At 42.1% G+C, this 116,548-nt stretch overlaps 4 protein-coding genes and 1 long non-coding RNA gene across 7 annotated transcripts; 1 reads left to right on the top strand and 4 right to left on the bottom strand.

Annotated features, from left to right (window-relative positions):
* Positions 1–17,246: 17,246 nt before the first annotated feature.
* LOC101735465 (probable ATP-dependent RNA helicase DHX35) lies at positions 17,247–70,643 on the bottom strand. Of its 3 annotated transcripts, XM_038019696.2 has the most exons (16): positions 70,344–70,643; positions 69,280–69,545; positions 40,516–40,680; positions 37,833–37,913; positions 35,329–35,388; positions 32,663–32,828; positions 27,673–27,770; positions 25,842–26,088; positions 24,766–24,907; positions 23,932–24,051; positions 22,656–22,822; positions 21,319–21,446; positions 20,644–20,790; positions 18,776–18,866; positions 17,924–18,074; positions 17,247–17,395 (listed from the first exon to the last, which is right to left on the bottom strand). In XM_038019696.2, exons 1-16 carry the CDS (start codon positions 70,375–70,377, stop codon positions 17,281–17,283), a joined length of 2,178 nt encoding a protein of 725 aa, XP_037875624.1. In that variant the 5' UTR covers positions 70,378–70,643; the 3' UTR covers positions 17,247–17,280. The 3 variants fall into 3 exon arrangements, 2 of the variants coding, with proteins under 2 accessions (XP_037875624.1, XP_062531725.1); XM_062675741.1 differs by lacking the exons at positions 69,280–69,545; positions 70,344–70,643 and adding an exon at positions 43,600–43,695; XR_005246158.2 differs by lacking the exon at positions 17,247–17,395 and having other exon boundaries at positions 17,935–18,074; positions 20,675–20,790.
* On the bottom strand, positions 56,878–68,419 carry LOC101737048 (ceramide phosphoethanolamine synthase). The gene has a single exon (XM_062675749.1). It carries the CDS (start codon positions 67,267–67,269, stop codon positions 66,154–66,156), a length of 1,116 nt encoding a protein of 371 aa, XP_062531733.1. The 5' UTR covers positions 67,270–68,419; the 3' UTR covers positions 56,878–66,153.
* A 2,736-nt stretch (positions 70,644–73,379) lies between the features above and the next one.
* On the bottom strand, positions 73,380–79,347 carry LOC101736788 (putative uncharacterized protein DDB_G0282499). Its single transcript, XM_062675742.1, has 2 exons — positions 78,790–79,347; positions 73,380–75,503 (listed from the first exon to the last, which is right to left on the bottom strand). Exons 1-2 carry the CDS (start codon positions 78,844–78,846, stop codon positions 73,431–73,433), a joined length of 2,130 nt encoding a protein of 709 aa, XP_062531726.1. The 5' UTR covers positions 78,847–79,347; the 3' UTR covers positions 73,380–73,430.
* A 17,885-nt stretch (positions 79,348–97,232) lies between these two features.
* LOC101743580 (lactoylglutathione lyase) lies at positions 97,233–113,648 on the bottom strand. Its single transcript, XM_004923110.4, has 6 exons — positions 113,632–113,648; positions 102,750–102,776; positions 102,525–102,605; positions 100,495–100,718; positions 99,789–99,899; positions 97,233–98,457 (listed from the first exon to the last, which is right to left on the bottom strand). The coding sequence occupies exons 3-6, from the start codon at positions 102,588–102,590 to the stop codon at positions 98,337–98,339; spliced, it is 522 nt and encodes a 173-aa protein (XP_004923167.1). The 5' UTR covers positions 102,591–102,605; positions 102,750–102,776; positions 113,632–113,648; the 3' UTR covers positions 97,233–98,336.
* LOC134201248 (uncharacterized) lies at positions 102,818–105,268 on the top strand. The gene is made up of 2 exons (XR_009976452.1): positions 102,818–103,828; positions 104,315–105,268. It is a non-coding gene; the product is annotated as an uncharacterized LOC134201248 (long non-coding RNA).
* Positions 113,649–116,548: the final 2,900 nt, after the last annotated feature.

The following is a 116,548-nucleotide window of genomic DNA, read 5'->3' as shown; positions in this document are numbered from 1 at the left end:
TGGACCTCGTTCGTGCTGCGATAGACGACTGGCCGCGCAGATTGAAGGCCTGTATTCAAAATCACGGAGGTCATTTTGAATAAACTTTAGTGTCATAAGAATCTATGTTTTGTTAAGTTCATTTTGGTATATGAATGGTTACATAATGAATAAACTTGTTTCAATTATTTTACATTAAACATGTGACAGAATTTATGACCTGACTAGGTATATAACGTTAAATTTGTCTCAAATTAATTGTAACGTTGGGTCTAGTTTTTAGCAAAAACCACTTTAAGCGGATTGGTAATTTGCTTTTGAACCTTTGAACTAAGCCTTTTACGATATTACCGATTATACGACCTCTAACATTAAAATTTAAAAGTTAAAATGAGTAGGATGGGACTTCACGTCTTTAATAGAAGACAAACGCTCTATTCTTTAGCGACAAGATTGTCATATAACATTTGTAAATAAAATTACACTCGTAAATCACAGAATATAGTTTCATCACGAAATTATACGACAAATTTATAAATTAGTTAATCTAGTGACAGCCCAAATGATAAATATGAAATGATCTTTGATCCACGACCACAATGTACCTATGTACACGCTCGGTTGCTTCTTCGATAAGCGATTTAAAATAAATCCAATACCTATTTTATTAATGTACAGATAATATGTAGATCGTTTTTACGTTGTCTAGGATCGTTGGGGGTCAAAGTATCTGTAACATTAATTTATTTATTTATTTAGGAAACAAAGAGTACAATGCAAACAAATTATAATATTTTAAAAAATTGCTAAAACAATAACCAAATATGTTACCACAATCAAAATCACATATAAGTAGAAAGTGAACAGAGAAGTGAAATTTAGAAATTGAAGTTTACAACAAAACAAAAGCAACAAAATACGCACATATTATTTTGTACGTCAACTTACACTATAAGAATGTAATAATCATCGGACTAAATCATTAACTCTCAGACACAGCCCACTGAGTTTCTCGCCGGATCTTCTCAGTGGGTCGCGTTTCCGATCCGGTGGTAGATTCTGCGAAGCACGGCTCTTGCTAGGGTTCGTGTTAGCATCGTAGTCAGGTTCGAGCCGCGTGAGCTCACCTACTAGTTACGGTTACGCTGGAATAGCCGCTCCAGGCTAACAGTTTAGGTAGATAAAAAAAAAGACTAAATCACCTTATAAATATTATTTTAAAATAGCTTTTCTATATGCTACAATCGTAGGCTGCAAGTGACAAGCAAAAGATGTCAGCATTAGAGAACTTACGTACTTAATACACGTTTGATTCGCGTGAGATAAAGATGAGACGGTGTAGCTTATTGCGCGGCCTCAAAGAACGCATTAGCGCTCCTGAACCAGTATAGTCCTTCATGCGTCGTATAAGAGATTGCGAGTCCCGAACTTGATTAGATACCTCTCTGATTACGTACCTATTGAACTATGCTCAATTTTATTTATTTATTGATGCACAAATAAATTACAATCCTTACAGTATTAATTAGCTAAATCGTACAAGTAGTACCTAGATCTAATCTGGATTGTAATCTAAATGGTATATGCACTCAGCAAGCCCGTATTAATGTACACAGCTTTGGCTATTGAAAACAAAAATAAGAATTACAATTTTTTTTTTTAATTTCTTAAATCGGTGGACGAGCTCACAGCCCACCTGTTGTTAAGTGGTTACTGGAGCCCATGGACATCTACAACGTAAATGCGCCACCCACCTTGAGATATAAGTTCTAAGATCTCAGTATAGTTACAACGGCTGCCCCACCCCTCAAACCGAAACGCATTACTGCTTCACAGCAGAAATAGGCAGGACGGTGGTAACTACCCGCGCGGACTCACAAGAGGTCCTACCACCAGTAAAACAATTAAAAAGTAGACAACAATACAACCAACACAAACATTATATTGATAACTAGCCATTGTTAAATAGGATATCCTTCACACATCTGACAAATCCCCTGAGTCTAGTTTCATAGATATCAAGGTCACCGTAACATTTAGCCAAATCATCCAGCCCGATCAGTCAAATTGCCTGTCTGAGTGCATACCGGTTCTTACTAGAAAAGTACCAGGATTACATGTTTCGGGAGAGTTGTTCTAATTAAGTACAGGTACAAGGTAAATTTGGAAGTCATCATGGCCTAAAGGATAAGACGCGCCCGGTGAATTCGTATCGAGTGATGTGATATACCAGTATTCCTAATGAAATACGTACTTAACAAATGTTCATGAATAACTTAAATTATCAAGGGTTGTTTGTTGTTGTTTGATTGTTACAAAAATTACCTGCAACAATTATAATTTGCGTAATTACGTACTTGTGCTAGGACGTCTTGTGAGTCCGCACGGGTAGGTACCACCACCCTACCCTACCTAATTTTGCTGTGATGCCCTAAAGGTTGGAAGGATGGGGCAGCCGTTGTAATAACTGACTTAGAACTCATGTCTCAAGATGGGTGGCGGCATTTACGTTGTTGATGTCTATAGGCTCAGGTGAGCACTCAATACCAGCTTGTCCGCCAACCTAAGCAATAAGAAAAGGTATTCTCAAATCACTTGTCGCGGTCAAGAGTACTCATAGTCATCGGGCCACAGATACTAGTTGTCTCACACGTTAAGCCCAAGAGGTATACGCGTGGCTGAAATGGGCAGGTCGGTTGCTCTACCCGTGCGGGCATACTGTACCCTACCTCTAGTAAATGATGATTGGAGCGGGTTGGTTTTTATGAAGGGATTATTGAAGGCCTGTCTACCACCTGTCTACAACGCATAATACGCTACTTTGGCCACGTTGCCCGCAGAGGTGTAGACAACTTGGAACGTCTGATGGTCACTGGAAAAGTAGAAGGAAAACGTCCTAGAGGCCGGAGCCCCAAACCTTGGTCTGACCAGATCTCCGAGCAAACCAGCGGACCACTTAGCACTGCACTACACCAAGTAACTAACCGGAACCGATGGGGGCTGGCAGTCGACATGTTGAAACGGAGTCACGATCCTCAGTAATAATGGAGCGATGGAGAAGAATAAGAAGAATTGAAGGCTTACTCACACAGACAAAAGTCTGTCATTACCGATCTTATGGTCAGTGAGCTTAGTGCGAGTTTTATAACGTTCTCGATAGCGTAAACGTTAACTAAAGTTTGTATGGAGTTGGAACGTTTACCAACGTTTGCCGCTAGGGGCGCTGTTTCAACTGCATACAAAATTTAGTTAACTTTAACGCTATCGAAAACGTTTAAAACTCGCACTATGCATACAGGCAACTAAGGATGACATTCCGCCCCCATATTAAGACGGTACGCGACCGTGCCGCCTTCATTCTAGGACGTCTCTATCTGATGATAGGCAGGCGAAGTAAAATGTCTCTTAGAAATAAGGTGACACTCTACAAAACTTGCATACACCCCGTCATGACCTATGCAAGTGTAGTGTTCGCCCACGCGGCCCGCACTCACTTAAAATCCTTCCAGATTATTCAATCCCGTTTTTGCAGGATAGCCGTCGGAGCCCCGTGGTTCGTCAGGAACGTCGACCTCCATGACGACCTGGACTTAGAGTCCATCAGTAAGTATCTTCAGTCGGCGTCGATGCGCCACTTCGATAAAGCGGCACGACACGAGAACCCTCTCATCGTGGCCGCCGGTAACTACATTCCCGATCCTGCGGACAGAATGGAAAGCAGTCGACGTCGCCCAAAACACGTCATCTCCGATCCTCCCGATCTACTAACGGTGCTTTTAGGTACTTCAAGCACCGGTCACCGTTCTCGTCGAACCCGTCGCTTGCGACGAAGGGCTCGACGAGTAAATTAACTCTCAGACACAGCCCACTGAGTTTCTCGCCGGATCTTCTCAGTGGGTCGCGTTTCCGATCCGGTGGTAGATTCTGCGAAGCACGGCTCTTGCTAGGGTTCGTGTTAGCAACGTCATCAGGTTTGAGCCCCGTGAGCTCACCTACAAACGTTAGGGTTACGCTGAAATAGCCCCTAAGGCTATCAGCATAGGTAGGAAAAAAAAAAAAAAAAACAGGCAACTAATAGCCTTGCTTGTTTCAGTATCAACCATCAACAGTTCCGATTGCATCGCCGTACAGTCCGGACGTGTTCTTACGAAAAATTGTCGCTGCCGTCGCGATCTTGTGTCCTGAGTTTCACTGCATTGTCGTTGTCGCACCGATCGCGGCATTGTTGTGAATTCTTGACGCATTGTCGCTGGCGTCGCGACCTTGGATCGTAAAAACAATTCGAACTTGTTGATTGTGCATTCGAAACGACATCCTCACTATCATTTCACGCATATCATATTATTAAATTTATTTATATTATTCGGCGAGCAAAATAGTCTTTTTAAAGACTAAACCCCCACTGCGATCACCGCTTGTTGTGGCACTCACAACCCAGTGGGGCCCCACCTTCCAAACTCCACCCCAATCCCCAGCCAACTGCCGTTTTCACGGCAAAGGCACTCCCCCCCTTTGTTGCTGGTAAAGCACAAGGGGTGAACTCCTACTCAGGGGACTCGCCTTTCGGCGAGTGTGCCTTAAGTCCCGGGGACGCCCCCCCCGGGCAAAACTACGATGGAAGAAGAAGATAACCCCGCGTTGTTCGCGAAATTCGTTCGAGAGTACTGCCCGGACATTATGTCGAAGTTTAGGGCGTACAAAGCTAGCCTAGTAGCCGCGACTATCCCCGACTCACCGATGTCGCCCCCCACCCCCGCGCCCGCGTCGATCGCGTCTTGCGCGGCATCAAGCTCCGGCTCCGACTCCGAGTCGGAAATGGAGTACGAGTCCGCCGCGAGTCCCCAACCGGGAACCTCGGAAGGGTTCACCACCGTCGCGCGCGGGAAAAAACGCGCCCGCGCCGTGGAACCGTCCGCGGCGCCGAAACAGCCAAAGGCCGCGAACGCGTCGCGTCCTAAAGTCGTGGTCTCACCCGACTCCCCTCGCCGCGCAACCCCGTCGCCGCGACCCCAACCCGCGTCCGTCCGCAAAATTCCCGCGCCGCCGCCGGTAATTTTGCAAGATAAGACCGCGTGGGATCGCGTATCCCGTGCCTGTAAGGCACAAAACGTCACCGTCATCCATGCGCGTAACATCGCGCACGGTATACAGATAAAAACGGCCTCACCGGACGACCACAGGGCGCTGACAGCCCACCTCCGAAAGGAACGCATAAGCTTCCACACTTATGCGCTCCAGGAGGATCGCGAGCTCCGCGTAGTAATACGCGGAGTACCGAAGGAGCTCGACGTCGAGCTGGTCAAGGAGGACCTCATCGGGCAGGCGTACCCGATTGTAAGCGTGCACCGAATGCACAGCGGGCGCGATAAATTCGCATATAATATGGTTCTCGTCGCGTTAGAACCAACTGCCGAAGGCAAACGGATTGCCTCAAGCCTCCGCACCGTTTGCGGCTTATCCGGGGTCACCGTCGAGGCCCCATATAGAAAAGGCACTCCCGGGCAGTGCTACCGCTGTCAGCTATACGGCCACTCCGCGCGCAACTGCCACGCGCGTCCGCGGTGCGTAAAGTGCCTCGGAGACCACGCGACAGCCGACTGTTCGCGGGTCAAAGAGACAGCGTCCGAACCACCGAGCTGTGTGCTCTGCCAGAAGCAGGGCCACACAGCCAACTACCGCGGATGCCCCAAGGCCCCGCGGAAGCGTCTGGCCAACGCGCCTCCAAAAACCGTCGGCCCAAAGACTTCGGCGCCCCGTGCGCCGAAACCTGCCTTCGTGCCGGCACCGGTGCCCACCGTCTCCGCGTGGGCAAAACCGCTGCCGCTCACGTTGGCAGGAAAGCCACCGGCACCCCAGCCCCTGCTCGCGCCGCGCCCCGCCCCCGCGCCCGGTCCCGCGCCTCGCCCCGGCCCCGCGCGGCCTGCCGTTAACGAATTCTCAATCGTGCGCGATTATATCGCCGCGATAAATATCGACCGCATGCGTGCGTTCGCCGACGCCATGCGCAGAGCGGTCACGGCCGAAGACCGCCTAAACGCGACGTTCGAGTACATCGACGTCATCGAGTCCGTCCAGCGCACGCTGGTTTGATTACCGGTAATCAATGGCGTGCAACGGTAGGGAAAAACCGCGTTCCATAAAGTTAGCATTTTATAATGCTAACGGACTCGCGCGTCAGCGCGATCAAGTATATGAGTTTCTCCGCGATAATCTCATCGACATCCTTCTGGTGCAGGAGACCTTCCTAAAGCCCTCGCGTCGCGACCCCAAAGTCGCGAATTACGTCATGGTTAGGAATGACAGACTCTCCGCCCGCAAGGGCGGGACTGTCATTTACTATAGGAGGGCCCTGCACTGCGTCCCTCTCGATACTCCCTCGCTCTTACATATCGAGGCGTCAGTGTGCCGCATCGCGCTGACGGGACACCAGCCGATCGTCATCGCATCCGTTTATCTCCCCCCTGACAAACCCCTCCTGAGCAGTGACCTCGAGACACTGTTCGGTATGGGGGACGCGGTCATCCTGGCAGGCGATTTAAATTGCCACCACACTAGGTGGAACTGCCATCGCACGAATGTGAACGGTAGGCGTCTCGACGCGTTCATAGACGACCTCACATTCGAAGTATTCAACCCCCCGACCCCCACGTGCTATCCGTACAACGCCGCGCGTCGTCCGAGCACAATAGATCTGGCACTGCTGAGGAACGTAACTCTGCGCTTACGCTCCATCGAGGCAATGTCAGAACTCGACTCAGACCACCGACCTGTCGTCATGCAGCTCGGTCGCCCACTCAACCGCGAACCAGATACGAGGACCATGGTGGATTGGAAGAAGCTGGGCACGTGCTTAGCTGACACCGCTCCACCAATCCTCCCTTGCGGCCCGGATTCAACTCCATCCCCCGAGGATACCGTCGAATCCATAAACATCTTCACTGATCACGTCTCGACGGCGATCATAAGATCCTCGAAACAAGTTGATGTGGAGGACTGCTTCCACCGCATCAGACTTTCCCCCGAACTTAGGGACCTCGTTAGAATTAGAAACGCGGCAATCCGGGCCTACGATCGATATCCCACGGATTCAAACCGGACTCGGATGCGTCGCTTACAGCGGGAGGTCAAATCCCGCTTAAGCGACGCCCGAAACGAAAACTGGGATAGTTATTTAGAAGAACTCGCGCCCACTCACCAAGCATACTGGCAACTAGCTAGGACCCTCAAGTCCGAAACTATAGCCACTATGCCGCCTCTCGTACGCCCCTCAGGCCAACCACCGGCTTACGATGACGATGACAAGGCAGAGTTGCTGGCCGATGCACTGCAAGAGCAGTGCACCACCAGCACTCAACACGCGGACCCCGAACACACCGAGTTCGTCGACAGGGAGGTCGAGCGCAGAGCTTCCCTGCCGCCCTCGGACGCGTTACCCCCCATTACCACTTCCGAGGTCAAGGAGGCGATCGATAGCCTACAACCACGGAAAGCTCCCGGCTCCGACGGCATCCGCAACCGCGCGCTTAAATTGTTACCAGCCCAACTGATAACGATGTTGGCCACCATATTAAATGCTGCTATGACGAACTGCATCTTTCCCGCGGCGTGGAAAGAAGCGGACGTTATCGGCATACACAAGCCGGGCAAACCGAAGAACGAAACCGCGAGTTACCGCCCCATCAGTCTCCTCCCGGCGATAGGCAAACTATACGAACGGCTCCTTCGTAAACGCCTCTGGGACTTCGTATCCGCGAACAAAATTCTGATAGACGAGCAGTTTGGATTCCGCGCCAGACACTCGTGCGTCCATCAAGTGCACCGCCTCACGGAGCACATCTTACTAGGGCTGAACAGGCGGAAACCCATTCCGACAGGAGCCCTCTTCTTCGATATAGCGAAGGCGTTCGACAAAGTCTGGCACAACGGTTTGATATACAAACTGTATAACATGGGAGTGCCAGACAGGCTCGTGCTCATCATACGAGACTACTTGTCGAACCGTTCGTTCCGATATCGAGTCGAGGGAACGCGTTCCCGGCCCCGTCACGTCACAGCCGGAGTCCCGCAAGGCTCCGCCCTCTCCCCGTTACTATTCAGTTTGTATATCAATGATATACCCCGGTCTCCGGAGACCCATCTGGCGCTCTTCGCCGATGACACCGCCATCTACTACTCGTGTAGGAAGAAGGCGTTGCTACATCGACGACTTCAGACCGCAGCTACCACCATGGGACAGTGGTTCCGGAAGTGGCGCATCGACATCAACCCCACGAAAAGCACAGCGGTGCTCTTCAAAAGGGGTCGCCCTCCGAACACCACGCTGAGCATCCCTCCCCCGACTAGGCGCGTCAACACCCCCGCCCCCGCCGTTCGCCCAATCACGATGTTCGACCAGCCCATACCGTGGGCCCCGAAGGTCAAATATTTAGGCGTCACCCTCGACAGTAGGATGACATTCCGCCCCCACATCAAGACGGTACGCGACCGTGCCGCCTTCATTCTAGGACGTCTCTACCCGATGATATGTAGGCGAAGTAAAATGTCCCTTAGAAATAAGGTGACACTCTACAAAACTTGCATACGCCCCGTCATGACCTATGCAAGTGTAGTGTTCGCTCACGCGGCCCGCATACACTTAAAATCCTTTCAAATTATTCAATCCCGTTTTTGCAGGATAGCCGTCGGAGCCCCGTGGTTCGTCAGGAACGTCGACCTCCATGACGACCTGGACTTAGAGTCCATCAGTAAGTATCTTCAGTCGGCGTCCATGCGCCACTTCGATAAAGCGGCACGACACGAGAGGGTTCTCATCGTGGCCGCCGGTAACTACATTCCCGATCCTGCGGACAGAATGGAAAGCAGTCGACGTCGCCCAAAACACGTCATCTCGGATCCTCCCGATCCACTAACGGTGCTTTTAGGTACTTCAAGCACCGGTCACCGTTCTCGTCGAACCCGTCGCTTGCGACGAAGGGCTCGACGAGTAAATTAACTCTCAGACACAGCCCACTGAGTTTCTCGCCGGATCTTCTCAGTGGGTCGCGTTTCCGATCCGGTGGTAGATTCTGCGAAGCACGACTCTTGCTAGGGTTCGTGTTAGCAACATCGTCAGGTTTGAGCCCCGTGAGCTCACCTACTAAAGTTAGGGTTACGCTGAAATAGCCGCTAGGGCTATCAGCTTAGGTAGGAAAAAAAAAAAAAAAAAAAAGTATCAACCCACAACAGGCATGTTATATCGTATCATTATATGGATCCGCTTATCGTGGGTTTTATTATACACTCAGTGTTATTAACATTGTACGACGGTGTTATCTTTATCGATACCAAATCTTATTAGTAAAATTGGTGTAGGTATAAATAATTTAGCATTCGTTTTCCATTTGAATACGTTGTACTATTGGACTACCATGATTGTTTGATGGCGTTGACCGGTGTTGTGACTTCGCACGATAAATACCACCACCATCATCATCATTGTCCTGCCCTATCCCAGTCACCTGGGGTCGGCGAAACATGTTTTCTCCTTCCATACTCTTCTATCATATACCATTTCTTCGCTCACTCCCCTCTTACCCATATCGTCTTTCACGCAATCCATCCATTTCTTCTTAGGTCTACCTCTTCCTCTATATTCTTCCACATTCATAGTTAACACTCTCTTACCAACCTCATTTTCATTTCGTCTCATCACATGTCCATACCATCCCAATCGCGCACTTCTCAGCTTCTCTGTCACAGGTGCCACTTTCAGACTTCCTCTAACATATTCATTCCGTATTCTCATCATCATCTCAAACAATTTCTCAGAGCGCTACCTGATTCTGGCGTGAACCAAACTTAACATGTCCATAAGTAACATAGTGCATTTTGCAAGTACTAATTGGTTATTGCCCCTTTAATTACCTTTCGTGCTGACATCACTCGTAAACCCACGAGATAAATAATAAAACAGAACGCAATAATGACTCATATTTGTTATTGTTATCATACAATTAAACAGTTTCTCTGACCGTCTGGCTTTGCGCTCGAGAATTTTCAAGATTTATACTACGCCCAGACTTCATATAATCACAGTAGTAATTAGTAGTAGGTACTTACGGAAATAACTCGTTTTGGTACTTTCGAGAAACTTGCAAAATGAGGTTAGCATTCGTTGACTTTACAAATACCCTGAGGAGATCTTGAACTCATAAGTAGTTCTATAGATTGGTTTAAAGGTATAGCGATATTTCTGTTAGTAAATCCCACCCCTTCTGGCTGAGCCTTTGCTCGCCCACCTGTCCTTGTGAAACTGTCACTTATTCATAAAAAAAAAATGCAGCGATAATAGATCCATACGTGTAGTAGACACTATTTGGTTTATTAGTCCTGTCCTCTTAAAATCAATCCACTTTGGCTCAGCCCTAATTATAATCTCACAACAAGGTACAAACTATATGTACTAGATGTTCCCACATCTAGTCTGGGAGTCATTCACGCGATCCTTTACTGCTGCAGCTCTGTGCTGATAGCACTACCTTCATTTAAGCTATGATAGTTATCGATTCACTGTTTTTGGAATGAAGTTCCTTATGGGACGATGCGGAGGGGTACCCTAACAGGGAAAAAACGTCCGTAACGTAAGATTTTTATTAGTAATGCACACAGTGTAGGTACGACTTAACTTTGTAATAACGTGCAAAAAAAAACATATTTTTGTTATCATTCATTGACCACGATCTCAGAGCGTTCGTTTGCGCAATGCAGTAACTCGTAATAAGTTCGCACGTTACCGAATGACCGTGGGTTGTTGCGAAACCTCCAGTTTTATTTTCTTTATACATCGAATAGAACTTAAAATTAATATTTTTGTAATAAAGAACTTCGTTCCTATCCGGTGACCCACGACACCACACATCTTTTTGTTTTGTGTTCACGATGCAAGTTGGTTGAATTACAATTTGCTGATTAGTTACGACGCGTAAAAATTCCATCCATCGCCAGATACCATCGCACCGCCCGCCACTTCGTTAAACTTGTCGATTACGAGGAGCGAACTAGCTCATAAACACAAGCCACCCAGTTTCTCGCCGGATCATTGGATCGCGATTCCGATCCGATGGTAGATTCAGCAAAGCATTGCTCTTGCTAGGGTTGGTTTTCTCTCAGATTGAGCCCGTAAGCTCACCTACCTACCTACCTTTTTTTTTTTTTTTTCGAGTAGAGTGCCGAACCTCCTACGAGGTCCCCGCGCAAAAGGGGCGCGCGGGGTATGTGAGACTCAACGATCTGCATGGTGTTGTGAGCAGACCGCGGGCCCAAGGATTTTAGGACCCACCCACTAAACGACTCCCCTGCACTCTTACACCCGACGATGAGGTAGGGGGGCTACCGCGGTCAACACTACAACCAGACGGCGCGGCTCACCCCAAGGACGCCCAGCTGACGGAGCCTTCGAGGCCAATCGAAGGCTCTGAAACGTCGGCCGTCTCGGTACGGCAGCCCGTCGGGCCGCCCAGACGGTGCCGCTGGTGTCCCGAAATACCCCGCTGGACCAAAACCAGCCTGCCGGGTCGGGACGCGATACACCGTCGACCGGTCGCTCTAATCACTCCACGGCAGCGCGCTAGAGCGCTGGTAGCGCGCCGCGCGGCCTCACCCCCTCAGGTCGCCCCTTGACCTTCACCGGAGGGAGGCCGCTACCTACAGGGGCCGGGACGTACGGGCGTATTCCCGCCTCCGGCCCCCGGCTCGACGGCGACGGATCGGTGCGGAAAGGGAAGAGCTCTCCCTCTCTCGCTCCGCCGCCTCCTTCTGCGAGATGGTGGACTCGCAGAAGTCAAGCATCGCCTTCCAGGACGCGTCGCTGCCGAGCATCGTAGCCACGACGCGCGGCAGCGAGAGGTCCTCACCTATGACCGCGACGAGGGCGGCGCGTTGCTCGTCGAATCCAGAGCAACGCGCCAATGAATGTTCCGCACCTACCTACCTACCTGTCCTGTACCTTTTTTTTTTTTAGCTCACAGCCCACCTGGTGTTAAGTGGTTACTGGAGCCCATAGACATCTACAACGTAAATGCGCCACCCACCTTGAGATATAAGTTCTAAGGTCTCAAGTATAGTTACAACGGCTGCCCCACCCTTCAAACCGAAACGTATTGCTGCTTCACGGCAAAAATACGCGGGGTGGTGGTACCTACCCGTGTGGACTCACAAGAGGTCCTACTACCAGAAATAGCTGGACCTCTTAGGCTACCAATGAATAGGTAGGCGAAAAAAGGTGCAGGAACCTCTGAGAAACTGCATTTATTTAATCAATTTGTTCAAAACAAAATATTCTTATGCTAATTGATCACAGATTGTAGTCGTTTTAAGCATTTAAGTATATAGATAGTTGGTGCTTTATCTGTGTTTTCATCAGACTAAGCCATTGTAATTCATTAGTCATTCTACAATCAATCTAACTTTTTGTTGATAACAATATTTTTGATATCTTGTGAAAAGTTGGTCTTTAAAGTATTATCGTTGGTATTATGCGCATAATAACCGCCACCTTCTGATAACGTTGGACCAGAATCGCTTATGCAGCATGATGGAAGCATTTATAGCACTCACGTGACCTTCATACTGGGTTGGACGTGCGTCAGGCCTTAAACCCTCAATGAATCTGTTGGACATCAATGTGGACTCTCTTTTTTGATTGCCTTTGGATAAACAAAATAAAGTTGAGTGTCGGAATTTGTTTTTACTAGTGGCCCCGCAGTAGTCGAGATTCGACTATAATTAATTGAAATTATAAGTTTAAACATTATTATGGTTCTATTGTCAAACACTAAATTCGATAAAATTATCACAGAATTCGCGAAAACTGCACTATAGATCAATAATATTAATGACAAACCTACGAATAAATAGACTTATTATTTATTCGTGACAAACAATATTAATCTATTTTCAATTCGACCACAGACTTTAAACAATAACAAAAGTTTCCCAATTGACAGTAAACAAAGAGTATATTTTTATGTATGTGTTGTGTCAAATACGTCGTAGTGTGCGTAAAGTTTTCTTTATTGATTTAATGTATCTTTTATGCATTATTTAAAAAAAATATTAGCATTGTGCACTTCTTCTCTATATTTTCTATAAGTGTGGAAAATTTCATACTCCTCCGTCCGCGCAATTTTCGTAAAAAGGGATACAAAGTTTTTGCTTCACGTATTAATTTGTTTTTATAGCAAACCGACCTGTACGTCACTCTCGCGGCCGTATGCACGGTCGCTATACATCGTTTTTAGTATCTATGTCCGTCTTTAGACAGAGTTTATAATCTATGTTCCGGGTGCTTCCGTTTTGAGTGTGAGTAGCGTGCGCCCGCGTCATAATGTAATTATCATTTTAAAATCGAAAATTGTTTGTGTTTAAGAAATATTAAAATTCGAAATTCGATACTGGTGACTAACCCATAGTTTTATTGAATAAAAATACCCCTGAGATCTACCCCTCACTATATTTTGCATTTAAATTAAAATGTTCAATGACGTCCATATTGAATTATTATGTGAATATGTCAGATTAAATCAATTATGTGTCATCGAAGAGTGGACATACCCCGTATTAGCCAGTATGAAGATTAAAGCCTTCGTCAAACAGAACGCGTACTTAACGTCGCACTCTTCAAATTTACCAGATGAGTCTAACGCTCCTTGACGCAACGCATTCGCCAAATCATAGTGCCTTTCGATAGAGGTGTGAAAATTTAAAAGTATTAAGAAATCGAGTGATTCAGATGTGGCATTGTAGAAGCATGGGTATTTTCTAACTATTTATATCATTTTTTCGGGCATTATCTAGTATTTTAATACACATTCACTCGGACGCTAAAATAAAATTTGTAAAAAATGACAACGCCTGACGTCAAAGCGTCCTAACGCCGCGACAGAGCGCTGCGTACTTATAGCGCTGGGGCTCTGTTTGACGGTATGTTACCATATTATTACAACACATCTCGGCGTCATAGCGCGGCGTCAGTCTAGCGCTCTGACGCGCGCTAATTACTCGTTCTGTTTGACAAAGGCTTAACTCTCCGAAACCACAACTCAAACTATTTTAAGTGTTAAACCTTTTTTTTTTTATTGTCCTTGTAGGCAGACGAGCCTAAGGACCACCTGATGGTGAGTGGTTACCGTCGCCTATGGACGCCAGCTATGCCAGGGGCAGAGCCAAGCCGCTGCCTACCGTTTAATACTCTCCACAAGCCTCGTTTGAAGAAGGACATGTCATAGCGCTCGGAAAACACTGTGGAGGGGAGCTCATTACAAAGCCGGATGGTACGTGGAAAAAAGATCTGACAATGTATTTTTGTTTTTTATTGTTTATATGGGTGGAACAACTCACAGGTAACCTGGTGTTAAGTGGTTACCGGAGCCCATATACCTCTACAATGTAAATAACGCCACCTACCTTGAGATATGGGTTATAAGGTCTCAGAATAGTTAGGTACAACGGTTGCCCCACCCTTCAAACCGAAATGTACAACTGCTTCAAGGCAGAAATAGTCAATTTGATGGTATCTACACGTGCGCACTCACAAGAGGTCCTACCACCAGTAATAATATATGCAATATATATGCAAGTTTATCTTGAAAACGTCGTAAGCGAGATTCAGGCATCTGTCAAATATCTTGCGTTGTATGATGGCTACCCGCCACACTCTTGATGATTAGAAAATGAGATTTATCCAGCGCATGGCTGATTGACTGTTTATTTATTTATTTATTTATGTACACACAAAAAAGAAGACATAGTACAGAGTAATAGGAAAATTATGTACAAAGGCACTGCTTATTTCTTTAATAAATCTCTTCCAGTAGACCCGCGAGAGGATTATGAGAATAATAATTGTGATTTTTTTGTTGTAATTTGACCTTGCAATACTCCATAACGGAACAAATCTGAGCCAACAAGAAACATAAATGATACTTATCTCAATCAAGCCTAATGGTCGTCGTGTGATTAGCGTTTAGCGCGATGACATGTTACAATATAACGGATTATTTAAAGATTTTGGAAGGTTGCGTGATAATCAGGGACAGAAAGAAAGTAACGATAATAATATGATTTCACGAAGTAATCTTAACGAATTGGCAGTAACATCTAATAACTTGACTTACAATGGCATCCCAAACACTCATTTACATACTTGTATACTTTTGAACATAGACATGGAGGGCTTAATACGCGACATTTATCTTTGTAATTAAAGGTGGTAAATTGTAATCAGTTTTATTAGGTATTGGCATCAACAGTTCAATGTTTTTGATTGAACTTCAATTAAGATTACTCCATTCAAATTACTACAGAAATTTGTTTGTTATACTTAGCACTTTTTTCTAAATTTTAAACTTTGAAAAGCCCTCTTGTAAAGTTGCAAAAATGTTGCTTAAGCCATGCCTTTTAGTTGCCTTTACCTCCCGATCCACTAACGGTGCTTTTAAGTACCTCAAGCACCGGTCACCGTGAGGTTTTGGCAAGTAAACTATCCCATAGAAACAACGCAGTGAGTTTTTTTTCTTTTTTTTTTTATTGCTTAGATCGGTGGACGAGCTCACAGCCCACCTGGTGTGAAGTGATTACTGGAGCCCATAGACATCCACAACGTAAATGCGCCACCCACCTTGAGATATAAGTTCTAAGGTCTCAAGTATAGTTACAACGGCTGCCCCACCCTTCAAACCGAAACGCATTACTGCTTCACGGCAGATATAGGCAGGTTGGTGGTACCCACCCGCGCGGACTCACAAGAGGTCCTACCACCAGTCAAGTCAGTTTCTCGCTGGATCTTTTGAATGTATTGCGATTTTTCGATTCGGTGGTTGATTCAGCGAAGTGCAGCTTCAATCAATAAAAATATATTGTTTTCCTCACTGCACCGCTCTATCGGCGCAAACATCCGGGTTCAAATGTTTGAACTATTACGATATATTTCAGTTCACACCTAAGTGATGACAAAGTTGACGTTGCGTTTAGATAACGCGCTTAGGTCGGCCATAGGTGTGCTCTCTGATATCCGCGTTGTGACTCATCTTTAGGAGATGGCCATGTCAGACACGTAAATATTATCGAGTATAATTCGAAGTCGTCGTGGCCTAAAGGATAAGACGTCCGGTGCATTCGTGTTGATGGATTTTTCTAATGAAATAAGTACTCAACAATTGTTCACGATTGACTTCCACGCCGAAGGAATAACATTGTGTAATAAAAATGGAACTCGCAAAATTTTAATTTGCGTAATTACCGGTGGTAGGACCTCTTGTGAGTCCGCACGGGTAGGTACCATCGCCCTGCCTATTTCTGCCGTGAAGCAGTAATGCGTTTCGGTTTGAAGGGCGGGGCGGCCGTTGTAACTATACTGAGACCTTAAAACTTATAATATATCAAGGTGGGTAGCGCATTTACGTTATAGATGTCCATGGGCTCCAGTAACCACTTAATACCAGGTGGGCTCGTCCACCCTTTTAAGCAATAAAAAAAATTGGTTTAAGCGACATTTCGCTTAACACGCGACATTTATCTATGTAATTAAAGGCCCGTTTTATTTGGTATCAGCATCAACAGTTCGATGTTTTTAATTGAACTTCAATTAAGTTTACTCCATTGAAATAGCTGATGAAGTTTTTTTTAATGATGTTTCCATCCTAATCCTCTCTCTTTGAAGGGTGGAGCAGCTGATTAACGACCCTACAGACTTAGATCTCATGTCTCAAAGCGTGCTTGAGGTTCATAGTCACAAAATCTCAAAATACCAAATAATTCAGAAATGTATACATATGAGAACCTATAAGTATTTTTTGAAGTGAAACTTCTTTAGTCGCGTTGAGTTAAATTTAACTCGCGACAGATTCGTTACGGCTAGAGAGAAAAGATACAATTTAGGAAGAGCGAGAGTGAGAAAATAGACAGACCGTCTATTTTCTCACTCTGAGTCGTTTCCCTTTACACATTCAGTTTACGGGCGTCGGCCACTAGATGGCTTGTTATTAGTTGCTCATTACTCCTGTAGATGGCAGCAACATAAAACTATCTTACATTTTATTTTTAATGAAGGATTTCAAAAAAAACATTTTTCTATGTATGATTTAACATCTTTATAAATGGTGAAAAGGTAGTTTCTTATATACACAATATTCCCTATTACAAGAGAAATTAGATTTAAGAATGAAAAATGAAAAGCAAAAGAAGTTTCGCTTCTTTCACGCGCACCATTTTTTATTTTTGTAATGATACAATTTGTTTTTGTCATAATTTTTATTGGTCGGTTTGTCAAGTCTCCTTGTAGTAGTGCGGGGCGAGCTCCAGCAGCCAGCTGCGGTCTATGGGCATCACGTCGCGCATGTAGGTGCGGTCCCGGGAGCACTGCACGCTCGCGAACGTCACCCTGGGACAGAGACGATGCACGTGTGTAGTACACATGTAGCGATACACACTGCTGTCGTGAACTAACACGGGTAAGTTCTGTTTTATTTACATATATAATACTCGAAATAATATTTGCAAGCTATACAAAAATTATAAATAGCGTAATTACTGGTGATAGAACCTTTTGTGAGTCCACGCGGGTAGATACCACCACCCTGCTTATTTCTACCGTGAAGCAGTAAAACGTTTCGGTTGGCAGGGCGGGGCAGCAATTATACTATAATAACTGAATTCTAATCATGTCTCAAAGTGGGTAGCGTTTATGTTGCAGATATCTATGGGCCCCGGTGACTAATTAATACCACTCATGTTAGCGATACAAAGCCTCCACCCGGTCCGTCTCCGCTCGAGTTCACGTGAGCTCATGGCGTTGCGTGGCGTAACGTGGCTTGGCGTGACGGGGCGTGACGGGGCGTGACGGGGCGTGAGGGGGCGTGACGGGGCGTGACGGGGCGTGACGGGGCGTGACGGGGCGTGACGCGCTCACCATTGTGGCGGCGGTGCGGCGTACAGACAGCTGTCGGGGCTCAGCGCGAGGTCGGCCCCGCGGAGCCCCCGGTAGGCGCCGGCCGGGGTGAGGCGCGCGGCCTGCGGGAAGTACCCGGACAGGACGCACTTCATCACTCTTTCGCATTTCGCTGAAAAACGAGAAGCTCCCTGTACGATCATGTTTAGAGATGAAACGGATATCCGGTAACTATTCGGTATCCGGCCTATTCGGCCATGTTTTCACTATCCGGCCGGATTTTGGATAGTAAAATTTAAGAAAATCTCATGATTATACAAAAGGATAATAATACCACAATAGGTTATGGACAACTTTTATTTTTATAATCGCACGTCAAAAGTGATTGTTTGATTAATTTGTTAATTGATAATTTTGATTGATAATTTTTAATTGCCGAATATTCGGTATCCGGTATCCGGCTAAACCACTATCCGATTCATCTCTGATCATGTTTCTAATTTAAACTACAAAATTTACTGCCCATTTTTCTACCCCCCTTAACGACGCCTCCCGAACGCTAAGACATGTGCTTATTCAAACGAGGCTTGTTAAGCTTACTTAACAGTAGGCATCGACTTGGCTCTGCCCTTGGCATTGCTGTCCATGGACAACTGCTTATCTTTAGCCGGGCTGTATGTTTCTCTACATATAACTACATATACAACTAAATATTATTATACTCCACAAATAAATAAATAGCTTGAAAATGTTTGTTTTAGTATCACTATCCGGGGACCAAACTGGAGAATATTCCGTCAACTTCTACTCGAATCAATTGTAATTTTATCGTGACAGAGCCCGCGGACCACAGTACGGTCGCGGCATCCGTACCTGTGCCGAGATCGGGACCCTCGAAGACCTTATTTTCAATATTAAACTTCCCTTTGACGATCTTCTCTAAGCTGTCCCGTATATCGGCCGCCTGCAACACACGATATGAAAGTTGAATCCACAATGTTCGCTGACAAAATCTCAGTAAATGACCACCATTTTACTGAGATTATATTTCATCCCATATCATCTCATCTCATTCTATATGAATTGCTGTGAATGTGCTTCTATATGAATAAAAATGCATTGCTGTTCGTTAGTCTCGCTAAAACTCGAAAACGGCTGGACCGATTTGGCTAATTTTGGTCTTGAATGATTTGTGGAAGTCCAGAGAAGGTTTAAAAGGTAGATAAATATGAAAATACTCGGAACTAAATAAAAATAACAATTTTCTTTTCCCTTTGATGTGTCCCCCGTCGGACGGATTCCTTTTGTTTGTTTTAAGTTTATTTTATACAAAAGCTTAGCTATTTTATTTATCGATTGAGGCACTACGAAGTCTGCCGGGTCAGCTATACTAATATATAAATCTACAGTCGTTTTTACGGATGTTCCGTTATAACTACTAAACCATGCATCCGATTGACTTGAAACTTGGTATCCATGTAGAAAATACATGTACTTAATGGATAGACTAATATTTATATGAGTGTTGTACTCCCTATTAATAATGACAATAAATAATAATGTTAATTTTAAATGCCCAGCGAAACAAGTGTGAGAGAGAGAGAGAGAGAGAGAGAGTATTCTTTATTGTACACCAAAAAACAAATAAACAGTGCGATACATTAAATACAAAAAAGTACAATAGGCGGTCTTATCGCTAAGAGCAATCTCTTCCAGACAACCATCAGGTGGACAAGAGTACGACTAGTTTCATATAATTTCATCTCAATTGATTAATTTCGATTATCTTTTTTTTATTAATAATAAACATCTTAAAAATCTTATTACTCGACGCTGGCTAATGCACAAACCGTGCCGGAGTCACAAAAATATGGAAGAAAAATGTATTTATGTAGGAACGGAACAGAGCGATATGGATGAATGACAGATATAGAGCACGACTGAGCGAGAGAGATAGGAGATATCGTGTTAGGAAGTGAGAAGGACGGCGAATGAATGCGGAACACCTAGTTTAATTTTTTAAGCGAGAAGAGGATAGTTTCCGGCCGCGACGACGCTCAGACGCAGTGCAACTCGGAAGACGAAAGACGTTTGTATTGGAATTACTTATAATAAGACGAAATAAAGCATCAAGTTTTTGTGAAGTGAGAGAGAGAGAATACACTTTATTGCACACCAAAACACAATTTACATTCTAAAAACAGTAAAAAAGCAGATACATTTATACAATAGGCGGTCTTATTGCTAACAGCGATCTCTTCCAGACAACCGTTACATTTACAGAAATTCTAGAAAATATATAGCAGGTATATATAGCAGGTATGTTGCGGTGTACTAAAGACAATACATTATTATAGAAAATAGAAACAAAATAGAAGTGATCGAGCGTTTCACTGGCCCACTCTGTTTTTTGTTGTCCTACCTAAGCTGAGAGCCTTGAGAGGCTATATCAGCGTCACCTTAACTAGTAGGTGAGCTCACGGGGCTCAAACCTGACGACGTTGCTAACACGAACCCTAGCAAGAGCCGTGCTTCGCAGAATCTACCACCGGATCGGAAACTCGACCCGCTGAGAAGATCCGGCGAGAAACTCAGTGAGCTGTGTCTGTGTGTTAATTTACTCGTCGAGATGACCGAATTCCCCCCACTCTGAATTCAACATCCCACATTTATATGACCCCCGCCCCCAACCCTCCTCCCCCGCCCCCCATGCTCCCCATCCCCCCGCAGTGCACTAGTACCTTCTCCAGAACCCTGTGATTGAGGCGGTACCTCTGACACCACTGTTTGCACGCCCGCTCTGATTTCCTCTTGTCCTCACACGAGCTCCTCACTCTCAGATACGAGTCGAATATGTTCAGGTACATGATGATATCGCCCTCCGCCACCTATAATAATATATAATAATAAATATTTACTAACAATCACGCCACGTTAACTGGTCCCGTGATAAGTTCGTAAAGAACTTGTGTTACACGTACCAGATAACGGAAATAAATGTAAGATTTTTATTATACGTACGTATATTTAATATACATCCATAACGATGGAAAATACATTTTATATTTATCATACAAATATCTTCCCATGGCGGGATTCGAATAAGCGACCCCCTTGTGTAGTGACCATGTCGCTTACCACTGTACCAGACGGCCGTTAAAACTGGAAGCGTTAGTGGCATTAGCAGCGCGACGTACCGGGCCGCCTGCCCTCCTCCCTAAAATTTTGCGGGTTTGATTTTTATTACACGACGTTATTCCTTCACCGTGGAAATCAATCATGAACATTTGTTAAGTACGTATTTCATTAGGAAAATTGGTACCCGGCTGTGGGATTCGAACACCTGTGCATCGCTTCAACACCGGACGTCTTATCCTTTAGGCCACGACGCTAATCATATTAAGACACATCAATACCTCAAAATGGTTCCTCCGGGACACTTTAGAAGCGACGGCCTCGCGTCCGTGGGCTGGTTTGATGAAGACGCTGTCCACTTGCAGCATGGCGGCTATGCTCAGAGCCTCGTCTACGCAGCCCAGCTCACCTGGAAACGACCTCGCTCTGAGTACCACTGTCTCCCGCATCCCAGGTGAATCGGTAGGCAGCGGCTTGGCTCGGTAGGCAGCGGCTTGGCTCTGCCCCTGGCATTGCTGAAGTCCATGGGCGACGGTAACCACTCACCATCAGGTGGGCCGTATGCCCGTCTGCCTACAAAGGCAATAAAAAAAAAAAAAAAAAAAGTATGTATATGTGGCGGGTAGCCATCATACAACGCGAAATAATTGACAGATGCCTGAATCTCGCTTACGACATTTTCAAGATAAACTCGCATATATACAAGTTCCGAACAACAACATTAGGACCATCGGTCTACCGAGCAATATCACCCGTTCGGTGGAAGATCTTCCCTTTGTCGTTTAAGCCTTCCAAATATACTTATAATATTATATTATATAGCATAGCATAGCATAGTATTAGCATGGCAATTAGTATATAACATAATTAATAGGCGTAATCTCGTATGTCCCCCTAATAAGGCGGACCACCCAGAAACATGTTCTTGTCTTGGCATGTCCTTCTTCAAACGAGGCTTGTGGAGAGTATTAATCGGTAGGCAGCGTCTTGACTCTGCCCCTGGCATTGCTGAAGTCCATGGGCGACGGTAACCGCTCACCATCAGGTGGGCCGTACGCTCGTCTGCCTACAAGGGCAATAAAAAAAAACGGTTGTCTGTAAAGTCGGTGTACTGACGATAGTTGAACGTGACGTCATAAGAAAATATTGATGGAATGGTTTCATTTTTCAATTATCGCAATTATCTATGTTGCTATAAACAATTGACACCACATTCACTTTTCACTGAACTTCATACTTGACGAAAACATGTAAATGTATTATTGTATAGCAGCTGTCCACGTGGATGCATCGCTCACTCAAGTAGGAGAGAGACAGATGTCGAACGCTGCCGAACGCGGAGGCCGATTGTGCCTCTTTGTCGCTCGTTACGCGCTCTCGCTTGCACTTCAAGCTTTAAATGGAACGCCTCAGAGCGAGGTAACGCCGCTTGGGTCATGTTTTTTCGTGCGTGCAGCCGGCTCCATCGAATTATAAGACGTTGTCACGTCAAAAAACGTAGGCTTCCTCATAATTGTAAACTAGGATTAAGATGATAATTAAACATGGAATACGCGCAAGAAGACGTTTTTCTTTAACACCTCCCAGAGTACAACATTACACCAGGGACCGCACTCACCGCTGCTGCAGAGCATCTTCGCAGCCATGGGTGGTACCGGAAGCTCGGCCATGCGGAACCCCACGTCCGACGTCAAGTCGCCGCTGTGGTCGATGGCGCCCAGCGCGTACAGAGTCTCCAGGCCCGACAGCAGACTCTTGGCGGGCGGCGGAGTGGGGAACGAGAACCTGAGAGAGCCAGTCAGTTAATACAGCCGAATAGAACTTAAAATTAATATTTTTATTCGATACTATCCGGTGTCCCACGACATCACAATTTTTTTTTAGTTACACTACCTGAACAACAGATGGCATCACACGTCCTTATGAAGCGGAAGTTGGTAAATTGATTTATGGATCGAATTGATATTTTCCCTTGACCGTTACCGGTCGATGAGACAGGCGTCACCACACGGGGCCTCGTGCAGACGCAACATATTATTGCATTTAAAAACCACTATTTGGATTTTGTGTATCATTTTAATTTAGTTACACTACCTGAACAACAGATGGCATCACACGTCCTTATGAAGCGGAAGTTGGTAAATTGATTTATAGATCGAATTGATATTTTCCCTTTACCGTTACCAGTCGATGAGACAGGCGTCACCACACGGGGCCTCGTGCAGACGCAACATATTATTGCATTTAGAAACCCCTATTTCGATTTTGTGTATTTTTTTAAAGAAGTTCCATATGAGACGATGCGGTGGGGTACCATAACCGGGAAAAAACGTCCGTAACGTAAGATTTTTATTAGTAATGCACACAGTGTACGACTTAACTTTGTAATAAAGTACAAAAAATAACATTTTTACTATATATTTTTTATAAATCATTGTGAATAAAATAAAGTTGATAACTTTGTAAAGTAGTTTTTTTTGTTTTTATAAATAAAAAAATCATAATAAAAATTTATCCGAATAGTTATTCTCTTTATAACTCGAATAGAACTTAAAACTAATATTTTTATAATAAGGATGTTCGTTCGATGTTCGTTGTGTACCATGACACCACACATCTTTTTTTTTCTTAGTTACAGTACCTGAATAACAGATGGCATCACATGTTCTTATGAAGCGGAATTTAGTAAATTGATTCATGGATCGAATTGTATTTTCTCTTGACGTTACCAGTCGATGAGAAAGGCGTCACCACGCGGGATGTAGGGAAACGTAAGCGCATGCGCATGCAATTATTGCATTACGCTGCACCAGTTGCCAGTTGTTTATTATTGACGTCACGATCGGTAACAGCATCTACACAAGTGACCCAAAACGGGACCTGATGAAGCTCACCTCAGCAGGTTGTGGATGCCGAGAGCCTTGAGCTGCAGCAGCACCGCCGCCAGGTCGCTGCGACACATCTCGGGCGGGACGCTCTCCGGCAGCTTCTCGTATTCATCTTCAGTGTACAAACTGGAATTATTGAAACAGAAGTGAAGAATGAAAAGTATGAAATGGTCGTGGGACCACACCTTCGCCACGTACGCAGCGAGCTTGATGCGAGCTTTTTAACGTTCTCGATAGCGTAAGCGATTAACTCGTATTTGTATGCTGTTGGAACAGCGCCCCTAGCGGCAAACGTACGCAAACGTATAGCTCCATAAACACAGCCCACTGAGTTTCTCGCCGGATCTTCTCAGTGGGTCGCGTTTCCGATCCGGTGGTAGATTCTGCGAAGCACGGCTCTTGCTAGGACTAGTGTTAGCAACGACCCCAGGTTGGAGCCCTGTGAGCTCACTTAGACATTAGGGTGAAGTTGCAGCATTTTAAAAGAATTTAAAACTTTAATTCCGGACAGTAAGGTAGGATGGTGTTATGATCCCGCACGGGTCGGTACCTCTTCGAAGCAATCGTTGTACTGAGTTTGAGAGGCTGGACAGCTATTTTTTTTGTTGCTTAGATTTGTAGACAAGCTCACGACCCGCCTGGTGTTAAGTGGTTACTGGGGCCCATAGACATCTACAAGGTAAATGCACCACCCACAGATATAAGTTCTAAGATCTCAAGTATACAACGGCTGCCACACCCTTCAAATTAGAACGCATTACTGCTTCACGGCAGAAATAAACAGGGCGGTGGTACCTACCCGCGCGGACTCACAAGAGGTGTACAGTATTGCCGCCTCACCGGTAGCAGTGTCCGGATGCGGTGCGGCCGCTGCGTCCGGCGCGCTGTGTGGCGTTGTCCCGGGACACCGCGGTCGCGTGCTGTGCCTGCACGCCCAAGGCCGGGTCAAAGTACGCCAGCTTGTGGAAGCCGCAGTCGATTACTGAATGAAAAAAAAAAGTGGATGTGTGTGCAAGTCACACACGCTAGAAGTGAAACTTAAAAATAAGATATAGATATAGATATACTGACTATCCCACTACACAGGAGCATACATATGGATAATGTTTAGTAGACGATAGTGGGGATGCTACGAATGTGTTCTATCTCATTCTCTCGCCGGCTGAATCCTATACATTTATGTGTTTGTGTCTCTATGGACTTATTTTTTCGTTTCATCGAGTTTGAAATCACAACGATTCTAAAGAAGAAGAAGAAAAACAAATTAAGGTTAAATATATACTTCAACTAGCAGACCCGGCCACACGTTGCTGTGACTAAAGTTTTTGTTTCTAAATAACACGTGGCCGGCTATGCTAATAACAAAAATTAACAAAGTTAGAATAATTGGATTTCACTGTATTGAGTTACGAAATAAATTTCACTTATACTTTAGCCTCAGCAGCACGTGGTGTTTGTGCCATGAAATTGTAGCTTATGTGAAACGTTGGTATTTTTAACATAGCGCCATCTATGAGTTACTAATGTCAGACAGTATTACAATTGTCTGTAAAACTGATTTAAGGCGCCATCTGTTTTAAACTTATGAAACTTACAATTAATAACAATAATCCATATCACTAAATAGTATAAAACAAAGTCGCTTTCTCTGTCCCTATATCTGTCTGTCCCTATGTATGCTTAAATCTTTAAAACCACGCAACAGATTTTGATGCGGTTTTTTTAATAGATAGAGTGATCGAAGAAGAAGGTTTATATCTATAATAACATCCATTAAATAGTGGAGAAATCAATAATAAATTACAGTTTCCGAAGCGAAGCGAGGGCGGGTCGCTAGTATAGTAAGAAATAATTTCATAGAGTTTGAAATCACAACGATTCTAAAGAAGAAAAATTAATAAGGTAGTGAGGCTGACCGTAAGTGATGCCGGGTATGGTGAGGCTGGTCTCGGCGAGGTTGGTGGCGAGCACGACGCGACGCGCGGCGGCCGGCGCGGGCAGGCAGGCGCGCAGCTGGCGCCGGGCGGGCAGCGCGCCGTACAGCGGCACCGCCACCAACTCCGCCGCCCTGATGCCGCTGGGGAAGTGGCTGCGGGACTTGTTGCGCTCCTGCGTCTGCTCCGAGTACTGCTCGAGGCTCTCTAGGGCCGCGTGGATCTCTTCCTGTGGAGCGCATAGTGTTTTAGTTTCCTCACGTTGTTCAACAAACAAACACAAGCTTGTTGTGCCGATGAGTAGGTTACACGAGATACGAAATTCATTCGGGCGTTTGTCTGTGCGCCTGTACAACAAAATCCCACAAGATGTTCAGAGCCTACATATACATAGGTTTAAGAAAACTATTAAAGAACATCTGTGCAAAGTCAATGATTACCTAGAAGATTGAACAAAGTGGGAATGAGTTGCTCGCTCTGGGCGTTTCAATATTGCAATAATTGTTACGTTGCAATATTGCAATAATTGTTATAATTTGTAAAAATGAATATTAAAAAAAAAGACATGCCCGCTGAGTTTCTTGCCAGTTCTTCTCAGCACGGAGGTTAGTTTTTGTGAATTGGCGGTAGTTCTTTTTGACGTTCAACAAGTAGGTATGTACTATCATTTATGTTGAATTTTTTTTTTTATTTGATTTGATTTGATTTGATTCCGTGCTAAATGAACAGACTAGTAGCGTGCAACATTGGTCGCACTCGGGCGTCATCGGGCGCGATCGGAATTCCCGAACGCGCAGGTGTCCCGTGACGTCATGCAACAAGATTCGCGCGCGCCGACTTAAGTTGAATGTAAAAACGTAATTTTAGTTTTAATTTGTGTCTTGTAGCGCCTAGTGTTGTTTACTTTACTTTTGATTTATATTTTAATATTGTACACATTATAGATATTGTTGAAATGGTGTGTCTGTCTTTTGTATATTCGAAGTGAAAATATCCCGCGAATACAATCCACAAATAACAAACCACAGACTAATAATTATGACAACGCGACAACGTAAATATTGAACTGCTCATGAATATATAACAAATAAACTGATCAAAATTAGCAAACAAAAATGTGATATAATGTTTAAAAATTGAGTCAAAAATACAGAACAACTTGTCATAGTCAAGAAACGTACAGCCTTCTCACACTCAATTTAAACAAACAAATGAAAAGCGCCATATATCAACTACATTTATCTCTTTTATTAAAACCATACCGCATTTACATGAGTACAAAAAGTGCCATCTTTTAATTAATTTTGATCCCTTCTCTTGATATCATTTTTATTTAACATATTTTTCAAATTTTAAAACAGCGCCATCTATTAACCCCGTTGTCAAGCATTTTGCTTTTTTTAAACAAATTTTCAACAAGAGAACACTGCCATCTATTGATAATTTTTATCCTATTTACTTTTTAAAATTCATTAAAATGAAAACAGCGCCTTCTATTAACTAAAGCATTTTACTTATTTAAACATTTTCAACATGAGAACACTGCCATCTATTGATAATTTTTATCATATTTACTTTTTAAAATTCATTAAAATGAAAACAGAGCCATCTATTAACTATAGCATTTTACTTATTTAAACAAATTTTCAACATGAGAACACTGCCATCTATTGATAATTTTTATACTATTTGCCATTTTTAAATTCATTAAAATGAAAACAGCGCCATCTATTAACTAGTTTTATCACATTCTTTCTGTTTGCTCTTGTGAATTTTAAATCAAAAATTAGCATAAAAATAAGTAGGTACCTACTTGCGAAGTTAGAAAAGCCAAAATATCACCTAACGGTTGATTTTCGTGTATTTTAATGACTGTATCGACGGTCGCTTTCACATAGTCCGGAACTGGTTCTGAAAGTTTAAATACGACATTAAAATGTTTATTGCACTACAAAAGTTTTTAGGCAGCGGCTTGGCACTGCCCCGGGCATTACTGAAGTCCATGGGCGACGGTAACCACTCACCATCAGGTGGGCCGTATGCTCGTCTGCCTACAAGGGCAATAAAAAAAAAGAACTAAATCTGTTAGGGAGGCTTAAAGATGAACCGCTCAACGCAACGCGTGACGTCAAAATGCTCAATGAGATCGCAAAAACAGTTTTAAAAGTAAATAGAAAAATTATTTAGCGGAAGTTAATCGAATTCATAAATGTATAAAATTCCACGGGGAAAGATATTAATACAATAATTTGACTCCTTAAGTCCTGTACTCCTGGTACATTGTTCTACAATATTCTCCGACTATAAGTAATTTAAATAATCCGAGACTGTTTGTATGCATCCATTAAGGCACAATAAAAAGATAATTATTCTAACAACTTCCTTTGGATCATACGATCCTGGTACTTTTTCGGCAAAACATTTCGCAGAATAAGAATTTTTAGGGTATGAAAGAAATATAATAACTAAACACCCGACAAACTTTGTTTTGCTATATACATTATTTATAGAATTATATTTTTTTGGGTGGATTATTACCCTTAACATTCAGGGGTATAAAAAATAGATGTTGACCGATTCTCAGACCTACCCGACGTGCACACAAAAATTCATGACAATCGGTTGAGCCATTCCGGAGGAGTTTGGCAAAAAACACCGCGACACGAAAATTTTATATATTAGATCAATAAATTAGTATGTGTTTCTGACACCATGCTGACAAGAGGCACAGATAACAAAGCCATTAAAATAACATGGTTATTAACGGTTGAAGAAACAATGTACATTGAATTTTCTAAGATTCATTATAATGTTGAAGTATACAAAGAATACATCCCTTCAACTATGAGCTCCTGGTACTTTTAGGTCAAATTCTTTTTTTTATTGCTTAAGTTTGTGAAAGAGTTTACGGCCCAACTGGTGTTAAGTGGTCGCCGAAGTCCATAGACATCAACAACATAAATGCCACCCATTTTGAGAAATGATTGGAACTCAGTTACAACGGCTGCTCCACCCATCCAACCGAAACGCATTACTGCTTCACGGCAGAAATCACGGAATAGATAAATAAGGTTGGAAAGGCCTTTGAGCTAATTTTATATTAGAACCAGTGTCGCCGCTTCATCCCCACTATTTTAATTTCTACACATACATATACTGTGATAACAAGTATTTCGCACACAACAAAAACACCCACACATAAATCTCAGGACAGACATTCGTTCGCAAACTAGCACAAAACACCCGTAGGCATACACACTCACACACGCAAAAAGGCAATAAAAATGTTCATACACGCTAGTGCTTGATAAAACCGATATTCTTTATCGATAAATTATCTGATGAATGAATGGGGAATGAATGGGGAAAAAAAACTATTTTACTTTTATTAATTACAAATAGTTACTGTCCCTGGAATAAAACGTATTTGTTAAGCAGTTGGCGCTTGCTATTAATTGCGAATGAATTTTTCAAAACTAAGTGTATTCTGATTTTTGTATGGTAAAATCATTTTCAGTAAAATGTTTAGAGCAAATAGTACTCGTTTTTGTCTCCAGTTTCCTCTACCTGTTACGTCAATCCATTGTTTCCTGGCGTTAGGTTCTTTAGGAAACCTAAAATTTTTAATATATTGCATAAGTCAAATAGCATTTTACTTAGATTTTAATACGTCTTAGACAATATAGTAAATACCCGTTAATGAGAGGTCTACATGTCCCTTTACATTACCTTCACATTAATTCAATGATAATAATTCAATAATAATAATACATATTTATTTTACTCAAAATACGTCTCACTAAGAATATACTAGGTATTATTAATTAAATATAAAATAATGCAAAAATGATCCATGTCAAATGTAAATATAGCTGAGAATTCTGTCGATGATTTTATTTCACCACATGGTCACCTCACTATCGACAAACTAGCGCCGTGCACCATTGCCAATCAGGGCAAAGGCCGAAATTTCAAAGATTAAAGTGTAGAGAACGCAATGCATGTAGTACATTGGAAGCTGACTTGGTCATTGCGTTCATTGGGCGAGTACACATCGCGCAATGTATGCTATTTATAACTTGCTGCAATAATATTGTTAATTTTTGAAATTTCATAATGCTCAGTATATTTTTATGTTTTAGACAAATAATATTGTACATAAATGGTAATTTCGACTTACCGATCGAAAGATATACCTCCTCGCTCTATACTTGAGGTCTGACTTTTTGTTTTACTAGTTATAATTGCACAACACGGCACTATAAAGCGGAGATCTGTTCGCCCAAGTAGTCCGAAGCGCACTAAACGCGGTGAATGAAAGAATCGGTCGAGTTATGATTGTAGAATCATAACTGTGGCACGCTTGCCCCGCCTACATTACCATTCCAACCTTATTTATCTATTCCGTGGCAGAAATAGACAGGGTGGTGGTACCTACCCGTGCGGACCCACAAAAGGACCTACCACCAATTAATTACGCAAATAATGTAGGCTTAGTTTTTATTACAAGTTTTTTTTTACTGACCTTGTAGGCAGACGAGCATACGGCCCACCTGATGGTGAGTGGTTACCGTCGCCCATGGACTTGAGCAATGCCAGGGGCAGAGCCAAACCGCTGCCTACCGAAAGTTATTGTAATTCCTTCAACACGAAAGTCAATCGTGAACATTTGTCAAGTATTCTCTCTCTCTTTCTCTTTCTAACTATTCATCCCACCTGGTGATGGAGTCAATTCTCCTTATTTCTCTCCTCAGCTTCGCTCTGTCTGCGACATCCTTGTCAATAACATTACATTCCCTCCTATCCATGAGCACTACATCTTCCCACCTTCCTCTAGGTTTCCGACAGTGGAGGTCGAGCCAAACATTTGTTAAGCACGTATTTCATAAAAAAAATAGTACCTGCTTGTGAGATTCGAACCTCGACACATTCGCATCGCTTGATACGAACGCACCGGGCGTCTTATCCTTTAGGCCACGACGACCTCGAAACTTACCTTGTACCTTTACTTAAGACCTCACTCGAAACATGTGATCCTGGTACTTTTCTTGTAAGAACCAATAGACCGGTTTTTTTTTTTTTTTTTTTTTATGATTGAAGCATTACTGGTGGCCCGGAGGCCTTTCCAGTTTCACCAGGACAGGTGGGCGAGCAAAGGCTCAGCCAGGAGGGGTGGGATTTGCTAACAGCTACCCGAGCGCCTCCGAAGGAGACCTAACAACTCAAGAGTAGCTGCTTCGCGAATGAATCTACTACCGGATCGGAATCGCGACCCGCTGAGAAGATCCGGCGAGAAACTCAGCGAGCTGATTCATGGGTTAGGTTGCACGGCGAACTCTTTGTAGAGTTCGACGAGTACGGTTACCGAGGTCCCTAAGCCTGCTCCTAGAGCTGAAGGCGTCTAGTGCAAAGGTTATTGGATCTGATGGATCCGTAAGGACGTGTCTAGGGCGTCGACGGTGACTGGCTCCTGCATGATCAGGATTCGGGGAGTAGTCAGCGGCGGCTACGATAAGGCGATTATCATGACGCATAGCCTTATCGAAGTACCGTTCCGACGCTGACTTCATGTATTTCTGTATAGATTCGAGGCCCAGGTCGTCGTGTAGGTCAACGTTCCTCACGAACCACGGAGCTCCGACGGCTAACCTGCAAAAGCGGGATTGTAGAGATTGAAGGGTGTCTATGTGTGTGCGGGCCGCGTGAGCGAACACCACACTCGCGTAAGTCATGACGGGCCTTATGCAAGTTTTGTAAAGTGTCACCTTGTTCCGAAGGGACATTTTACTCCGCTTACAGATCATGGGGTAGAGTCTACCGAGAATAAACGCGGCACGGTCACGGACTGATTTTATATGCGGGCGGAATGTCATCGATGCATCCAGGGTAACGCCCAGGTACTTGACCTTCCTGGCCCAGGGTATGGATTGACTAAAGAGAGTAATCGGGGGTGTGAGATTCCTCCTCCTAATACGGGAGGAAATCCGTGTGGAGCTTCCCCTCTGAAATAGAAAATAGACCGGTATGCCGTTCATCATCATCATCAGCCCACAGCCGTCCAGTGCTGAACATAGGCCTCTCCCGATCCACACCACTGAGTCAAGTCTTCAGCTCTTCTCATTCACCTCCTAACGGCCACCGTTCGAAGGTCATCACACCACCTAGCCAAGGGGCATCCTACGTTACCTTCTCCACTCAAGAACCCATCTGATCCAGCGATCGTCAGTTCTACGGCATAGATGTCCAACCCACTGCCGCTCATAACTGGGCACAACGGCCCGCGGCGGTTTTAACGGCTGTCTGTGCAGTGGTAAGTGACATGGTCACTACACAAGGGGGTCGCGGGTTCAAATCCCGCCAAGGGAAGATATTTGTATGATAAATATAAAATGTCTTTTCCAGGGTTATAGATGTATATTAAATATATGTACGTGTATAATAAAAAATCTTACATTTATTTCCGTTATCTGGTACCTGTAACACAAGTTCTTTACGAACTTAGCCAGGGTCCAGTTAACGTGGCGTGATCGTTAATAAATATTTATTAATTTACTAGCTGACCCGGCAGACTTCGTAGTGCCTCGATCGATAAATAAAAGACCTAAGCTTTTGTATAAAATTTACTTAAAACAAACAAAAGGAATCCGTCCGATGGGGGATTTTTATTTAATTCCGAGCCATTTTAAAATATATCTACGTTTTAAGCCTTCTCAGGACTTGGTCCAGCTGTTCTCGAGTTTTACCGTGACTAACGAACAGCAATTCATTTTTGTATATATAGATTTACAACTTCAGGCACTCACCTTGAGTGTAATATATCTCAATAGGATGAGTCGGCCCCTGCACGGACATGACGACCGTAGTGGCAGGTTTGTTTCTGTCTTTCTTGTCATTTGTGTTGAAGAAGTCCTTCAAGAACTCTGCGTTCATGGTGGCCGATGATATCACCAGTTTGAGATTCTTTCTTTTCTATACGTGTTATATGAAAATGTTTTTGATTAAACCGGCCAAAGCAAGTTCACGGCTTTATGAGAGGTCCGAGAGAAAAAAATAATAGTTTAAAAAAAAACTAACAAAATACTAATATAAATATTTTAATAAATTTCATAAATCATTTTTACTTACACTATTTTTAATTCAAATTTATTTAAATTTATTTTCTGTTGTTTTAGTTGGATTATCTATAAAAGCGTATTTTGTTAGTTTTTTAAACTATTATTTATTTTTCATTTTTTAGTTGAATTCCAATTATTTAAATTTTTTTTTCTATTTTTTTTTTTAATATTGAATTGTCATCGGTCCTTAATAAGTATACCAAATTTCGAGTTAATCCGAAGTTTTGAAGGGGGTCAAAATCATGTTCAAAGATTCCGTTACAAAAATACATACGTCTGAAGCTAATAAAAGCGTATTAAAATGATAATGAATAAACGGTTTGAGACACGAAGCCAGGACAACAATGACATCAGTGAAGATGGATTTGTAGATGCTGGCCAAAAATATCTAGTTAATTAGATTAACAATGACATATATAATACACTAGTTTGAGAACATTACCATCTGTCATTGTCCTAGTTCGCGGTTTTTGTTCAATTACTTAGCTTAGATCAGCGGTCGGGGAACCGGGGTAAATTACCCCAAATTGGGTAAAATGAAATTTTGGGGGGTAAAAATTAAACTTTTGTGAGTAAAAAGTATATATTGAAGTGAAACTTCTTTAGAATCGTTGTGATTTCAAATTATCATGGGGGCTACAATATGAAAGATGCAAAAAATAAGCGATTTCGTTTTTTTTTTCTTCGCCATGAGGTAATATCAACTCACACAAAAATATTTTGGGGTAATAATTAAAAAAGTTCCTCGACCGCTGGCTTAGATGGATGCAATAAGTGCGCCCTTGAAGTCCATGGACATCATAACGAAACAACATTATTTAAACGTTATATTAAATAAAAACTGTATATTCATTAATCTTTCTTGCTACATTTCAGTTTATTATTAGTGAAATCTGTTTAGTGTTTCAACAGTGTTATGAAACGACATAATTAAATCGAAGTCTGACTTGCTGACATTGTCAATGTCTATTAGCGAATTTTAACACATACTATCATACCAGTACTATTATTTGAATAAGAAAGGCTTTTTTATATCAATTTTTCTATTTCAATGACGACTTAATCTGCCGTGGTCTGATGCTCTGAAAAGGTCTCTGGCGCCGGAATTGGAGGCAGATCGTGACGAAAATATTAAATATTAATATTGTGTTACGCCGGTAAGAGTAACGCCATCTATCGCCGAATAGTCGAACGAATATCGAAGGATCTAGTAGCATCTAGAACGCTCGAGAAGTACAACGCCATCTGTTGTCACATAGCGGAAACACACAATACTCGACTTTTGTGGAATATTCTCGACGATTTTAGAGATTTCGTCTCGTCTATAAAAGCGTTGTAGAGATGGCACGCAGTCAGTTAGTAATCGGAACTACTCGAAGCGAAACAGCGAACGGATCACCTGAAGCGAAGCGGAACAAGCGAATTGAGAATTTTAAGGGGTTTGTTGAGTGTTTTGAGTGTTCTAAGTGATAAATACAGTGTTATGTTGTAATTCGGTAGAATTTTATTTATCCCTAAGCCCAGCGCGTAACAATAGTAAAGAAAAAAAATGTAATAAGAAAATGTCAGAGTCAGAATTAAAGACTTAGAAGTAGAGACATTGATGAATGATTACCGACGAAATCGAGCGAGTTTGAAGTTTGGCTTCAGACGTATTGAGCACCACTCACTTTCAAAGCTCTTCAGACCTGTTTATTCTAATTCTAGTCTATATACATAATCAATACAAAATAAAATATATCGTCTTTTCGCATTAAAAGTGTACAATTTCCAAAAATATTCGAAACTGAGATAATATGCGGATTCATTTGGTATCACCAGTATTTTACTCATAAACACTGTCAAAAGAGCGTAGTTTAGTTTTAGTTTACCTATGTTTTGACTACTATTAACAAAATTAATACATAATTTTATCTTACTTTAAAAGAAAGATAATGTAACTGGTAAAAAATCAAAAATAAATGTTGCAAAGATGATTAATATTAAAAATACCACATGTTAAACCTTTAAAACACTGTAAAATTAGTAAGTTTTGACATTATACAGTTTTAATGCGAGATGACGATTTTTTTTTTATTGCCCTTGTAGGCAGACGAGCATACGGCCCACCTGATGGTGGTAGTTACCGTCGCCCATGGACCTCAGCAATGCCAGGGGCAGAGCCAAGCCACTGCCTACAAATATATTTCCGGTATTGCAGTTTGGAAACAAGTTAACCCTGACTTTCTTGGCAGTCCGCTTAAATGCCAATGTTTGAATATTTGAAAGCGCCTTTAAGCAAACAAAAGCTTGAAAACTTTTGGATTTGACTAAGAGAGAATTGAATTATGATAATTGAAAATCAAGATACTTACTTTAATTATTTTTTTTAATAATCCCATTAGCACATCGGTCATTAGTGACCTTTCGTGAACCTGAAAAAGTATCACATTATAAATACAATAATTTAATTTTGTATCGATTCGTAAATATAATTTTAAATTTTAATTAATATAGTGTCTTATTCGAATTTACGAGTTATTAGGAGCTTTATAAGCCCGTGAAGAAGATAGTTGAAAATCATTATTAGGAAGGTTTAATTAAATTATTTTTATTTATATATTTTGTACACACAGCTGTTAGAAGAAACACGACAATAAGGATACAGAGTACAAGGGCACGACTTATTTCATGTTAAAATCTCTTCCAGTAGGCCCGCAGAGGGAAAGAAGAATTAGGAACACAAACCTAATGCGTACAGTAAACATTAGATATACATGTTACAAGATACAAAACAATGTATATAATTACATATACATATATATATATCACATCTATATCACATACATATACTTACTTTACATTGTATTACTTTTTACAAATATATTTATATACTTTTATTTAATATGGTAAGGATAAATAGTATTCTTTAACAGATTTCTTGAGCTTTTTAAAAAACAAATTTCATACTAAAAATGATCACATACATACGTTACGACAAATTTTAAATTTGAAAACCTGCAATTTATCTATCTATTAGTATCCCTTAATCAATTGACCTTCGTTGTGACTCATACATATTAAGCGATCATAATTCAAAGGCGGAATAAAATGAAAGGCATATCTCGTGGAAAAGCAATTCATACATTTTATTATATACTATAATAAAAGATAACGTTTACGTAAATAACGATCGTTTTATATGTGATAAGCCTAACGATAAAAAAGTTACAACACTGCCCTTAACAATGAACATTATTTATAGATCCAACTTTGTACAACCCGGTGTACTATTAACGAATTACATGTTATCAAAATTGCGTTTACGGGGCCATCCATGACTAACGTGACCACTTCGATAAAGCGGCACGACACGAGAACCCTCTCATCGTGGCCGCCGGTAACTACATTCCCGATCCTGCGGACGGAATGGAAAGCAGTCGACGTCGCCCCAAACACGTCATTTCGGATCCCCCCGATCTACTAACGGTGCTTTTAGGTACCTCAAACACCGGTCATCGTTCTCATCGAACCCGTCGCTTGCGACGAAGGACTCGACGAGTAAATTAACCCTCAAAGACAACCCACTGAGTTTCTCGCCGGATCTTCTCAGTGGGTCGCGTTTCCGATCCGGTGGTAGATTCTGCGAAGCACGGCTCTTGCTGGGGTTCGTGTTAGCAACGTCATCAGGTTTGAGCCCCGTGAGCTCACCTACTATTTAAGGCGACGCTGATATAGCCTCTCAAGGTTATCAGCTTAAGTAGGAAAAAAAAACTAACGTGACCATACGTCCCGCTTTGGGCGGGATTGTCCCGCTTTCTACGAGGAGAACAAAAATGTCCCGCTTTCATTTAGTATCTCTTGTGCATGTATTTACTAGAAACTTAACAAATACTTATTTATCCAAAATCCTTATTGTATTACAAAGTACATACTAAAGTAACCATACTTTTGCTGTAGAAGAGTAATTTGTTGTTGCGAATTTATATATAAATATTATTTTAAAGTCAAGTTGGTGTAAGAATTAAAATGTAAATCAGGGTAAGATACTATAATAAATTATTTCAAGTCATTTTTTAAATCATATTTTTTATTTTGCACTAAATATTATATGTTACCCCGATCTATCCTATATAATATGTATTTATTTATAGACGAAATTCCGTAGGCGTCCCGCTTTGACACAAAAAAAAAAAGGTCACGTTATCCATGACCTTCCTATCAGCCCACAGACGTCCACTATTGGGCATACCTAGGCCTCGCCTCAAAGATCAGTCCTGCGCTGCTTGCCTCCAGCAGATCCCCACAAACCTCAATAGGTCGTAGATCCTTCTTGCGGTCCAGAAAATTGTATTCGAAAGGTTGGCATTACAGTAATATAACCCCCTTATAACACGGTAGATCGAGACCGAGTTATACAAAACGCGTTGTAGGGGTATTCTCGCATAACGCGCTTTTATGATCACATACAACGCGTTATATACAATTATAACACAGTATAGGTAACCAATGTTTTTTACAATTCAAAATCTAGGAACACAAATTTCTTTATAAATGAATAAAAATTTAATTTTGTAACAACACATTTGACGCAATGTGCAAAGGACCGCGAAATTAATCACGAACTATACAAATCATTATAAATTTCACAGTACAGAAATATAACGTGCTAAATCCCCGCGCTATATGTGGGAATACACGTGTTATACGAGGAACTGAAACACGCGTAATATGAAAATGCGTTATAAGAATACCGTGTTTTAAAGGGGACTACTGTACAATGAAATATAATGACAATAAAACAAATGCGAGGTACAAACCTTTAAACCGAACTAGACTACCCACATTCCTTCATAGGAGGGTCAAAATAAATTCTTACCTCATCGAGTATGATGCAAGAATACTGCATCAGCAGAGGCGAAGCGAACATCTCTCGAAGCAATACGCCTTCCGTCATGAACTGAGGACAATACCAGTCTGTGTAATTCCAAAATCGCAGCACCGTAGATACGTTTTGACGTGACAACGTCTTATAATTCGATGGAGGCGGCTGCACGCACGAAAAAACATGACTCATGCGGCGTTACCTCTGAGGCGTATTTTCTTATGACGTTGTCACGTTCAACTATCGTCAGTAAACCGACTTTACAGACAACCGATTTTTTCATTGATGGTAGGACTTCTTGTGAGTCTGCAAAGGTAGGTACCACCACCCTGCCTATTTCTGTCGTGAAGCAGTAATGCGTTTCGCTTACAAGGGCGGGGCAGCCGTTGTACTAATAAAACTGAGACCTTAGAGCTGTTGTCTCGAGACGGCTTATACGTTGTAGATGTCTATGGGCTCTGGTGTACATTTAACACCAGGTTGGCCATTAGCTGGCCCATCTATCTAAGCAATAAAAAACGCTACACGGAGAAGTACCGTCTAGAGCCTTGAAGAACAGGGAAGCCTTCGGGCATTACAATTAATAGCCTCAAATCGCGTCACCAATTCGAACGCTCAACTTTGTCATGAGTTAACTGAAGCATTTAACAAAGACTAATTCAATATAAATATTTTGCCGTCGTGGCCTAAAGGATAAGACGTCCGGTGCATTCGTGTTGAGCGAGGCACCGGTGTTCGAATCGAATCCATGGTAGGCGGGTACCAATTTTTCTGATGAAATACGTACTCAACAAATGTTCACGATTGACTACCACGGTGAAGGAATAACATCGTGTAATAAAAATCAAGACCGCAAAATTATAATTTGCGTAATTACTGGTGGTTAGGACCTCTTGTGAGACTGAGACCTTAGAACTTATATCTCAAGGTGGGTGGCGCATTTACGTTGTAGACGTCTATAGGCTCCAGTAACCACTTAACACCAGGTGGGCTGTGAGCTCGTCCACCAAACTAAGTAATAATAAAAAAAACGCAGCACAAAAATCACACGCTATTTCTCAATATGTTATAAATATATGGCTTTTAAACACTAAAAGAAGCGCGCTTAATAGCACGCTCAACTATAAATTACGATAAGCATTTTGATAAAGGTAACTCTAGTCAGGATGATTAAGTAGTCAGGACGTCAGACTTCGATGCGCGTGTAGATTTTCAAGTGAATCAGACATTTTGAAACTAATTAAAATTACATACACACTGTTACGCCAGTAAGAGTAACGCCATCTGTCATCGAATAGCAGAAAGGAATATCAAAAGAACTAGTAATATCGAGAACGCTCGAGAATGGTAACGCCATCTATTATCAAATAGCGAAAGGGCATGTCGAAAAGACTATTCCTACTGGAACCCGAGCCCTAGCGCGTAACAATACATAGATATATGAACGTATTGGTTAGTTACAATTGTAATTTGGTTTCTATTGCCTAGACAGACGGTTGAATATGCTCAAGGTTAATCCGGTGTTTGGAATACTCTAGAATAAGGACAATTTTTGTGTCACCGTGCGTTATAGCACAAGTAAAAAAAATTCAACGTCATTTGTTAGTAAAAGACAGACGAGCGAAGATCACATCATTTCAAATCCCCACAGACACAGTCCACTGAGTTTCTCGACGGATCTTCTCAGTGGGTCTTCTCAATAGATTCAGCGGAGCACTGCTCTTGCTAGGGCTAGTGTTAGTTCTCTCAGGTTGAGCCCATGAGCTCACCCACCCGTCCGCGCGTAGCTGGATAGCCTCTTAGGAGTCTTAGGCTACCAGCGGCTATGTAGGGGACAAATAAAGCCAAAAAGTGTGTGTGTGTGCAAGTCACACACGGTAGAAGTGGAACTTATAAAATATAAAAATAATCGCAAGGGTCAATCACTCCGCAGTGCAATGGAGCAGCCTCACGCTGGGGGAACCGCCTGCATGATCACGGTATCCTTACATCAGGTAAGTATGATTTAGCAAGAGAAATACGAGAACGTATATCAAGTGTGTAACATCTCGTCACCGCGATTCATGAATTGTTGAATTTACGTGCAGCGAAGTCTGTTGATAACAAACTAAATAGAAATAAAATAAACATGGGGCGTAACGGAAGAAATTAAGATGGCGCGTAACCGAAAAACGTTACATACGTTTTTTCCTCCCTGCGTCGGTAAAGAAGTTTCACTTCAACAATCACCGGATGAGATACGACTGCCCCAATAACGCTACTGCGTAATTCCTTAATTAGCATATAAATACCTCTAAACAACATTTCTCAATTGTTTCGTCGATACAATATAACGTTTACGAAACATCTAGAACCTTAACAATGACGCCAAAAAAGAACAATCAACACTACCATAGTTCGGATACATATCCGGATGTCGAAAACGGTAGGTACATACAAATAGATCGGTTGTTTTATTTGACGTGATTAGTCTTATGAAAATCGATTGCACGCAATAAAAAGTGTCACGTTCCGCTTGAGTCTGAGCGTGCAAGCGAGAGCGCGATACAAGCGGCGATAGAGCCCCAAATTTTCAATGTAACGTTTCTATGGGATCCGCTAAACACTTAACAACACCAGATGAGCCGTGAGCTCATTGCCCCGTCCCAATAATAAAACATAAATAAATGGAACATACCACAATCCCAGATTCTGGCGTCCTGGCGGATACCATGCCGGCGGCGTAGCCAACTTCCTGACCGATTGCGCCTCCTATCTCCTGGGCCACGCGATACGCAAGCGACACAGCCGCCGTGACCCTTGGCTGTGTGACGCACACTTTGTGTCCTATCTCGTGCAGATACTGAAAACACAGATCCATAAGCATTTGTTTCAAATCGACTTGTCTACGAAACGTAACCACAGGACTGAGAAGATTTTAAGGATCTTTTCCACCGGATCTTCTCAGTGGGTCGCGTTTCCGATCCGGCGGTAGATTCTGCGAAGCACGGCTCTTGCTAGGGTTCGTGTTAGCAACGTCGTCAGGTTTGAGCCCCGTGAGCTCACCTACTAGTTAAGGTTACGCTGATATAGCGTCTCAAGGCTCTCAGCTTGTTAGGACAACAAAAAACTGAGAAAGCCAGAAGAAGAATTACCTAAACGATTGAACGATACGTTCACGATTGACTTCCACGGTGAAGGAATAACATCGTGCAATAAAAATCGAACCGGCAAAATTATAATTTGCGTAATCACTGGTGGTAGCACGTCTTGAGAGTCCGCGCGGGTAGGTACCATCACCCCGCCTATTTCAACCGTGAAGCAGTAATGCGTTTCGGTTTGAAGGGTGGAGCAGCCGTTGTAACTATACTTGAGACATTAGAACTTATATCTCGAGGACCAGGTGGGTGGCGTATTTACGTTGTAGATGTCTATGGGCTCCGGTAACCACATAACACCAGGTGGGCTGTGAGCTCGTCCAACCATATAAGCAATAAAAAAATAAAAAGCACATTGTAATCAATTAGGACTCCAGCCAACGCTATCGACTATTTGGCTTCCCGTCTCTCCCGACTAGGCGCGTCAACACCCCCGCCCCCGCCGTTCGCCCAATCACGATGTTCGACCAGCCCATACCGTGGGCCCCGAAGGTCAAATACTTAGGCGTCACCCTCGACAGTAGGATGACATTCCGCCCCCACATCAAGACGGTACGCGATCGTGCCGCCTTCATTCTAGGACGTCTCTACCCGATGATATGTAGGCGAAGTAAAATGTCCCTTAGAAATAAGGTGACACTCTACAAAACTTGCATACGCCCCGTCATGACCTATGCAAGTGTAGTGTTCGCTCACGCGGCCCGCATACACTTAAAATCATTTCAAATAATCCAATCCCGTTTTTGCAGGATAGCCGTCGGAGCCCCGTGGTTCGTCAGGAATGTCGACCTCCATGACGACCTGGACTTAGAGTCCATCAGTAAGTATCTGCAGTCGGCGTCCATGCGCCACTTCGATAAAGCGGCACGACACGAGAACCCTCTCATCGTGGCCGCCGGTAACTACATTCCCGATCCTGCGGACAGAATGGAAAGCAGTCGACGTCGCCGAAAACACGTCATTTCGGATCCCCCCGATCCACTAACGGTGCTTCTAGGTACTTCAAGCACCGGTCACCGTTCTCGTCGAACCCGTCGCTTGCGACGAAGGGCTCGACGAGTAAACTAACTCTCAGACACAGCCCACTGAGTTTCTCGCCGGATCTTCTCAGTGGGTCGCGTTTCCGATCCGGTGGAAAATTCTGCGAAGCACGGCTCTTGCTAGGGTTCGTGTTAGCAACATCGTCAGGTTTGAGCCCCGTGAGCTCACCTACACAAGCTAGGGTAAGCTGAAATAGCCTCTCAAGGCTATCAGCATAGATAGGAAAAAAAAAAAAAAAAGAGCCCCAGCGCTATAAGTACGCAGCGCTCTGTCGCGGCGTTAGGGACGCTTTGACGTCGGGCGTTGTAATTTTTTACAAATTTTATTTTAGCGCCCGAGTGAATGTGTATTAAAATACTAGATAATGCCCGAAAAAAATATATAAATAGTTAGAAAATACCCATGCTTAAATACAATGCCACATCTGAATCACTCGATTTCTTAATACTTTTAAATTTTCACACTGCTATCGAAAGGCACTATGATTTGGCGAATGCGTTGCGTCAAGGAGCGTTAGACTCATCTAGTCAATTTGAAGAGCGCGACGTTAAGTACGCGTTCTGTTTGATGAAGGCTTTATGAACGGTGCGACATACTCGCATATATGAGCGCAAACGCTACTATTGGCAATAATTAACATGATATGTGGTTTAGTTTATTCTGTGTTATTATTTATATATTATTAGCAAGATCAAACTGTTATTCTATCTTTTTTTTCTCCTACCTAAGCTGATGGTCTGGAGAGACCATATCACCTTAGCTAGTAGGTGAGCTCACGGGGCTCAAACCTGACGATGTTGCTAACACGATCCCTAGCAAGAGCAGTGCTTCGCAGAATCTACCACCGGATCGGAAACGCAACCCACTGAGAAGATCCGGCGAGAAACTCAGTGGGCTGTATCTGTGGGTTAATTCACTCGTCGACCCCTTCGTCGCAAGCGACGGGTTTTTTAGATGGGTGGACGAGCTCACAGCCCACCTGGTGTTAAGTGGTTACTGGAGCCCATAGACATCCACAACGTAAATGCGCCACCCACCTTGAGATATAAGTTCTAAGGTCTCAAGTAAGTTACAACGGCTGCCCCACCCTTCAAACCGAAACGCATTACTGCTTCACGGCAGAAATAGGCAGGGTGGTGGTACCCACTCGCGCGGACTCACAAGAGGTCCTACCACCAGTAATTACGCAAATTATAATTTTGCGGGTTTGATTTTTATACACGACGTTATTCCTTCACCGTGGAAGTCAATTGTGAACATTTGTTGAGTACGTATTTCATTAGAAAAATTGGTACCCGCCTGCGGGATTCGAACACCAGCGCATCGCTCAACACGAATGCACCGGACGTCTTATACTTTAGGCCACGACGACTGTCAGACTGTCAATTTATTATTCTCCCTATAAATAAATAGAATGAAACTTCATTAAGCACGTATAAATGCGAAATAAACCTTGATACAGAGCTGTTGCATATTTAAATACTAATCGAAGATAACAGAACGTGTTTGATCCACAAAGTGGTTCGCACTGTTCAGATAAAAAAAAACTCATGGTCACCGCATCGCTCAGAATAAAAACTCACAATTAAAACTACATTTAAGACTGTATCACCACGGAGTCGTCTACCGCTGCTACCACGAGAACTGTAAATAATTCGAAACATTGGTAATAATAACGCGAAGACAATAATAAACGCGAGATAGAATCGTGAAACTTTGGTTTTAATATGAATATGAAATTTCGAAAAGGGCACATCTCTGAAAATGTAAAATATTCAGGAAATGAAAAAAAAACTAATTATTTTCTAAAGCAGAGCTAAAATTTAAAATATTAACTTTTGAGATACATTTTAGTGTTGATTAGGAATTGAAAATTACTGGAATCATTATAAAATGGGCGTAGGTAAGCCTCAAAACTACATGTTTATGAAAAAACGTATTTGACAAAGTTTTTTTTTATGATTGAAGGATTACTGGTGTCCCGTAGGCCTTTCCAGTTTCACCAAGACAGGTGGGCGAGCAAAGGCTCAGCCAGGAGGGGTGGAATTTGCTAACAGCTACCCAAGCGCCTCCGAAGCAGACCTAACAACTCAAGAGCAACTGCTTCGCGAATGAATCTACTACCGGATCGGAATCACGACGCGAGAAACTCAGCGAGCTGATTCATGGGTTAGGTTGCACGGCGAACTCTTTGTCGAGTTCGACGAGTACGGTTACCGGGGTCCCTAAGCCTGCTTCTAGTGTTAGAGCTGAAGGCGCCTAATAAAAAGGTTATTGGATCAGGTGGATCCGTAAGGACGTGAACTTTTTTTGACAAAGTATGCGACATGTGCCCTTTTCGAAATTGCATATTCAATTAATAGGTTGGGGAAAGTCTTTTCGTATTATAGTATGTATGAACTTGTAATAAAACCTCTTTAGCTATATTATTTGCATCTGACTGGTTTTGGTATCATTAAAAGTTTAAATTTTAAAGAAGATAATTTTCCAAATTGAATTTAGGAAAATGTGTTATTTTTATTTATTTTTCGTACTGTCAAGATGAGTGAATCTAATGAAGAAATTCAATACATTTTAAAAATTTACTACAAAAAAGGTAAAAATGCAACGCAAGCCGCGAAAAAAATTTGCGATGTTTATGGACGAAGAAAATAAAAACGAAGAAAATATTGGGAATAATACAGTTCCAGCTATACTCCGGTTGTGATACAAAACGAGCTGTCAGAAAGGTATTTTATGCCGGCCACTCACATGCGCGCAAATATTCGTACATTGTACGAATGTTTGCACGCATGTGAAGGGCCGTCAAACATTCATTCGCAAACTTAGCGGTTGTGCAAATGGGTTCGGTACTCAATTTGCGAACCCGTTTGCGCTTCCTCGTACACTTGTTTACGAATGTCTCACGAATTTCTCCTCCTTTTTAATTCGTCAATAAAACATTGAAGAGAAAAAGAGTTTTGAATTCTTTCCCAGACATCATTAACAGCCATGCTGTTTTTATGGGATTTCTTTTGATGAAGATACGCTACACGGTAGACGTCACGATCTATGAAAATAGCGAAACGCTGAGCCACGACCGCGAGCGCCACGTTTTTTCCACGCTCCGCAACTTAAAATTACGAAAAATGGTTTTTTCGCGCGAAGATACAAGTGTGTAGTATCAAAATACGCGTCTCAGTGAGAGGAACACAACCGTGAAAACCGCTTGGAAATAAGTGAAAGTGAGAGAAAGTTGTGGTTCAAAAACTAAATTTTTTGTATGTTTTTGTGATACGCTGACAAAACTAGATCGACGACCCCCCACTTTTTTGGGGTCTAAATAATCGTCTCGTCGAGCCCTACCTTCTGGACTATACCCAGGATTTTTCCGGTGGAAAACAGCCAGTGTAATCCGGAATTTCTGAAAACCACGTGCTACCGAGATCGACTCCCAGGACACCTGGACAGGCGTGTGGCACACCAATAGAAGCGTCTTGACAAGGCGAATCTTTTGACACCTGGATCATCGAGATCAGACAACCCGGGACAACACAGTGAAGCTTTAAAGGTCGACAAAATTTTGAAAATCTTTGGTGTCATTTTCCAGCTAAAGTAAATCGACAACCCCCCTTTTTTATTTTTTTATTATAAAGTAGACCCCTTAAAATTAAATTCTCCAAATTTTTAGATTTTTTTGAATGTGTAGTTTATTAAGAAATTAATTTTGAATAGTGTACTAAATAATCAGTTCAATATAAATGGAGTTACACCCCCCTACCGATAATATTTTAAAAATTAATTTTGTTAAAAGTGTTCAAAAATAGACCTCTGAAGAAAGTTTAATTTTGTTTTCTAATTAATCTAGTTAATTTATAAAAACAAGGCTTTTTGCGGTTGGGCGGGAAAGTGACACCAAAGCAAACCCCTTTGAAGAGGGTAAAAAAATCACGGCGCGCAAATTATAATATAAGTATAGTATAGTTTAGGTCATAAGGAACACATTACTTTTTAAATGGTGAATTTTGGACAATTTTTCGAATCGCGATCTTCGTTAGCATCTTTGTTTACATCAGAGTTCACCCGCAAATTGAGGCTGTCGCGGAGATCGCGATCTGAAAATCTACTTTTTAGATAATAATAAATTCGAGATTTTCTTATAAGGACTGGATAGAGCGTGGTTAAAAACCACCCTCCACGTTTTTAAATTTTTGGAAAAACTCTTTTTTCAGCAGAAAAAATAGACCTAAACTTAAAAAATTTAATAACAAATTTTACCCGATATATCGGGCAGTGTTGAAAAGGGAAATAATGTTTTGCACGACCCAGGGCCGTATCCAGTAAACCAAGGGAGATAGACAAATTTTTGAGCTCGAATTCGACTTCAATTAGATAATTCAATCAACTAAAAATATTTTAGTATTCTTTGTCATAGAATAGACAACCATTATTTATAACAGGTACATAAGGGACTACAAAATTTTTTAAATCGACTTAGCTAGATTTAGAAATCTACTAAACTAACTTCGACTAAACTTCGACACTAAAAAAATATATCTTTATTAATTTATAATTTTAATTGCACTGTATTAACATTTACATTTGGACACTGACCCCCCTATACAGGGTCCGACAGACATATACACTCGACAACTTTCCCCGCTGTACTCGCACTGCATCACATCACACTTACATCACACTCTCTCACACACATACACACAATGTTCCATACACCAACAACATCTGGCGCTGCCAAAAAACCTCAAATTCCCAGCCCCGCTACCTCACCTTCGGTAATGCCGGACGCTGCCAGGACTTTCATTAAAAGACCGGAAACAAAAAGAAGGTCGCTTGATAATATGGACCTGTATAGAAAGCAGCAGCAGTACTATGCTGACACACCGAGCGACCAATTACTCCAGGAAGTGATGAAGACGTTTGAGGATATACCCTCAAAGGTTCAGCAGTACCCTCAGATGAGGCGGGACATCAAGTCCTTCCTGGAGTCACAATCGGACAAAAGTATCCGCATACTCTTTGAGTTGAGTAAGCGGATGAAGTGTCTGGAAGCAGCGGCGTCCGGGACTAGCATACATACAGTAGCGTCATCTTCTAACAAAGAAGAAAAACTGCTGGGAAAATTGCAAGAGGTGGAAAACACACTAACTTCACGGCTTAGTCAAATGGAAGTTAACCTGAAGCATGAAATATCAGAACTTAATATAGGAAACGACGATCGAGGCGCTGACATCCTCGAACATATGTTCAAAAATTTCGAAGAGACCAAAGCCGAAATAGTTAAATCGACCGAAGGTGTCGTGGGACGGACGCAGGCTCTCTTTGAAGATCTGGCTGGTACTGTCGCCAGAGACGTCGTCGAAGCCAAAACACAAATAAGCCAGATAACAAAAGGGTTGACAGCTGAGAGCAACATGGTTCCCCAAACATATGCCAGCGCCGCAGCAACAAAACCTGGGCGTCGTCCGGCGCTTCACTCGATGGCGGTGACCTTCGAGGACAATCAAGAGACTGCCGAAGAGGTACTCGCGAGAGTGAGGAAAGCGGTCGACGCCAGGGGTACTGGCCTTAAAATAAATAAAATAAGGAAGGCAAAGAATAGCACAGTCATACTCGGCTGCGATACGGAAGTGGAACTAGATAAGGTGAGAGAAAGGATAAAAAGCCACGGTGATGGGTTAATCGTAGCGCCCATGAAGAATAAGGACCCACTCGTCGTCCTTAAAGACGTCTTTATGGACAATGACGACAACGAAATGGTTAAGGCCCTTTACGCTCAAAACGCCGACATCTTCATGGGTCTATCACAAGAGGAGATGGATTTGACAATTAAATTTAAAAAGAGGACCAGAAATCCTAAGACCTCTCACGTTGTCATCCAGGTGAGACCGAAGGTATGGCAGAGGATGACGGAGGCTGGCGCCCTCTATCTGGACCTGCAAAGGGTCAGAGTGGAGGACCAGTCTCCGCTCATCCAATGCACGAAGTGCCTCGCCTTCGGCCACGGCCGCAAATTCTGCACCGGGAATGTAGACAAGTGTAGCCACTGCGGAGGCCCACACTTGCGCGAGGAATGCGCCGACTACATCGCGGGAATTAAACCGCAGTGCTGCAATTGCTTGCACTCCAGGTTGCAGAGTACGGATCACAACGCATTCAGTGTCGATTGCCCAACCCGCAAAAAGTGGGACTACCTGGCGCGATCAAACACTGCATATATATGACCCATACACTCAGCGGAACGCACACACATGACAAATATAAACACACACACACACACACACATACACACACACATACACACACACATACACACACACTGATATAAAAGTATATAATAAATATATATGGATATATCAACCCAGCAAGTCAAACAAACACTGAACACATATGCAAATGACTAAATAGAAAAAAGCCAAAGAAATAACCCCGCAATAAGAAATGACAATAAGTATATATACTAGAGTATATATATACTATTGACGAAGAAACAATGGAAATTATAGAAACACTGAGTCAAAATGTCACTATCCCTAAGTTTAAATAATAGTACCTAACTAAAAAGACATCCTTAGATAGAGTAAATACCGGAAGAAACCATAATAATAAGTTAAAAACATATTGTTAATAGAATAAGAAACAAAAACTGTACAAAACTAGATGTTAAGAATTATGAAAGAATGAAGACAATAAACTGTGAATAGAATAAGAAATAGATAGTAAACTCTAGACATAACAACATAATACTGTACTGTAAGAAAATTAAGTTAAAACATATTGATAAATAAAGTAAGAAACGAATAATTGTAAAGAACTAGATGTTAAGAATTATGAAAGAATGAAGACAAGAAACTGTGAATAGAATAAGAAATAGATAGTAAGCTGTAGACATAACATTATATAATTGTACTGTAAGAAAATTTAAGTTTAAAAATATTGTAGCTATGTTGTATTGGACAGTGTCGTCAAAGGTGTTAAGTAAAAAAGTTATGTAGTAACATCAGTAATCAACAACATTATGTAGTAACAGGTTACAATAAACGGTCACATACGTAGTACAATTATTACCCCAACAGATAAAAATACAAGGTAGTCAAATTAGCGGGAGTCCCACCCGGCAAAGAAAGTAAGGTGATGGATAAAAGAAAGAAATAGTATGAGGCATGTCAGTGCGAGAGGCATACAAGCGAGAAATAGTATGAATGTGTTACATAGAATAATAAGGTCCTGCCGAGCCTATGGGCGGGGAAAGGCGAGAAAAAAAAAAAAAAAAAAAAAAAAAAAAAAAAAAAAAAAAAAAAAAAAAAAAAAAAAAAAAAAAAAAAAAAAAAAAAAAAAAATAGCGAAACGTCCGTTGCCTTCGCAATCTTGGGCGCAACTGGTCACACGAATGTGTGGGGCGTGTGGGAGACTACGCGAAGGATCGCGGTTCGCGCGCTTTGATGTCTGTTAAAAAACCGACACAGCTTAGAAAACCAAAAATGCAGCGAAAACTTTACATAATCATTTGCAAATGTCGTCCTACACTTGCGGGTTTGCGTATTCGTGCGAATGTGAGTGACCGGTGTTAGAGCTGAACGAACTAATCTATACATATAAATAAAATTGGCGTGTCTGTTTGTAATATTGAAATATGTAACCGCTTTTTACTAGATGCATATGAATATATATATTTAGGATTCAGAAGAAAAACCATTTAAAAAAAATAACAATGATTAGCACACTACAACTTTTGTTATTCTCAAACTCTAATTAATTGACTAATTCAACATAAATCACCAAACAACCAGAATACATAATAAACACTTTGATATTATCTTGTCTTTAAGCACACATTTACAGAGACTTAAAACAATGACTCACGCACACCATGTCCACGACTACCTACTCTCACGAATGTCAACCGACACCGACAAATGCGCGGGTGACGGAGCTGCGCGCCGGTTTTATACCTTTTTAGTAGGGTATTCCTTACTCGGCCTCTCCTGACTGTGGTTCGTCCTCGACCACATAGCTTCTGTGTTCTTCTTCTGGAATCTCAGTGACGACCAATGTCAGAGGCGACTAACGCCGGGTGCGACTAATGCAAATGACGACTAACGTCAGAGGCGACTGACGCCGGGTGCGACTAACGCAAATGACGACTAACGTCAGAGGCGACTGACGCCGGGTGCGACTAACGCAAATGACGACTAACGTCAGAGGCGACTAACGCCGGGTGCGACTAACGCAAATGACGACTAACGTCAGAGGCGACTGACGCCGGGTGCGACTAACGCAAATGACGGCTAACGTCAGAGGCGACTGACGCCGGGTGCGACTAACGCAAATGACGACTAACGTCAGAGGCGACTGACGCCGGGTGCGACTAACGCAAATGACGGCTAACGTCAGAGGCGACTAACGCCGGGTGCGACTAACGCAAATGACGACAAACGTCAGAGGCGACTAACGCCGGGTGCGACTAACGCAAATGACGACAAACGTCAGAGGCGACTAACGCCAGGTGCTGATCAGTAGGAGCGCCACCAGCAGGCACACCCATCAAGCAGCGGACCAGCGAGACGCCTCTGCGCGCCTCGGCCGGTACGCACCACCACTGCCTCTGGAGACCACTTGCCACGCCAGGGCCCCATGTGCTGTGTCGCAGCCTGCGTTGTCTTCTAGTAGTCCCCACTGAAATCATTGAACAGAGGCATCCCGCTCGGCCATACTGACCGGATCGTAGTAAACCGGAAAACTGAACCATAACAATCATTGACAACAAAAGGTCAAAACACAATAATCAGAAACTATGACAACTCAAATCGTATAAAACGTTCTTGGCCTGGCTGTCGGCGCAGCTAGTGTCATTGATGCCACCCATATTATCATTACCACAAATGATAAAACCAATACACATCACTTCACAATATAGAGTCAGCGACTCTCAGGTCATTACTAGACCAATACAACAATAGTCTCCTTTGAGACCCAGGTCTCCGCTATACCACCAGCCGCCCATCGGCCTCTGAACAACTCACAAGTGAATTGCAGTTACGACTACGGACAAGTGCGTACAGTACGACCAAATAGTGATGGTATCAGCTGTATCACTCGGTGGAGGTACTCTCACCTCACTCATGAGTTTTCTATGTTTAACTCGTCAGTAGCACTACTTAGAGGCAACTTTTCTTTATGTAATCATGAGTTTTATAGGTTCTATTACCAGTTTAGGCCATCTATCTTCATTTCAACATTAAATCATAAAAAATTAACCACATCATCGTCATATTTTACTAACTTTGCTTATTGGTGTCGAATTCATTAAAACTTCTGTGAAGTCTTGCTTTAATATTTCGGAACTAAAGCATTTGGTACCAGAATCGAAATAAAAATAATTCGACTCACCAGATTCGATTTCCCAAAAATTACCCGATATTACGTAGCTACCGGCACGTTGCTTGCGTGCTACTGCCGCAGGAACCATCGAGGGGCCCGAGCTGGCGGCAATGCCCGTGAGGCACCATCCTCGCCATTCGGTAAGGTCCACGGATTCCCGGATCTAGATTTCCTATAGACTGGGAGCTCGACCTAGTTCTCGACTAACTTCACGGCTCCGAGACACCTCAGTCATGACATCAATAATTAGCGTCCTCACCACAGGTGTGGTGGCGTCTGTTCCCACCAGAAGCTGCAGGGCAGATATCTGTTGTCTTGTGTTTTGTGATGTTCAGAATGAGCTGTTGTCTGTGAGCTTTGAGTTCTTTATCCCAATTCTGAATTTAGGATTCAGAAGAAAAACCATTTTAAAAAAATAACAATGATTAGCACACTACAACTTTTGTTATTCTCAAACTCTAATTAATTGACTAATTCTAACACTTTGATATTATCTTGTCTTTAAGCACACATTTACAGAGACTTAAAACAATGACTCACGCACACCATGTCCACGACTACCTTCTCTCACGAATGTCAACCGACACCGACAAATGCGCGGGTGACGGAGCTGCGCGCCGGTTTTATACCTTTTTAGTAGGGTATTCCTTACTATATATATATACACCAAAATAACATTTTTTACAATTTTTGTCTGGAACGGGTCTCATAGTGCATAGGTAATGTAATTTTCCAAATAATTATAAACGAAAATCTCGTTATCGTGTTGTAGAAGTACCCTGCTATAGGAGAGTTTTGTAGATTTTTGACGTGACAACGTCTTATAATTCGATGGAGCCGGTTGCACGCATGAAAAAACATTACTCATGCGGCGTTACCTCGCTCGGAGGCGTTACATTTAAGGCTTGAAGTACAAGCGAGAGCGCGCAACGAGCGACAAAGAGGCACAATCGGCCTCCGCGTGCGGCAGCGTTCGACATCTGTCTCTCTCCTACTTGAGTGAGCGATGCATCCGCGTGGACAGCTGCTACACAATAATACATTTATATACATGTTTTCGTCAAGAATGAAGTCCAAAAAGTGAAATGAAGATCCATCAGTATTTTCTTATGACGTCGTCACGTTCAACTATCGTCAGTAAACCGACTTTACAGACAAGCGATTTTTTCTTTTCGTGTTAGAGTGGAACAGTGTTGTAAAATACCGTGTTATAGGAAGGTTACCTGTATACAACTAAATAAGTTAAGTACAACTAAATCTTACTTAAGTTATCAAGGCGCCCTAAGAAAAATATGAACACATTTATTAATAAAGACTATCGCAGCGAAATCGCGTTTCAGTGGTAGCATCCAAAAACTAGACTAGAAAAGGCTAGACACAATAATAATGGTCGGCTCCTAAAATCTTACCCGCATTCGTTACTTTCGCCTTTTTTTTGAAGTGAAACTTCTAATGCGACTTCTAACAAGGTTGCGTTAAACGTTTAACGCTACCATGAAATAGAAAGAGACAGAGCGAGAGTGAATGCGCGGCACTCGAACGCACGCGCGTACTATACCTTGGACAGGCCAGCGTGAGCGTTAGCAACGAGTAACATAAAATATTTTAATCAACTATTTAAAAAATTCATATATATGTTTTTTCCATCTATAATTTAAAATATATAATATTTATGTTAAAGATGTCGCATCTCTTATACACAGCATATTACAAGAGCAATCAGATTTATGGATGAAAAATGAAAAAAACCACAATACTACACATCGAAAAAGAAGTTTCACTTCATTCATGTGAACCAAGATGCACGCGCGCCGTTTTTTTTTACTAATTATGCTGATAGCCTTGAGAGGCTATATCAGCGTTACCCTAGCGCAGTGGTCGGCAAACTTATTAGCCAAAGAGACAAATATGCAAATAAAATCGTCACTTGCGACGAAGGGCTCGACGAGTAAATTAACTCTCAGACACAGCCCACTGAGTTTCTCGCCGGATCTTCTCAGTGGGTCGCGTTTCCGATCCGGTGGTAGATTCTGCGAAGCACGGCTCTTGCTAGGGTTCGTGTTAGCAACGTCATCAGGTTTGAGCCCCGTGAGCTCACCTACAAACGTTAGGGTTACGCTGAAATAGCCTCTCAAGGTTCTCAGCTTAGGGAAGAAAAAAAAAAAAAAAAAAGCAAATAAAACGACTTAAAAAATTGAGAGCCTAATCTGTTTGTAAATGTCGTAAACATTTATTATTGCATTTCATAAAATAAATGCTATATTGTATACTGCTTCGAATAATATAAATTATAATAATCGACATCAGTCAGGGGTGCTGATATTATTTATTTATTTATTTTTATGTGGACGAGCTCACAGCCCACCTGGTGTTAAGTGGTTACTGGAGCCCATAGACATATACAACGTAAATGCGCCACCCACCTTGAGATATAAGTTCTAAGATCTCAGTATAGTTACAACGGCTGCCCCACCCTTCAAACCGAACCGCATTACTGCTTCAAGGCAGAAATAGGCAGGGCGGTGGTACCTACCCGCGCGGACTCACAAGAGGTCCTACCACCAGTTAGACATAAAATACTTTTTTTTTTTCAAAGTACATTAGCAATTTCTACAAAATATGTGAAAAGAAGCCCAGCCCTAAAAGGGTTCAGTATGTTTACGTCTCGGGAAAACCGAACCAAATACCAATTTTGAAACAATCTTTTTTTGTATACTTAGAAAAAAATAAACGCTCTAATTCGACAACCTCTTTGCGAAGTCGGTCAAACGTAAATAGACTGAGGTTAAACTGAGGAACGACCTTTGTTTTTTTTTTTTTTAATACGCACGAGGTGAACCGTTGTTTACGCGTTTCATGTTTACGCGGCGGCTTACACGGTGTAATGTCTTTGAGATTCGGCGACTGCTTAATGTTATCAAGATTTACTGGAACACAACACTTCTTGGGTGATGCGAAAGAGATCTTGGATCCTTAATGTATCATCTTGTTTAATAATACACGACAATTGATATGTCAAGATCCATTAACGGTGCTTTTAGGCACCACAAGCACTGGTCACCGTCCTCGTCGAACCCGTCGCTTGCGACGAAGGGTTCGACGAGCGGATTAACCCATAGACACAGCCCACTGAGTTTCTCGCCGGATCTTCTCAGTGGGTCACGTTTACGATCCGGTGGTAGATTCTGCAAAGCACTGCTTTTGCTAGAGTCAGTGTTAGCAACACTCCGGTTTGAGCCCCGTGAGCTCACCTACACACGTTAGGGTGAAGCTGAAATAGCCTCTCAAGACTATCAGCATAGGTAGGAAAAAAAAAACCTAATAAAATAAAATAAAAATAGGTAGGAAAAAAGAAAAAAAAATGTCAACCGCATACTGTATAATTCGTCAATATACAAACAACAGCGTCTGTCTGTAAACGCTCCCAGAATTGCTAAGTACCTAGCGCGAATTATAAAACGCATCATCTTTATTTATAGTGGCCAATCAAACCCAAATAACGATTCGATTTCCTTATTATAGCATATTATTATGTTGCCGAAAGTTGTAACTAGCTCCGTTTCATACCGCTTAGTGGCGCTGCGTTGATTAATGCTGCACAATTTAGATTTTGCGGGAATTGCATTGTAGATGTCTATGGGCTCCAGTAACCACTTAACACCAGGTGGGCTGTGAGCTCGTCCACCCATATAAGCAATAAAAATAAAAATAAAGTTTTCTTGATTCAAGTGACAACTGTCAAATTTGACAGCTGTCACCTATAATTATTCGAAAGCCCGAAGGCAAAAATCCTGTATCGGTCGAGTCATTGCGAAAACTATACAGAAATAACACGACGAGAGTAAAAAAGCAAGATCAAACCGTATAAATAGTTTTAATTGCGCCTCCGGGTTGTGAAAACCAACCGTAAATACTAAATCGGTATTGACCTTGAGCTCTCAATACTCTAGTTTGCAGTAGTAATCTTTACGACCGATCAGTCGAAGCAAAGTACACAGACATACAGTCCACGAACTGGACAACACAAATCACATCCCAAATTTTACTGGTGGTAGGATGTATTGTGGGTCCGCACGGATAGGTACCACCACCCCGCCTATTTCTGCCGTGAAGCAGTAATGCGTTTCGGTTTGAAGAGCGGGGCAGCCGTTGTAACTGTACTGAGACCTTAGAACTCATATCTCAAGGTGGGTGACAGCATGTAGGTACGTTGTAGATGTCTATGGGCTCCGCTAACCACTTCACATCAAGATAGCCGTGAGCTCGTCCACCTACTTATGCAATAAATAAATAAATAAAATAAGAAGACGACCAATTTTCTTGAAATATTTTGTCCACTTTCCGTATTTGTTGACACAATAGAGGTACTTTCTCGAACGATTCCGCGAAATTTGCGCCATCTCCCCTCCTATTTTTAATGCGTTGTTTATAAGGATACATAACGCCTTGTCCTGTGGGTCTAGCGCCCAATTTTTAATAATCAGAGCGACGAAACTTCAAAAAAGACTCCTGTTTTTTTTTTAAATAATCATACAGATTGGTCACGCAGTCAACTCTAGTCCATTTCTGCTACCAAACAATCTCGCTGGAAACGGAATCGCCTGACTTCCGCCCTACTGGGGATGGAGGGCGGGCTATGCCGGAGTTGAGCTGACTAAAACCTCCTGTCGCTCAACAACCAAGGTCCAAACCTCGCATGAGACAACTTATGAAAAGGCAAAAGGGGGGAAGCGAAGCGTTTAGTGCGGAGCACATCTCTCCCATCACCCTCCCCCTCGGGACGCCGGACCGGCGGTCGTCGGCGCCACGACCACCGCCCTCTCGGTCGGCAGGCTATCCGGAGCCCGCCTATATGGCACAGGTTAGAATGAGTGCTGGAACCGGGTGGCAATATTTCTTTTAGATATACCTACCCAGATCCAGTATCAAAATAGAACACCACCATTAAAAACTGAATTGAATACACTAATTATCCTATTTCTATGTTGAATTTACAAAATGATTCTCGTTGAGCATACATAATTAATCTATAACGCTCGAGGATAATATATGTATATTTTTCCTTTGTTGCCTTGTTTTAATCAAGCAAATTATTTATTAATGAAAATGTTATCAGATTATTTTAATCTAAATTATATAATAATTTAAGAACAATGAGGTCATTTGATTAGCAATTCCTTTGAAATGCTTCGTTTGCAAAGTGCATTTTATCAACTAATCTCAATGAGTCATAGTAAAATGCGAAATAATAATGCACTTGGATTCCAGTGCCACTTAGCTTAAGCACTCAAACAAAATCAAACTATGACAAATATTATTTGTTTGCACATATTTTGACCAAACGGTAAGTTCCTTCGAACTGTTTTCCTACACAAAACTTCTTTGAATCATAAAGTCCTGGTATTCTTGGGTCATTAATGATACATGGTAACCAAAAACTGTTTGTTTGCTCTGAGTCAATATAGAGGAAAAAAAACACATCATTATAAAATATATTATAAACATTTATTTTGCAATGTCGTAACGATAAAACAATTTAAATATTTCCATACATTTAACATCACAGTTCAAGTATACACTTTTTTTAAAAATGTTTACTTATCTAAAAAAAAAACAATCTTTTATTTTCATATAGAAAAATATACAATTTTATTGTCCTTAAACATTTTATTCATAATCAAACCTTAATTATTATTATTCTTTTTATGAGAGGAAATACGTATTTCGGCTTTCTTCGTACGAACCATCTATATAGCCCGTAATTCATACCCGATATGAAATGCCATTATTGAGAGCATCTGTACACAATACTTTCTGTATGTAATTCGGACATTAATGCTTTTTTTCGTAACTTATATTCAAATTCTTCGTGGCCAAAAGGATAAGACGCTCAATAAAACTCTCTGCTGACTCCTGTTTGTCTAATTTTTTCCTGCCTATGCTGATAGCCTTGAGAGGCTATTTCAGCTTAGCCCTAATGTGTAGGTGAGCTCACGGGGCTCAAGCCGGAATGTTGCTAACACTGGCCCTAGCAAGAGCAGTGCTTCGCAGAATCTACGACCGGATCGGAAACGCGACCCACTGAGAAGATCCGGCGAGAAACTCAGTGGGATGTCTAATGAAATACGTACTTAATATACGAAATACTTCCACGATGAAGAACTAACATTGACTAATAAAAATCGAGCAAGGATAAAACATAGGTACCGCAATTCACCCTATTACTACCGCCGAGTATACATACCGATTTGATAGGTCGGTCGAGAAGGTATCACAGGAATACAATAAGCCGAAGTTTTTAATCTATTTTCTTACTTCAATTCTTTGGCCGGTACGATATTCATAGGGGTCTTTCCTCAGCAAAAAAACCCTTTATTAACTGGATACTCGAATTTCCTCTTAAGTGATTTGTTCAGCTTACTACGACCCAATTTTCTTTCTAAGCTCAACGATCTTAATAATTGTACTATTTATTTTTAATCTATCTATATAAATAAAAATGAATTGCCGTTCGTTAGTCTCGCTAAAACTCGAGAACGACTGGACCGATTTGGCTAATTTTGGTCTTGAATTATTTGTGGAAGTCCAGAGAAGGTTTAAAAGGTAGATAATTAAGATAATGCTTGGAATTAAATAAAAATAACAATTTTGTTTTTCCTTTGATGTGTCCCCCGTCGGACGGATTCCTTTTGTTTGTTTTCAGTTTATTTTATACAAAAGCTTAGGTCTTTTATTTATCGATTGAGGAACTACGAAGTCTGCCGGGTCAGCTAGTTAATTATAGCATAGACGGGTTGACGATCTCACGGCCAGCCTGGTGTTAATTGGTTACCGGAGCCCATAGATATCAACAACTTAAATCCCGGCACCCAACTTGAGAAATGACCTTTTAAGTCTCAGTTTTATAGTACAACGGCTGCCCCACCCTTCAAACCGAAACCCTTTTCACGACAGAAATAAGAATGGCGATAGTTCCTACCCGTGCGGACTCACAACAAGCCCTAACAAAAATTAAAATAATAATTTTTTTTTATTGCTTTGATGGTTGGACGAGCTCATAGACCACCTGGTGTTAAGTGGTTACTGGAGCCCATAGGCATCTACAACGTAAATGCGCCACCCACCTTGAGATATAAGTTCTAAGATCTCAGTATAGTTACAATGGTGGCCCTACCCTTTAGACCGAAACGCATTACTGCTTCACGGCAGAAATAGGCAGGGCGGTGGTACCTACCCGCGCGGACTCACAAGAAGTCCTACCACCAGTATTACGCAGAATCAGCAAAAATCACACGATTACTTAAAACGCTTTTCATAAAAGTGTTCTCAACATTCTATGCAAGAAACGTACGACCCACTGTGTAAATCCGGCAAGAAACTCATTGTGTTTTGTCGATAGATAAGCGAAACTGCGATACTCGGTCGCAATGACCATATCAACAGTGCTTCTGAACCGAAACCACAAACGGAAATGAATGCCAAATTTAACTTAACAGCTTCCGTAAGTTCTCTAGATAATTCTTAAATTTGGCAAATTTTTGCGTTACGTACCTAACCATTTAGAAATTAATTGACGCGAGGAATATCTGCCATCTCCCTTCGTCACGCTTCATATTGAAAGTGAAAGTTCCCTTTGAAGTGAAACCACGACTACTGCTTATCTTTATCATGAAATAATCCGACAAAAACCTGAATCTAACACTAAGGACATCCTCAAGGTCAGTTTGCATAGACGCAAGTTGTCAACAACAACATTGAAACTGCCAAGCTAAAACTAATTCTGTTATCCTGTTCACTTTACAACTAATATTTTTCTTTGCCGTGCATACGAAATTCGACTGAACGTACTTCTTTAGGTGTGACGTCATTTGAGGCTAAAACGATCGATGCGCCGACCATAGATTAGACGTGGCACACAATAAAGAACCACATCATGCATTCTGATTGTTGCTTAGTTTTTTTTTTTTTTTTTTTTTTCCTACCTAAGCTGATAGCCCTAGCGGCTATTTCAGCGTAACCCTAACTTTAGTAGGTGAGCTCACGGGGCTCAAACCTGACGATGTTGCTAACACGAACCCTAGCAAGAGTCGTGCTTCGCAGAATCTACCACCGGATCGGAAACGCGACCCACTGAGAAGATCCGGCGAGAAACTCAGTGGGCTGTGTCTGAGAGTTAATTTACTCGTCGAGCCCTTCGTCGCAAGCGACGGGTTCGACGAGAACGGTGACCGGTGCTTGAAGTACCTAAAAGCACCGTTAGTGGATCAGGAGGATCCGAGATGACGTGTTTAGGGCGACGTCGACTGCTTTCCATTCTGTCCGCAGGATCGGGAATGTAGTTACCGGCGGCCACGATGAGAGGGTTCTCGTGTCGTGCCGCTTTATCGAAGTGGCGCATGGACGCCGACTGAAGATACTTACTGATGGACTCTAAGTCCAGGTCGTCATGGAGGTCGACGTTCCTGACGAACCACGGGGCTCCGACGGCTATCCTGCAAAAACGGGATTGAATAATTTGAAGGGATTTTAAGTGTATGCGGGCCGCGTGAGCGAACACTACACTTGCATAGGTCATGACGGGGCGTATGCAAGTTTTGTAGAGTGTCACCTTATTTCTAAGGGACATTTTACTTCGCCTACATATCATCGGGTAGAGACGTCCTAGGATGAAGGCGGCACGATCGCGTACCGTCTTGATGTGGGGGCGGAATGTCATCCTACTGTCGAGGGTGACGCCTAAATATTTGACCTTCGGGGCCCACGGTATGGGCGGGGGTGTTGACGCGCCTAGTCGGGAGAGGGATGCTCAGCGTGGTGTTCGGAGGGCGACCCCTTTTGAAGAGCACCGCTGTGCTTTTCGTGGGGTTAATGTCGATGCGCCACTTCCGGAACCACTGTCCCATGGTGGTAGCTGCGGTCTGAAGTCGTCGATGAAGCAACGCCTTCTTCCTACACGAGTAGTAGATGGCGGTGTCATCGGCGAAGAGCGCCAGATGGGTCTCCGGAGACCGGGGTATATCGTTGATATACAAACTGAATAGTAACGGGGAGAGGGCGGAGCCTTGCGGGACTCCGGCTGTGACGTGTGTTGCTTAGCTTGACGACGGTATTTTTTATACTATTACTAGCGACCCGCCCTCGCTTCACTTCGGAAACTGTAATTTATTATTGATTTCTCCACTATTTAATGGATGTTATTATACAAACAAACCTTCCTCTTCAATCACTCTATCTATTAAAAAAACCGCATTAAATCCGTTGCGTAGTTTTAAAGATTTAAGCATACATAGGGACAGACAGATATAGGGACAGAGAAAGCGACTTTGTTTTATACTATGTAGTAATGAGATTTGTTTATTTATGAACTTCTTTTGACGTGACGTCTTATAATTCGATGGAGCCGGCTGCACGCACGAAAAAACATGACTCATGCGGCGTTACCTCGCTGTGAGGCGTTTTTTTTTCTGACGTTGTCACGTTCAACTTTCGTCAGTAAGCCGACTTTTCAGACAACAGATTTTTTTTTTGCTAGAACCGGTTCCCTATTCGAACTTTGCCGTCAAAGCTTCGTGACGCATATGCACACCAAACATTCGCCACAAGCTTCGATCTTCACTCATTCTGAGCCGTTTATAAATAATTTCAAGCTCTCGCTCCCAAATTATAGTCACGACCTTCGAATTGAAGATTATAGATTACACGTACCACGTTAAACGGCTTTAAAACAAGATCCATTTTCCGGATACGTGACACAAGACTAGAACATTAAAAGCTCATATGACATTTTTTTTTTTTTTTTTTTTTTTTTTTTTCCCTACCTAACCTTATAACCTTGAGAGGCTATATCAGCGTTACCCTTGCGTGTAGGTAAGCTCACGGGGCTCAAACCTGACGACGTTGCTAACACGAACCCAAGCAAGAGCCGTGCTTCGCAGAATCTACCACTGGATCGGAAACGCGATCCACTGAGAAGATCCGACTCATTGGGCTGTTTCTATAGGTAATTTACTCGCCGAGCCCTTCGTCGCAAGCGCGGGTATGACGAGAACGATGTTCGGTGCTTGAGGTACCTAAAAGCACCATTAGTGGATCGGGGGGATCCGAAATGGCGCGGTAAATTTCATGAACATCTATAATATACTGACTTAAACCGAGAATCAAACCGGATACCGTGGCACAGAGGACCAGCGCACTTATCCCTACAGGCTCAGTTCAATACTGAATTTACAGTTTAACTAAGTTATCACAAATATACATTACAATAAAACGGCTCCCTTGCAAACAACAAGCAAATAAACTAGACTATTGCAAATACTACATTTGTACGGATTCAGAGATATTTGTTTTTCTAGCGTTATCTATATATTAATACGTGAAGCAAAAACTTTGTATCCCTTTTTACGAAAATTGCGCGGATGGAGGAGTATGAAATTTTCCACACTTATAGAGAATATAGAGAAGAAGTGCACAATGCTAATTTTTTTTTTAAATAATGCATAAAAGATACATTAAATCAATAAAGAAAACATTACACACACTACATACCATGTATTTGACGCACGCACACATGCATACTATTTATTGTCAAACTTTCGTTCTTGACGTCTGTGGTCAAATTGAGAATAGAATAAATATTGTTTGTCTTTATTAATATTTTTTTATAGTGTAGCCTTGGCGAAATTTGTGATTATAGAAGTATAAAATACAATCATAATAGTGTACCGACTTATTATACAATTCCAATTAATTATAGTCGAATTTCGACTACTGCGGGACCTCTAGTTTGTTTTAATTCGTTTCCCAAGGAAATCTAATATATAAAATTCTCGTGTCACAATGTTCGTTCCCATACTCCTCCGAAACCGCTTGACCGATTCTCATGAAAATTTTTATGCATATTCAGTAAGCCTGAGAATCGGCTACTATCTATTTTTCATACCCTTAAGTGATAAGGGTTGTCTACCCCTAAGATTTATTTTTTATTTTTTGGACTTTTTTTTTTGTTATAATGAGACATTATGTGGTTCACAGCGCTACATGCCTCTTTCACTCATCTACTACATCCTTACACACTACAATAAGTTAGTTTTTTTTTCTACACTAGAAATTCCCTAGAAATCTTATATATGGCAAAATAATAGTGTTATTCTAAAAAAGGTCGCGTAGTTTAAATAATATAGAAGCAATTCGAATTTAAATGTGAATTTAAGATGTTTAGGCTCTAACTTTACACGTAGCGCGTGCCATTAAGGCGAGGCCAAGACGACGAAACTCTTGAAGCTTCTGGGCATACGAAGAGACTAGAGCTCTATGTGTTGTACCTTATGTTCCACGGTAAGGCCTCTGAATAATTGTTTAAGATACGACCTTCTCTATTGTCGCTACGAACGGTAAAAAGTCAGCAATTTCTGATGACTTTTGGCGGGACGAATAAGCGCCCGCCATCTAAGGCGTTCTGGTTCCTCCTAAATTATCAACCGAAAATCGGTTATAGACTGTAGAAATAAAACGTGAACAACCTGTGTCTACAGTGATTCCTATAATAATTACTATTTAGATTCCTATTATAATTACCGTGAAGCTGAAAACAGTCGAATGAATCATAGATTGAAGAAACCAAAAAACAAGGTGGGTGGCGGCATTTACGTTTTTAACTGGTGGTAAGACCTCTTGAGAGTCCGCGCGGTTAGGTACCACCACCCCGCTTATTTCTGCCGTGAAGCAGTAATGCGTTTCGGTTTGAAAGGTGGGGTAGCCGCTGTAACTATACTTGAGACCTTAGAACTTATGTCTCGAGGTGGGTGGCGCATTTACGTTGTAGATGTCTATGGACTCCAGTAACCACTTAACACCAGGTGGACTGTGAGCTCGTCCACCCACCTAAGCAATAAAAAATAAATATTTACGTTGTAGATGTCTATGGGCTCCGGTAACCACTTAACACCAGATGGGCTGTGAGCTCATTAAAAAAATAATATGTAAGAAGACATTTATAAACATGCATATTTACTGATGGTAAGGCGGTTTTTAAGTCAACACAATTAGGTTCGCGAAACAATAAACGAGACAGAGAGAAAATAATTCTTAAAAACCGTTTCTAATTTTTATTTTGTTTGTATTAGCCGAATCGATGCCTCCAATGAACACTACTCCAACTCCAAATTCGTAGGTTTACAGGAGGAGAGTTAAAACGAAAAAAGTTGATAAATATATCTGCAATAATAAAGATTTTATGGTTTTTTTCTTGTGTGACTAGCTGATTTACTCTTGCTTCGAACCCCATTAAAAATGAATTTGTAATACTTTTAAAATAGTGAAGCGATTCGCGTGAAAAACGAAAATTTAAAAATTTTGAGTTAGATTAGTGTTCATTGGAGGCATCGATTAATATAATAGGCCAAACACTTTTATACCTTTGAATATTGAATTAAAAATACATTCCATACTAATATTAAAAATGTGAAAGCGTTTGTTTGCTTGTCTTTCTTTCGTATCGAGCGAAATTTCCGGTCAGGTCAGACGAGGTGAGTGACGTGGGCTATATTTTATCCCGAAAAAAAAAACATCTCATGCCAATGGGAAACTACACTGACCCATTTCCTAGATAACGCGGGAGAAGCCGGGGGTCATTCGAGCTAATTTACTGGTGGTAGGCCCTCTTGTGAGTCCGCTTGGGTGTATACCACCACCCTGCCTATTTCTGCCGGGAATCAGTAATGCGTTTCGGTGTGAAGGGTAGGGCAGCCGTTGTAACTATACTTGAGACCTTATAACTGATATCTCAAGGTGGGTGGCGCATTTACGTTGTAGATGTCTATGGGCTCCAGTAACCACTTAACACCGGGTGGGCTGTGAGCTCGTCCACCCATCTAAGCAATAAAAAAAAAAGAATTCTTCCCGCATTAAAATGAAAACAAAAATTTACTGGTTTCGACACAAAAACTGAAATAATCATTCCGAATTCATAGTCCCAGTTCTTGTTCGCCATTTCTGGCTAAAAATACTACTTATTTTTTTCGCATCATACGATAGTTAATCGCTTAGATGACCTGGTTTTTTAAGTGCCACCGGCGCGGCGGTTGGCATTAGGGCTGTACAAACTCAATGTGCGACTCAAAAATTACCACCTGGTCGGTAAGTGATGACCGGCGGTTATGGACATCAATGGGAAACCGCTCTTATGAATAGTAACGCCGTACCCTTGGCGATAGGAATAGGTATAATTATGGTTTTATGGTTACTAGCCGCGTTTTTTAATTTTTTTAATATTTAATATATATTATACGCTTATTATGTACGTAATTGTGTGTTTACAAAATTTTCGGGTATAATTTAGATTTCTTTTTTTCCTCACGATATCCTTCATTTTAACAAGCATACAAACAGGAAATTTGAAGAAAAAACCTATTTTAATAATATTATTATACTTAAAATGACTATAAATATTAAATTATTTTTTGTTGTTGTTTGAATACTTAATTATATCTATTCATTCATCGTGGAAGTCATTCGTGAGCTCATATTAAGTTTGTAGTAGTAAGTACATTGTAGCTATTGAATAACAAAACGTAGTCGGAATCAATCAGATATGCATTTATTTAAGGATAACTTAGAAACGACGGGTCGGATCTTGTTAAAATTCAAATGAAACCACATGAGAAACACTAGCTTTCTATATAAAAAAAAAAACATAAAACATCAAAGTCGGTTAACAAAGATAAAAGCCACATGAGAAACACTAGCTTTCTATATAAAAAAAAAAACATAAAACATCAAAGTCGGTTAACAAAGATAAAAGCTTTGAAGTAGATAAAAAAAATTTAGTCTGATTGAGAGCATCCTCTTTTTTTTTTAAGTCGTTTAAGAGGCTGTTTTCAAATTCTGATAACGCTAATTCGTTTGAATAGATATCACACGAGCGCTTGTACAAAGAGTTTTTTTTGTTATCTCTAGCTAGGTAGGTATTAAGTGATCGTGCGTGACACGTCTGTGACCTTAGCACATAAATTTTTATTTTGTGACAAAAAAAAACCGCGTTGAACTCACTTGGCCAGAGACGGTCGTTTCGCTGTGTTTGTTTCTCTTATTAGCCGGATAACAAAACGAGCTCACGGCCCAACCGGTGTTAAGTGGTTACCGGATACTTTAAAGAGATACCACGGGATCGCTCAGTGGCAGATTTGGAACAGGTTACTGGTGGTAGGACCTCTTGTGAGTCCGCACGGGTAGGTACCACCGCCCCGCCTATTTCTGCCGTGAAGCAGTAATGCGTTTCGGTTTGAAGGGTGGGGCAGCCGTTGTGACTATACTGAGACCTTAGAACTATATCTCAAGGTGTGTGGCGCATTTACGTTGTAGATGTCTATGGGCTCCAGTAACCACTTAACACCAGGTGAGCTGTGAGCTCGTCCACACATCTAAGCAATAAAAATAAATAAAAAAAAGGTTAGCGAAGCAAGATCATAAGGGTTCACAAGGCAATAAACTTATACAATTCTTCGATTTGTAATGAATTATGCTACACACTGTCTTGAAGTTAAAGTTGAAAATCGCATACCACCCTTTAGACAGAGACAGTTTTGATGAGTTTTTTTTAATAATTTGGAAATAAAAAATGCCGGCTTCAACGCTTATAGCGTCTTCGACTAGGCAACCTACATTAAATAATAAGTTAAAACTGGGTTTACATTGTCAACTAAAATTACCGCTTCTCGTGGCATAACCAAAGTAACTAAACTCTTAAGACTGATAACATGTGCTTATCTACCATCAACGGAGGTTTTAACGGAGGCTTCGAAGCCACTAATCAAATATTCAGTTACAAAAACGGCCAGTAACAACAGCACGTAGCCGATATATCGGACCGATTTCAGGAGAGACCACGTCTTATCAATAAACACGGCTAGCGATAGAACATGCAAGTAACTATGCGGGTTCAATATCCTCCACATCAAAGTGGCACAAAAGAATCTCACAGATCTAAAAGTGACCAGCCTCCCGGCAAGATATCCATTGCCGTTCTCGAACATTTCCTGGTAAACATTTATATATCTATTCCAGGCGACAGAAGACAGTACCATTTGACCAGAAAACAGTATAATAACTTGAATTATCGCCTTCAGAGACACTTTGGTTTTGTACGAGATCCCCACGTCTGACGCGTGATCCTTTTCCATATTCTCGGCAGCGTTCATCTCTTTTAGCTGATAGTACGGTAACGCTGATGCGGAAGTACCCCTGTACCCACGTCTGGGCGGATACTGCTTGAAGTACACGAATATGCCGAGCATCATCGCGACTACGCCAATTAAATCGCAAATTCCGTCGACCCAGTAACCAAGGCTGCCGACTTCTGACCTTTCACCTCTGATATGCTTACGCTCTCTCGCCACGTGACCATCCAAATCGTCCAGGAACATCCTGATCTGGAAGAGCACTATGCCCATACGACGGACGCTTAGATTCGGACACGTCAAAAGGTTCGCGCCAATCATTGCTATAAAAACGTGAGCGCACGATATTGTGTTCGGTGTCAGGAAGAGCATTCTATCGGATATCCTCAATGCTTTATCTAGGATCGCGCACAAGGGACCGTAGATGTAATGGTTGATGTGATCGACCATCAAAGCCTTGACTGTTGGATGGCATAAAGGGTTCACACTGCAAGGTATCCAGACAACATCTTCATAGCTCAGAGCCCGGAGTCTCGTTGTGGGCGATTCTTGGAATGTGGTTTGCGTTGAAGTCTCAAATGTTTCTATGCTGTAATACTGCACTCTCATATACAAGAGCGTGTCCATGAAGACGCAGTAAATGACGACTAAGATGAGTACAAGCAAAATAAGGAATTTGCTGGCTTGCGATGGTGGCCACATTATGTTTGTTAACTGTTAATCCAATACGTGTATTTTCTAAGGCTTCGTTTTAAAACACAATCGCTCCGATTCCGCCCATCGCACGTCTAAACACGTCTATACTTCTAATCCCACGTAATTTCTATAAATAAACTATGTAAATAAACTCTATTTTAGATTCATTGGGCACTTTCAAATGTACCAGTTAATGTCCCAATTTTATTTAATTTTTTCGTTCACACATCATCACAGCGTAACGCATTGAAAAAAAAGTTATATTTGAAGGCCATTGCACTTTTTTTTTGTAATCACTAAACTATAATACGGTTTATACGCGTTTCATTATCACACAGTATTAAAAACGTCCCACGTGTAACATTTATCGGATGGGATTAAATTTCGCATCGAGCTCTTTGTGGCTTTATTTTAAATCGCGAAACACGTACGCTCTCACGGCTAGGTCTCGCCAAACTGAAACTTAGAAAAGTGTGCAACGCGAACGATTCATTCCCGCCTAAATTACAACTGTCAAAATACTACATTTAAATAACTGCTTTAATCAAGTTTAATCTGAATGCGATGCCTCGCACTTATACCAATGTTAAATAAATGAGAATTTTTATTTTATTTATTGTGGTTTTAAGAAAAATCAAAAATCGCGACTAACCCAGCGTTGAGTGGTTATTGAAAACGAAAATACTAGGTACGTGAATACCACCCTGAGAGATGAGTTCGAAATACAAATTATTGTATTCTACAAATGCCCTAACCTACAAAACACGCACACGCCTGATCCACACTGAAGTTACTTTAAAGGTCTATGCTTATCCAGCAGTGACTACCCAAAACCTTACGTACCTACGCGTCTTGATTGTTAGCCTGCAGATGAGACCACCAACCGACCAGTTCTGCCACGAAGCAGTCACACATTTCACCTTAAGGATATGGGGGTCATTATAAAATACGATTGAAAATTCACCTTCGTCATGTCGAGCTGGTTAAAAATATTCACAAAACTTTATTCCCACAAGTTTTGGTGTGTATTAGAAATCTCAACTACAGAGCTGTTTTAATGCTAAAACGGGAAGCAGTAAATCGCGCCGAAAACTACTTAATAAGTTAATAACTATGTATTAATTAAACTAATTTTACCATTTAATCTCACGTTTTTATTATCATTATAAAATATTATTGATAGCTGTTTTAACTCGCGAAAGCCACCGAAAATACTAATGGTTAATTAATGTCTAACATTCTACCAGTAATGTAATTAACTTGTGGGCAGACTTTTGCCGGGACACTAGATGTCGAGCCCTGTCTATATTTAGTGTTCCTTTAAGTTGAATGACGAATGGTGGTAAAAATGCATAGGAAAATCAAACAGAATCGCTGAACTTGGCTTCTTATCTCAGTCTTCCAAATTCAGGCGTTAATGAATTTTAATCAATTATGGCTTTATTGGTAACATATTATGTTGAATTTCTACAACTATAACACATTTAGAGTATATTACAGCTGTCAAACCTTAAGACTTGAATGTGATAGAGAGTGTTAGCGGACTGGGATGTTTCACTGTCATACTGGTGTACTACTCTACTGGTGTTTACTACACAGGTAGATGTCAACAACCTGCCTACTTCTGAGGCAGTGATTCATTACAGTTTCAAAGGTCGAACAGTTGTTACACAGTAGGGACTTAGATCTAACATCTCAATGTCCAAGATGTTTGAGCTTTTTTTCCTACCTATTCACTAGTAGCCTAAGAAACACACAGATGGGTATGTGATGAGAGAGTTTGCTAAGATTATCCCTAGAAAGAGCAGTGCTTTGCAGAATTTACCACCAGATCTGAGTCAGAGGCTACTGAGAAACTCAGTGGATTGTATCTATGGGTGAGCTGCAGCAACCAATTAATATCACCACCACATTGCCTTATTAAAAATTCTATTTTTCTTAATCATGTTAATAGTTGTGACTATAATCCTGGAGTCATGGACAGAAAGGGAAGGAGATGAGAAAAACATGACTTACCTGTGGCACTTGAGTTGATTTTCCACATCCAGTCTCTCCGCAGAGCACTAAAGTCTGATACTTCTCCAGCAAATATAAAATATGATTTCTGTATTCAAAAATTGGTAATTTCTGTCTTTGACTCTCTAAAGGTAAGTGGTGGTAGCGATTATAAACGAAATTAGAGTGTGAGTCAGAATCAATGACAAGTGCTGAATCAGTGTTCGGATTTATAAGTGTTTCAATGGCTCCATCTTTGTTCCGAATTGGGTAGAGAGATTTGTCTTCTAGAAACATGCAGAAAACAAAAGTAGATAAGAAAATGTTTGTATGAGGAAGCATATAGGAGTATAATGAATTTGTGCATTTTCATCCATTGCATGTCTGTTCCTAGCACTGAGTAATCATGCATTCTGATTTTAGAAGCAAGACAGCCTTAGACAATTCAACCACACATCCCAAGATGGGTTCAGACAATATCTATCATGTGTCTATTGTCTAGACAAGTCATTAAGTTCCAGTGGTGACAACAATATAGACTTAAAGGTAGGTAGACAGTTTTATCTATTCCTAACATCCTAACTACATTCTTCATACCTACAATCATGGTATAGTAAAAACCTGTTAAACACTAGTGTGTGCAATATTATCATACTCTGGAATGAATTCCCCTACATTTCCCAAGAGCTACGACATATTTTTCTTTACAATATTTGAAAATATTTGTTGGTCTTCTTGACAGTAATGATGAGGTCGTGAATTGCTAGGCTCTGGGCAGTAAAAGCATCGAATTTTAAAGCGATGTCTGATCTAAATACACTGTCATACCAGGTACCAGTGATATCTCTTATCCAATAGAAGAACTGGGAAGAATCGGATTGGTGCTAACAATAACATTAGGAAATCTCCAAACTGTCGTAATGCCGAGCGCAATCGCTCTGTCGGTTAATCTTTCGAAGGGTTGGTCGTTTGCATCACAAATGTGGTTGGTACATGAATAATTTGTAAAATAAGTAGCACTTAGATTTGAGTTTAGTTGTAAATTTAAATGTTCTAAATCGCATCATAACCTCAAAGACACTTGCCTGGTTTAACAAATTTCAGGCGATTTCCAAGCATTGTGATTAACAAACACACAAATTTCTCTTTACATACATTCACTACACTATTAAAACGTTTTTAATACTAAACTAAAAAAGAAAACAAAATTGATTGCCGATTGATATTATCAAAAAGTACAACTTATTTTGTTCATTTCTGTTATGGTTTCTATTTCATGCATTCGTTAGTAAAGAAAAGAGATAAAATATAAATCGTTCGGTATGCTAGAAAAAATTATATCACCAACATTTTCTTGGATCACGGCTTAGATTTCGTTCAGAAATGAAAAGTACTTATTTGACTTTGCTTGATGTAGGTAATATTATAACGCAGTAGACCTGTAACACAATAGTAATGATCAAATCCGATTAACTCATTATTTTTCTAAGCAAGTACGTACTTTACACCACGAACTTCCATGATGAAGACACTTTAAAACTTAATACTCATGATTTTAAATAATTTATATTTTCGGGCTTATTAAGCTATAGAATATCCGTCACATTTTCTTCTTTTTTCAAAATTGGTGATAATTAAATTGTAATTAAATTGTAACTAACACTTTAGAGCTTAATCACTGGTTTCCGATTTTTGTGTATCTAATATTAAACAGCTTTCGTGGTCACAGACGACCGCTACGGGTGTTAGTCCTCAAATTTTTAATGAATACTTAAATTATTACCTGAAAATGTTCTGTTATATTTCAATACTGTTGCGTCGCTAAATCGGGAACAGGAAGGAGGTTTTCGTCCATCTGCTACCCCCATACCTATGAAGACAACTGCTTCTAGATGTCATTCTATAACGAGCGAGCTGGTAGGCAATGGCCGCTCTTACCAACCTGTATTCGTTAAAATACAGTGGCTGGTTTAAGGAAGGCCACGTGTGCCCACCGAGCAATTCAATCACTCGGAGTAGCCAAGGAAAAGAAGCTCAGAATATCGTCAATTATTTTTCATGATCTGGTCCTCAGAATGAAAAAACAGACCCCTAAAAATCGCCAGCCAATGTTTTTTTTTCTTTTTATTTTTATTGCTTAGATGTGTGGACGAGCTCACAGCCCACCTGGTGTTAAGTGGTTACTGGAGCCTATAGACATTTACAGCGTAAACTCGCCACACACCTTGAGATATAAGTTCTAAGGTCTCAGTATAGTTACAACGGCTGCCCCACCCTTCAAACCGAAACGCATTACTGCTTCACGGCAGAAATAGGCGGGGTGGTGGTACCTACCCGCGCGGACTCACAAGAGGTCCTACCACCAGTAATTACGCAAACTATAATTTTGCGGGTTTGATTTTTATTACACGATGTTATTCCTTTACCGTGGAAGTCAATCGTGAACATTTGCTAAGTACGTATTTCATTAGAAAAATTGGTACTCGCCTGCGGGATTCGAACACCGGTGCATCGCTAGATACGAATGCACCGGACGTCTTATCCTTTAGGCCACGACGACTTCAAAACTCTGTTTGTCTCTTGTTTGCTTGGTAGAAGTATCAAGCAGCATAATAATCCATTTATTAAAGTCTACAGCGGAAAGAAATCAAAAAGTCTGAAGTTTCTCAGTCAATACAAACTAAACATATTTTGTCATTATTCAAACTTAACGAACACTTAGCGTTGATCTATTACATTTGACTTAATGAAAAGTTTGAGAACTGTGCGCTTAGTGCGAGTTTCCGATCTCGATAGCGTAAAAGTTAAGCCTTTGTATGCAATTAGAACAGCGCCCCTAGCGGCAAACGGACGCAAACGATTCCATACAAATATGAGCTAACTTTTACGCTATCGAGAACGTTAAAAAACTCGCAATAAGCACACTGTTCAAGGATATTAATGGTTTCTTTGACACATAAAAATACAGTTCAGTAATTTACAACTGCACCATTACATTTGCAGATAAATCATCGAAATTTACGTTTAATAATGTATGGAAGATGTTTTATTTCGACATCAAGTAAATTTTGCAAGCAACACGCAAACTGAGTACCTATGCCAATCGCGTGATTAGAGTAATTCCTATTTTTAATTTAAAAATCCTAACTTCGTCGGTGTTGAGAAAAATATTTAATCGTGAAGTTCTCGTTAAATTCTTGTAATTGTTTTAGCATTTATTTTTCCTTGCATTCCTCTTTTGATGTTTTTTCTTTTTTTTTTTCAATCACTTTTCAGTAACAAGAACTTTCAAAATGTTAATAAATAAGTGTTACAATTTCTGAGATTAGTATTTCATTCGTTGAAGGACCAATCTCGGCCGTCTGTGCTGAAGGCGTGGTCTCACCGCTTGGCGAACCCGTCGGCCGGTCTCCGGACCGTCGCGTCGAGGTGGTGCGCCCGGTCCTCGCGGAATGGGCGAACCGTGACCAACCTTCCGGTTGACGCAGATGCTTACCGGCCATGGGTGTTTCGGCCGGTACTTGCATCGCATCGCCCGGAGGGAACCGACGATGGAGTGTCACCACTGTGACTGCGACGAGGACACGGTCGAGCATACGCTCGCACATTGCCCCGCATGGCTGGAGTAACGCCGTGTCCTTGTCTCGCAAATAGGACCGGACTTGTCGCTGCCGACCGTCATGGCTACGATGCTCAGCAGCGATGAGTCCCGGAAGGCGATGCTCGACTTCTGCGAGTACACCATCTCGCAGAAGGAGGCGGCGGAACGAGAGAGGGAGAGCTCATCCCTCTCCGCACCTATCCGTCGCCGCCGAGCCAGGGAGAAGGGCTTTTGCCCGACTCCGGCCCCTGTAGATGGCGGCTTGTAGGGCGATGTAGGGCGAAAACTTTATTCTCGGTTGTTCTGTTTTTTCAATCACTTTTCAGTAACAAGAACTTTCAAAATGCTAATGAATAAGTGTTACAATTTCTGAGATTAGTATTCCAGGTTCGTTGAAGGAATATTTTTTTAGAAATAGCTTTGTGGGGTTCGTGTGTTGCAGAATATGTCTCTATAGATTTAGGTGATCATTAAAAAATAAGAAATAGGCGAATTCTGTAAGTAAGAAATTACACGACTCTTTAATATACATATTTTTCATTTATTACATAATTAAATTATCTGTAGTTAATTAAATCATTGTAGGCGCAGGTAAGGTATTAGGGGCTGGATATTGCCAAAAATATTGTACAGGTTTAGTAAGGTACCTAGAATAAAGAAAATTTGGGGCCAAACTGGCCTTCCAATTATTCCAAAGCGGCTGCTGATAGTAAGCTTTAGAAACTAAACTGTTCATATTCAAATTTTGGGAAGGACTTGTGCTCTGCTGCATTTTCAAGTTGTCGCCATTACCGTTTAAGATATTTTGTTTATGTAATTCCAGAATGTCTTTCGGCTCCACATTGCACATCAATTTTTGTAATACATGCAACTGATTGTCTATGTTGTTTTCTTCGATCATTTTAGCTGTCGACAATCGGCCACTACTTAGCGTTAACGTTAAAAGGTCCTCTTTTGAATATTTTTGGAGATCAGCTGATACATCAGACACATTCGCAACTAAAACTAGATCGTGGTATAAATTTGTAGGTTGATCTTTTAATATCGGTTTTTTGAGAAGTAATTCGTAAAGTTTAATTATTGGTACTCGGTATTTCACATATTTTGTTTGAACAAATGGATCGATATTGAATATGTACGTTAATTCTACAAAGATGTCCTTATTCTTCATTGCGTCTATATTTATATTGTTCGTATTTATATTGTGTTGAATGGTTTCCATATTCATCTTATTTTGATCTGTGTTTTTTATTGTTTGTAATTGTAATAGATTATTGTTGAACGATGGATATGGGACATTCTGTTGTTGATTTATTTCCTGGATTTGATTCCAATATGGTGATTTACTCAATAATTCGAGAATACCATTACCAGCCCCGTTCTTCTGTAATTCGTTTGGTATTGCCTTTGTTTCAACATTTTCAACGGGTTTATCAATCGTTTGTGCTTTATTTAAATTATTAACGACTTTCAAATATTGTTCGAAGTCTTCTAATACTGGTTTATCCGTTAATGTATTAGGAGTATTTTTAAATACAAGACTACCTATCGGTTGATTTTGTTTGTTAGAAATTAAGGGAAGATTATTATCATTACCAAATTTTAGTAAATCTTGATCGGCATTCACTTGCTTTGGATGCATTTTCAGATTGTAGTCTGCTAATGCGTTCGTAATTGGATTAACTTCAGGAGTTTTCTGCATATACTTATTAAACAATATCGTTTTACTAAATGCATGATTGTTTTCTGGGCTCTCGATTTTGTTTCCGAATATATTTATTAAGGAGTCCTTCTTATTCGTTAAATTATCTTGCGATAAATTAAATAAGTTTATGCTGACATTATCTTGTGATAAATATTTTTTTAATTCCTCTTCGGCGTTTTGTTGTATTTTGTTGACATTGAAATCATGACTAACCGGACCGTTAGCAATATTTTTATGTAAATCAAACAGTTTCATTAAAACTGCATTTAAAATTTCGCTGATAATCTGTATTGCTTCTGGATTTTCGACTTTATACACAATATTTCCACTTTGGTCAATGCTTGAAGTAGATTTTACATGCGATTGTTGAATGATAAAATCATTCAACTGTTTCAAGTTGTCCGAATTTATGTTGTCGTTTGTGTCGAATAAATTATTGAAGGCCTTGGGCTTAAAGTTATAAAACGATATTATTATATTTTTGACAACTTCATCTGGTAATTTCCGAACGGAACCGCGTTGAGTGAAGCCCGTTTCCATTAAGTTTATATTTTTAGTGCTGTCAATCATGCTCGATGACATCGATGACAGTTCATTTTGACAGATATGGTTAATCAATTCGGTGCTCATTTTGAATTCCGTCATTAACTTTAAGGCGTCGCGGCAACCGATTTTGCTGTTAGGTTCATTATCGGTTATCCTAGTGTTTAATACTTGAAATTCTCCCTCCTTCGGTATCGGCTGAAGAGATGAAAACCGATATTTCTTATCAGTTGTTAATTTTCTTAACATTTCCTGAGCATCGTTCAGTATTAAATCAATTTTGTCATTTTCGATGTTTTGTTTGGATAACGCAATCCTAAATACGATCAGGATAGCTGCTATATTAGTGCAAGTACCGTTATCATTTCTTATTTGAAGTAGTTTCTCGGGAGCTCCCTGCGAAAGAAGTTACGATCATGATTTTAAAGCTATAAACAATTATTCTAATGAATATGTGTAATCTACTTCAGAACGTGAATGCTTTGCCCATTCATACTGAATGCGATAAAAATCCAGTTAACACATGACCTAGGTTTAACATCACAAAGTTTGAAGAGTGCAGGGGCGTCGTTTAGTGGGTGGGCCCTAAAATTTCTTGGGCCCGCGGTCTGCTCTCAACACCTGCAGATCGTTGAGTCCCACATACCCCGCGCGCCCCCTAGGCGCGGGGACCTCGTAGGAGGTTCGGACCCCGACCCGGAAAAAAAAAGTTTTGACATCACGGGTAAGTCCCAGCTAGATCATGAATTTTACGCAATTTTGACGAACCACTGACATATTTTGTTACTAAGCAATGATGTAGGGATAAATTTTAATATAAGATGAGGACACCGTACATAGTTCCATGGAGAAATGATGTCATATTTATATATATTTAGATATCATTTTCTCATTAGAAATAACTCTCAGACACAGCCCACTGAGTTTCTCGCCGGATCTTCTCAGTGGGTCGCGTTTCTGATCCGGTGGTAGATTCTGCGAAGCACGGCTCTTGCTAGGGTTCGTGTTAGCATCGTCGTCAGGTTTGAGCCCCGTGAGCTCACCTACTAGCCACTGTTACGCTGGAATAGCCACTCCAGGCTACCAGCTTAGGTAGGAAAAAAATATCATTCGAAATATAAGTATTAAGTCGGAATTTTTGCTTTTGAATGCGACGGATCGCGTGGTATGGGCATGTAATGCATAGAGAGAAGATGAATGTGACTAGGAGATGTATGGAAATGGTAGTGCAAGGTAGAGGGGGAAGAGGTCGATCGAAGAAGACGTGTATGGAGTGTGTGAATGACGATATAAGAGAGAGCAGTGAGTGTTGTGATGACGGCTGATAGAAGAGAATGAAAGAGAAAAATTAGCAGTGTCGACCCCACCTAATGCAATAAGGTGGAGAAAAAGAAGAAGAATGCGCTGTTTATGATTTTCAGGCTAAGGTTAAAGTAGAACTTATACTGAACCGTCACGTTTCGATGTAAGACCTACCAAGATGGCAGAGGACAGCATCGTATGGTACCGGGTGGATGCTACGCTGCTACGGATTTTTGGTGTTTTAGAAAATAGAAGTATCTGTTATTCGGTTTTGGATCTCATTCTCTGAGTAATTCTTTTTCTAGCCAACACCTGCAACACTTTGGTACCCACTGCCGGGCACGGGCTTCCCCTTTGTTATGCCATATTATTTGATCGCCCGCTACTCTCATCTATGTCTGATGAAGCTATTGTCACGGTAAGACTGCGGCAATTCTACCCGCTGTAATTTCGGGAAGGTTGCCGGAAAAAGAGATGCTTCTATTTCGAGGTGAGGTTTCCGAGGAGGTGGCGCGTGGCGTATGTGGGCTTTGACGGTCCGCAGATGCTAAGAGTGGATCACGGGCCCAAGGATATAGGTATTTAGGACCCTACGCACCGAATGACTCCCACTACACCCACCGACGTCCGATCTCTGCCCGGGGTCAGAACCCGGACCGAGTAGGGGGTTTCCTGCGGTCAAGACTACAACCAGACTCGCCACTACGACGCCTGATTGACAGGACGTCGAGGCGATCAGCAACGAGCAGCGACGCCGGTCTTTGCGGCATGGCGAAACGTCAGGTCGCCGTGAGACTGCTACTGGAGTTTCGGGATACCCCGCTGAGTTAAAACCAGCCTGCTGGATTGGAACGCGATACACTGCCGACCTGGTTGCTCTTCCAACGTCCAGCGACGACAGCAATGCGGTGTCGTCCCATCCTCCCGGTGCCAGCGCGCTAGAGTGATGGTAGCATACGACGCAGCCTCGACAACCTCAGGCTATTACCGGGAGGAGGTTGCCCCCTCACAGAAGCCGGACTTGGACGAAGCTCCTTTTTCACCTCCCAGATAATTTTATAATTAAAACAATGATTTTTATTTATGTGTTCTACTCCCCTTGTTTTCCTACCTATGCTGAAATAGCCTTGAGAGGCTATTTATAAACTTGTGAGTCGTCGTGGCCTAAAGGATAATAATAATAAGGATAATAATAAGATGTCCGGTGCATTCGTGTTGAGCGATGCATCGGTGTTCGAATCCCAGGCGGGTACCAATTTTTTTAATGAAATACGTACTCAACAAATGTTCACGATTGACTTCCGCGGTATAACATCGTGTAATAAAAATCAAACCCGAAAAATTATAATTTGCATAATTACTGGTGGTAGGACCTCTTGTGAGTCCGCACGGGTAGGTACCACCGCCCTGCCTATTTCTGCCGTGAAGCAGTAATGCGTTTCGGTTTGAAGGGGGGGGCAGCCTTATAGCAGCACTATACCGAAACCTTAGAACTTATATCTCAAGGTGTTTGGCGCATTTACGTTGTAGATGTCTATGGGCTCCAGTAACCACTTAACACCAGGTGGGCTGTGAGCTCGTCCACACATCTAAGCAATAAAAAATAAAAACTTGAATCTTCTCCTAAGCAAACATACTATTGGAAGATCTTCCTTTGTATTAGCTCATAATAACGTGTCCTGTTGCTAGCGGTGTTATCAGTTTTTTGAACGCACACAAACGTGTATACGTTAGTATTTTTCAATTTAGTTTTAGCGGCATCCCTACCAATCTCAGCTTCGTAGGAAAAGACGTGCGATCTTTTAAATGAGATGGCTTATTCAGTTACTACATATTTAAAAGCGTTTTTTGGAACGAAGTTTCTTATGGGTCGATGCGGAGGGGTACCCTAACCGAGAAAAAACGTCCGTAACGTAAGATTTTTATTAGTAATGCACAGTCTACGACTTAACTTTGTAATAAGGTACAAATTAGTAATGCACAGTCGACGACTTAACTTTGTAATAACGTACAAATTAGTAATGCACACAGTGTACGACTTAACTTTGTAATAACGTACAAAAAAATAACATTGTCATATTTTTTTATCATTCATTGACCACGATCTCAGAGCGTTCGTTTGCGCAATATACTAACTCTTATGCAAACAACCGTGAACGAAGTGTACCACAATAAGTTCGCACGTTACCGAATGACCGTGGGTTGTCGAGGCGAAACCTCCAGTTTTATTTTCTTTATACCTCGAATTGAACTTAAAATTAATATTTTTATAATAAAGAACTTCGTTCCTATCCGGTGTCCCACAACACCACACATCTTTTTTTTATAATTTATCGGTTCTGTTACGAACAATCCTATTTAAATTCCGTCAAAGACATACCCAGGTCAGTTGAGTCGTTGCCAAAACAATCGTTGCGATGAAAACGTATGACTTCATCGCGATGAAGCGAGAACGAAAAGTGTTTTTCTCGCATTGAAAACACGTAAAATTATAGCCGTTTCGCTAATTGAAAGTATGTTTATAAAATCGATTGTAAACGAACATTTATTAAATATGTTTCAATTAAACGTTAAGGAACCAAATCGAATCGGGCTCACGTTTTATTATAAGTATTTCCCGCTTCAGATTCTAATGCGTCGACTTTTCTATTTAATTAATGGGTATTAGCGTGATTGATTCGATTGGCGAAAGGCGATTGCATGCAGCAGAGATGCAATGGATGTTTGGTGTAACGAGAATGGATAGAATACGGAATGAATATGTTAGAGGAAGTCTGAAAGTGGCACCTGTGACAGAGAAGCTGAGAATTGCGCGTTTGGGATGGTATGGACATGTGATGAGACGAAATGAAAATGAGGTTGGTAAGAAAATGTTAACTATGAATGTGGAAGTATATAGAGGAAGAGGTAGACCTAAGAAGAAATGGATGGATTGCGTGAAAGACGATTTGGGAGTGAGCGAAGAAATGGTATATGATTGAAAAGTATGGAAGGAGAAAACATGTTGCGCCGACCCCAGGTGACTAGGAGAAGGGCAGGATAATGATGATGATAGCGTGATTGATTCGACTTGGTTGACGTTCTAAGGAATGTGCGTATTTGAGGCGTTTCGTGACTATCAAAGGTGAAGGTCGAATTAAATTACGTACTACGAAGCGAAAGACTAAATTGTGCTTTCCGCATTCTATCTAACTGTTCTTCCTGTGGCAAATTCATCTTGCACCGATTGCTACCTTATTTGGATTGAAGGAGGATTACGATGATTAAGGAAACTATAATGAAAACAAAATACCTAAATACAGGATGGTGTTGCTGGCGAAATATTCTAGAAAACAAAAAAAAAACGTAATGAAAATAGCTTAGCACATGTTTTTCATTGCCCGGAATCGCAAGAGCGGATAATACCTACAGATTGCGGTGCTGCAAATTTCTCTCCCAAATATGGAAACTGCCTTTTTCTCCTACCTACGCCGAAATTTCGGTTTTCCTCCCGCTGTACAGGGAAGAAAGTGCAACTTTTAGTCCCTGGGTACTGACAAGTGCGCATGCGCGTTAGTGTTTACGTCTGCCCTCATGCACATAAAATTCTCCGCCATTGTTGTGCTCGGGTAAATTTGCAATATTGTGTTTAGTGTAAAAGTGAAATAAACAAAAGGCAATAAAATTTATTAGTGAAGTATTAAACAAATACTTCAATAGTAGTAGTTATATTCAATTAGTAGTAGTTTATTTCAAAATTAAAAAACAGTTCAATTGTTTTTTATGAGTACGGGGAGCTAGCTCCAACTGGACCCCACCGGGGTTTCGACCCTGGACCCCGGCTCTGTACTCCACGAACTTTCGGCCCGGTAGGAGAAAAAATAGTATGTGCACCGCGGGAGAAAAGTAGGACATTCCATCCCGCGTGTTTGCCTGTACTGTTGTTTTAGGTTAAGAAGGCGATGAAGTCTAACGGATAGAACGCCGGGGTTCTCGCTTCGAGTGCCGTGTCTATGTCTCGATTTAATCCCGCAGACTGGTACAATTTGTTCTAATGAAACTTACTTGACATCTTCACGAACCACTTCCACGATGAAGGCATAAATAATGTGGTAGTACTGAGTATAGTTACAACGACTGCCCCACCCTTGAAACCGAAACGCATTACTGCTTCACGGCTGAAATAGGCGGGGTGGTGGTACCTTCCCGTGCGGACTCACAAGAGGCCCATAATTACCACCAGTAATTATGCAAATTATAATTTTGCGTGTTTGATTTTTATTACACGAGAGACTGAGATAGAGAAGGAGAATTCTTTATTGTACAAAAATTAATAAAGAATGCGAAACAGTTATAACAAAAAGTAGGCGGTCTTATCACTAAGAGCGATATCTTCCAGACAACGATCAGGAGCATAAAAATCCCAAATAAATATCCCAAAACGAGTTTAACGAAGCAATACATACAGTAGAAGCTCTCCACGCCTATTTAGTTTATTTATCAAGGTCTTTCCCGATCACCGTTGACACCACCGTATATTATTCGAGTAGAAACAAGTCCCTAATTGCAAGTGAGCTCGAGAACGCAGCCATAACTCTCAGACAGTGGTTCTAGAAATGGCGTATATTAAGCCAGCGAAAAGCACAGCATTGATCTTTCAAAGGGGGATCTTTCTTACTCAACCCGTATCTCCTCCCGCATTAGGCGTAGAAATCTCACAGGCGCATTAGGCGTAGAAAACTTTCCACCTACCAAAAATCAAAAGTAATCTTGGCCAGCACTCTCCTGTCTATCGTATGACTTCCCTGGCAAATAGTATACGTGATGAAATTGACATATTTGTTTGCCATGCTTCTCTAGCCTCACTTAAAATAAATTTAAGTTCCGTGATCCACACCGAGCTGTAGATCAACCACATTTATTTTTATTTCTATAGAACATTAATTTCCCTCTTTTTTTTATTTTTGATTTTCATTGTTTTTTTTTTTTTGTAAGTTTGTATATGCAGTTTTTTTTTTGTTTTCTTTGTCTTAATTTAATATTAGTTAACGATATTTTTATCTTAAGTACAAACGCTCTTAAGCAAGATGTGTTCACACCCAAAAGGGTGAATTCTATAATGTATTATTTTATGTAAATAAGTTCAATCAGTTCAATCAGTGTGCAGTTTTGTGACCTAATAATCCCCGATCACTCTCTTCGGCCAACCCATACCGTGGACTAGAAAATGATTGATTTTTTTTTTTTTTTTTTTTTTTTCCTACCTAAGCTGATAGCCCTAGCGGCTATATCAGCGTAGCCCTAACTTTAGTAGGTGAGCTCACGGGGCTCAAACCTGACGATGTTGCTAACACGAACCCTAGCAAGAGTCGTGCTTCGCAGAATCTACCACCGGATCGGAAACGCGACCCACTGAGAAGATCCGGCGAGAAACTCAGTGGGCTGTGTCTGAGAGTTAATTTACTCGTCGAGCCCTTCGTCGCAAGCGACGGGTTCGACGAGAACGGTGACCGGTGCTTGAATTACCTAAAAGCACCGTTAGTGGATCGGGCGGGTCCGAGATGACGTGTTTTGGGCGACGTCGACTGCTTTCCATTCTGTCCGCAGGATCGGGAATGTAGTTACCGGCGGCCACGATGAGAGGGTTCTCGTGTCGTGCCGCTTTATCGAAGTGGCGCATGGACGCCGACTGAAGATACTTACTGATGGACTCTAAGTCCAGGTCGTCATGGAGGTCGACGTTCCTGACGAACCACGGGGCTCCGACGGCTATCCTGCAAAAACGGGATTGAATAATTTGAAAGGATTTTAAGTGTATGCGGGCCGCGTGAGCGAACACTACACTTGCATAGGTCATGACGGGGCGTATGCAAGTTTTGTAGAGTGTCACCTTATTTCTAAGGGACATTTTACTTCGCCTACATATCATCGGGTAGAGACGTCCTAGGATGAAGGCGGCACGATCGCGTACCGTCTTGATGTGGGGGCGGAATGTCATCCTACTGTCGAGGGTGACGCCTAAATATTTGACCTTCGGGGCCCACGGTATGGGCTGGTCGTACATCGTGATTGGGCGAACGGCGGGGGCGGGGGTGTTGACGCGCCTAGTCGGGAGAGGGATGCTCAGCGTGGTGTTCGGAGGGCGACCCCTTTTGAAGAGCACCGCTGTGCTTTTCGTGGGGTTAATGTCGATGCGCCACTTCCGGAACCACTGTCCCATGGTGGTAGCTGCAGTCTGAAGTCGTCGATGAAGCAACGCCTTCTTCCTACACGAGTAGTAGATGGCGGTGTCATCGGCGAAGAGCGCCAGATGGGTCTCCGGAGACCGGGGTATATCGTTAATATACAAACTGAATAGTAACGGGGAGAGGGCGGAGCCTTGCGGGACTCCGGCTGTGACGTGACGGGGCCGGGAACGCGTTCCCTCGACTCGATATCGGAACGAACGGTTCGACAAGTAGTCTCGTATGATGAGCACGAGCCTGTCTGGCACTCCCATGTTATACAGTTTGTATATCAAACCGTTGTGCCAGACTTTGTCGAACGCCTTCGCTATATCGAAGAAGAGGGCTCCTGTCGGAATGGGTTTCCGCCTGTTCAGCCCTAGTAAGATGTGCTCCGTGAGGCGGTGCACTTGATGGACGCACGAGTGTCTGGCGCGGAATCCAAACTGCTCGTCTATAAGAATTTTATTCGCGGATACGAAGTCCCAGAGGCGTTTACGAAGGAGCCGTTCGTATAGTTTGCCTATCGCCGGGAGGAGACTGATGGGGCGGTAACTCGCGGTTTCGTTCTTCGGTTTGCCCGGCTTGTGTATGCCGATAACGTCCGCTTCTTTCCACGCCGCGGGAAAGATGCAGTTCGTCATAGCAGCATTTAATATGGTGGCCAACATCGTTATCAGTTGGGCTGGTAACAATTTAAGCGCGCGGTTGCGGATGCCGTCGGAGCCGGGAGCTTTCCGTGGTTGTAGGCTATCGATCGCCTCCTTGACCTCGGAAGTGGTAATGGGGGGTAACGCGTCCGAGGGCGGCAGGGAAGCTCTGCGCTCGACCTCCCTGTCGACGAACTCGGTGTGTTCGGGGTCCGCGTGTTGAGTGCTGGTGTTGCACTGCTCTTGCAGTGCATCGGCCAGCAACTCTGCCTTGTCATCGTCATCGTAAGCCGGTGGTTGGCCTGAGGGGCGTACGAGAGGCGGCATAGTGGCTATAGTTTCGGACTTGAGGGTCCTAGCTAGTTGCCAGTATGCTTGGTGAGTGGGCGCGAGTTCTTTTAAATAACTATCCCAGTTTTCGTTTCGGGCGTCGCTCAAGCGGGATTTGACCTCCCGCTGTAAGCGACGCATCCGAGTCCGGTTTGAATCCGTGGGATATCGATCGTAGGCCCGGATTGCCGCGTTCCTAACTCTAACGAGGTCCCTAAGATCGGGGGAAAGTCTGATGCGGTGGAAGCAGTCCTCCACATCAACTTGCTTTGAAGATCTTGTGATCGCCGTCGAGACGTGATCAGTGAAGATGTTTATGGATTCGACGGTATCCTCGGGGGATGGAGTTGAATCCGGGCCGCAAGGGAGGATTGGTGGAGCGGTGTCAGCTAAGCACGTGCCCAGCTTCTTCCAATCCACCATGGTCCTCGTATCTGGTTCGCGGTTGAGTGGGCGACCGAGCTGCATGACGACAGGTCGGTGGTCTGAGTCGAGTTCTGACATTGCCTCGATGGAGCGTAAGCGCAGAGTTACGTTCCTCAGCAGTGCCAGATCTATTGTGCTCGGACGACGCGCGGCGTTGTACGGATAGCACGTGGGGGTCGGGGGGTTGAATACTTCGAATGTGAGGTCGTCTATGAACGCGTCGAGACGCCTACCGTTCACATTCGTGCGATGGCAGTTCCACCTAGTGTGGTGGCAATTTAAATCGCCTGCCAGGATGACCGCGTCCCCCATACCGAACAGTGTCTCGAGGTCACTGCTCAGGAGGGGTTTGTCAGGGGGGAGATAAACGGATGCGATGACGATCGGCTGGTGTCCCGTCAGCGCGATGCGGCACACTGACGCCTCGATATGTAAGAGCGAGGGAGTATCGAGAGGGACGCAGTGCAGGGCCCTCCTATAGTAAATGACAGTCCCGCCCTTGCGGGCGGAGAGTCTGTCATTCCTAACCATGACGTAATTCGCGACTTTGGGGTCGCGACGCGAGGGCTTTAGGAAGGTCTCCTGCACCAGAAGGATGTCGATGAGATTATCGCGGAGAAACTCATATACTTGATCGCGCTGACGCGCGAGTCCGTTAGCATTATAAAATGCTAACTTTATAGAACGCGGTTTTTCCCTACCGTTGCACGCCATTGATTACCGGTAATCAAACCAGCGTGCGCTGGACGGACTCGATGACGTCGATGTACTCGAACGTCGCGTTTAGGCGGTCTTCGGCCGTGACCGCTCTGCGCATGGCGTCGGCGAACGCACGCATGCGGTCGATATTTATCGCGGCGATGTAGTCGCGAATAATTGTAAAGTCGTTTACAGCAGGCCGCGCGGGGCCGGGGCGAGGCGCGGGACCGGGCGCGGGGGCGGGGCGCGGCGCGAGCAGGGGCTGGGGTGCCGGTGGTTTCCCTACCAGCGTGAGCGGCAGCGGTTTTGCCCACGCGGAGACGGTGGGCACCGGTGCCGGCACGAAGGCAGGCTTCGGCGCACGGGGCGCCGAAGTCTTTGGGCCGACGGTTTTTGGGGGCGCGTTGGCCAGACGCTTCCGCGGGGCCTTGGGGCATCCGCGGTAGTTGGCTGTGTGGCCCTGCTTCTGGCAGAGCACACAGCTCGGAGGTTCGGTCGCGGTCTCTTTGACCCGCGAACAGTCGGCTGTCGCGTGGTCACCGAGGCATTTAACGCACCGCGGACGCGCGTGGCAGTTGCGCGCGGAGTGGCCGTACAGCTGGCAGCGGTGGCACTGCCCGGGAGTGCCTTTTCTATATGGGGCCTCGACGGTGACCCCGGATAAGCCGCAAACGGTGCGGAGGCTTGAGGCAATCCGTTTGCCTTCGGCGGTTGGTTCTAACGCGACGAGAACCATATTATATGCGAATTTATCGCGCCCGCTGTGCATTCGGTGCACGCTTACAATCGGGTACGCCTGCCCGATGAGGTCCTCCTTGACCAGCTCGACGTCGAGCTCCTTCGGTACTCCGCGTATTACTACGCGGAGCTCGCGATCCTCCTGGAGCGCATAAGTGTGGAAGCTTATGCGTTCCTTTCGGAGGTGGGCTGTCAGCGCCCTGTGGTCGTCCGGTGAGGCCGTTTTTATTTGAATGCCGTGCGCGATGTTACGCGCATGGATGACGTTTACGTTTTGTGCCTTACAGGCACGGGATACGCGATCCCACGCGGTCTTATCTTGCAAAATTACCGGCGGCGGCGCGGGAATTTTGCGGACGGACGCGGGTTGGGGTCGCGGCGACGGGGTTGCGCGGCGAGGGGAGTCGGGTGAGACCACGACTTTAGGGCGCGACGCGTTCGCGGCCTTTGGCTGTTTCGGCGCCGCGGACGGTTCCACGGCGCGGGCGCGTTTTTTCCCGCGCGCGACGGTGGTGAACCCATCGGAGGTTCCGGGTTCGGGGCTGGCGGCCGACTCGAACTCCATCTCCGACTCGGAGTCGGAGCCGGAGCTCGATGCCGCGCAGGACGCTATCGACGCGGGCGCGGGGGTGGGGGGCGACATCGGCGAGTCGCGGAGTGCCGGCGCGGGAGGCGATAACGGCGAGTCGCGGATGATAATCGCGGCGGCGGCGGACGAACCATCGGGGTCCGATTGCGTGGCCTTGTAGGCCTCAAAACGGGACATAATGTCCGGGCATATTAATTGCACGAACTGCGCGAATAGCGCGCTGTTCGTATTCATGTTGGTTTTCTTGCCCGGGGGGGGCGTCCCCGGGACTTAAGGCACACTCGCCGAAAGGCGAGTCCCCTGAGTGGGAGTTCACCCCCTGAGCTTTACCAGCTCCAAGGGGGGGGAGTGCCTTTGCCGTGAAAACGGCAGTCAGCTAGGATTGGGGTGGAGAGTTTGGAGGGTGGGGCCCCACTGGGTTGTGAGTGCCACAACAAGCGGTGATCGCAGTGGGGGTTCAGTCTTTAAAAAGACTGTTTTGCACGCCGAATAAGATAATTAAATTTAATAAATGAATGGATGAGTGATAATGATAATGAGTTGGCGTTTCGAGTGCACAACAACAAGCTCAAACTGTTTTTGAGATTCAAGGTCGCGACGCCAGCGACAGCGCGTCGAGAATGCACAACAATGTCGCGATCTATGCGACAACGACAATGTCGGGCAACTCACAACTCACGTTCGCGACGGCAGCGACAATTTTTCTCAAAAACGCGTCCGGACCAAATGGTGTTGCAATCGGAACTGAATGAATGATTGAATAATTTCTCTTATGTCTTATAGCAATCCAAACGCCTGCCGTGTCTGATCGCGTGCCGCGACCAATCAGGGACTCTCGTTGTCGGCTCCCGGCGCGACTCAAAGAGTAGCGACCGAAGGGCTTTCCCTTTGGCAAGCCGCGCTCGCGCCCTTTCGTGCGCCGACAGTAGGGATGTCTCCCATCATTCCGATTTGAGCAACCGACGCGCGTGGACGTGCTCATTGTTTTGTCGGAAGTGACTACCGGTGATAATAGATCATTGTTCGTGGCACATCTGTGGCCCAAGTGTTTCTCGGAATTTGTACCTGCGCCTAATTGCAAGGCATTGCCGCCCGGGAACTGTGCAGTGGTTCTATTCACTCTAATTCTATTCTACTTATTCTATTCACTAAAATTTCTAAAATTCCTAGAATCGCTTCGGCCAATTTAGTGTTACCGACGCAGGGGCCTCGCCGCAAGGCGAGCGCGTGTTTAAGTCCCGGGGCCGCCCCCCCCGGGCGAAAATCACGTAAAGATGGAGGAAAAACTTTTCATCGACTTCATTCGGGAAAAATATCCGTCAATCGCGCCCGAATTCGAAGCCTATAGGGCCTCATTTGGTAATTATTCTCCCCCCGCATCTCTCGCCGCCGTCGCCAAACATGCCTCGCAGGCATGCCTCGCGTGCCCCGCCGCCGGTCCGTGTTCAAGCGCACGTACGCACGCCGCCGCCGTAGCGTCTAACGCCCCCGCCCCCGCTACCCCCGCGCCCGCCTCAATCACGTCAGTTTCGTCCGTCGCGACCTCAATAGCGTCTAGTTCAGGCTCCGATACCGAATCGGAGATGGACTTCGAGTCCGCGACTAGCCCTCAACCCGGAACCTCGGATGGGTTCCAAACTGTAACGCGCGGTAAAAAGCGTACTCGCGTCGTGGAGTCCCGGAGCTCCATGACGAAGCAAACCAAGTCCGCGACCGCCTCCCGACCGCAGGTAGTCGTAACGCCGGAGTCGGACTCCGCCCGCCGCGTAATCCCACCGCCACGCCCAAAAACCGCGCCCGCGCCTAAAACAGTTGTCCCGCCCCCGCTGATACTCCAGGAGAAGTCAGTGTGGAATCGCGTATCCCAGGCCCTTCAGGCCAACAAAATTAATTATACCCATGCGCGTAACGTCGCGCATGGGATTCAGATTAAGGTCGCAACGCCGGGCGACCATAGGGCCCTCTCTGCTTACCTCCGAAAGGAGAACATAGGTTATCACACCTATGCTCTTCAGGAGGACCGCGAACTCCGCGTAGTGATACGTGGAGTCCCCAAGGAACTCGACACAGACTACGTAAAGGAGGATCTGATCGGTCAGTCCCTCCCAATAATTAGTGTGCACCGGATGCACAGCGGACGCGGCAGACAGCCGTACAATATGATTCTCGTCGCGCTAGAATCAACCCCGGAGGCAAAGAAAAGAATCTCATGTCTCAAAACGATATGCGGCCTCTCCGGGGTCACCATCGAAGCCCCCCATAAACGTGGTACTCCCGGGCAGTGCCACAGGTGCCAGCTCTATGGCCACTCAGCGCGTAATTGCCACGCGCGCCCCCGCTGCGTGAAATGCCTCGGCGATCACGCAACCACAGAATGTTCGCGTGTTAGGGAAACCGCGACGGAACCCCCAAGCTGTGTCCTATGCCTTAAGCAAGGGCACCCGGCAAACTACCGCGGATGTCCTAGGGCTCCGCGTAAACGCCTGAACCACCCAGCCCCCCGAACCGTCGACCCAAAGACTTCGGCGCCTTCAGTGCCGAAACCAGCCTTCGTACCGGCTGCGGTTCCCACCGTCTCGGCGTGGAAAAAACCGCTGCCGTATACGAAGGAGGGAACACAAAACGTACCCCAGCTCCCGCCTGCGACACGTCACGCGCCTCAGCCCCTGCTCGCACCTCGCCCCGCGCCCGCGTACCGCCCCCCGCAACCCTCAGTCGTCAACGACTTCGCGCTCGTGCGCGACTTCGTCACCGCGGTAAACTTTGACCGTCTGCGATCGTTCGCAGATGCTATCCGTAGGTCGGTAACCCCCGAACAGCGGCTCGCGGCCGCTTTCGATCACATGGACGTCTACGAGTCCGTGTCTCGCACGTTATAAAAATTCTTTACCGGTAATCAATGGCGCAAAAAGGTAGAGAAAAACCGTATTCCCTTACGTTAGCATTCTACAATGCTAACGGACTCGCGCGGCAACGCGATCAAATTTTCGAATTCCTCCGCGATAATCTTGTAGATATTTTGTTAGTGCAGGAGACCTGTCTGAAGCCCTCGCGTCGTGACCCGAAAGTCGCGAATTACGTCATGGTTAGGAATGACAGACTCACCGCCTCCAAAGGCGGGACTGCCATTTACTATAGGCGGGCTCTGCACGTTGTTCCTCTCGATACTCCCTCGCTCTTACATATCGAGGCGTCAGTGTGCCGTATCTCGCTGACGGGACACCAGCCGATCGTCATCGCATCCGTTTATCTCCCCCCGGACAAGCCCCTCCTGAGCAGTGACATCGAGTCACTGTTTGGCATGGGAGACTCCGTCATCCTGGCAGGCGATTTAAATTGCCACCACACTAGGTGGAACTGCCATCGTACGAACGTTAACGGTAGGCGTCTCGACGCGTTTATAGACGACCTCACTTTTGAAGTAGTCGGTCCCCCAACTCCAACATGTTATCCGTATAACATCGCGCTCCGTCCGAGCACTATAGACCTGGCATTGCTTAGGAACGTAACTCTGCGCTTACGTTCCATCGAAGCACTGTCAGAGCTCGACTCAGACCACCGACCTGTCCTTATGCAGCTCGGTCGCCCTCACAACCCAGCCACTGTTACGAGGACCATGGTGGATTGGAATAAGCTGGGCACGTGCCTAGCCGAAGCCGCTCCGCCAATCCTCCCTTACGGCCCGGATTCGAATCTATCCCCCGAGGACACCGTCGAATCCATAAACATCATTACCGATCACATCTCTTCCGCGATCATTAGATCTTCAAAAGAAGTCGATGTGGAGGACAGCTTCCACCGCATCAGACTGTCCTCCGAACTTAGGAATCTCTTAAGAGTTAGGAACGCGGCGATCCGGGCCTACGATCGTCTTCCCACGCATTCAAACCGGATTCGGATGCGTCGTCTACAACGCGAAGTCCACTCCCGCCTAAGTAACGCGCGTAACGATAATTGGCATAGTTATTTAGAACAACTCGCGCCCTCCCACCAAGCATACTGGCGACTAGCTAGGACTCTCAAATCCGAAACTACCGCTACTATGCCTCCCCTCGTACGCCCTTCAGGCCAACCACCGGCATTCGATGACGATGACAAGGCTGAGCTGCTGGCCGATGCACTGCAAGAGCAGTGCACCACCAGCACTCAACACGCGGACCCCGAACACACCGAGTTAGTCGACAGGGAGGTCGAGCGCAGAGCTTCCCTGCCGCCCTCGGACGCGTTACCCCCCATTACCACTGACGAAGTTAGAGACGCGATCCACAACCTCCAACCTAGGAAGGCACCCGGCTCCGACGGCATCCGCAACCGCGCGCTAAAACTCTTGCCAGTCCAACTGATAGCAATGTTGGCTACAATTTTAAATGCCGCTATGACGCACTGCATCTTTCCCGCGGTGTGGAAAGAAGCGGACGTTATCGGTATACATAAGCCGGGCAAACCGACAAACGAAACTTCTAGTTACCGTCCGATTAGTCTCCTCCCGACGATAGGAAAAATTTACGAACGGCTCCTTAGGAAACGCCTCTGGGATTTTGTTACCGCGAACAAAATTCTCATAGACGAACAGTTCGGATTCCGCTCTAAACACTCGTGCGTACAACAAGTGCACCGCCTCACGGAGCACATCCTGATAGGACTAAATAGGCGTAAACAAATCCCGACCGGCGCCCTCTTCTTCGACATCGCGAAGGCGTTCGACAAAGTCTGGCACAACGGTTTAATTTACAAACTGTACAACATGGGAGTGCCAGACAGACTCGTGCTCATCATACGAGACTTCTTGTCGAACCGTTCGTTTCGATATCGAGTAGAGGGAACTCGTTCTCGTCCCCGTCAACTGACTGCCGGAGTCCCGCAAGGCTCCGCGCTCTCCCCGTTATTATTTAGTTTGTATATCAATGATATACCCCGGTCTCCGGAGACCCATCTAGCGCTCTTCGCCGATGACACGGCTATCTACTACTCGTGTAGGAAGATGACGCTGCTTCATCGGCGACTCCAGATCGCAGTAGTCACCATGGGACAGTGGTTCCGCAAGTGGCGCATCGACCTTTTCGATACTTGGAATTTTGTATCGATACATCGATGTATAAAATAATAATATAGCTCAAAAATATCGATACATTGAAAAAATAATATCGATATTTTTTCAACAAGCCTAGCCGACAGCCGACAGATCACCCGCAACCACCGAAGCATACACACGAGAATACGTCCGCACCTCGCTCGCTACCATTCCTTTTCGAACTTGTTTGTGGGACCCCCTGGAGTATACATACCCAGTGCTCCAGCTGGACAACACAAAACTCTTCATTCAATTACAGATGAGTGAACCAAGAAAAATGTCTAATGAAAACGTCCCTAGTTCTATCTAATCTATCTATCTATCTATAGATGTTGGAGTATTTCCACTTTCGGGTAGCGACATGGTAAGCGGGTGGTCTTCGTAAGTCAATAAAACCAGAAATGTTAACTCAGAGCGTATATTACGCAGGAGCGTTCTGTCTGATACGGTGACTCGCTCGCTTCTGAGCTAAGGATTTTTTTTTTTTTTTTCTATGCTGATAGCCTTGAGAGGCTATTTCAGCTTCCCCCTAACGTTTGTAGGTGAGCTCGCGGGGCTCAACCGGAGAGTTGCTAACACTGACCCTAGCAAGAGCAGTGCTTCGCAGAACCTACCACCGGATCGGAAACGCGACCCACTGAGAAGATCCGGCGAGAAACTCAGTGGGCTGTGTCTATGGGTTAGTTCGCTCGTCGAGCCCTTCGTCGCAAGCGACGGGTTCGACGAGGACGGTGACCGGTGCTTGTGGTGCCTAAAAGCACCGTTAATGGATCAGGAGGATCCGTAATGACGTGCTTTGGGCGACGTCGACGGTTTACCATTCGGTCTACTGGTTCGGGTATGTAATTTCCAGCGGCTACGATGAGAGGGTTCTCATGTCGTGCCGCCTCAAAATGGCGCAGCGATGCCGACTGTAGATACTTACTAAATGAGTCGAGCTCCGGGTCATCGTGGAGATCCACGTTCCTAAGGAACCATGGCGCTCCGACGGCTATCCTGCAGAATTGTGATTGAATAACCTGAAGGGATTTCAAGTGGGTGCGGGCTGCGTGAGCGAACACTACGCTTGCATACGTCGTGACGGGGCGTATACAAGTTTTGTAGAGAGTTACCTTATTGCGGAGGGACAGTTTGCTTCGACTACAAAGCATTGGATAGAGTCGTCTTAGTATACACGCGGCGCGGTCGCGTACCGTTTTTATATGGGGACGGAATGTCATCCCTCTGTCGAGGGTGACGCCTAGATATTTGACCTTCGAGACCCACGGTATGGGCTGGCCAAAGAGAGTGATGGGACTAACGGCGGAGGTGTTTGCGCGCCTACTACGGAGTGGGATGCTCGAAGTGATGTTCGGAGGGCGACCCCTTTTGAAGAGCACCGCTGCGCTTTTCGTGGGGTTGATGTCAATTCGCCACTTCCGGAACCACTGTCCCATGGTGACTACTGCGATCTGGAGTCGCCGATGAAGCAGCGACATTTTCCTACACGAGTAGTAGATAGCCGTGTCATCGGCGAAGAGCGCTAGATGGGTCTCCGGAGACCGGGGTATATCATTGATATACAAACTAAATAATAACGGGGAGAGCGCGGAGCCTTGCGGGACTCCGGCAGTCAGTTGGCGGGGAAGAGAACTAGTTCCCTCTACTCGATATCGAAACGAACGGTTCGACAAGAAGTCTCGTATGATGAGCACGAGTCTGTCTGGCACTCCCATGTTGTACAGTTTGTAAATTAAACCGTTGTGCCAGACTTTGTCGAACGCCTTCGCGATGTCGAAGTAGAGGGCGCCGGTCGGGATTTGTTTACGCCTATTTAGTCCTATCAGGATGTGCTCCGTGAGGCGGTGCACTTGTTGTACGCACGAGTGTTTAGAGCGGAATCCGAACTGTTCGTCTATGAGAATTTTGTTCGCGGTAACAAAATCCCAGAGGCGTTTCCTAAGGAGCCGTTCGTAAATTTTTCCTATCGTCGGGAGGAGACTAATCGGACGGTAACTAGAAGTTTCGTTTGTCGGTTTGCCCGGCTTATGTATACCGATAACGTCCGCTTCTTTCCACACCGCGGGAAAGATGCAGTGCGTCATAGCGGCATTTAAAATTGTAGCCAACATTGCTATCAGTTGGACTGGCAAGAGTTTTAGCGCGCGGTTGCGGATGCTGTCGGAGCCGGGTGCCTTCCTAGGTTGGAGATTGTGGATCGCGTCTCTAACTTCGTCAGTGGTAATGGGGGGTAACGCGTCCGAGGGCGGCAGGGAAGCTCTGCGCTCGACCTCCCTGTCGACTAACTCGGTGTGTTCGGGGTCCGCGTGTTGAGTGCTGGTGGTGCACTGCTCTTGCAGTGCATCGGCCAGCAGCTCAGCCTTGTCATCATCATCGAATGCCGGTGGTTGGCCTGAAGGGCGTAAGAGGGGAGGCATAGTAGCGGTAGTTTCGGATTTGAGAGTCCTAGCTAGTCGCCAGTATGCTTGGTGGGAGGGCGCGAGTTGTTCTAAATAACTATGCCAATTATCGTTACGCGCGTCGCTTAGGCGGGAGTGGACTTCGCGTTGTAGACGACGCATCCGAATCCGGTTTGAATGCGTGGGAAGACGATCGTAGGCCCGGATTGCCGCGTTCCTAACTCTTAAGAGATTCCTAAGTTCGGAGGACAGTCTGATGCGGTGGAAGCTGTCCTCCACATCGACTTCTTTTGAAGATCTAATGATCGCGGAAGAGATGTGATCGGTAATGATGTTTATGGATTCGACGGTGTCCTCGGGGGATAGATTCGAATCCGGGCCGTAAGGGAGGATTGGCGGAGCGGCTTCGGCTAGGCACGTGCCCAGCTTATTCCAATCCACCATGGTCCTCGTAACAGTGACTGGGTTGTGAGGGCGACCGAGCTGCATAACGACAGGTCGGTGGTCTGAGTCGAGCTCTGACAGTGCTTCGATGGAACGTAAGCGCAGAGTTACGTTCCTAAGCAATGCCAGGTCTATAGTGCTCGGACGGAGCGCGATGTTATACGGATAACATGTTGGAGTTGGGGGACCGACTACTTCAAAAGTGAGGTCGTCTATAAACGCGTCGAGACGCCTACCGTTAACGTTCGTACGATGGCAGTTCCACCTAGTGTGGTGGCAATTTAAATCGCCTGCCAGGATGACGGAGTCTCCCATGCCGAACAGTGACTCGATGTCACTGCTCAGGAGGGGCTTGTCCGGGGGGATATAAACGGATGCGATGACGATCGGCTGGTGTCCCGTCAGCGAGATACGGCACACTGACGCCTCGATATGTAAGAGCGAGGGAGTATCAAGAGGGACAACGTGCAGAGCCCGCCTATAGTAAATGGCAGTCCCGCCTTTGGAGGCGGTGAGTTGGAGACGGTGAGTCTGTCATTCCTAACCATGACGTAATTCGCGACTTTCGGGTCACGACGCGAGGGCTTCAGACAGGTCTCCTGCACTAACAAAATATCTACAAGATTATCGCGGAGGAATTCGAAAATTTGATCGCGTTGCCGCGCGAGTCCGTTAGCATTGTAGAATGCTAACGTAAGGGAATACGGTTTTTCTCTACCTTTTTGCGCCATTGATTACCGGTAAAGAATTTTTATAACGTGCGAGACACGGACTCGTAGACGTCCATGTGATCGAAAGCGGCCGCGAGTCGCTGTTCGGGGGTTACCGACCTACGGATAGCATCTGCGAACGATCGCAGACGGTCAAAGTTTACCGCGGTGACGAAGTCGCGCACGAGCGCGAAGTCGTTGACGACTGAGGGTTGCGGGGGGCGGTACGCGGGCGCGGGGCGAGGTACGAGCAGGGGCTGAGGCGCGGGACGTGTCGCAGGCGGGAGCTGGGGTACGTTTTGTGTTCCCTCCTTCGTATACGGCAGCGGTTTTTTCCACGCCGAGACGGTGGGAACCGCAGCCGGTACGAAGGCTGGTTTCGGCACTGAAGGCGCCGAAGTCTTTGGGTCGACGGTTCGGGGGGCTGGGTGGTTCGGGCGTTTACGCGGAGCCCTAGGACATCCGCGGTAGTTTTCCGGGTGCCCTTGCTTAAGGCATAGGACACAGCTTGGGGGTTCCGTCGCGGTTTCCCTAACACGCGAACATTCTGTGGTTGCGTGATCGCCGAGGCATTTCACGCAGCGGGGGCGCGCGTGGCAATTACGCGCTGAGTGGCCATAGAGCTGGCACCTGTGGCACTGCCCGGGAGTACCACGTTTATGGGGGGCTTCGATGGTGACCCCGGAGAGGCCGCATATCGTTTTGAGACATGAGATTCTTTTCTTTGCCTCCGGGGTTGATTCTAGCGCGACGAGAATCATATTGTACGGCTGTCTGCCGCGTCCGCTGTGCATCCGGTGCACACTAACTATTGGGAGGGACTGACCGATCAGATCCTCCTTTACGTAGTCTATGTCGAGTTCCTTGGGGACTCCGCGTATCACTACGCGGAGTTCCCGGTCCTCCTGAAGAGCATAGGTGTGATAACCTATGTTCTCCTTTCGGAGGTAAGCAGAGAGGGCCCTATGGTCGCCCGGCGTTGCGACCTTAATCTGAATCCCATGCGAAACGTTACGCGCATGGGTATAATTAATTTTGTTGGCCTGAAGGGCCTGGGATACGCGATTCCACGCTGACTTCTCCTGGAGTATCAGCGGGGGCGGGACAACTGTTTTAGGCGCGGGCGCGGTTTTTGGGCGCGGCGGTGGGGTTACGCGGCGGGCGGAGTCCGACTCCGGCGTCACGACTACCTGCGGTCGGGAGGCGGTCGCGGACTTGGTTTGCTTCGTCATGTAGCTCCGGGACTCCACGACGCGAGTACGCTTTTTACCGCGCGTTACAGTTTGGAACCCATCCGAGGTTCCGGGTTGAGGGCTAGTCGCGGACTCGAAGTCCATCTCCGATTCGGTATCGGAGCCTGAACTAGACGCTATTGAGGTCGCGACGGACGAAACTGACGTGATTGAGGCGGGCGCGGGGGTAGCGGGGGCGGGGGCGTTAGACGCTACGGCGGCGGCGTGCGTACGTGCGCTTGAACACGGACCGGCGGCGGGGCACGCGAGGCATGCCTGCGAGGCATGTTTGGCGACGGCGGCGAGAGATGCGGGGGGAGAATAATTACCAAATGAGGCCCTATAGGCTTCGAATTCGGGCGCGATTGACGGATATTTTTCCCGAATGAAGTCGATGAAAATTTTTTCCTCCATCTTCACGTGATTTTCGCCCGGGGGGGGCGGCCCCGGGACTTTTGTTCAACTCGCCGAAAGGCGAGTCCCCTGGTTTGGGAGAACCCCCTGTGCTGTAAAGACAGCAAGGAGCAGGGGGGGGGGAGTGCCTATGCCGTGAAAACGACAGTCAGCGGGGGTAAGAGAGGGTTTGGGAAGATCGCTAGCCTGTGAGAGTGCCACAGAAAGCCTGATCGTAGCGATCCTTTTTGCCTTGAAAAAGACAGTTGGTATGGGGTATTCACGGTCACTACACTGTCGCGCACAACTGTAAGTTCCGAGACGTAGATCACAAGCGAGCAACGGATCGGAAAGCACGTCCGCACACGACCGAGTCGTGAGCGAGAATGCCACGACTCTGTCCACGTACCGCCATTTTATACTGTGGCGTTACGGAGTCTACCCTTCATTTTGTGATATTTATCAAAACAACATTTCATCATTTAAAATAATAATTAAAACCACCGTCTTAATATTACTAAGTCGTTATCCACGACATATATATATATATTTTTTTTTTTTTTCATTGCCTTTGTAGGCAGACGAGCATATGGCCCACCTGATGGTGAGTGGTTACCGTCGCCCATGGACTTCAGCAATGCCAGGGGCAGAGCCAAGCCGCTGCCTACCGCTATATAACTTATATTTTTTATAACTTTAGGTATTTTATTTATCGATTGAGGCACTACGAAGTCTGCCGGGTCAGCTAGTAGTACAATCAATCCTGGTTTGGAGTTGGGCGTGTATTCGTTTAATATATCTATACAACCCAGACTATCTCATGTCTTAAGATATGTGGTGACATTAACATTGTCTAGTCTCCAGTGCCCACTTAAAATCAGGTAGGGCATGAATTATAAAGGCGGCTATTTTCTTTACAAAAAAAATAAACGACATAGCAACAATGATAAATCATTTATTATTTACAAATACAAAAAAATATATATATTACGAGTATATTTGTATATAACGTCAAATATATGTTAGTACTTACATATTAATATTTTTTTCCATAAAATCAACAATATTTCAAATAAAAAGAAATACATTAACTGTTTTTCTCTATGAATTAGGTATAGACAGAGGAATAACCACATTCCAAAATCGTTTTTCACATATATAGACAACTTTTTACAGATTATATCAAATATTTCAGAACTTAGTTGTGTTAATTCAATATTTGAAAATTCAATGTACCGAAATCAGGACAAATTAATGTACATGTTATATTTCTGGAGAATTTAAAAAAAAAGAAACAGAAGTACATAGTGAAAGGAAAAATTGCCTTCGTCACTAGTGACGTCATTTGGGTGTATACAATGATTAGTCACAATTTTAGTCATCTTTTGTTTCTTGTTCCTCATTATGTTAAGAGCTAAATCGTTAAAATAGATTTTATTTAATTATTGCAGCGCACAATATGGGTACCGGGAACAATCATAGGCTTACTTTCCAACGGCTAGAATATGGAATAAAATAAAAAACCTAATCTTTTAAGGAATTTTACAACAATATCCCACAGGAATTTCAATTATTGCTTAAAACATATGTTTAAGAAAACCATCAACACATTTATGGAGTTATGTTAGCATGACAGCATAGCATAGCTCACCGTGGACAACATTGGCTGTTGTTTCCCCCCAAACTGTCCTAGTTTATTTTTTATATTGTACTGTTTAATGTGTACAATTGCTTTTATAAAGAAATTAACACAACTTGAATAATGGTAATAAAAAAAACAATACATTGCAGTTTATTTGCTGATTTGTGTCCCCAATGTAGTTTTTTTTATGGAACCGGTGACACAGATATCACGTTACAATAATTTAATTGACACTGTTTTTAGCTAGCCAGCTATTTTATACTAATTTTGTTACTGCTGCCTGATTGTTTAATACAGCAATATTGTAAAACTTTGAATAAATATAGGCATTTTGTTGGTATGGCTGGATTGATGAGTGGCTTTCCATGTGTTACACCGGTATCTTTCAATACAGTACACATTCAAACAACATTACTTGTGAATATTTCTATCCAGTAACCGTCCGGGTCTTGAATGAAAGCTAGGCCTTTCATTTTACCATCGTTGGGACGTTTAATAAATTTAACACCTAGCTGCTCAAATCTGGAATGAAAGAAGTATATAGTTTTAGTATCAGCATATCAGTATTGTGTGTAGGAATATTTTTCTGAAGTACTTTTTGCGTTTAGTTCTAATTTATGAAATTCAATATTGATATCTAATGTTTTATTTTTATAAACTCAGCTACACATATTGGGTAATATCTCAGTTTGCTTATGTAACATGTGTATTTTATACAAGCTTTTTACTGTAAGGAGAATAAGTACCCTGACTAACACACTACAAAATCAAAATCATACAGGACAGATCCAACCAGTTCAACACACAAAACCAAAATTGTACAGAATCCTGCAATTCTTGTTCGCCTTAATAAGCTTTTAACTTTTTAACTTATTTACGCTATACTTGATTATCCTAGACTCAACATCAAATCGAGTTTATTATTCCTCAGTTGAATCGGTGCCAACCCTAACTATATTTAGTAATTGAAGGAGTGATTTGAACAGATCTTGTAACTTAATATTAGACTAGAGGATGACTTAGCTTTGCTCTTTTATTTTTGGTGATAAATTGTGTTTTTTAGAAATTATGTTTAAATACGAATTACATATTGATATTATATTATATGATTTATTTTCTTTCAATAAAAAAAAGTTTATGTTTAAGTTGATTATCGATAAAGTTGATTATGGAAAACACGAATAAAACAACATTTTCTGAAAATAAATCGTAGCTAGATCGATCGCCCCCGAAATTCCCTATATACTAAATTTTATGAAAATCGTTGAAACCATTTCCGAGATTCAGATTATATATACATATTTATATACAAGAATTGCTCGTTTAAAGATATAAGATTATATACTGCATGTACCTAAGCTTACCTATATTCAATAAATTATATACCTTATAGATCTTTGTAACAATAACATTTAATAATTCTACTGTCAAATTTGTTTTAGTAAATTATGCATTAGGTCAATATCCCAATGTCGCTCACTGGTTATGTTTATAATGAGTTCATACATTGATTTTCTTGCTATTATTTCTTTGGAAACGATTACCTTATATATTTTATTGATTAGACAGTTTGGTTTAGTGTAAGGTAAGGGTAAACTTTTTATTTTCGGGTCGCTGGCCAACCCTACTACGAGGTCCCCGCGCCTAGGGTGCGCGCGGGGTTTGCGGGACTTAACGTTCTGATGATGTTGGGAGCAGACTGCGGGCCCAAGGAGTCTTAGGGCTCTACCGCACTAAACCACTCCCCTGCATTCTTACACCCGACGCCTGATCTTCGTCTGGGGTCAGAACCCGGTCAGAGTAGGGGGGTTCCCGTGGTCAACACTACAACCAGACTCGTGTATTACCCTTACCTAGCACACGCCACATCCACATCCGGCACAAGTATACCAATATGTCCGAAACCGCGAGGATCTGAATTACCGTTGTGGTAGCTTGAGTCGTCGCTCTCTGTTCCCCAGTTACTGAAAATATAGAGATTAGTGTAAGTTGAATAAGTACCATTATCCCCACTATGTCTGCTACTAAATAGTTGTAAATTCAGGTTTGAGGGTTCAGGTAGCTGATACAAAATCTAAGCCTCATCTTTCAAAATGACATTCACATTGGGCTCCGGTGACAATTTAGTATACACAACAGTAAACAGTTTTCAGAGCTTATTTCACTCAATCATTCATTCAAATAAATTAAAAGCAAATTCAGTAGGGTTTATAGAATTAAAATGTAAATCCCTTGAAACACTTGCAACTTTGTTTAGATGGTTGGATGAGCTCACAGCCCACCTGGTGTTAAGTGGTCACTGGAGCCCATAGACATCTAGTTTTAAGTTCTCAGTATAGTTACAACGGCTACCCCACCCTTCAAACCGAAACGCATTACTGCTTCACGGTAGAAATAGGCAGGGTGGTGGTACCTAACCGTGCGGACTCACGAGAGCTCCTACCACCAGTATACAAATACAATTGAGACATAAGTCAGATCTAACATTAGGTATAGTAGTAGCTAATGTATAACAGCATAGTTTTGGTATAGATGGAAGAGAAATAAAAAAAGGCTTACTATGTCAATTCCAACGTGGCTTTCCTAGTCATGGCCCATTTAGTTCTGGCGTCATCGTCTCTCGGTACTTCAGCTGGATTCTCATAGCCCATAAAGAACAACGAAAACTTCATTGCTGGAAAATGCAGTTGCTTAAGTAATGTCATTCCGAGGACACCAGTGTAAAAAGGTATAGTCTTCCTTGGATCTTTGATCCTGTACATTGTTTGTTGGAACATAAAATCCTGGAACATGAAATACGATTTTAGTAGTTAATTTTGTAAGGTTAAAATTAGTGCAAAGGTCAATTACTATAAAGTGACTTATTAATATTACTGTAAGTTCCCAAAAAAAAAAAACAACTACCTTACTGAATGATCTACCAGGTCTACCAGGGTATAACAGACACAAGGTTGATAAACTTAAGTTAGAAGAAAACTATTGATACATTATATATGTTAACAAACATCAGGTTGCCACAATTTAGACCAATCCTCCTATGTTATATTTAGTCCTATCAGTTGGTCCATGACCACAAAAAACTGTTAATTATTCGAAATATTGGAAATTTATTGATAATATGGTAAAATTAGTTTTAATTGCATATTAAATAGGTTGGTATTGACCTATTCCACATTTAAACTGAGATTTAACTTTGTGGTATTTGATAAGTAGTTGTTTAATACAAATTTAAAAGAGTACCACTTGTAAACATAAATAGCACAATATTTTCTTTTAGTGTTCACGGCAAATAAGTTGAGTAAGTTTTACCAGTGTATATTGCGACAATGTGAGCATCCCTATACTTGGACATATACCAATTGCATTGTAATTTACAAACAAAAAGAGAGGTTTACTTGCGGCAGAAATGTGCAGTAAAGAGTGCCAGAGCTGTGAATACAATTCTCGGAAGACTCCCCGTACTTGCCTCTATTTCTTTTGTATCCTTTACAGAGGCATTTCCAGCAAATTATCGGAAAACAAACAAACATTCTACATTCAACAGCTTAGCTAGCACTTGCCTAGCTGGTCAAGCTAGGAATTTTCCAGCCTTCAGGATGCTGGAACCACATATGAGACAAAAACGTTCATTTGAGAATATTAAGATCCATAGAAGACTCACTGTCAGCTTAACTAATAAGGTTATAGTATTTTCTTCAGTTGTGAAGAGTCATAGACATTAATAAACCAACTTTTACAGTTTAATATGGTATTATTTTTATCATTTCTGAAGTTTCGAATACTCCACACTTATTGTGATTTTTTTTATTGCCCTTCTAGGCAGACGAGCATACAGCCCACCTGATGGTGAGTGGTTACCGTCGCCCATGGACTTCAGCAATGCCAGGGGCAGAGCCAAGCCTTTGCCTACAGCGCAGTAACTGATGAGTTACCTATTTAATTTTTATAAGGCCATTAAGGTAGTTTTAATTATAATGATATTATTTAGAGTGACTTTTAGAATAGTTGTATCTCGCATAATCACTATTCAGATTTCGTTTATCTGTCTTTATGTAACCATTTATGATTGAAAAATATTTTGGCTAAGGTCAAATGTACCCGATAATAAACATGATAAGCAGTGATAAAACTTCATGTTAGTTTTATACAAAACACACTTGATAGTCAAGATATAGACAAGTTATTGTTATATTATCGACTAGCTACTACAATTCATATTGTGAATACACTTCAATAAATACAAAAGCCACCATGGAATTTTGTTGATGTTTCAATGAAAAAAAAAACCACAATAAATTTTTTATTGATAAGTTGGATAGGATGATTGCTTAATGGCACAAATAGAAAAGAATAGATGAGTTAGATGAGAACTTAAAAAGTGATTTATTAATCGCATTCGGGTACATACATAATTAATAACTAAGTTGCAATTTGTACTTATTTTTTAAATTATTTTTGTTATTGCCCTTATAGGCAGACGAGCATACGGCCCACGTGATGATGAGTGATTACCGTCACCCATGAACGTCAGCAATTAATATATCTTTAAAAAACTATTTCTATAACAATTTATTATTAAATTTATTTACCTTGGTAGTGGGATCTGGCGTCTGGCATAGAGCCTCTATTTCTTGTGGAGAAATCCCTTGGGCCATTTTTTTATTAGTTGTCTAGAAAAAAATATTAAATTCAGTTCTAACCTAAAATTATTTAATAAAAGAAAAAGCTAAATTGGATTTGTTGTGATTTTTGTAATTAGTGTGTGACTATACGATTCCTCCGAAATAATTGCAATTTAAATTTAATCAACTTACAGCGGCCTACACGAGCGACAAATTTACCATAGATTATACACTTAATATATTTGAGAAAATTTAGGTGAATGAAGTTAGCCCCTCAAAAAATTTTTTTTTTCCTGTTTTCTACTTATTTTCTATTAATTCGTTTGTTCATCATTTGTTCTTGATTGTTCACTGTTAATAATTGTTTGTTCCCCATTTATTTATTTTAAAAAAAATATTAAAAATATATCTAAAAGTTAGCCCCTCGATTGCAATTTTTAATATTTTTTCGTCCTTAATTACTCGTAAATATTCATTTTCGATTGTTCTTATATAAAATACGTTTGTTCTCTTTCGAAATTACTCATTTTTTGTTTAATTAATTGTATTAGTTGAATAAATGTATACAAAAAATGTGTACTGCGCATGCCATAAGTGTATAATCTATGGCGCATGCGTCAACTATAATGCCTAAACTTTCTACGCGGTTTTAATCGTGAAAAAAAAACAATTATAAATCCTGAAGGATTAATTAATTGGTATACAGTTTAATTAAAAAAATTAAAAACAAAATAAATAAAATAATGTGCATTCGCGTAAAGTTAGACCAAATACATTTTTTCCATCCTCCTATATACCTATCGCTATGAAGGTATAAAAAAGATAGGTTAAGAGTTCACATAGGTAATATAAACAAATAAGTAAATATGTTCATTATTTATCTTTCAAGAGATAATGTAGGTATACATTATAATAACATTTTGACACAGTCGAAATTATATTCCTAACATTAGTAAAATAACATTTTAATATTTTTTTTATAGGTTATGTATTGAAATTGTTGGAAAATTATTTCATGTTTTAGCTGGAAAACTACATGGAGAATTATATGCAATACAAGATAATGAGCTCCATTAAATGAATTCGAATGAAACCAAACTGTTTACCATCCAAATTCGATTGTCGGGCAGATAGAAAACGAAAATTCACTCATAGTGAACCTCGGCCTGCATTTGTGAAACGGCAAAGACTCACTATTATCAAGGAAATTGAAGAGACAACTAAAAATGAGATGTGTCGTATTATTATACCTTTGCCATCTTGTAGTCAAGGTAGGTGTAACTGTCAATAATTAGTTACACTCACAGATCTCCTAATCAAATAACAATATCAGAAAAAATGAGAATAGTTAGTTAGTTAGTGGAAGTAGCCAAAATGGGCAAGTGGATCTCAGTTCCTATTACATAAGGTACTAGGAAGTTTGTGAAAATGAAAATTTATCACAGTGTAATATCACTTACTTACTTTAACAGTGAAGGAAAACATTGTGATGAAACCTGCACACCTAAATGTTCTTAGGATTTTCTTAGGTGTGTAATCCACCAACCAGCAATAGGCCAGCGTGGTGGACTAAGGCCTAAAAACCCTCTCAATGGTAGTGAAGGCCAGTGTCCAGCATGGGGATATATTATATGGGCTGATGATGATGACTAGGAAGTTAAATACTACTACTACTACTACGACAGTACACATATAATCCTATATATTTACAAACTATACGTTTGTTGGAAATTGCTAACATTATTTCATATTTCCAGATGTCCAGCCACTTGAAAATAGGTGTAGTAATGACAAAGCTATCCAAGTAGCTCCAGCACAGGAACACAAAGGCAAGGCAAGTGTGTATTGCCACATCACCCCTTAATATATCTGAAGCAAGTATAAGTAAACAATCAGAACCAGCAAAAAAAAAAAAAAAAAACTGTTGTTCCTGAGGACAAATTTGACAGTGATGAGTCAAATGCACCAGCAACAGAAGGATCAACTGTTGACTATGAGTTATCTCTCTATATCTCCACTCCATCAAAGACTTGTGCACTTCAGACTATAGCTCTCAAGAAGACTAAAAAGTTGAAAAAATGAATGTGTTAACAACTTTATCTAAAGTGAAAAATAAACAACGTTTATATATTGGTCTTCCACAAGAATTATGTTTCATAATAGGCTTGATTGAGAAACATAAAATGTTTCTGAACAAAATATTATATTATGTCTGATGAGAATAACATTAAATAGAACATTCTCTCAATTGGCTGATGATTTCGATTTATCTGTAAGTCAAGCAAGCAATATATTTTTCAACAAACTCCCAGAAATTGCAAATGTAATATCACCCCTTGTTAGACTATAAAAAAAACAATACAATAAATATATATGCAGGAAGGATAATTGATGTCAACTTGGTGGAAAATAGAAAGTTTTTAGATAGTTTGCCACCTACAAAACTCTTTAATTAAATAAGTAATCCTTACTTATAAATAGAAAGTTTTGTAAGTATTTTCACTCTTCATTCAAAAACTACTGAACAGATTTTAATAAGACTTTTATGCTGGTCTTCTATGGCTAGCAACTCATTATTATTTTGATTCTGTTTTCCACAAATGTGCTAAATATGGGCTTATATATATGAAAAGGAATAAATATTAATGTTATGTAACCTTTGTACCTGTATGTTAAGAATAATTTTTAATAAAACATAATTTAAATTGAAATATTATTTTTATTAAATCACATTCACTTTGTACACATCAATATTTTGTACTCCCTAAAAGGAAAATAGGTATAAAGTTTTTTTTAAATATTTAACATTACATTTTTGTGTAGGATTAGAAAATTGTTATTCTTCCAAAAAGAAACTACATTATCTAACAACTGTGCAACTTACTCGGAATCAAAATCAATACCTACTAATTATAGTGACCTGATTAGTTTTTTCAAAGTTGCTGGATGCTACACAAAAGTAGCAAGTTTTACTTTTAGCACAATACATATGCATTTGAACTTGTGCATAATATCTTTCTTTAATTTTTTTTTGCCTTTTTATTTATGGAAACATAGCATTACTCACTTGCTTGTTTGTAGATCTATCAAAAAAACATAATTTATGTTTTTTTTAGCACAGTGGGCAATACCCTATTATTCATATTAATTATATACGGCGCGGCGATGCGAAAATTCATTACTGAATTATTTAAGAATGATAGGCATAATATAATATTTTAATTCGCGATCTGTTTATAATTTTTAATATATGATTTAAAAATAAGTTATCTTTAATATTTTTAATTTTGTGATTTATGGGGTGGTCACAGTCATTATTATAAAAATAGAAATTTTGAGGAAATATAAATGTTTAATACAAATTATTTTGATAATCGAAATAAATTCATATCAATCCAAATTCATATTTGAACTATGAAAATTGTATGGTATGTAAACAGAAATATATTTTATAATTATAATGACTATTTATTCCATGCAGTATCTGTGCAAGCTTCTCTAACCGACACTGCAACTAGAATAAAGTCTAATAAAGAATAAGAATAAACTTTTCTTCGAAGCTCAATTCTTTTTTTTTTTTTTTTTTTCTCTTTATTTTTTTTTTATTTTATAAAGAGGGTTTTCTCGATTTCGAGACGTCACCCTCAAAGTTTACACAAAAAATTTAAGCGCGACGCTTTATACTTACGTCTACCAACTTATATAGCATTCTGGCTGCCCTCGACAAAGGGGAGGCCAAGATGCTGTTATAGACGCCTACATCCATTGCACATAAATCAAATTCTAACATAAAGCCGCTGCGCTCCGCTTCACTCCGTACACACTCCTTCATTATGTGGGTTGCATCCTCGACTACTCCACACTCGTCACAGTTTGGTGAATCGCATATTTTCATCAAAAATCCAAAACTATTTAGAGGAATGTGTCCAGACCGAAGTCTGAAGGCAGTCACAATATGTTTTCGATGCATATCTACTCCTGTGAACCAAGGGAGACGAGAAAGGCTGGGCTGTATGGTTCTATACCATATACCTTTAGTTCGTGATCTCTCGTCAAAATATTCTTTCCAAAAATCTATGCATTGTCTTCTAACTAAATAAATAATATCACTAAAATAAGGTAAACAATCAAGAAACAGTCCGTCAGTGACGGCTTCTTTCGCTAGACGATCAGCTACTTCATTTCCGTACAATCCAATATGAGCCGGCACCCATTGCAACACTATATTCTTTTTCTGCATTTTACTAACGGTCTCCAGGATCCTGTAGGCTATCGGTGCGCCTCGAAAGATCGAGGTACATCGAGCCAAGTGTTGTAACGCACTCTTGGAGTCCGTCAGTATTACAAAATTACCGGATTCAAATGACGCGACATAAGACACTGCTTCTGCAATTGCTAAAAGTTCTACATACATTATAGATACTTTAGCCGCTAGTTTAACTTTAATAGAACCTTGCGTCTGCGGGTCGAACACTGCCAAGCCCGACTCGTCCCCTTCCTGCGATCCATCAGTATAAATTGAATAATAGTTCGAATAATTTAAATTTAAATATTGATTGCATGTACGTTTTACGAAATCACAATTATAAGTACGTTTAGCCTTTTCCAAATCATCGATTTTAGTTTTAATTATATTAGATAGGTCCACACTGCTTACCCATGTATCAAGAGAGAAACATTCCATTTGCTGAGAAGTATAAATAGGATAGATATCGAGTGATTCATGTACTGTTACTAACAAAGGTTTTTTCCTCCGTCTCCAATATACTACGTCACGACAAAGTTCTACAAGTCGATTCAGTGACACAATTAGTTTGTTATCTTTGAATGATTTAGCTTTCAACCAGAATTTACCGGCTAGATAGTACCTACGCACAAATAGTGGTTGCAAATTGAGCTCCCATTCCATTACATGTATAGGCGTACTTTTCACAAAACCACCAATTACTCTCATACATTGATTTTGGAGTCTATCGAGCTTAACTGTCTTACTCTTAACTGCGTTATCATAAAGGAAACTGCCATAGTCTAATCTAGAACGAACGATAGATATATATAATCGTCTTAAATGATCTGGATGTACTCCCCACCCTGAACCGGCCAAAACTTTAAAAAATTTTAATGTTTTCGAACATTTCTCGATTAATTCTTCAATATGTTTGTTCCATTTTAACGAGCGGTCTAACCAGAAACCCAAGTACTTGACACAATCTACTACTTGTAACGGTATGTTGTTAATAAAAAGGTTGACATGTTCTCTTCTATACCCTCTTTTGAATATACATACTTTACTTTTAGATGACGAGATTTCCAAGCCTATCTCTGAAAGCGATGTAATCATTTTGTTCAAAGAAGTTTGTAGGCAATTAGCACCCTCACTAATATTGCTAATGCTCGTATACAACACAAAGTCGTCCGCGTATTGAGAGATAGATACCGCATCATTTGTTATATAGCTGCAGATGTGCATAGTAGCTATGTTAAACAACAACGGCGAGATTGGGTCGCCTTGAGCTAAACCTTGACCAGAAGAACGGCAAATATATGAGTTTCCAGTGTATATTCTTAATTTTTTAATTTTTAAAAAGTTCCAGAGGTATCGACACATTTTATTTCCCACTCCTATTTGATCTAAAGTCTGGATTAACGATTTTATGTTTATGTTATTGTATGCGTTATCTATATCAAGAAAACAACCTATTGTCAAGTTATTGACTGAAAACGCTGAATGGATTTGCGAAACTAAATCGACGAGATTATTTAATGTAGAACGGCTTTTTCTAAATCCGGTAGTATCCGGTGAGAGTAAATTATTTTTTTCAATAAACCATTCTAACCGATTTCTTAAAATGCTGTGGAAAATCTTACATAAACACGACATCATTGCAATAGGTCTAAATGCAGATGCGCTGTGAGGGTCACGTCCGGGCTTAGGTACAGGTGTGATGGCGATATCTCGCCACTGGGCCGGTACGAAGCCGGTGTCGTAAAAACGGTTATAAAGTGATAACAACATAACCAATGCGTTCTCAGGCAAGTGCTTAATCATTGAATAAGAAATATTATCACACCCGGGTGCGGTATCCTTTGCGCGGATACAGCGTTCCAGTTCCTGACTAGTGATAGGAATTTCTAATTTATGATTACAAGAAGAAAATGATGGGATTTTAGGGGAGACGTAATCTGGTGTCATACTATACAGAAGGGTACTAGCGTTTTCGTCACTGACATATTGTTTAGAAGTTCTACGGCCTTTAAACCATTGCATTCTTTGCCACATCTCACTTTGCGTTGTTGCGCCATCTATTGCTGTACAATATCCCTGCCAAGCTTTATCTCTAGTATTTCTGATCAGTTTTTGTGAGTCACGTATTTTTTCATTAAGTAGTTTCAAGTTCCTAGGCGTCGGATTGCGTCTAAACGTCGAAAGGGCCAATCTACGTATCGCTACTGATCGAGACAAATCTGCGTTCCAATAGGGTTTAGGTGAGAAAGTACTACTGGGATCTGTATTATATCGAATATATGGAACATGAACGTCTGCTGCTATATTTAGATATTCTATAAAATGATCGTACCCTATTTGTAGGTTCTCCGACACGATATAATTACTACATAAAGATTCCAGCAATGTCTTATAACCGCCCCAATCGGCTAACTTGAAATTGCGCCGTAAAATATTCCTAGGTAAAACATCAAAAGAGTTAGTAATTTTTATAAATAAATGATCACTGCCGAGGGTTTCGTTTAAAATACGCCAGTCAAATAATAAAGCTAAATCGGAGGAGACAAAAGATATATCAGGCGCGGAATGTTGCAGCTGATTGTTATTGTTATTAAATCGTAAACGTGTTGACTTACCATCGTTTAGTGAAATGAACTTATTATCTGTGATAGCCTCAAAAATTTGTAATCCTCTGGCATCACTTTTATTAGACCAGTTAGTGTGGTGCGCATTGAAATCGCCCAAAATTAAAGCTTTTTTACTCACCAATGAAAATAACACATCCCAATCCTGTTGGCTAGTGCGTACCGATGGAGCACAATACACGGAGAATATATATTCAATATCCCTACAATTGTGAACCTTAATACCTATTATTTCTAAACCGGGACTATTGTTTTGTATATCAAAAAGTTGTGAATTAATAGATTTGTGAACAAAAATGGCAACCCCGCCATAGCCGTCGTCCCTATCCCTACGATAAATAATATAGTTAGTTATTTTAAGTCGATTGTTCGATTCTAACCATGTTTCACTCACGGTAGCAATGTGGACTTTCTCTTTAAATAAAATATTTTCAAACTCTAATAACTTAGGTCTTAAACTTTGAGCGTTCCATTGTAGTATAGTTAATTTCACAGGTTTTTTATTTTTATCCATAGTCCATAAACAGATCTAATATGTTTTTCAATACTGGCCAGTCGGAAATATTGTCTACCGCAACCAAGATCAACCATTCGATGCAACACTTAAGTACACTTTTCACTTTAGATTCTAGCGACAATGTTTTTAAAAAAAAAAGATCTTTCAATTTATTCAATAACTCTACAAAATTCACATTTCTTCTTTCCTTCTGTTCCAGAGGCACATTTTTCCCGGGCATCTCTTCTATTTCAGCTTCAGCAGCAGAGTCCAATACAGATACATCAGGTTCCCTACGACGACGACGATGTTTTTTCGAAACCGATCTTGGTGTTTGTTTAGCGTTTTCTTCGATGTGAATCTCCGCTTTTGTCTGTAAGACGCTAGCAAAAGTCGGTGCGTTACTCTGCAAGGTTTTTGGTGGCACGGATGAGATGTACTCCATTAGCGGAGGAGCAGGGGTAGCGGTGAAACTAAACTTTTTGGGCACCTGTACTGGAGAACTAGGGGCTACATACATCGTCAGAGCCTTTCTGTAAGTGCAATTAAATTCAGCCATGATTTCTCTAAGCCTCTTTTCTTTCAAAAATGCAGGACAGCCTTTATACATGGCCATATGCCCCCCTTTACAGTTGACGCAGCTAAATGTAGTGGTTTCACAGTTGTTATGTTTACCTCCACACTTTGGACAAATTTCTTTGTTTGTGGGACATCTCTTTGTAGGGTGTCCTAATTTCCAGCACAACCCGCACTGAGATACTGGGAAGACGTATCGGTCCACGCGGATTCTTAGCCCCCCTATAGAAACATACGCAGGTATGAACGCACCCTTAAAACATAACCGCACCGACTCACTAGGTACCCATCCGTCGCCCGAGCTACTGCGCCGGTTGAGACGGAATATAGATACCAGTTCTGCTGGTTTGGGGCACGATATTGTGTCAAAAATCTCTTTGTCGGATATTTCCAAGTCTATGTCGCGAATAACACCATATGATAAATTCTTCTCCATAGCTCTTTGTACACGCCAGCCTTTATCTGCTATCTTAGAACTTTTTTCAATCCTCTCTGCGCTCAGTGGGTTCTGTACATCGATACGCACTTTGTATGGGTTAACATATTTTACGCGGTCCACATCGGTAATATCCATCTCACAAAATATTTTCGCTAAAGAAAATTGTTTCGGCAGCGGCTCACTACCAGTTAAGTACATCTCTATTTTCTCAACTTCCGGTTTAAGCTTCTTCTGCTTCGATTTAATCGTTGTCCATTCATCGTCACTGTTAACATCTTTTCTCTTCTCTGGTCTTAACCAATCCTCCATCGCATTCATCTCTTGCATAGAATTCTCTTCTTGAAATTGTTCTACCTCATCACCAATCAACTCCTGCTCACTCAAAGTACTCCTGCTCGACCGCACATCCATTGTTTCGTGTTGATTATCTACCCTCGTTATCAGCGGCGCGGTCGCCGGCTACCCAACGGTGTTGGGTATGCCCCCAGCAACGCGCTGACCGATGCGCGGAACGTATTTTTAAATAAACAACACACTAGCACCTCGTGCGAGTGCAGCGCAGAGACTGAAGCTCAATTCTACAAGGGTATTCAATCAGATAGCTATCTATCTGTCGTTCCTGTATGAAATTTTGGTATGTCGAAATCTTGGATAAATCCAGCAAAGCTAAATAAAGTATTTACCTAAAAAATATGTTTATGCTTAAAGTCACGTGTTTATGTTATTCGAAAGTATTAAGCTCCAAGCAGCATTTAGCTCCAACTAAATTCATTAAGAACCAATTTTTCAATCGATGATTAAAACAACATTAATACTGAGAATGAATATTTATTTATAAAATACACATATGTTTTGACCACGAATTTAGCACGATAATTTAAATTAATATTCATTAATATTAATTTAAATAAATATGAATTAATCTTCTTCTTCTATAACCCATAGTCAACAGTTGATCCTTCTGTTGCTGGTGCATTTGACTCATCACTGTCAAATTTGTCCTCAGGAACAACAGTTTTTTTTTTTTTTTTTTGCTGGTTCTGATTGTTTACTTATACTTGCTTCAGATATATTAAGGGGTGATGTGGCAATACACACTTGCCTTGCCTTTGTGTTCCTGTGCTGGAGCTACTTGGATAGCTTTGTCATTACTACACCTATTTTCAAGTGGCTGGACATCTGGAAATATGAAATAATGTTAGCAATTTCCAACAAACGTATAGTTTGTAAATATATAGGATTATATGTGTACTGTCGTAGTAGTAGTAGTAGTATTTAACTTCCTAGTCATCATCATCAGCCCATATAATATATCCCCATGCTGGACACTGGCCTTCACTACCATTGAGAGGGTTTTTAGGCCTTAGTCCACCACGCTGGCCTATTGCTGGTTGGTGGATTACACACCTAAGAAAATCCTAAGAACATTTAGGTGTGCAGGTTTCATCACAATGTTTTCCTTCACTGTTAAAGTAAGTAAGTGATATTACACTGTGATAAATTTTCATTTTCACAAACTTCCTAGTACCTTATGTAATAGGAACTGAGATCCACTTGCCCATTTTGGCTACTTCCACTAACTAACTAACTATTCTCATTTTTTCTGATATTGTTATTTGATTAGGAGATCTGTGAGTGTAACTAATTATTGACAGTTACACCTACCTTGACTACAAGATGGCAAAGGTATAATAATACGACACATCTCATTTTTAGTTGTCTCTTCAATTTCCTTGATAATAGTGAGTCTTTGCCGTTTCACAAATGCAGGCCGAGGTTCACTATGAGTGAATTTTCGTTTTCTATCTGCCCGACAATCGAATTTGGATGGTAAACAGTTTGGTTTCATTCGAATTCATTTGATGGAGCTCATTATCTTGTATTGCATATAATTCTCCATGTAGTTTTCCAGCTAAAACATGAAATAATTTTCCAACAATTTCAATACATAACCTATAAAAAAATTATTAAAATGTTATTTTACTAATGTTAGGAATATAATTTCGACTGTGTCAAAATGTTATTATAATGTATACCTACATTATCTCTTGAAAGATAAATAATTAACATATTTACTTATTTGTTTATATTACCTATGTGAACTCTTAACCTATCTTTTTTATACCTTCATAGCGATAGATATATAGGAGGATGGAAAAAATGTATTTGGGCTAACTTTACGCGAATGCACATTATTTTATTTATTTTGTTTTTAATTTTTTTAATTAAACTGTATACCAATTAATTGATCCTTCAGGATTTATAATTGTTTTTTTTTCACGATTAAAACCGCGTAGAAAGTTTAGGCATTATAGTTGACGCATGCGCCATAGATTATACACTTATGGCATGCGCAGTACATATATTTTGTATACATTTATTCAACTAATACAATTAATTAAACAAAAAATGAGTAATTTCGAAAGAGAACAAACGTATTTTATATAAGAACAATCGAAAATGAATATTTACGAGTAATTAAGGACGAAAAAATATTAAAAATTGCAATCGAGGGGCTAACTTTTAGATATATTTTTAATATTTTTTTTAAAATAAATAAATGGGGAACAAACAATTATTAACAGTGAACAATCAAGAACAAATGATGAACAAACGAATTAATAGAAAATAAGTAGAAAACAGGAAAAAAAAATTTTTTTGAGGGGCTAACTTCATTCACCCCTGAAATTTACAATAGTCGAACCATAGATATTTTTTTTTTTGGTACGATTTTTCCTTATTAGGAAACGCAAGGGGATCTAAGCCCATACAGCCTTGTCTGTTCTATATCGAACCATAGATAAGACATTTATAAGTAGTATTTTATAGTCTTTTTTATTTTATGACCTGGTAATATAGATTTTTAGGTCATATCCTAATTGGAAACATTTATAGTTTTTTATGACCTGGTAACTAAGACCTAAAGGTCAAGTCTTAATTTAAATTCTTATTTTTATGAAAAACGATAATATGGACTGAAATGAAATGATGATTAGTTTGAGACATTAATCAACCGAAATAAAATTAAATGAAGTGATATGAGATGAGATGATATGGGATGAAATATATTCTCAGTAAAGTAGTGGTTATTTACTACTGAGACTTTTTAGTGGGCTTTTTGGAGGATCCCGAGTAGCTACGTCCAGCAGCTTTGTTTAATTTCCCCATTGTGCACTTTCACAGATATAAACAGTTAATAAATTACCTTTATTACGCATTTAAACCTGAAGAAACACTAAACAAAAAATCCAACTTTTATAGCCGAACAGACGATTCCAGACTTTTTGGAAAAAATCTCAGTAAATGACCACCATTTCATTGAGATTGTATTTCATCCCATCATATTATCTCATCTCATTTCATTTTATTTCATCCTAGTCGATTGGTGTCTCAAATTAATCATCTTCATTTCATTTCATTTCACTCCATATTATAATTTTTGATAAAAATAAGAATATAAATTAAAATAAGAAATTACCTAAAAGTCTAAGTTACCAGGTCATAAAATCCCTTAGACACACGGTTCCGTAGATTACTAAAATAAAACCATAGAGTTAGTAGGTACTTATCATAGAGTTACTATTCTAACTTATTAACTCCATGGTACTTATTAACTCCATGAATAAAACACAGCCTAATATTATTCGTTAAATTCAAATTCATCAGCGGGCTTTTTTTTTGTTTTTCTCAAATATTTTCTTTTTTTTTGATACTATATCACATAGGATTTTATATATAATCCTATTTATATTGGAACTTCGTACCTACCTACCTATTTGTCAAAGGGCTTAATAAATATGTTTTAAAAACAACTAGGTACCGTACCTAAGAACTTCAGTTTAAAAGAACTCATTATGTTTATTTATAACATTTCGCATGTTTCTGCCAGCACAACGAAAAAGCGGAAATCCGAGCTATTGGCTACGGAACGTGAAATAGAATTAACCAGTCTAGATACCTGTGTGGCGTTTATGAACGCACATTTTTATGATGCGTAAGCCGGAACGCACGAGATGTAAAAAAAAGAATATAGTCTGTGACACGAGACCTTTTTACCGCCAAATATTTAAAACGTTCAAATAATTTATAATGTGTTAACTAATGTAATATAATTACTTAGAATTGTTTATGCCGCTACAACAATAAAATTTATATTGTTTCAACTGTGGTGTTAATTACATAAAACACGACTACGGCGAAATAAAGAAGGGACTCTATACGAACTCCCTCACCTGGTTGTATTACTGCAGACGTGGTTTTTGACGAGAGACGGCCGATGTAGAGACGTAAATAAATTGCGGATCTGGTTACAGCGTTGACAATATAACCCTTGCCTCTCTCGGGCTTAATCTCTGGCAGGGATTGGAAGATTGGGCGAGAGTGCAGGAGACATTTAGACTCTAAGACGGGAGGACCCCACGGTCAACACTACGCTTTAACACCTTACGACACACCTGATACAGTCTCACATTGTCTACCTACCCTAACAAAAAACTAGTTGATTATAAAAGTTTAACGTTAATGTTTTAAATTAAATAATATGTATAATAATATGATAATTAAGTTGATACCATAACTACTAGAGATAAGTGAAGTCAGGCTTCAATGAAATTTAAAAGAAATAATTTTCCAGTGTGGATTTGAATGGTTCAGTCCACTTTAAGCAAGTTGCTACTTTAAAACAGGGGCTCCCAAACTTATTTTGTCTACTGCCCACTTAAAGAATAAATTATTTTTAGCGCCCCCATTTTTTCACCTACCTACTACTACAAAAATCACTATAGCGAGAACTCAGTGAGTGTCTAAGAGCCCTCCTAGATGCAAATACAAATCGCCTCCCAAGCCTCTACACAACGCCTCCATTTTTTTTTTGGTTCTCTTACCGCCCCCTTTAGGCCTGCACCACCCACATGGGGGCGCTATTACCCACTTTGGGATAGGCTGCTTTAAAACAATGCTAGATGTAGTGGTGCAATAAATTAGATGGCAAGTTGCCTTGATTCAATTAATTTGAAAGTGGGATTTCAAAATTGGAACAATCCCTCATCTATGATATGTTGAGCTTAGTCTTGGCTACTATTACTCACCATCATCAGCTTTAGAGTTGAAAATATTAGTTATGTTATGAGGCATGCTCTTTTACAAAGACAAGTTTCATATTAGTATCCAAATTATTTTATTTCTTAATAAACTACATTGTCATTGGTAGAAATGCTACAAAATGCTGTATTAAGGTGTGAACCCTGTATTAATTTTTCTCCTATTGTAATATGTACTCATCAATATGTGTCATGTAAAATCGTGTTCCTGCAATCAAATAAACCTAACTTGACTTCACATTGTCATAGCTATAGGCTCTGATCGTCAGCAGATGAGATGTTATTTAGTCAGTTGTTGTTGCTACTGTTTTGATAATCATCATCATCAGTCTATAGCTGTGCATTGCTGGATATAGGCCTCTCCGATTGCCCAGTACTGAGCATGATTCTGTTTCTCTCATCCAAGTCTTGCAGCCACTCTGCATCGATCACTCCACTGAGCCTGAGGATGTATTGCACTATGCTTGCCAATTTGCAGTTGCCAGTTAAGAACACATTTACCCAACCATTA

The sequence above is a fragment of the Bombyx mori genome, chromosome 24 (genome assembly GCF_030269925.1).
Source record: "Bombyx mori chromosome 24, ASM3026992v2".
Lineage (NCBI taxonomy): Eukaryota > Metazoa > Arthropoda > Insecta > Lepidoptera > Bombycidae > Bombyx > Bombyx mori.
The sequence above is the reverse complement of the archived record's forward strand: the minus strand, read 5'-3'. Positions and strand labels throughout refer to the sequence as shown.

Coding starts and splice junctions, on each gene's coding strand:
- LOC101743580 (XM_004923110.4), bottom strand. CDS start 102,590: ATGGCCCAAGGGATTTCTCCACAAGAAATAGAGGCTCTATGCCAGACG. Junction 99,900..100,494: donor GCCACGTTGGAATTGACATA/GTAAGCCTTTTT, acceptor CTATATTTTCAG/TAACTGGGGAACAGAGAGCG. Junction 98,458..99,788: donor GTGGATGTGGCGTGTGCTAG/GTAAGGGTAATA, acceptor CTTTCATTCCAG/ATTTGAGCAGCTAGGTGTTA.
- LOC101736788 (XM_062675742.1), bottom strand. CDS start 78,846: ATGAAGTCATACGTTTTCATCGCAACGATTGTTTTGGCAACGACTCAA. Junction 75,504..78,789: donor CAACGACTCAACTGACCTGG/GTATGTCTTTGA, acceptor CTTCTTTCGCAG/GGAGCTCCCGAGAAACTACT.
- LOC101737048 (XM_062675749.1), bottom strand. CDS start 67,269: ATGTGGCCACCATCGCAAGCCAGCAAATTCCTTATTTTGCTTGTACTC.
- LOC101735465 (XM_038019696.2), bottom strand. CDS start 70,377: ATGCTTGGAAATCGCCTGAAATTTGTTAAACCAG. Junction 32,829..35,328: donor TATTAAAAAAAATAATTAAA/GTAAGTATCTTG, acceptor TAACACGTATAG/AAAAGAAAGAATCTCAAACT. Junction 17,396..17,923: donor GCCGCACCGCCGCCACAATG/GTGAGCGCGTCA, acceptor TCTCTGTCCCAG/GGTGACGTTCGCGAGCGTGC.